Here is a 143,171-nt window from a genome sequence, read left to right as displayed (position 1 = left end):
CTACAGAAAATGCCTGGCGAGCACAGGAGTCCAGGAGGAGAGCCGGGTGTGACTCAGCCCGTGTTTCCCTTCCTCGTGGAGTGGATAAAGCACGTTTCCCAGCTCTGGGGTCTGCGACCTCTCGCCAAATCCTGAACCTAGACTTGAGAAAGAATTATTTTAGCTCCATCAAAGTGCCATCTTTTGTCCTTAGTCATAACATAGAAAATGTTCAGAGCCAAGAGGACTCCCCAGACGTCGAATCCAGCCTTTTCTCTGACGAGCAGGGAAACTGAGGCCCCAAAGAGCCCTGACTTGCTTGGAGCCCAGCCAGACCCGACTCAAAGACTCTAGATGTCTAAACTAGAATCAAAAGGAGCAAACACCTCAAATGGATGTTGGTGGCGCTGTGGAGGCATCTTGTCACCATAGGAAATGGACGGGCCTGTGCCACCCAAAGGTGCACAGATCGGGGGTCCCGGGGCTGATGCCAGACAGGCCCCTTATGTCTTCCTGGGTACTTGCCTGCAGTTCCCAGGGACGCCACCAGGTGGCCCCAGGCATTGCCAACCACAGCTTCAGGGTCCAAAGATCCAGTTTCCACCCCTAGGGACTGTAAGAGGGCAGAGTGCTCAGCGTTGGTCCCCACCCTCTCCCCTCATTGTAAATTCAATCGACAGAACACTGAAAGTTCAGATCTTAAATTTTCGGGGGGTGCAGAAGCACAGGGGACCCGAGCACATTACCTTCCCTCTCTGAGCCTCCCTCACCCACCTGTGAACAGGTGTGCTAATAGCCACGTGACTCAGAGTTATTATGACAATAATGGATGTGGAGCCCTGTGGGAATGGCAGCCCCAAAGTTCCCAAATTCCAGACCATAGTCAGATCCTCTGGGAGCTTGTTGATAAGCACAGCCTGGGACCCAGAGTCAGATGCAGAGAGTCTGGAGCAGGCAAATCCGTCCGTGAGGGTCCTGCCTCCTCACAGGCAAGCGGTGGAGGTGAATATGGCTCGACACAGAATACTCACAAGGGAGGTGTCCCGACCCTCAGCCCTGGCCCAGAGCTGGCCCCGTGCACCAGAGCTGTCTTCCCCCAGGGCAGAAGAAGGGTCACCATGACACCCTGCACAGCCCCACTCTCAGTATGGCAGGAGGCAGACGTGTAAACTGTTATAGCCCTGCCTGGGAAGTGGTGACCTTGCAGTGGGACAGGATACACGCTGGGACGCTGTGATCTGCTATGAGGTGCGAGGCAAGGCAACTCTTACTAACCACTGCCAAAAGCCCAGCACTTGTCCGTGATGGACTCAACAAATGAAAGCAGATTTCAAGTTATTCCTATACAAACATCACTCTCACGCAAGACACATTTTCCAGAATGTTCTGGGGTAGATTTAGCATGACCCTGCAGAGAGCTGGGTCCAACCCACAGGCATGTGTCCTGCTGAGACTGCCTTGGGGCAGTGGAAAAGATGGAGAGTCTCTGTGCTTTGAGCATTATACATCACTGGGTGGGGAGGGGGGTGTTAAGGGATGACATTAGGTAGAGGGGACTCTTGATCTGAGTCTTCAAGGAGGTGAGAGGATGCTCCAGGAAATGAGAGCACATGTGCAAAGGGACAGGGGACTGCCAAAGCCTAATGAGAACCACATGTATTTGGAAAAGGCTGGAGAGAAGGGAGCAGAAGACGGGCAATGGGTGGGAGAGCTCTGGGGTGGGGCTGGACCTGGAAGGGCTCCTAATCCATGCTGGGATGCTCAGATTTTACACAGAAACCCACAAGGACCTCTGAAGGCTTCTCATCTCCTTGAGGGCATGGACTGAGGGACAAGGAGGCCAGATAGAAGGAGCAGTGGGGAGCCAGAGCAGCGGAAGTGACAGCAGAGATGGGAGACGTTTCGGTTGTGACATCTACGGGATGCTGGTCCACAGCAGGAATGGATGGGCTGAGGACCACAGAGCAACAAGACGGGCCAGAGGGAAGAAGGAGGGGGCAGGGGGCAGGGCACCCGACAGCTGACAACATCTGGGTGTGAGGGGCCCTGAGAGTTTGTGGCTTGGTGAGCCCAGCTCCAGGATGGCCCCTTAGGAAGATGAATCTGGAGCAGAGAGAGGAGGAAGGATTGACAAGAGGAGCAGGAGAGATGGTAGGAAAACTCCCTCCGCAGTGGCGCACAGAGCAGCTGGAAGAGGAGAGGATGCAGAGGTGGGCACGCATCCAGGAGTGCAGGGGACATGGGTGGACTCCAAGTGAGTGAGACCAAGGGCAGGCTCACGGAAATGTCCAAGGCCACAGAGGGGTCTGCAGAGGAGTTGCTAAAGAGTAATTGGGACCAACTCACTGTGTGATCATAGGCAAATTCCTTCTCTCCTCTCAGCCTTAGTTTCCTTATTATTTAGGATAAAAAAAAACAAAAAAAAAAAGGGTGGATGACATGGCCTCAAAGGCCCTTATAGTGTGGACCTTCCTGAGTTGTCTAATTAGAGTATATCCCTATGCCTTAAGGAAAACACCAGCTAGCAAGAATGATGGAGACACCTACACTACAAATGGGCCACTTCTGGACATACCCTACACACTGTCACAAGAGTGTATATTGTGCGAGACCAGCCAGGGCTGCTGTGTACAGCTGCACAGGCTACACACTGCACAACTCCAGGCACTGCCATCTCTTTAGACTAGAGTAGGAGGGAGCCATGCACAGCAGCCACTCTGCTGAGAGCATCCTGGCTGTTCCATGGACATGCTCCACACAGAACACCTGCAATGCCTACTCCCGGGAGCCTGGAAACTATTCTCTAATGTGATTGGAGAGACTAGGAAAAGCCCTGACTCAGGAAACCGTGGACCTGAGTTCAAGGCTGACCTGCTGTGTTACATGGCAAGACCTTCCCTTTTCTGGGCCTCTGACCCTTTCTCCACAAAGTAACTGGGACAAGCGGGTCTCTGAGGCCTCGTTCAGCTTCTGTGTTCCCATTGCCAGAATTCACTTTTCTCTGTGGAACTGGCAGCAGCCCTGCCACGGTCGTGACCACCTCAGCACCGACAGGGCCACATGGCCTCTCTTGGCCACTCCCTGCCAGTCCTGGGAGCTGAGACTTTTCCATGGGCCCACACACTGCAGAGCAGACCCTCTGCTGGGGTCAGTCCAACCCACATATTCCTGGGAACCCCGGGGACACACTCCCTGTGTCAGCTGCTCCCTCCGGGCTGTGGCCATGACCCAGGGCTTCCTGACCGCCTTGGCTGCCAGGCCAGCATTAAAGGTCCAGGCTGAGCAGTTGCTACCGCAGCACCTGACAGCTGGGTGGCTCTTGTTCAAACCGTCAGTATCTCCTTTAAATCCCATGAGTGAAACCTCTGGATTTGCCGCTGAGAAGAGCAAACAGGACATTCATTTCGGAGACCTTCAAGCCCACGGGTAGGGTTGGTGAGATTCACTTCTCTGCAGAAACTCGACCTCATTACACAGCACCAATTAACATAATGAGTAGCATGTCCTTCACACTTTACAGTCTGTAAAACCCTTTCCACGCTCAGTAAGTCACTCAACAAACACTAAGGCCCACTCTGGGCTTGCTCACAGGGGACATGGACATGAACCAGCATTGCCCAAAATTGCTCACAGCCCGCCTGGCTCAGAGCTCATGTGAGTCTCACAACCAATGAGCTTGGTATTATTCTCAGCCCCAGAGTAGGAAACTGAGGACAGGAAGATTAGGTGACTTATCCAAGATCCCACAGCTAGATCTTGAACGCAGGCAGCAGACTCCAACCCCCAGGTTCTTTGTTCCACCCCACACGCTGTGGCCTGGGGCCAGCATCTTCCCTTTCTGGGCCTCAGTTTCCTGGTCTGTCCAGTGACAGGGAGCCCTGGAATGATGACACAGCTCTGACGCGCACAGATCCTTTGATCCCGTATCTGAGGTGGATTTGGCAAACAGCAGAGTTAGCTTCCAGGATCAAGTTGGCAGGTCCAGAGCGCTAAATCAGAACAGACTTTGCCTGACAAGTCACTCGGGCAAGCAGGTGTTTGGGCCAAGACTGAAATATGCACAACTCACCTTATAAACTATACACAGCCCGCAATCTGAGTTCCAGCTATCCATCGCCCAGCCCGTGAGCTGATGTCTGCCAGCCCTGAGCCGAGTTTCAGCCCCAAAGCTGACATTTCATTTCTCCCCACGGAGTCCCATGTTGTATGTCAGGTGCTGGGCCAGGAGAGGGGAGGGAGGAGGCTCCTGAGGCTGGACCTTGGCCACGCTGTGTACAGGGTGGGAGCAGCACAGCCCACAGAGGGTGCAGGAGAGCTAGCGGGCCTTCTCGACAGCGATGGGGCTCAAGGCTCCCGTGCACCTGGTCAAGCGTCTGCCTGTGGGACCTCAGCACAGGGCGCCATGGTGAGAGCAGCAGATGGAATTCAAAGCAGCCCACAGATAAACAATAATGGAAAAGAATATTTTTTTAGAAAAGGATGTATATATAATGTATAACTGAATCACTTTGCTGTACAGCAGTAATTAACATAACGTAAATCAACTATACTTCAATGTGGAAAGAAAAAGTAAGTTTGTGAAAACAAGCTCAACTTTTTCCTTAAAGATTATTTGCAAAAAGTAAAAAAAACAAACAGAACTCAGAAACTTTTAAACTTCATACAATAAAGTAAAAACTAAAAACAAACAAAAAAAGAGCAGCCCACTGGAACACTGGCCCACCCTCTGCGGGATGATTTCCATTTGCCCCTCCAGAACCACGCCCACTCTCCACACACTTCTGTGTCCAGCAGGGGAATCGCTGGGTGCATTTCAATGACTTCTTTTTTTTTTTTTTTTTTTTTTGCCGTATGTGGGCCTCTCACTGTTGTGGCCTCTCCCGTTGCGGAGCACAGGCTCTGGACGCGCAGACCCAGCAGCCATGGCTCACGGGCCCAGCCGCTCCGCGGCACGTGGGATCCTCCCGGACCGGGGCACGAACCCATGTCCCCTGCATCGGCAGGCAGATTCTCAACCACTGTGCCACCAGGGAAGCCCTCAATGACTTCTTGCCTCTGCTTCTCAGTGGGGTCCCACAACGGTAGGCATGAGCATAGGATCGGGGTACCAGAGAGAGAGGCGGGGGTGTTCATTCCCCTTGCTCTTTCCTGCAAAGATGGCAGCACGAGTCAGGCCGTCCTATCCTACAGTCTCTCCAGGTTTTGGTAACTTCTCCTTCTTGCCCCTCAGGCTCCCAGGCATGGCCAACCCAAGAAGCTGCACCACCCTTGTTGATTTCCCTTAGCCCTGCCCACAACTTTGTAAATATCCCCTCTATTAAACTCATGACCTCTTCCACATATGCTACTCATGCTACGGGATTTCTCCCGGGATGCTGACAGATACAACCCTTTACTGTACATCGTAGAATCTAGGGACATCAACTTTAAGGTGCACTATTATTTCTATTTCCCTCTAAGAAAGAATGAACCTCTGTCATAACGATGACACAAAGGAGACCCATAAATTATGACACTTCCCTGTCACCTTAACATTTCTTATTTCACATTTATTGAAATAACTACTTTAGACTTGTTTAGACTTAGAGTTTTTTTAAATCATGTATCACCCTTCTGCATACATTAAAAGGAAAATATAAGCAAAATAAGTCAATTAAGGCATTCTCAGAACTTCTCCACACCCAGAGCCCACCTTTGCCTTGGAGTCATAACGTCCGTGTTTGTCCACATGGTGTCGGTTCTGGCCCACTGTGGGCACTGGCAATGCTGCCATTGTCCCTAGGATTTTTTTTCCAAGCCACTGCCTGCAATCTGCAGATGTTCATGTGCATGTGTGGGCAATGGAATCTATATTATGACTTTCACCTGCCAGCATCAACTATACATTTATAAAAAGGTACATTTACGTAACTTGATCTATACATTCAATGAAATCCCAATCAAAATCCCAGCAAGTTATTTTTTAGAAATCACCGAACTGGTTCTAAAGTTTATTTGGAAAGATAAAAGACCCAGAACAGCCAACACAGCACTGAAAAAGAACAAAGTCAGAGGGCTGACTCAACTACTCAACTTCAAGACTTATTTTAAACCTACAGTAATCAAGACAGTGTAGTATTGATGAAAAAATAGACAAGTAGATCAAAGGAACAGAATAAAGAGCCCAGAAACAGACCCATACATGTATAGTCAAATGATCTTTGACAAAGGAGCAAAGGTGATAAAATGGAGAAAAGATGATCTCTTCAACAAATGATGCTAGAATAACTGGACATCCACTCACCACCACCACCCCCCACCAAAAGAAAGCAAAACAAAAAACACAAAAGGATCTAGATAATGACCTTTTGCTTTTTATAAAAATGAACTCACAAGAGATCTTAATGTAAAATATAAGACAATAAAACTTCTAGAAGATAACATAGGTGACCTTGGGTTTGGCAGTGAGTTTATAGGTATGTCACCAAAAGCACAATCCATGAAAGAAAAATTGGTAACTTGGACTTAATTAAAATGAAAAAACAGTCAAGAGAATGAAAAGGTTAGCTACAGACTGGGAGAAAATATTTGCAAAACATATATCTGATAAAGGACTCATATACATTATACATAAAGAACCCTTAAAACTTAACGGTAAGAAAACAAAACAACCCAATTTAAAAATGAACAGAAGATCTGAACAGGCATCTCTCCAAAGAAGAGAAACAGGTAGCAAAGAAGCATATGAAAATATGTTCAACATCATATGGCATTAGGGAAATGCAAATTAAAACAACAATGATACAGCTACACACCTCTTAGAATGGCCAAAATCTGGAATATGGACATCCAATGCTGACGAGGATGTGGGACAACAGGTGGGAATGCAAAATGACACAGCCACTTTGAAAGACAGCTTGGTGGTTTCTTACAAAACTAAAAGTATTCTTACCATACGATTAAGCATTCTCACTCCTTGGTATTTACCCAAAGGAGTTGAAAATTTATGCTCACACAAAAACCCACACACAAATGTTTATAGCAACTTCATTCCTAATTCACCAAAACTGGAAGCAACCAAGATGTCCTTCAAAAGACGAATGAATATATAAACTGCAGTACATCTAAAAAAAATGACATATTATTCAGTAATAAAAAGAAATAAGCTTTTTTTTCTTTGCTGTCTGACTGCTGTCAGCACCCCTAGGTGACCGTGCCTGCGCTGACCTGCTGGAGGAGAGGCAACCACATGCAGCAGAGATGAGCCATCCTTCTGGCCAGTTCAGACGTGCCAGTCCCAGTTAAACCTCTGGAAACAGCTAAGACTGGCCCAGATCAACAGAAGAGCCCAGCCAACCCATGGTCTTGGGAGATGGTTGGTTTAAGCTCCTAAAATTTAGATTTCTATGTAGCCATAGCTAACTAATTCAGGTATATTTGCTTTCTCTCATATTTGTCTATGGGTTTTCTTTGCATGGTTATGATTATACACAATTGGATAACTTGCTATTTTTCATTTAACTTTATATTCAAAGTATGTTTCCTTGTAAGTACATGTTTTTACGACCATCATTTTAATAATTCAAGAATAAATGTTTAAAACTAGGGATTGGCAAACCACGGCCCCTGGGGCAAATCCAGCCCATCACCTGTTCTTATAAATAAAGTTTTATTGGAACACAGCATTGCCCACATCTATGGGTGCTTTTATTAAAAAAAATATTTATTTGGCTGCATCAGGTCTTAGTTGCAGCATGCAGGATCTTCGTTGCAGCGTATGGGCTTCTCTCTAGTTGTGGTACAAGGGCTCAGTAGTTGCGGTGCATGGGCTTAGTTGCCCTTCAGCATGTGAGATCTTAGTTCCCCGACCAGGGATCAAACCCGCACCCCTTGCTTTGGAAGGCAGATTCTTAACCACTGGACCACCAGGGAAGTCCCTATGGCTGCTTTGCACTACAATGGCAGATTGAGTAGTTGCGACAGATACCATCTGGTTCAATTAGCTGAAAATATTTATTATCTAGCCGTTTTCAGAAAACATTTGCCAACCCCTGTTTTTGTTTTTTTGTTTTTTGTTTTTGTCGTACGCGGGCCTCTCACTGCTGTGCCCTCTCCCGTTGCGGAGCACAGGCTCCGGATGCGCGGGCCCAGCGGCCATGGCTCACGGGCCCAGCCGCTCCGCGGCATGTGGGATCTTCCCGGACCGGGGCACGAACCCGTGTCCCCTTCATCGGCAGGCGGACTCTCAACCACTGTGCCACCAGGCAAGCCCTCCAAGCCCTGTTTTAAACATGCTTTTGCCAAATTCTTTTCAAAAGGATTGTCATGGAAGAGCATCAATCTTTCTACATCCGGGACAGCATTCAGTGCTTGTTTGTTTTGCTTTCATATTCACACATTTAAAAAAATGAGAAACATAGTATTTTCCTGTTTCCCTTTGAATTTCTTAAAATACTAGTGAGCCTGTATACTTTTTTCATTTTTTTAATTTATTTTTTAAATCACTTCTTTAGAGAATTTTCTATTGCTCATTTATTTACTGGAAGATTGTTTTTTTTATTTGTTTAGTTTGCCAATTTATGTGAGCTCTTTATGTAATTAAAGTATCAATATAAATCAATTTCTTTCTTATTGGTCATAACTTCTAAAAACCCCTTGCAGAGGCATGTCTGTGCTTTATTCATCAGGGGACTGTGCAGGTCCCTCAACCGCGCTGAGCTTCAGTTTCCTCATCTACAGGCAGAAACAGTTATTTTTTTCACACTGTTCTGAAAACTTGATGAAAGCCGAAAACTGCTGCAGAACTGGTAGTTATTATTGGTATTATTATATCCGTGAGAACATACTAGCAGAAATTAAAACACCCGATGCATTCTGCCTGACTTGAAGGATGATATAGAACAGTGGTTCTTAAACCTTGCTCCGTGAACCCTAATGGAACAGTCAGGGTTCCTTCAGTTGTTAAGTGAGAGAAAACCCAGTTGAAACAGGCTTAAGCAAAGTAGGAAATCTATCAGCTCAGGTAACTGTAAAGTGCAGGGTTGCAGGTACAGCCGGATCCAGGAGTCCAAACAATGTCATTAGTCCTTGCTTACTTTCTCTCCATCTCCCGAGTCTGCTATCCTCTGATTTGGCTTTATCAAGAAGGCTCTCTTCTGTGGATGCCCACAGATTCTGGCTTTCACTCAACCTGCCCAGCAACCCCAGAACGAAGAGCAGACTTCTTATTCGGTGCTTCTAGGAAAAGTTCCAGCGCTGGACTCTGGACCAACACAGGTCACGTGCCTTTCCAGCGCCAATCACTGCAACCAGAGTGTGGCACTGGCTGATTGACCAGGTCTGGTGCACGGAATCGCTGCCTGAGAATGGGTAAGGGTGGGTCCCCGGAGGAGAATCAGGACTTGTTACCAAAGAGGGCATGAGTATGGGCAGGCAGAACCAGATATCTCTGGAGGTGCCTGGTGGGGCACACTGGGAGCAGGGGTACCCTGCTTTCCTCCCTCACTTCAGCCAGATTACCTTCCTGTTTATCTGTTTTATATCGTGGGCCTGCCACTAAGATTTTGTTTGGAGAACAGCTGCTCCTGCTAAGTGAGTCTGGACATCTGTGATATAGACAAAGGGAAACATGTCCAGAGAGGCGGCTGTGGATATGAGGGCCCTGAACCCACTTTTTGCAAGTGACCATTGAGGAACCAGCAGCAAGGAGACTCTGAGGACACGGCACTGCATTCCTGGAACAAGCATTTATTGGGCATCTCCCGTGTGCTAGACCCAAGATTATAGTGGGAACAAGATAAAGACCCATCCCTGGCGGAAGACGCACATTCTGATTGGGTAGACAGCAAGCAACGTGTGACTAGGTAAACATTGCACTGTGTTATAGTTAAACCATGGTACCTGCTCTGAAGGAAATGACATAGGATAAGATGATAAAGAGTGATGGGGTTAGGGGCCACTTTACCGAGGATGGCCAGGGAGGGCTGCTCTGAGGAAGCGACATTTGAGGAGGGATCCTTGAGAAGGAAACCTGCAAAGAGTGTCCTGGCACAGGGAACCGCATGTGCAAAAGCCCAAGGTGGAACTGTGCTTTGTGTATTTGAGGGATAGACAGCTTCAGAGCCTAGGAAGTAAGGGGGGAAAGCAGGTGAGGGTGAGGAAGAGGCCACAACCAAATGATGGAGGACATGAAAGGCCTTGAAAGGAGGTAGGAGCCTGGTCCCATACATGGAGGGTGGCCAAGGGGGCAAAAGCTGGTTCTGAGAGGCCAGAGCAAGACGTGGCTCAGGGTGCAGAAATGACAGCTACAGGAAGAGAATTTCCATTCCAGCTCACTCTTCCGTCAGTCAGGGTGCCCTACTATGGAATGGGTGGCTTGGTCCCCGTCCCCAGAGGTATGCAGCCGGGGTACAAAGACAGAACAGGCTAGAGCCGCGGGAGGGGGCGATCTCTGTGAAATCAGCAGAGGAAAACAACCGAACTTGATAATGATGCTTAACAAAGTTTACGGTGGCAAAGGACACACTTAAAACATTTTAGCAGCAGGCTGCTGTGATCAGAGCAATCTCTGGAAAGGATTTATTTACATATAAAAATGAGACATTTCCCAACAGCCTCGCGACAGCCCCTGGGGTGAGGCTCTCATTGGACAGTGCCTCCCCCAAGTCTGGAGGCTCGGCCCCTTGTGGGCTCCAGCCTCAGCGGGGGGCTGATTGCCTCACCCAGGGGAGGCGGTGGCGCCAGCCCAGCCAGCAGTCCCAAGAGGTACTTCTCCAAAATAAACCTCGCATAAGCATTTAAATGTGCAGCTGAGCATGGAGTACAGTCACATTTTTATTCCAAGAATGCAAATGAATCCCTGAGGGGCCTGGAAGAGGGCAAAGATGCCCTGACCCTGAAGCGCTCTTTTTAAAGGCTTGGGTTGGACCCAGCTAAATCCACCAGCTCAGGCCGACCTTGGGGAAACTGAGGCTCAGGAGTCAGCTCAAGGTCACAGAGTGAGGAAAGGGGAGACGGGACTGGAACCTGGCTGCCTGATGCTTTCTGCCCCTGCACAAGATTACCCCATCAGGGCTCCGTTCCTTTGCCCTGAGGACACTCCCCGATGCAGGCAAGTAGCCCTGGAAGCCTAGGTAACGTGCATCATTCTACAGGAGGGACTCAGCAAACTTCCGCTGTGTCTGTGCTGGACCCCAGGACCCCAGGACTCCAGGGCCCCAGGGGGAGAGGTCCCCTGACAGCAGCGTCTGCTGGGACCTCGTCTGGTTGCTGCCGTCTGGACTGGGTCCCTCCTGCAGGCTCAGGAATTAGCAACTGACCCTGTGGGGGAGGAAGAGGGTCACCTCCATCCTGACTCCCCCCCAGTGCCCCCAAACACACCCCACCCCTGCTGCATTAGACTCTCCTCTGGGCTTCGATCGCAGCACAGTCTGGTCCCTTCCCAGGGCCTGGCACACAGCAGGTGCTCAAAACTTGTGGCTGTGATCCAACCGAAGCTAGTTGCCAGCCCGCAGTGGACCCTTCTCCACTCCCCATCGGGCACCTCCTTCCCAGAGGTTCCTGCAGAGAGGGGAAGAAGCAATTAGGCAGGTGTGTCCTGGGCAGGGGCCTCAGAAACCCTGGGAGCTGTCCTGGGTCCCCTGTGACCCTGGCTGGCGGGTCTGGACCAGACATTGGGAATGGAGGTTTCTCAGTCTCCCAGTTTGGGGGCAATCTCAGACACCCCCTCCAGCGCTGACCCCCAGTAATTCATCCTGGCCTGGTGGGCTTGCTAGCAGGACCGTCACAGCTGGGCTCCCCCCCAGGTTTCCTCCCCCAGTGGGCAATCTCTGCTGATCAGGGGCTTGTTCACACCATCCCTAGAGCAGAAGAGACCCCAAACATTTTTCCCTGGAGCATCACACAGGCTCCCAGGGCAGGGGGGAGGATGGACCAGGCATGAGGGTGAATGGGTGTCTCTCCCCGACCCAGGGGCCAGTCTCCTCACCTCAGGTGGAGGAGGGTCCCTCACGGATAACCCTCCTTTCCCAAGACGCATCTTGAGTTTACTTTAAAGTCTAGTCTTTTCCAATTGGAGGAAAGACAGTTCTTTCCTTCTTAGGAAGGATTTTGCATCCCGTCACCTACTCCCAACCGCCACTCCACTCTCCCTGATCGTTATCGTGCTGAAAAGTATTTAACCTCTTTCCTTCAGGCCTCGTGCCCAAAAGCCTTTTCAAAATTTCACTGTTAGGGTTGGCATTCTTTATTGTCAATGAGGGAGGCCCTCTCCCCGACTCGATTCTGTTCATCCTGGTCACCTTCTGATAGAATTGGGCAGGGAAGGGGTGTGCCCGTAAGTCCCCCTCCTCACAGCACCCAGAGCAGAGATTCCTGGTTTTCCCCTGGGACCTGGCACTGGGCTAGGCCCCCATCAGCTCCTCCTGGACCCTCGGGGGTCTGCCCGCCTTCTCCTTCTGGTACTGACGACCCCGGGGACGCAATCAGGGCACAAGAGGTAGGGATGCTCTGCTGGCCTTGCCTGGCCAACCAGGTTCCATTTCTCCGCTAAAGCAAAGTGCCCTGTTCCCTGTTTGCTGGAGAATTATAACTCACTGTTTTTTCTTTATTGTTGTCATTTTTATTATTGTTGCTGTTGTTGTTGTTTTACATCTTTATTGGAGTATAATTGCTTTACAATGGTGTGCCAGTTTCTGCTTCATAACAAAGTGAATCAGCCATACATATACATATGTCCCCATATCTCCTCCCTCCTGCGTCTCCCTCCCTCCCACCCTCCCTATCCCACCCCTCTGGGTGGTCACAAAGCACCGAGCTGATCTCCCTGTCCTATGAGGCTGCTTCCCACTAGCTATCTATTTTACGTTTGGTAGTGTATATATGTCCATGCCACTCTCTCACTTTGTCACAGCTTACCCTTCCCCCTCCCCATATCCTCAAGTCCATTCTCTAGTAGGTCTGCGTCTTTATTCCCGTCTTACCCCTAGGTTCTTCATGACATTTTTTTTTCTTAGATTCCATATATATGTGTTAGCATACGGTATTTGTCTTTCTCTTTCTGACTTACTTCACTCTGTATGACAGACTCTAGATCCATCATTGGATGAATGGATAAAGAAGATGTGGCACATATATACAATGGAATATTACTCAGTCATAAAAAGCAACGAAATTGAGTTATTTGTAGTGAGGTGGATGGACCTATATAACTCACTTTAAATGAGAAGAGGATGACTTCGCAGCCGCCTTCACCAAGCCTAGCGGTTTAGCACCATCTGAATTCCAATTTGCATCATCGTTTCCCCTGACATCTGCCTCCTTCCAGTTGCAAAAAGTTTGCTCAAGGCCAAGGAACATTTGCACTTTTGTGTGTCCATTCATTGAATATACATTTATTACCACCTGTTCTGAGCCCAGTTTCGGTAACAGTAATAGTTACCGTGAGGCCCAAGTGTGATGTCCCGGCCTGCAGTTGAGGAGAACCGAGCTCTGAGAGGCTCCGGCACTAGTGCAAGTCCACCCACCGTAGGAGCCCTGGATCTGAGGTTTAACCCAAGAATGATTTCAAAGTCTGGGCTATGACCAGTGACAACATCACCACAGCTGCCAAAGGGACATTGCTCTGGGGATTAAACCAGATGATCATATGGTCAAGTGTCATGAACTCAACAAATGTTGGCTGCCCCCTTTTCCGGAGGTTCAGATGAAGAGAAGCTACGTCACAGGTGACTGCCCTCCTGGCTTAGGGACTGACAGGGGACAATGGCATGGCCTGATGGAATTCCAGCCAAAGAGAGGCACAGGTATCGTGCCGTGGGAATTAGAGGAAGGATGGGTCCTGCCAGCAGAGGGAATCCAGGTAGGATGCATGGAGGAGAGAGCACTGGCTGGCCTTGAGGGATGGGGAGGATTTCAGGGGAAAGAGATCCTGCCTGATCCTAATGTGCCGAGAAGGAATTCTGGGTGCCATTTTTCCTCTCCAGCCCCTACCCTTTCAGTGGGCAGGGGCTGCCACCCAGGTAGCCCTGGGATCAATCCAGTTTGTGCCTATAACCCGTTGCTGTGCCTTCCCCAGACAGTCCCAGTGCCCTCCAGAGGCCAGGCCTGGCTCTGTGGGCCTGAGGACACCCAGGCCCGAGTCCCCGGTCCCTGTTCTTTCCTGGGGAGCCCATAGTTACTTCTGCCTTCTCTTTGTCTCTGCCTTTGACTGTGAGCCTCCTGAGGGCAAGAATGGGTCTCATCCAGTGGCATAGCCAGGCCCTGGCACTCACCCCAGGGCCGAGGAAGTGCCCAGTAGGCATTTGTACCATCTCTCCTCCGTCCTGCCCTCCCTACCCACCAAGATGTCATGTGACCCCAAATCCAAGCCAAAGCGTTCTCTAGTTGGAGCAAGTCACAAGGCAGCTCCGAGCCTCACTTCCCTCAGCTGTGTAATAGGGATAAATCATCCCTGTTCCTCCTTCCCTCCAGAGCTCTTGTAGGTGTCAGAACAAGATTACTCAGGTGAGAGGCCTTCTGAAAAGTAAGCAGCCCTCTCAGTCTCTCTCTCTTTCCATATATACACACAGGAAAAGTTTTTAAAAAATGAATTTTAAGGGCTTCCCTGGTGGCGCAGTGGTTGAGAGTCCACCTGCCGATGCAGGGGACACGGGTTCATGCCCCGGTCCGGGAAGATCCCACATGCTGCGGAGCGGCTGGGCCCGTGAGCCATGGCCGCTGAGCCTGCGCGTCCGGAGCCTGTGCTCCGCAACGGGAGAGGCCACAACAGTGAGAGGCCTGCGTACCGTTAAAAAAAAAAAAAAAAAGAATTTTAAAATATTAGAATCCTTTGCTCACTTTTTGCCTATTGAATGTTTTGTTTTGCCAAATCCTTTAGAACTTGAACTCTTTGTACATTATCACATGTCTTCACATTGTCATCTCCACTGACCCTCCCTACACGGCAATGGTTCACATTACCCCAATATTCCAGCTGAGAAAACAGAGGATCAGAGAGGTTAAATGACCTACCCGAGACCACACAGCAGGAAGAAGGCTTGAACCCACCCAGACCTTCTTATTTCTATTGTTGGATGAGCTTCCTTGCACCCTGCTGAGCTCTGAGCAGAGTCCCAGCTGATTCCTCAGGTCAGTAAATGCTCCCCCCAACCTGTAACGATAATTCTGACTTTGCCACGTCTCAAACCTAGGCTAACCTAACCTACGCTAAGAGGGTCTCCACAGCCAGCCTGTAGGCAGGGGTCACCCAGGGCCAGGCTGACCTCAGGGAGGATGGCAAAGTCCCACTCTCGAGAGACTCCCAGGTGACAGGACACCGCCACAGAGGCCAAAGCTCGCAGACTAGCAGTGGGAGGGCCTGCTCTAAATATCTCCACCTCTAGAAGGAGCGGTGCTTCTGCATAATTGAAGCCCCTGAGGAGCATGAATTACTCATCCCTGCAGTTGTCAGCCACCTCAAGTCTAGGCTACCTGGTATTTAAGTGGATGGGGGAGTGGTGTAAATGTTTACTTGTCCGCTTGTGCCCAGGACAAATGCCGGCGAAGTCACCTTTATCCTTGTGGAAAGGGGTCATTTGGACACAGACACGCACACAGAGAGAACACCATGTGCTGAAGGTGGAGACTCAATCTCCGTGTTGATTCTACAGACAAGGATCCCCAAAGATTGCCAGCAAATCCCCAGGAGGCGGGGGTGGCCTGGAGCAGATTCTCCCTCACAGCCTCAGAAGAACCAGGCCTGCTGATAACCTGATTCCAGATTTCTGGCCTCCAGAGCTGTGAGATAATGCATTTCTGTTGTTAAGCCGCGCAGCCTGTGATGCTCTGGTACTGCAGCCCCGGGAACTAATACACCTCCCTGTTAGACATCGTCAGTGTGAGAAACTCCCATTGAGATCGGAAGGGGCCTTTATTCTTGAAAGGCATGAGGGTTGGGACTGAAGTCTTCCTCACACATAGGGCTCCTCAGGCACCCCTGAGAGCCTGCTGTGGACCCCCTTGTCAGCTATAAGCTGTCACTTGCCATGGGCACTTGCCATCGAGCTCTACAAGGATTAAACCATGAGCTGTTGCAGCTGCTGGCTTTCAACACCCCCTGAGAGGAGTTCAGGGTGGAGGGCAGAGATGAGGCCCTCTGTGCTCTGGGAAGAACTAGCAGAACAGGCCTCCAGATAGTTAGATATTTTCAGGAGACGATTTTATGAGCTCAATTCCTCTATCTCCTCATATCTAGAAAAGCACTAAAACCCTTCATGGTGATGATGTCTGCTTCTTGTGACTAGCAGAAACCTTCACGAGATTAGCAGAAACCTGCAAAAAAATATGTGTCTGATTGCATGCACTCCCCCTTCACCAGAATCACATATATACTGACCTTCCCCCCACCTCTTTGGAGCAGTTTCTCAGAGCTATCTGAAATGCCGTCTCCCGGGTCATATTCCTCATTTTGCCCCAAATAAAAGTTAACTCACAACTCTCACACTGTGCATTTTTTTAAAGTCAGCACCCTCCACACATGTGGATGTGGATGTGCCCTCCCCAGAGACCCCCTGGGATCTGGGGATCCCCAGTCGCTCCACCCCCCTGGCGCCTCGGGCTTAGGCTTGGTGGCATTTCTCCAGTGCCCCCAGCCCCTGCCACACCATGCAGGCCTCCCCTCCCTTGCTGCAGCCCTGATGCCCGTGTCACTGGCTGTGACTCTGGTTCCCAAACCCAGGCTAATCCAAATCTCAGAACGCCACCACGTGGGTGCTCTTGCTGGGCCAGATACCAGGCTAACGCTGCCCTTGGCTGCCAAGGTGACACCATCTTCTTCAAAAAGACAATAAACAGGCCACCAGGAGCGCCTGGCAGATCTCTGTGCTGTTCCGTCACAGTGACAGTCAAGGTGACAGGCGCACTGACAGATGAATTTCCATCTCTCAGCTGTTACGGTGACCCCAGGTCATGTCCCCACCCCCGCCCCAAGAGAGCCCTCTTTCTGGGGCGACCTCATCATTCACCCGGCAGAAGCAAGGGCTGCGTCCTAAAACACCCTGTCTGCTACTCACAAGCTGGGAGGGGTGAGAAAGCTTTCCTAGCCATGTGGGAGGGGAGCCACCACTGATGCCGTCTGGGCTGGGGTGTGGCGAGGGCAATGAGCTCCCGTCAGATCCCAAGCACTCTGCCGCTCGTCCTGGAAGAAGGTTCCCAGGAGAACCGAGGCATCAGGCAAGTCACCCAGTGAGGAAGGGTCAGTGCTGACGTTTCTACAGGTACCTTGAAGGCCTGGAAACCCAGGGGGAGCCCGATGGATCTAACACAAAGCCCACAAGAGGTCCTCAGACTCTGAAAGCACCCACACTTGCCCTTGACCTCCCTTCCACCACCCTGGGAGCCGCTGTGGGCCAAGAGGCAAATATTACTATCCCCACTTCCCAGAGGGGAAACTGACTCCCAGAGGGGCTAAGTGATGTGCCTGACATCCCGCAGGGAGTAGGTAGTGAAGCTGGGGACGAGCCTCTGCTTTCAACACCAGAGCCGTGGTTTTCAAGATTTGGTAAGTGGGAGGTTGTGCCTAAAATGCAGATTCCTAGGCCCCGCCCAGTGATTTTCATTCAGAGGGTCTGGTTGAGTTTCAGGAACAGCTGAATCTGTTGCAGCCAGTCCACGGCCCACATCTGGGGAAGGGCTGTGCTAAATGCTTGTCTCCAGAAGGACGTTCCATCTGCACCTGGCCGCCTTCTCCAAGCAGCTTGCTGGCAGGAATTTCTCCCTCTGCACATTCCAGCAGTGCATTCTGGGTGAGCCCCCTTTTGTTGACAGTGGTTCAAATCCCACCTCCTCTACTTATCAGCTCTGCGATATTGTCCTGATTTTCTAATCTGTAAAATGGGAAAAATACCATGACCTGTCTCAGAGTTGTTATAAGCATGAAATGAGTTCATATAGAGAAAATGCTTGGAACAGCACCCAGCACATAATAAGCTCTCAATAAATATTAGCTGTCATTATTATTGCAAACATTTCTGCGGTTATTATTACTACGGAACTATTTCAAGTGTATCTGTCTTGCATACACAATAAGATTCTAAACTCCTGAAGGGCACAGGGCTTAGCACAGGCTGGGATATGCAGCATATACTCAATAAATACTCATTGAGTGTATAAAGTAATAATTAAATGCCTAAGTAATCAAATCTTATCAATAATGTATCAATAATGTATGGGGGAATATCAATAATGTATGGGGGAATATCATTAATGTATGGGGGAATATCAATAATGTATGGGGGAATATCATCATTAATGTATGGGGGAATATCATCATTAATGTATGGGGGAATATCAATAATGTATGGGGGAATATCATTAACGTATGGGGGAATATCAATAATGTATGGGGGAATATAATTAATGTATGGGGGAATATCAATAATGTATGGGGGAATATCAATAATGTATGGGGGAATATCATTAATGTATGGGGGAATATCAATAATGTATGGGGGAATATCATCATTAATGTATGGGGGAATATCATCATTAATGTATGGGGGAATATCAATAATGTATGGGGGAATATCATTAACGTATGGGGGAATATCAATAATGTATGGGGGAATATAATTAATGTATGGGGGAATATCAATAATGTATGGGGGAATATCATTAATGTATGGGGGAATATCATTAACGTATGGGCGAATATCAATAATGTATGGGGAATATCAATAATGTATGGAGGAATATCAATAATGTATGGGGGAATATCATTAATGTATGGGAGAATATCAACAATGTATGGGGGAATATCAATAATGTATGGGGGAATATCATTAATGTATGGGGGAATATCAATAATGTATGGAGGAATATCAATAATGTATGGGGGAATATCAATAATGTATGGGGGAATATCATTAATGTATGGGGGAATATCATTAATGTATGGGGGAATATCAATAATGTATGGGGGAATATCAATAATGTATGGGGGAATATCATTAATGTATGGGGGAATATCATTAACGTATGGGGGAATATCAATAATGTGTGGGGGAATATCAATAATGTATGGGGGAATATCAATAATGTATGGGGGAATATCATCATTAATGTGTGGGGGAATATCATCATTAATGTATGGGGGAATATCAATAATGTATGGGGGAATATCATTAATGTATGGGGGAATATCAATAATGTATGGGGGAATATCAATAATGTATGGGGGAATATCAATAATGTATGGGGGAATATCATTAATGTATGGGAGAATATCAACAATGTATGGGGGAATATCAATAATGTATGGGGGAATATCATTAATGTATGGGGGAATATCAATAATGTATGGAGGAATATCAATAATGTATGGGGGAATATCAATAATATATGGGGGAATATCATTAATGTATGGGGGAGTATCAATAATGTATGGGGGAATATCATTAATGTATGGGGGAATATCAATAATGTATGGGGGAATATCATTAATGTATGGGGGAATATCAATAATGTATGGGGGAATATCAATAATGTATGGGGGAATATCAATAATGTATGGGGGAATATCAATAATATATGGGGGAATATCATTAATGTATGGGGGAGTATCAATAATGTATGGGGGAATATCATTAATGTATCGGGGAATATCAATAATGTATGGGGGAATATCATTAATGTATGGGGGAATATCATTAATGTATCGGGGAATATCAATAATGTATGGGGGAATATCATTAATGTATGGGGGAATATCATTAACGTATGGGGGAATATCAATAATGTGTGGGGGAATATCAATAATGTATGGGGGAATATCAATAATGTATGGGGGAATATCATCATTAATGTGTGGGGGAATATCATCATTAATGTATGGGGGAATATCAATAATGTATGGGGGAATATCATTAATGTATGGGGGAATATCAATAATGTATGGGGGAATATCAATAATGTATGGGGGAATATCAATAATGTATGGGGGAATATCATTAATGTATCAGGGAATATCAATAATGTGTGGGGGAATATCAATAATGTATGGGGGAATATCAATAATATATGGGGGAATATCATTAATGTGTGGGGGAGTATCAATAATGTATGGGGGAATATCATTAATGTATCGGGGAATATCAATAATGTATGGGGGAATATCATTAATGTATGGGGGAATATCAATAATGTATGGGGGAATATCATTAATGTATGGGGGAATATCAATAACGTATGGGGGAATATCAATAATGTATGGGGGAATATCAATAATGTATGGGGGAATATCATTAATGTATGGGGGAATATCAATAATGTATGGGGGAATATAATTAATGTATCGGGGAATATCAATAATGTATGGGGGAATATCATTAATGTATGGGGGAATATCAATAATGTATGGGGAATATCAATAATGTATGGGGGAATATCATTAATGTATGGGGGAATATCAATAATGTATGGGGGAATATCATTAATGTAAGGGGGAATATCAATAATGTATGGGGGAATATCAATAATGTATGGGGGAATATCATTAATGTATGGGGGAATATCAATAATGTATGGGGTAATATCATTAATGTATGGGAGAATATCAATAATGTATGGGGGAATATCAATAATGTATGGGGGAATATCAATAATATATGGGGGAATATCATTAATGTATGGGGGAGTATCAATAATGTATGGGGGAATATCATTAATGTATCGGGGAATATCAATAATGTATGGGGGAATATCATTAATGTATGGGGGAATATCAATAATGTATGGGGGAATATCATTAATGTATGGGGGAATATCAATAATGTATGGGGGAATATCAATAATGATCATGGTAACGATATTTTGAAGAATAATATTAGCGATCAGTTGTTGATCACTTAATGCATACAGGGATTCCCACTAATCACGTTACATGAGTATCTCATTTAATCATCCCGTTACGCATGAGGCGGGCACCACTTGCAACGAGAAAACGGAGGCACACAGACGTTAAGCAATTTGAGCCACTGAGTAGTTGGGCTGGTATTTTACACCAGATTCTCCTAAGGTAAGAGCTCATTAATGCAAGAGCAGAACATTGTGTGTTCCTTTTTTCTTGCTAGACTGGAAGCTTCTCCAGGGGAGTAACTGAATCTTGTTCATCTTCTTTCCCTAGGGCCAGGCAAAGGACTTCATATAAAGTAGGTGCTCAAGGAAACGTCTGTTGGCTATGTTTGCATGTATGGATGGGTGCATGGATGGATGGGGGGTTGGATGTGTGGGTGATGGATGGGTGAATGGGTGAGTGCTTGGATAGATGGGTGAATGGATGTGTGGGTGATGGATGGGTGAATGGATGGGTGCATGGGTGGATGGGTGGATGGATGGGTGGGTGAATGGATGGGTGCATGGATAGATGGGTGGATGGATGGGTGCATGGGTGGATGGGTGCATGGATAGATGGGTGAATGGGTAGATGGGTGGATGGATGGGTGAATGGATGGGTGCATGGGTGGATGAGTGCATGGATAGCTGGGGGGATGGGGGGATGGATGGGGGCATGGTTAGATGGGTGAATGGATAGTTGGGTGGATGGATGTGTGGGTGATAGATGGGTGAATGGGTGGGTTCATGGATAGATAGGTGAATGGATGGGTGCATAGGTGGATGGGTGGATGGATGGGTGGGTGATGGATGAGTGAATGGATGGGTGCATGGATAGGTGGGTGGATGGATGGGTGGGTGATGGATGGGTGAATGGATGGGTGCATGGGTGGATGGATGCATGGATAGATGGGTGAATGGGTAGATGGGTGGATGGATGGGTGAATGGATGGGTGCATGGGTGGATGAGTACATGGATAGCTGGGGGGATGGGGGATGGATGGGGGCATGGATAGATGGGTGAATGGATAGCTGGGTGAATAGATGGGTGCGTGGATGGATGGGTGGTGGATGGATGGATGCGTGGATGGATGGATGGATGCATGGATGGATGGATGGATGGGGGGGTGGATGCGTGGATGTGTGGATGCATGGGTGGAATGATGGGTGGATAGCTGGGTAGATACTTGGGTGGGTTGGATGATTGGGTAGATACGTCTTTGGGAGAGCAGGTGGGTAAATGAATGAATGTTCAGACAGAAGGGTGGATGAATGGATGAATATGTGGGCAGATCGGAGAATGAATAAGTGCAAGAATGAGAAGGTGGGTGACTAGATGTATAAGTGAAAGAATACCCTCCCCATGTTACTCTGCAGAGTAACACTCATAGAATCATGAGATAGAGAAATGTAGGAAGCAGATGTGTATTTTTGGATAAAAGAAGCTGAGAAATAGTTGTTGGCAATGCTGTTCCTGGAAGGAAGATGGGGACGGGGAAGGCACATCTGGGTTACAGGAAGAGGTGTCCCCTAGTTTGGCATCTTTAGTCTGAAAGGGCCAGGGCTCCACAGCGAAGGCACTAATTGGATTTCATTAAAGTGAAATAGATTTCCTAGCACTGGAAAAGCAAGTTCATTAATTTAATACATGCTCTACTGGCAGAAGGCACGGGGAGGGGCAGCCAGCCGCAGCTCATCTGAGCTAAGGTCAGAGCTGGGAATGCTGCAGTTTGATGCCACACTGGGGTTCTGAGCACCTGCTCTATGCCAGTGCCTGGGCTGGCCCTTGGGTATGCAATGACAAATCAGGTACAATCACTACCTCCAGAAACTCCCAGTATTGGGAGAAGGCAAACACACAACAAGGTGGTTCGTGCGCAGTGGCAGGGCACTGGATGACGGCAAGCAACATAGAATGCCTGGTCTATGCCCCTGGGGGTCCCAGCAGTTGGGTGGAGGTATGGAGTGGAGAAGGATGAAGCTGGCACAGCTGGTATAAGCGTCATGGGTCATGGTTCGCAAGAGGAAAGCTGTTTGCCCAAAGTGGTGCTGATGGTACAAAACCAGTGGAAAAGAGAAGTGGGGTGGGGGTGGGACTTCTGTTCATCCAATTGTTCAAAAATAGTTACTGAACACCCACTTTGTATCAGACATGCTGTAGATAGTACTGGACATTCGATGGGAAAACTGACTTGATACTGGAGCTAAGGAGAGTGGTCTTGGTTGGAATTTAAAATTGGGGAGTTTTGAACGTATAAAATGTGGTTAATGCCCCAGCCCAAGTGCAGTCACCTGGGGAAAGAGTAGGAGGAGTGGTTCGTCTGAGTTCATTCTTCCTCCCAGAGCGAGAATTATTTCCACAGCATCGCTGACAGGTGGCCGCCCAGCCTCTGTTTGCATGCTCCAGTGACAGGGAGCTCACTACCAGCCAAGGCAGTTCTGCCTACCTTTGGAAGTTCTGGTCGTTAGTAAATTCTTTCGCATGTGAGCCCAAGCCTCCCTCCTGATTTTATTCCTAGTTGTCTGAGGAGCTACCCCAGCTTGCTTTTTTCTCTGGGTTGGAGATCAGCTCACATGCAACAGTGGCCATGCCAGGGGCCAAGGATGGCTAGCTGTGCCATCCACCTCAGCCCCGTCCTGGTTGTCCTTCTTCTTACACAGCATCTTTATAACAACATTTGACCCAGTTGAACATCCCTCCCTGAATGGAGGCGCTTTGGTCCTCCCGAGTGCTTTCTTGCTCTCAATCCTCCCTTGGGCTAATGCAGCCGCAGGTCTGGGTAAGCAGTTTTCTCCTGCCAGCTGTGGCCCAGCCGGGCCAGCTTCTCTCCTGCCCTCTCTCTCCACCCAGTCTTACCCAGCAGGGAAAAGAAATCAGGCTCTGAGTTCTGCTGGCAAAGGCTGACTTGCAGCAGATCAGGGTTGTCCACACCCTGAGAGGTGTGGCCTTGGACCAGCTCCTGGGAGATAACCCGTTCACCCTTGAAATATTCTTCCTGATGAGAGTGTCTTTGGGCCATGCCAGGTAGTCTACACAAACAATGTGATTTATGCTGGGGGCTTTGGGCCACGGGGTACCAGTTTGGCCTCTGGAGGCGCTGGAGACTAAGGTCAGCCATGCCCACACAACTGATACGGACACCAAAGCTCAGGTGAGCATCTTTGGTTGCCACACGTTGCTACATGAATTAGCTCTGTCTGTAGGACTCTGTTGGGAGAGGACAAGTGGAAGCTCGTGCCTGGTCTCTCCTGACTCTACCCTGTACCTCTTAACCCATTCATCTGTGTCCTTTCACTGTTGTAAACCATAACCATGAATAAAATAGCTCTCTGAGTCATGTGAGTCCTAACCCTAAACCTAAGCATGGCCTTGGGGACCCTTGAATGCTTCTGCCACCGCAGCATTCATATCTGCTTTGTTACATGTCTGTACCCCACTCCCACCCCCTCAGCCCATGAGCTAGGATCCCAGGTATCCAGATCTTCATCCCAAGATCCCACCATCCACACTGCTCCCTCGTACCTCAAGCTGGATTCAACAGACAAGGCTCTAGCTTACCATAGATTTTCCCTAAACTGCCTTCTGATTTTTGCTCGACAAATGATAAACCTGGGTTTCTCAGGCCAACGCTGTATGTGAGGGGCAGTTACACGCAAGCACTGTGGATTTCATTCTGGGATGACAGCTCTGTTGCCAGCTTTTATGGACCACTCCTTGGTCTGAGGTTCTGGATGGAAATCCGCAGTGAGCTACGCTGTACAAGCTCAGCAGAGCCTTGGAGCCTCCATCACCATCCCTGTCCCCGTTGCTGATTGCGCCATCTCCCTTCACCTCACAGCTCTGATCCCTGAGAAAGTCAGAGGGCCCTGGGGGCTCTGAGTGGCGCTTCCGCTCACATCCCGAGCCATCGAAGTCCAGAGATGACCATGGCCCTGTCAGCATGGGGGCCCTTGGGTACCCCCAAAAGGAAGACCAGAACTCCCCTCTGTAGGATGGAAAGAGTGCAGAATCTTCCAAGAGTTGGTTTCCTTGGCAAGATGTAAAAAAAATGGAAAAGAGCCAAGCCTGAGAGCAAAGAAAATCTTATTTGGTGACTTCATAGCTGGGCCTGAGCCTGGCCTGGCCCCAACACAGGCTGGCTGGAAAGGACAGCTGTCCTCACGACACATGGCTGTGACGAGGCTGTGCCCTCCCTGCCTCACCCCCACCCCTTCTCCCCTGCATCCCTAACCTCTCAGGAAGGAGACGGCCTGAAATGGTTTTGCCTGTCCCTGGTTAATGGGGGTCTGGGGATATGAGAGGGGCATATTCAGCTTCTCCTTCTTTCATTTAATTTTTCTGTTTAGGCAACTAGCTCAGCTTCTAGAAGCAAGACTGGAATCTAAATAATATTGGTGTTTATGAAATGCTTTTCCAACCATTATCCCACTTGATCTTCATCACAATCCTGGAAATTTGACAGGAATTATCACCTTCCTCCCACCCCCGATTTCTGCCCTTTTCCAGACAAGAAACAGGATCAGAGAGATTATGTGACTGAGAGGGCAGAGTCAGACTAGAATCTGGTGTCTTCATACAGGTGCCATGGTGGACACTGCCATCAGATGCATTGGCTCCAGGAGAAAGGGAGCTGGAGGGGGAAACGGGTCCCAGCCCCCTGGAGAATGGCCCTGGGCTCTGCAGCTCTGCAGCGTTTGCTCATGCTGTCCCCTCTGCCGGGACCCTTCTCCCTGTCTGCAAGTTGGGCTCCTACTCATTCTGCAGAGCCCCACCTAAATGTTAACCTCTTAATAAAATTCCAGGGTACTTGCGGGCCAGCTGGATTATGTGATTCCCTGGGCCATCACAACTCCTAGGATGACTTTATCACCCTGGACTGTCATTCTTTGTTTGACATTTACCTTCCTCATTGGATCCTAAGCTCCATCTTTCATCTCTGCAGCTCCTGCCCCTAGACAGGGCCTGTCCCAAAGGATACACACTCTTTAATGTTTATTGGCTGAATGAGTGAATGAATGAATCAATCAATCAAACATATCAAGCTGCCACCCCATGTGTTTATTATCCACAAAGCAGATTTGCCATTTTTTGTTATTATCTTATGCATTTACTTTTAATTATTCAAGAAGAACATAATTATATTTTTGCTGTAAGCAATTCAAACTCCACAGAGAAATCCCAATTCCCCCTTGTCAAACCCCCCTCCAGCCATCACCCCCCTTCATTCCAGTCCTTTCCCTAGAGAACGTCGTCATCACTTTGGGGTGTCTCTTTCCAGGCTTCTTACTATGCGTTGACACACATTTATAGCTACATACGGAAACCTAAGGCTTTGTGTGTCTTTTAATCTAAATGACATCCCATTTTACATCATATTCTGCAACTTGCTTTCGTCACACCACGATCTGTCTTGGACTTCTCTCCTTGTCAGTTTCAGAGAGCTCCCTAAGCCTTTGTAGTTGCTGATCTATTGCTTATTTATCTAGACTCTTCTTGATGGGCACTGAGGCTTTCCCCAATTCTTCGCTCTGGTAAACGAAGTGGCAGTACCACGTTCAAGTCTTATAAGTTCCTTTCCCAGGTGAGTGCCTTCCAGATCCACGCTGGAGCCCCAGGTAAACTCTGGTCCTCCTCCAGCCCATTTGTGCAGCAAAGGCCTGGGCTCCGGCCACACTGGTGGTCTAAGGATGGTCAGAATCAAGTTCCTGAGACCAAAGGCATTTAGCGCAACCCTCCTCTGAGGTTTGTTGCCATTTATACAACAGCCTGAGTCATGGCTTCCACAGCCCAGGAACGAAGCCCTCGTCACCCCCCAAGGGAAAGTCACCAACAGGGTTTGCATTCAGAGACGGTTGGTTTGGGGGACTTGGAGGCCTGGGGACTTAGCCTTAGATCCCTGTTCTAAAGATAGAGGACGGCAGCCCCTGCCTGCAGGGCTACTCTGAGGGTTAAAGGAGATGAGACATCCACCGCGCCTCGCACTGGGCCAGCTCTTCCCAGCTGCTCAGCGCCTTCAGCTACTGGATCCATACCCGCCTTCTGCGGCTGCCCATCTGAGAGCCAGCTTAGCCCCACCCTGAGACCCCTGCTTTCCCGGCCCATCCTGCCCCACCCACTCATCCTCACCTTGTCCCTAATGAGGGCAGGTCATAGCTAAGGAACGGTCTTCCGGGGTGTTTGGGAATATGAACTTTGTGTTTCCTTATGTAAGGCAGGATTGGAAATTCACCTGCCACCAAAGTCACTGACGGTCAGTGTTCCAGGATCCAGAAAGATCTGTACAGGGGCCAGCTCCTCCTGGCGTAATCGAGCCGAGGCTGGAGAAAAAGAAGATAGATCAGCAAAGCACCTGCCAGGACCAGGGTGCAGACTCCCATCCCCACGGCCTGGGCCCCGACTCAGCTCAGGGGGCTCTGGAGTCATCTGAGTGTTTGTCCAGAGTCACCAAGCTAGGAGTACTGGGACCAGGACAAGGATGAGAGAAATGACCTTTTCCTCCTAGAGCAAAAGGACCCCTCCCCGGAGGAGGCCACAGGTGCGCCGGGGCGGGGGGAGCTGGTCGGGTTGGCTGACTTGAGCTTCTCTTGTTTACTGAGTGATATTGGGCAAGTCACTCACTCTCTCTGGGTCTCGGTTTTCTTGTCTGTGAAATGGGAGCAGGGCTGCTGTCTCACTGGGTTGTTGCAACAGCGTATGTAAAGTTCTTGGTGACATCTAAAGTCTAAAGCATCAGGTAGGTGCCAGGCCTTCCTGCTAGGACACTCTCAGAGGGCAGAGACACGTGAACCGCTTGCAAAAGACCGAGGTAAAGGAAGTAGGGCCTCAGGCAGAAAATAAGGAGAGGAGTTATAGGGTAAGTTACAGGAGAGATGGGAAAGGAAAATGTGGACAGCAAGAAGAAATAGCAATGTGCTTTCCAAAGCCCATTTTCACTCTTCCCCCGTTTTACCACTGTTCGTGTTTCTCCTCGGCCCCTGTGGCCTCGGTTGATCTCTGGCGGTGTCTGTGGAAGCCAGCGGGGCCGGGCACCTCCCCAGTCCTGCGACAGGCGAGCTGACCCCACGTGCTTCCCACTGCGCTTGCCGCTCGGGACACGCGGTGGCCGCAACATCGGGATCCTCTGGCTGTCTCAGTCCTCCGCTGGAGACTCCCCTCCACTCGGCCTCACCCTGACCCACATGCTCACCACGTCTCCCTCCCAGCCCCCGGCTTCTGGGAGAGGCCAAGGAACCCCCATCCCACAGCCAAGGCTGTCCCGAGGTGTAGGGGACACGAGACCGAGAGAGAAAAAGAGAGAGAGAGACAGAGAGATGAGAGATGGGAGTGGGCTGGGGGAAGGGCAGGTACTCAAGAAAGAAAGAAACAGAGACACAGAGACGCAGAAAGGAAAAGGGAGAGCTGGAAAGGCAGAAATATCAATGAGCAGGGCCAGGGCACAGAGCAGAAAGTCTAAGATTATTCTGCGGGTTGTTCGTAGGTGTTTGCGGGTGGGGATGTGGTTCTGTTTCCAAACAAGTCAGGTGGAAAGCACAGGGTAAAACAGGAACCAGAAAGGCTTCTCTTCTGCAGGACAATACTGTGCTCTTGACGTGCTAATGTGGGTGTCCTGAATCTCCAAGAGGGGGCTCTAGGGTTTCCCGATACAAGTCACCACCGGGGACAACAAAGACCAAAATCCGGCACCGTGACATACACTGACACAGAGATTCAGAGGAAGACATGGACCCAGAGAGCCGGAGGCTTAATGTAAAGGGACAGGCAGACAGGCAGAAGGACACAGAGAGACAGACATAAAGAGAGTGGGGACAGGGAGAGACAGAGACAGAGAAACGCACGCACAGTGATTCAGATTTCAATGCAGAGAGAGAGGCGGGGCTAAGACAAATGTGAAGGCACGTGAAGAAAGAGAGGGGCAGCATCGCAGGGACAGGGGAATAATAGAGAGAGACAGGGACCCAAAGAGAGAAGTGATGGGCTATGCTGTCCTGAATTTAAACCCAGAAGGGCTCCCTCTTGTTCTGAAACGTAAAGCCCAGCACGTCGGGCCCCTCCTGTAGCTGTGGCCCAAACACTTCTCCTCTCTCAGCGGACAGCGCAGAATCTGCCAGAACCAGGGGACACACTCCCTGGGGAAAGTCACTTGACCTGCCACAAATTCAGCCACCCCTACGGAGAAGGCCTGAAAAAGAAATCAGCCACGCGGCGGACTGAAGACCGGTCCCTGCTTCTGGAAAACTAAGACAGTGCATCAGCAGTTACCACTGCGGCTTGGCTTCCGGGGGGCAAGGCTGAGATAAAGCTCCGGGAGTTCACTGCACCGATTTTAAATGATTTGCCATTAATTTTATGGGTTTGCAAGAGCTTTCGAGATGAGAGATGGACTGCGAGACTTCAGAGACTATATTTCACGGGTGTTAATGCCAATTCAACTCAACAGGCCACCAGCTCTTTTGATCCCTTGAATTTGTGCCTGTTCTCATGAAGAGCGGTCCTAGGGGATTTCTGTGGACACAAGTCCCCGTCACGTCAGATCTATGTGGCTCTTTCTCCCCAGCGGCCCCACCTGTCTCAATCTGTGCTCCAGGCAAGATGTGCCAGTAAGTCCGCTGCCCTGGGGTGACGGTGCATGGTGGTCACACAGCTGCTCCCTTCCCCTCGTGAGATCTTTCCAAAGCACAAATGTAAACGGGCTTCTCCCCTGCTCAAATGCCTTCCAAGACTCCCAGTTACCACTCTGTACGCCTGATCACCCTTCAGCCCTGGAGAGACGTTTAGGCAGAATTCTTCACTGCCTACTGTTCTCTTACCTACTCTGAGGCCAGTGTCTCCCTTGTTCTCAATAAACTCTGGATCTTTCTTCTGCGGTGGCTTCATGTTCTGTGTTATGGATTGACTTGTGGTCCTCTCTTCCTTGTCTCATGGCCCTCTCAGGCTGGCCCCCTGTTTCTGGCCCCACTAGCCTCTTGGACACAGTGATGGGCATGGTGATGAGGTCGAGCTTCTCTGGCTCTGGTCTGCAGGCTCACCCTTCAGTGCTCCCCAATGCTGGCTGCTCTGGCGTGTATACACTTGGTCTTGTATTAGGCTACAGGCCAAACTACTGTAACACGGCATCCAAAAAGACATGTGAAAGAGGTCTCATTGTTTCTCACATAATCGTCTAAATGTAGGCAAACACGGTAAATTATTGGCCTACCTGATCACCCCTTCCTGTATTTGTCCTCTTTGCTGTGTGTCTTTACACTTTCCCCGCTAGAGGTGCCAGGTATTTTACTGCCTTGCACCGTGACTTAATAATACTCAGTAAGCTGACTTGTCATGACCAATGGCATGGGGGTGGAAGCCACAAAGTGCCAGTGAAACAAGCTCATAAGAGGCCTTACATGACTCTCAGCCAGCCTGCAGACACGTGAATGGAATAAATGCTGATTGCTGTGGGCCACGCAGATTTTGTCGTTATTACAGTGACAATCCAGGATGGGCAGACGGCTGTGCTTCATGGAGTTGTCCGTGGGCCCAGGTTAGCGGTGAGCTCCGCCATCCTAACGTGTGACTTCCATCTGTGTCCAAGGCAGCTGCTCCAGAGCCACTGGGAGGGGAAAAACCAAAGACAGGCAGCTGCCTTTAGGGAATTGACCCGGAAGCTGTAGGAAGCTGTGCACAGCACTTCTGTGCATAGCTCATAGGACTGAATTCAGTTGCTTGGCTTGCAAGGGGGTTGGGGAATGTAGGCGTGTTATGGGCTGAATTATGTCCCCTTAAATTCATATGTTGACGTCCCAACCCCCAGTACCTCATAATGTGACTGTATTTGGAGATAGGGCCTTTAAAGAGGTGATTAAGTTAAAATGAGGCCACTGGTGTGGGCCCTCATCCAGAATGACTGGTGTCCTTATATAAGAGGAGATTAGGACACAGACACACACAGAGGGAAGACCCTGTGAAGACACAGGGAGAAGACGGCCGTCTGCAAGCCAAGCAGAGAGCCCTCAGAGGAAATCAACCCTGCAAAGACCTTGATCTCGCACTTCCAGCTTCCAGAATTGTGAGAAAGTAAGTTTCTGTTATTGAAGCCTCCCAGTGTGTGGTGCTTTGGGATGGCAGCCCAAGCGAACGAATGCAGGCCACAACTGGGTGGCTGTGCTCCTCACTTAAACTTAGGGGAGAGCGGTGATTCTACTAGAAAGAAGAGAAAAGAGGATGCCGGGGGCAGTTAACAGTCACCACCAGTCTCCCTCGTGTGTCGGATCTGACACGTCACCCCCACCTTCCCAGTTCCAGACCCTAGTGACATGGGGGTCTACCATGTATCCACTGGCTGTTTACCCAAAGCCAAAGTCATAATTCTCTGCACTTGACTGTGTGCATTTACAAACGCTATTCTGAGAAGGGGTCCGTAGGCGTCACCAGATTATGGTCAAGTGTCCATTGTTTGTGATGCTCTTCCCGGGTCACAGACAGGCCACATGCTTGTGCGTTACTGACATCATCTTTAATTTGGTGACATACGTGGCTTGGGGACCCCTCAGTCATTCCACCTCCATTAGCCAGCCCCAGGATTAGGCAGAAAGAGAAGTTGAACTCTGATCAAGACGCAACAGAGGTCCCAACCGGTCCCACAGGAGCTCCGGAGCTGGGGAGGCCCTCAGAGTGTTCCATATTGAGACAAGGGGCTGGGCCTTCCTCCCCCTACAGGGACAGTCATTGGATGCAGGCAGCCCAGAGGTAAGGAGTGGCCTTAGGGGAGTCAGCTCCCTCCAGCTGAAGGCAGTGCCTGGTGAGGGACTCAGCTCTGAGCCCCCAGCGGTCGGAAGTCCCGGCAGCCAGGAGAATGAGGGAATGCCTGGGTCCTGCAGGGGCATCTTGGTAGTGCACTGCACAAGCTCTTATTCTAGGCGCTAATTCCAGCTCTGACTACCCGAGCCAAATGTGCTTTCTGTCTTTGTGTCCTTTTCGGCAGAGCTGGGCAAGCTTTGGCCCATGGCTCCAAGAGGCACAAAAATACCTAGTCATTAGCCTCTTGGGCCTAGGAGGAAGCGTTCTCTTCTGAATGTCAGAACCCTCGAAGTGTCCACCTAAAGGACTCTTGCTGTTGGAGCTGCCACTGGCCCAGGTGCGGGTGCTGAGGAGGGAGCCTGGCCCAGCTCGGGGCTCTCGGTGATGGGCTCTCCTCTCCTTCCACATCCCGTGAGACTCGACTTCTGTGCACTGGGCTCAGAGGAGCAGTGGGTGAGAGCGGCCAAGCCAGCCGGGGCTGTCTAACCAGAGCTTAGCTCTCTTCCTGGGCTTCTGGACACTCTGGGGCTGCCCTTGTAGGCATTCTTAACCATCTCTGTCCATGGACCCCTGAGTAAAATGTGATGGAGCCGATTGACCCCTTCTCTGAGTAATATTTGTAAGTGCATACAATAAAATACACAGAATTACCAAAAAAAACTCTAAAACAATGATATTGGAATAAACTTATCAAAATATGGTAAAAACCAGTTTTCTGATCTAGTACTATATATGTTTTTTCAGTGCATTAATGGTAAGACTGGACAAGAGTAATCTATATCTCACAGTATCTAATAGCAATCATAATATTAAAGTAGTGCGGAGCATAAATGGTATTTTGAGATACCTGTGACAACCATAATATGATACAAAAATATCTGTGATTTTTCTTGGTTTCAACGTAGCGCTAACATTACCGTGGTTTGTTGCCTATGATATAATTTTTCCCACCAAGTTCATGGACACCCCTGAATTCTATCTTCAGACCATTTGGGGGTCGAGAGAACCCAGACTGAGAACCCCTGTTCACTAGTGAGTTAATAGCTAGAAGAAGCTGAGCCCAGCCTTGGAGCCAGGAGCTGGATTCTGCAGCTAAGCTGCAGTTCCCTTCTCCTCTTGCTTGGCAGCTACAGAGCTCATGATTGGCCATAGCAGTCATTTAACATGCCTCTACGTGCTGCCTGGGACTGATCATTACTTGTGCATCCATGCATCCATCCATCCATCCATGAATCATTCAACAAATATTCACAGAGATAGACTCTGGGCTGATATCTCTATCCCCACCATGCTGGGGAAATTTCAGGATGCAGGGGGCAAAAAGAGGAGATGTGAGAAGAGAGAAAAGGATGACAAATCCAAATGTTGTTGGATTTCTCAACAGCAACAACAGAAGCCAGGAATAATGGAGGAAGAGCTTCAAGATTCTGAAGAAAAGTGACCTCCAATGTAGAAATATGTAGCCAGTAGACTATCACTTAAGTTTACTGCCAGTTAGACTATCAGAAATGCAAAGTCTCAAATTGTTTGCCTCCTGTGGTAGCCAATGCCCAAGATGAGCCCCGTGATCCCTGCTTCTTGCTATTCCACCCCCGGGGGGAAGCCAGCTGCTCTGTTGTGAGGGCACTCATGCAGCACTGAGGAGAGGCTCATGTGATGGGCAAATCAGAGGACTTCTGCCAACAGCCAGCAAAGAACTCAGGTCTCCTTCCACAGCCGTGTGAGCGGGCCTCTTGGCAATGCATCCCCGACCCCATGTTAAGCCTTCAGATGACTGCAGCTCTGCCCGACAGCTTTACTGCAACCTCACGAGAGACTGATCCAGAAGCACCCATCTAAGACACTCCTAGATTCCTGAAATGTAGAAACTGTATGAGATGATGCATTGTGGTAATCTGTATTATATATATATTTATGATAAAGAATTAGCTCACACAATTAAGGATGAGCCAGTCCCAAGATCTGCAGGGTAAATTGTCAAGCTGGAGACCAAGGAAAGCTGATGGTTTAGTTTCCATCCAAAGGCCAGCAGGCTCAAGACCCAGTCAAGTGTGAGGGCAGGAAAAAATCCAGTGTCCCAGCTCAAAGGCAGTTGGGCAGAAGGAGTGCCTTCTAACTCAGCCTTTTTGTTGTATTCAGGCCTTCAGCTGATTGGATGAGGCCCACCCCACACACCAGGTAAGGCAATCTGCTTTACTTAGCCTACGATTTTTTTTTTATATATAATTATATTTATTTAGTTTTGGCTGCATTGGGTCTTCGTTGCTGTGAGTGGGCTTTCTCTAGTTGCAGTGAGAGGGGGCTGCTCTTCATTGCAGTGTGCGTGCTTCTCACTGCGGTGGCTTCTCTTGTTGCGGAACATGGGCTCTAGGCATGTGGGCTTCAGTAGTTGTGGTGCGCGGGCTCTAGAGCGCAGACTCAGTAGTTGTGGCACATGGGCTTAGTTGCTCTGCGGCATGTGGGATCTTCCCAGACCAGGGTTGAACCCGTGTCCCCTGCATTGGCAGGCGGATTCTAAACCACTGCGCCACCTGGGAATTCCCTAGCCTACCAATTTAAATGCTAATCTCATCCAGTTATACCCTCACAGGCACACCCAGAATAATGCTGGTCCAAATATCTGGGCACCTTGTAGCCTAGTCAAGTTAACACAAAATTAACCATCACAGATACCAATGGGGGGAAAGTTAGCTGAAAGAGTTGAAAGCGCTTGATTCAGGGCATTTGAAAATGGTGGTGAGAGGCATCAGGGGACTGCCATTTCCATAGCAAGCTTTTTAGAACTACTTTATTTCATAGATTCTAAGACACCTTTTTCACAAGTTAACATCTCTGAAACTAAGATTCTGTTTAACCATCAATGGCATCGGCCAGTTACAACTGGTAGCATTATTTTCTTCCTCACTGGTATATAAAATTAGAATTCACCTTGCAATCAGTATCATCCTAGATTCAATGAGATACAGCATTTGACTCTTTATGTTCAAGGTATAAATTTAGTATCAAAACAGAAACTAAAAAAAAGAAAAGATTGTGTCCATGAGACAATTCCCTCACTGACACATGCCTAGGCCAGCCTGGACCAGGATGGAGTAAAAGTGACAACACACTACCCGTATAATGTAGAAGAATCACGACTTTTTTTTAAACCACTGGACTTTTATATTTCTCTCATTATTAAGGGGATCATGTAATTAGCAATCAAACCAGAACCCTTTTGAGAGTAAAGGAGAGCCACTATTAATGATTCACTCCAGGACAACAGGCATAAAATGAGACTGTCCCAAGCAAACTGGGATGTATGATCACCACTCAGAGTGCTTACCCCACTCTAGCAGTTACCATCCAGTTACAGATCTGCCTCCCAATCTCTGAAGCCTGTAATCTTTTGTAACTTTCATCTTTGTACTTCTCAGTGTCTAGCATGGTGTCAGGTACACAGTTGGTGCTCAATAAATAGTCATGGGATGAATGAACATATGACAGGGTTAATGGACTCTGGTTAAGGAATTAGTGGTGGACCACAGAATCAGGCTGTAGCTATTACTTTGCATCAGCTATTACTATGTCGTTCACTACTTAATATTCATGCTCAAATGAAGTCTCTCTGAAAGCATGTATAAATGCAGGTACATTCAGTTCTTGTGGAAGTTCAGTTTTTCTCAACTAATTTTCCATGGCTTTCTTTTCCTTTCTTTTCTTTTTTCTTTTCTTCCTTCCTTCCTTCCTTCCTTCCTTTCTTTCTTTCTTTTTCTTTCTTTCTTTCTTTCTTTCTTTCTTCCTTCCTTCCTTCCTTCCTTCCTTTCTTCCTTTCTTTCTTTCTTTCTTTCTTTTTGTCTCCAATTAAAAGAATTGCTCCAGGCCCCGATAAGGCTAGGTACCCCCCTACAGTGGAAACAATACCTCCTACAGATGCCAACACATCTGGATTGCACACCAGCTCTGCCACTAGAAGCCATGTGTCCTTGACAAGGCAGAAGCTCTCTGAGCCTCAGTCTTCCCTTCTGTAAAGTGGTCAGAGAACAGTGCTGGAGCAGGTCATAGGGTGAGGTTGGTGGTGGGTGAGTCGGGGGGCAGCACCCTGCACATCCCCTGTTCCAGGTGAGGAAAATCCTCAGGCACGCGGTTTCTCTGGGCCTCAGATGCCCACAACAGCTGAGCAGTGGCTGCTGGTACCAGGAGTCTTCCTCCATTGTGACACTCTGATGTGACAGAGCTGGGGGAAGTAAGACAAGCCTGGAGTATTTCAGCCTTGGAAACTGTGTCCCAGTTGACCTCGATAATTTGAGAAACAGGAGCATGTCTTTTCCTTGATCTACCCATGAGATTGCCACAGCTTCATTCTTCAAAGACAGGCACTGTCTGAAACCCAGGCTTTACGAAGAGGAAAACCCCAGAGCATTCTCCCAGTGACAGTCCCTGGTCACCTCTGTGTGAGAAATCTCTGTTCCTCCGTCTTCGTTTCCTGCTTTGGGCTATCTTCACCCCCAGGGACTTACCTGCTTAAATACTTTGTGTTAATAGCTCTCAGAATGTATCCTTAACGTGTCTGTGAGCCAGTGTGCCCTATCTTCAGTCTTAATGAAGACTCTGATTTAAACATGACCACAGACCTGGGGGAAGTCTGGGGGAAAGGTGAGAAGGAAAACTTCCTTAAATTGTTTAGGCTCTGAGGACCCTCTGAATTGTATTTGAAAATCTCTTACACTTAAATCCATCTTAATTAGAATGGATTTGGCTGCAAGTAATCACCCAAACTCCCATTCCTTTAGTGAAGCTGTGAGCATATTTGTATCTCACAGCAGGAAGCCCAGAGGTGGGCGGCTCTGGGTTAGTTAATCAGTGGTTCTGATGCTCCCAACAACAGCAGCAAGAACTGGATTCTTCCCAACCTTCCCCTGGGCCATCCTCAGGGCACAGCTTTGGTCCTCAAGCTGCTGCCCTCTGGACACAGATGAGGAAGAGCAGACAGTGGATCTAAGGACAAACAGACAAATCACTGACTTGGATTATTCGCACTTGAAAGAAGAAGAAACTGAAGCACAGGGCAGTTAAGTAACACGCTCAAGGTCACACAGCAGAGCCAGATCAGTCTTCTTTTGAAGACCTCTTTCTACTGGATTATGTTGCCTCCCATCTCCTACCTGTCCTGTCTCCAACCAGAGCTCATCACCCTGCTCCTTGCCCAGGAAGGAGCAATAGAACAGGACGAGAATCTCCGAGGTTTGGGAAATAGGACCCTCTCGTATCATATGACTATGGGTTTAATGCTGAATGTTTTAAAGTATCTCTACAGTTGCTGCCTCCTTTGTGTCTGAGAATACAGTGAGCCCAAATAAGGCCTCAGAGAAATGTAAATACGAACTGAATAGCAGGCTATGTTGATGAATTATAGTTCATGTTATTAGATGAAACACCGAGGTTACGTAAGAAAATGTCCACACACCCCTCTTTGCTGAGACGGAAATGCAAGTATTCATGAGTGAAATGAAGTTTGCAATCGGCTTTAAAATACTCCAGGGAAAGGTGAGGTGGGACAAAGCTATGGTGGCACAGTTCTGATGGCTGTTGAAGCTGGGTGCTGGGCACATGGCAGCTCACTGTTGTCTCTACTTTTGAATGTTTGGAAATTTCACAATAAAAATTAAAAGTAATTAAACATAAATTTCTAAATCAATAACAAAAGGGCCTCCCAGCCAAGCTAGGAATTAGTCCTGTGGAGTTAGTCAATGGAAACAGAGGGGCTAAAAATAGCAGAGAGATTTATTTGGTCTCTCTGCATGACATCTCTGATAATTTATCATCCACGTTCACATTTACCGCATTTGTTCTCTAGACGTCCTGGATGGAGCTTGGTTTCAAGGAGAGAAAGAAATATTCCCCTATCCCCACTTGAATAAGTGCTCCTGCAACTTCTGATGGTGGGATGGAGGGAAGTGCCTTTCCCTGCCCCCACGACTGTGAGCCTCAGTTTCCCCAAAGAACATTAAGCATGAGGGTACCTGCTTTGACTCTCCAGTAGGGTCCTTGAAAGGAGCAGAGGAAATGCTATAACTGAAAACACTTTTTTAAAAAGCCTTGATTTTCTTGTTCATAAGTGAGACATGGCTCATTGTAGAATATTTAGGAAGCAAGATAATCAAAATAAAGAAAATAAAAACGACTCACAATACCACCTCCCAAATATAGCCAGTATTATTTTAGCATATTACCTTACAGGTTGTTGTTTGCCATGCATATGTTCTTTTGTTGTTGTTAATTTACAAACAGGCTCAAATTATGTAACATTTTATTTTCTAACTTAACACATTGGGGACATCTTTTCATATTGTTACAAATTCTTCCACAATATTATTTTACATTTTAATCATTGCTATGTTTTCCATTATGTGCCTATACCATAATTTATTTAACCAGTCTCATTATATTAGTTTCCTAGGGCTGCCATTACAAAGTGCCAAAAACATGGTGGCTTAAAACAAAAGACATATATTTTCTCACAATTCTGGAGGCCAGAAGCCTGAAGTCGAGGGTTGATTCCTTCTTGGGTATTCAAAGGGAGAATCTGTTCCATGCATGCCTCTCTCCTAGATTCTGGTGGTTGCAGGCAATCCCTGGGATTCCTTGGCTTGTGGCAGGATAACTCCACTCTCTGCCTCTGTCAGCACATGACTTTCTTCCCTGTGTGTCTCTGTGTTTCTTCTTTTCTTGTAAGGATACCAGTCATACAGGATTAAGGATCTATACTGCTTCTATATCATCTTAACTTAGCTAATTACATCTGCAGTGACATTAATTCCAAACAAGTTCATTTTCTTTATTTTTTTATTTTTAATATTTATTTTATTTTTATTATATTTATTTATTTATTTATTATATTTTTTTGTTGAGGCACGTGGCATCTTTGTTGAGGCATGCAGGATCTTTCGTTGCGGCACGCGGGCTTCTCTCTAGTTGTGACTCATGGGATCCAGGGTGCGTTGCCTCTGTAGTTTGCGGCACACAGACTCTCTCGTTGAGGCTCGCGAGCTCAGTAGTTATGGCATGCGGGCTTAGTTGCCCCACAGGCACGTGGGATCTTAGTTCCCCAACCAGGGATCGAACCCGTGTCCTCTGCACTGGAAGGAGGATTCTTTACCACTGGACCACCAGGGAAGTCCACCAAACAAGTTCATATTTTGCAGTTCAAAGAGTTAGAACTTTAACATGTCGTTCCGGGGATAGAAATCCATCATATTGGTGGGCTTTGTAATTAGCTCATTTGCTTTACTTTTTTTTCTTTTTGCTATTACTAATGTCTCAATTTTTTTTTTTTTTTTTCTTTTGCGGTACGCAGGCCTCTCCCTGTTATGGCCTCTCCTGTTGCGGAGCACAGGCTCTGGACGTGCAGTCTCAGCAGCCATGACTCACGGGCCCAGCTGCTCTGCGGCATGTGGGATCTTCCCAGACCGGGGCATGAATCCGTGTCTCCTGCATCGACAGGCAAACTCTCAACCACTGCGCCACCAGGGAAGCCCTAATGTCTGAAATTTTTGATCACATCTATGATTATTTTCTTAAAGTAAATTCTTAGAAGTGGAATTTCTAGGATAAAGACTGTATCAGTCAAAGTTAGGCCATGAAAAGAGAAAGCATAGGTATTGCAAACAGAGGGGATTTAATATAGGGAATTAACTACATAGGTGTTAAGAAGATGAAAAGCAAAAAGATGCTGAGATAACTCAGAGATTAATAATGGCAGGAAGCAGTTACCATCCCCAGGACTTAGGGAACCAAAGGAAAGAGTTGATGTTACCAGAACTCAGGAGTGTGGAGGAGGAGCCCCCCTAAAGCTCATGCTTAGGCTCCTACAGGAGACACCGCAATGTCAGTGCATGGAACTCTCGAGGGAGCACTGACAGCTGGTGCTCAGACATCTAAGAGGAGGGCCCACAAGAGATCTCTGATGGAGCACCACGTGTCTGATGCTTAGACTTTTGGATGGTGCTACTCCAGAGGGTACAAATGGCATGGCTGCTGCTGGTGGGGTACAGACCTCAGGTGGAAGCCAAAAGACAGTCCTTTCTCTCCTCCTCTCACCTTCCAGTTTCCACTGGTTTTGAGGTCAGGCTTTTCTATTTATATGTGGTCAAACCTATTAATCTTTATTTTTTTATGGATTTGCCTTTGGTTTCATGCTTAGAAAGCTCTTCCCCAGGCCAAGATTACATAAATATTTATATTTTCTTTATTCTTCATGGTTTCTATATTTTTAACATGAACTTTTTAAAATTTTAGTCTTTATATGGAATTTATTTGGGATATATCAATAGTATAAAGTTAGAAATTATTGAATAGTCAATTTTCCTCTATTATTTGGAATGCCATCTTTATCCTTTATTAAATTTATATGCATATACATGTATCTGTGTCTATTTCTGGACGATCTCTTTTATTCCAGTAGTCTGTCTGGTCATTACATTTTATTACATTCTCATAAAAATGTAAACTCCATGATAGTCATCTTGGTACCACCAGTGGCTAGCTAGAATGGTGCCTATCAAAAAGTAATTACTCAAGAAATACACATTGAATGATTGAGTGGACTATTTCTGTGCCAGAATCATGTTCTTTTTGTTTTAAACTCAGATTTGTTGAGTATTAATTTACCTATAGTAAAATTTTCCCTTGTTAGTGTCCAGTTTAATGAGTTTGACAAACACATACAGTTGGGGAATCACCATCACAGTCAATGTATAGAACAGCTCCACTACCTCAAAAAAACTATGATGCTTTTTTAAAATTAATTTTTTTAACTTTAAATTATAATTTAAAAAAACTCACATAACGTAAAATTCGCCATCTTAACCATTTTTAAGTGTTAAGTATAGTAGTACCCTAGTACTAGTGTTAAGTACAGTAGTACTATAGTACTAGGCAGTAGTGTTAAGTATATTTACATGGTTGTGCAATAGATCACCAGGACTTTTACAACTTGCAAAACTGTAACTCTGTATCCATTAAATACAACCCCTCATTCCCTCTCCCTTCAACCCCTGGCTACCACCCTTCTACTTTCTGTTTCTACAAATCTGAAGACTTTAGATGCCTCATATAAATGAGATCACACAGTATTTGTCTTTTTGTGACTGACTTATTTCACTTAACATATGTCCTCAAGGTTCATCCATGTTGTAGCAAATGTCAGAATTTCTTTCCTTTTTCAGGTTGCATAATATTCCATGCTCTCTACCAAGTCCTTTGGTAGTGAATGCCTTCCCCACCTCTCAGTTTTCTGTCTCAGCAGTTCGGCCTTTTCCAGGCTGTTACATAAATGGAATCTGACAGTTTGCAGCCTTTTGAGTCTGGCTTCTCCCACTCGGCATAAGGCATCTGAGGTTCATCCATGTTTTCGTAACAATCAGTAGTTCGTCTCTTCTTATAGTTGGTACTACGTCATTGTATGCATGCATCACGGTTTGTTTATCCATTGCCCAGCTGAAAATAAATTTGGGTTGTTCCCAATTTTAATTATTATGGTTTCATAATGCGTTTTTATAGTGAAACCATTCAGGAAGATGCCAAACATATACCAATTGTAGCCAGAACAAGTGGAGAACCAGGTGTCCCTGGAATGTGGAGATAAGATTTCATTCTGGGATTGAGAGCAGGAAGAACTCACTTCTGATGAATGTGGAGAGCATCAGTGATAACAGAAGACTTGTGGGAAACAGCCAGGTCCTGTCAATAAAACTGGGCCAAGTGAGCTCACCGGCAGTGTCGTGAGGAGTAAGGCATTAAGGACATGAGCTCTGAAAACAAGGAGCTCTAGATGTGGCTCTTTCCTCTGATGCTTCCTTGCTGGTGATGGGGCAACCTCCTGGCCTGCTGGAAGCCTTGGTTTTCCATCTGTAAAATGGGAACACGATAGCACGTTCCTCATGTGAAGTCGTTAGTGCAGCCACTAGCGCAAAGTAAGTGCTTACTAATTGCTTCTTTTTGTTAGCTATTCTCTTGGGAAGGTGAGGCTGGATCATGAAAAAGAAAGCCACGTATGGATTCATTCAGCTGTGTTTCTTCTCTGAAGAAAGAATATACAAACAATGCAGGTGATAACGGTGGTTTTGAAACACGGCTGCAAGTTCTTCAACATTCTTCCTTTCAAGACATGAGTCTATATTCTCTCTGCTTGAATCCGGATGGACTTGCAACCGCTTCCACCAATAGAGTATAGCAGAAGTGATGGCGTGTGACCTCTGAGGCGGAGCCATGAACAGCCACGTGGCTTCTGCCCTGTTGGCTTGGCCTTCTGCTTTTGGAGCCCTGAGCCACCGTTAATTAGGAGTCTGACTATCCTGACGCCTGAAGCTGCAGGGGTGAGACTGTAACTGAGCAGGACCCCATGGGGCCTTCCCGGGACAGGCCTTCCCTTATATCCTCTGCTTTAGCTCCTCTCTGTGAAGTACCTAGAAAGCAGTATTTGATGCACATTTCCTGACTTGTTTTACAGATGGGAAAGCATACCCCCACCTGCTCCCCACCAAATGGAAGATGTTAACAACTTGATGACCATGAGCCCATAGTCCCAGGCCTCCTGGAGCCTAAGGACTGGTAATGTGAACCCCTGTGACACTGTTCCCTCACTATCAACCAGTCAGAGACTTGTGCACTAGCTGATCACATATCCTCCCTCACCTGGCTTTTCTAAATGCTTTGCCGAAACCCTTCGGAGAGCTCGGTGCTTTTTAGGACATGAGCTACCCATCTCCTTGCTTGGCCCTGCAATAAACCTTTCTCTGCCCCAAACTCCAACGTTTCCGTTTGTTTGGACTCACTGTGTGTCAGGAACATGAACTTGTGCTAACAAGACCACATGCAGACCACAGAGAAAAAGAAAGCCAACAGGCACCTCGGCCCAGGAACCAGACGTGCGAGTAAAGAAGCTTCCAGATGATTCCAGCTCCCAGCTATTTGAGTCATCCCCAGCTGTGGGGACTCCCCAGCTGAGGCCCCAGACATCGTGGAGACAACCCATCCCCTCTGTGCCCTGTCCAAATTTCTGACCCACAGAATTTTTGTTTGCAATAAAATAATGGGGATTTTATGTCACTAAGTTTGGGTTGTTTTGTTACAGCCATAGATATCCAGGACGGTGGTCTAGAAGAGATTTAGGGGGAAAAAAAAAGGAAGGCAAAGAGGGAAGATTTATCAGTGTTCTGCTAGCAGCTGGTGGAAGCCTCCACCCACCCACTAGAGGAGCCTCACACACGTGGTGGGAGAATTAATCAGGCTTTTCCACGGCCTCAGTGAAACATCCCCCAAGAATGTGTACCTTTGCTTCCTCTGCTTTTGTGCCTACTGAAAACCAGAGGCTGACTAATTCAGCCATGATGGCCAGGAGTATTCCGGAGCCTGGAGGAGTTACATCAAAGTGGTAAACCAATAGCTCTGCGTTCTGGTTTGTACAACAGTCTCTTATGACTTCATATGTGTGAATCCCTTAAGCCCAAAACTTCTGGACCTCCTCAGCGGCACAGTGGAAAGTCACAGGCTAAGGCTCTGGGTCTAAATCCCAGCTCAGTTACCGTACCACCTTGGCAAGGTGCTTGGCCTCTGTGAGTCTCAGTTTCCCTGTTGGTAAAATTGAGTCAAGAATGTCTTTTTCGGGCTTCCCTGGTGGCGCAGTGGTTGAGAGTCCACCTGCTGATGCAGGGGACACGGGTTCGTGCCCCGGTCCGGGAAGTTGCAGTATAGTATAAAAAAAAACGAAAAGACAACCTACAGAATGGGAGAAAATATTTGCAAATGATTCAACTGACAAGGGCTGAATCTCCAAAATAGTATTTCTTAATTTCTCTCCCCCCACCTCCTAAAAAGCTTGAGGGCAAGTTCTAGACACAGTGATTCCTCCTAACTCCCCCTCCCCCTCTCCAGGCATTAATCCTCAGAAAACCTGGCCATGGGAGCCCGGCTTGCTCCTCTCTGACCCCTCCACCTCCAGCTACAGTGCTGCCCACACAAGTGGAAACTCTTGGCCTGGCTGTTGGAGCCAGTCTGGCTTCCTCGGTGGACCTGAAGATGTGTCTTGACCCTGCTCCTAACCCCACAGGCTCCGACTTGAGAGGCTGAGGGAGAATCAAATAGGAGGCGACAGAGAACATATGGCTGGGATGACAGAGTATATAGTCCCTGAAGGTAAGCAGCCCTGTCCCATCAATTGGTAGGATGGGAGAGAAGACAGGGCTTGGGAAATTACAGCCCCATCAGGCTGCCATCATCTCTTGCCTCTCATGAAAGTGACCAACAGCCCTTCGACTCTCATTTTAAAGATCAAATGGGAGGAAGGATGACTCCAACAGATTTCAGCCCAGGCCGCTGGCAGCCCCAAATGCCAGAGAGTGTGATGGATTGAGTGCCCGAAACACAGAAAGAAAACATGAATCTCCATATATCACTGGAAGACCCCAGTCAGATCCAAGGAGGCACGTGGTCCCTGCATCTTCCGGCCTCAAGACAGATCCTTGTGCTCTCTGGGGGTCCGGGCCCAGGCTCTGGAACATCAGTTTCAGGAGAGCAGGGGACCAAATCCATTTTGTTCAGCACACATTAGGCACTCAGTAAATATTAGTTGAATGAGTGAATGAACGAACAAACACTTGTTCTGTCTTTCTAGCTATGAGGTTTTGATCAAGTCACTTTGCACAAATCAAATGGCCTGTCTTGGCCTCAGTTTCCTCATCTGTAAAATGGAACCAGGAATATCTACCTCTCCAGGGTTGTTGTGAAGATGAAATGACATCGTACAAAGAAAGCACAGTGGCTGGCATCCAGTACAAGGTGCCCAGGCAAGGGAGAGGCCAGGTGGGAGAGTCAGGTCACGAGGCAAAGTCCAGACGGGTAGGATGAGAGCCAGAAGGCCAGGCAGGGCCGGGGGAGTGGCTCTGTAGGGCACAGTCCTGAGACGTTTGGGGCAAAGATGGCTCAGCTTTGACGCATCAGCTTCACTCTCCGCCCAGCTCTGTGTCTGCGTCCCGTCTGCCTCAGAGGAATCACGCAGAATGCTGTGACATGTGCTTAGCGGATCCTTCACTGCCGGTGACATGAGAATGGTGTTCACAAAGGATTCACGGAAGGGGGTCCCTTTGTCAGGAACAGTTCTGAAGGCGTTGTGGAGGGAGGGACATCTGTACCTGTCTGTAACAGGCAGACAGAGCATGGCTGGTGGGGCTGGAACCCAGGCATGTTTGTGGGCTGGATGCACCTTCTCTGGAGGCTCCAAAAGGCCAGGCTGAGGACTTCACACTTCACATCAAGGCAGTTGGGAGCTATGGAAGGTTTTAGAGCAGGAGTGATTACTCCAAAAAAATTCCTTAGCTTTGTTAACACTTAATTAGTGTTTTGACTCTTCCACAGAAAGGGGTCAGCAGTTCAACATTAGCACCTACCATCAAGGCGAAAGAAAATAGCAGGGACGTGATGGCAAGAGTCACGAGCTCTGGGTTCAAGCCCCAGCTCTCCTGCTTATGGGCAGCAGTCCCACAGGCAAGTCACTTCACTGCTCCAAGCCTCGGCCTCCTCATCTGATTACTGAGCTGGCTGCACAAGGATTCTATGTGTCAACGCCAGGCAGGCTCTAGCACAGTCCCCACTTGGCAGCAGGAGCAAGCAAGTCTCAGCTGGATTTTATTAGTATTTGTGTTAAACAGAGAAGGAGCGGGAAATGTGGTGAAATAAGTTATCTTGAAAGGGGGAAAAGAGGACTTCCCTGGTGGCACAGTGGTTAAGAATCCGCCTGCCAATGCAGGGAACACGGGTTTGATCCCTGGTCTGGGAAGATCCCACATGCCGCAGAGCAACTAAGCCCGTGCGCCACAACTACTGAGCCTGCGCTCTAGAGCCCGTGAGCCACAACTACTGAAGCCCACACGCCACAACTACTGAAGCCCACGCGCTCTAGGGCCTGTGTGCTGCAACTACTGAAGACCGTGTGCCTAGAGCCCATGCTCCGCAAGGAGAGAAGCCACCATAATAAGAAGCCCGCGCACCGTAACAAAGAGTAGCCCCCGCTCACCGCGGGCAACTAGAGAAAGCCCACGTGCAGCAACGAAGACCCAGTGCAGCCAAAAATAAAAAAAGAAAGTGAAAAAAGAAAGGGGGAAAAAGAGGGGCAGGCAGGACATTGAAGTTCAGGTTGTCAGATGTGGACGTCACCAGGGTACCTTTGGGAAGTGTCCTGTGCGTGATGGCACCAAAAAATAACTGGCCCTGGGTAGGAGGTTAAGTTCATCTTTGCCTCCAGGATTCTTCTCCTGCCCCTCCAATTTTTCCAAAGCCCTAAGGAGCCTATTGGCTGAAAGAGGCAGTGTGTGGGTTTCTTCTCTCAGTGGCAGATGGGCTGGTTTGTGGTTGAATCTTGGGTTTCCTCTGGCCAAGGGCTGCCTGGTTACAGATCCCATCTGAGCGTGGGGTTCCTGGAGATGCACCCTCACTCCCCATGGCCAACATGGCATCAGGATCATAAACTCACTTTGTTTCCCCATAGATGACAAACAGACAGGGGGAAGGGAGCGGGGACGAAGCCCAGGCTGGTGCCTGGAATCTGGGATCATGACGTAGCCTGGTGGAATGGGATCCTTGGCCCAGAAGGTACACTCTGTAGCCTAGCAGCCACTGGCCTTGGCAGTTGGCCAATGTTCCCAGAGCCCCCGGCACTGATGCCTTTCTGCTTAAACAGGCTGTGCCTTTGCAGAACGGGGAGAGGGCTACGAGCCCAGGGTCCACCTCAGCTTAGCAGGACGTACCCAGTCCACAGGTCCAGGCAAAGTTGGCTTAAATAAACACAATGAGGAAAAAAATCTAACTGGTCACTCATGGCTTCTCACTGGGACCTCCCCGCCACAGCCCCGTAGCTGCTATTTCCTAGCCCTCCAGACTCACTCCCTGCCCCGTTTACACCTGAGCATGCTGCCAGATTTCTCTTCCCAGATTACAGCTCTGGTCAAGTTATTCCCCACCTCAAAATGTCTGCTGTGCCACTATGGAGAACAGTATGGAGGTTCCTTATAGAACTAAAAATAGAATTACCATAAGACCCAGCAATCCCACTACTGGGCATATACCCTGAGAAAACCATAATTCAAAAAGAGTCACGTACCACAATGTTCATTGCAGCTCTATTTACAATAGCCAGGACATGGAAGCAACCTAAGTGTCCATCGACAGATGAATGGATAAAGAAGATGTGGCACATATATACAATGGAATATTACTCAGCCATAAAATGAAACAAAATTGAGTTATTTGCTGTGAGGTGGATGGAACTAGGGACTGTCATACAGAGTGAAGTAAGTCAGAAAGAGAAAAACAAATACCATATGCTAACACATATATATGGAATCTGAAAAATAAAATGGTCATGAAGAACCTAGGGGCAAGATGGGAATAAACAATAAACAAGATGGGAATAAGCAGACCTACTAGAGAATGGGCTTGAGGATATGGGGAGGGGGAAGGGTAAGCTGGTACAAAGTGAGAGAGTGGCATGGACACATATACACTACCAAACGTAAACTAGATAGCTAGTGGGAAGCAGCCACATAGCACAGGGAGATCAGCTCAGTGCTTTGGGACCACCTAGAGGGGTGGGATAGGGAGGGTGGGAGGGAGGGAGACGCAAGAGGGAGGAGATATGGGAACATATGTATATGTATAACTGATTCACTTTGTTATAAAGCAGAAACTAACACACCATTGTAAAGCAATTATACTCCAATAAAGATGTTAAAAAAAAAAAAAAAGAAACATGTCTGTTGTGGCTAAAAAGTACCTACACACTCCTCACTGTTGTTTCCCAGGCATCTCTGTCTCAAGGCCAATCGCAAATGATGTCTCCTCCAGGAAGTCTCTCCTGATTTATTTTTCTGAACTGTATGTGACTGCCCCCTTCACAATCCCCGTCAGCTTTCACTTATATCAGAACCGGTCCCAAGGCCTGGGGTGTAACACACAGAGCCAAGGAAGAGAAAAGGCAGTCCTTCCCCAGGGAGAGCTGATGGCTTCCCCAAGGTCCTACAACCACCCTGCCATCTGTCAAATAAAGAACATTGTCACACAGAGAGTTACCCACCAAAACTGAGAGGCCGGGGAGACCAAGCGCTGGGCAGCTTTGGTGTGTGCCTGAATATGTATGTGTGTGTGTGTGTGTGTGTGTGTGTGTGTGTGTGCATGTGTGTGAGTACACGTGTGTGTCAGGGAAGCCCAGGGGCTGGGAACATCCCAGGTTGACAAATTTAAATCAAATTAGAGCGTTAGAACTGAAAGAGACCTCAGATCGTTCAGTCCAACGCTTATACACAAGGAGGTTGACAAATTTAAATCAAATTAGAGCGTTAGAACTGAAAGAGACCTCAGATCGTTCAGTCCAACGCTTATACACAAGGAGCCTCCTTATACACAAGGAGGCTCCAGAGAGGGGGTGGGATGGATTTCCAGTTAGAGATCACAGGAGTCATCATTTAGTTCATGCAATCACATGGTCATTTGTTCTTACAGTTATTCAACCACTTTACTAAAGCCCTGATAGATTCCAGACCTCCTGCCAGACTTTGGGAACCCAGAGCTGAAGAAGAAATGGCCCAGCCTGCACGAGGCTGAGAGTCCATGAGGAGTGACAAGTGCCAGTCTGGAGGTCAGCCTGAAGCGAGAAGAAGCAGAGAAGGGAGCAGAGGCCCTGTTGGGGGTGGCAAGGTGGGTGGACAAAAAGTGATCCCGGAAGGCTTCCCAGAGGAGGTGACATCTGGTCTGGGTGTGAAGAATGTGTAGGAGTTTCCTGCAGGGTCCAAAGTAGAGTTAGCAGAACCCACGCATGTGGACTCCCTGCCCACTGCTCTTCCCTACCCTGCACTGTAGGATTTTAACATCTGAGCACAGCCTGAAGGTAGTGGGAAGAAGTGGGCCCTCTGTAACCCCAGCTTGGCCCAGCCTCCACGGAGCCACAGCCTGAGGCTGCGTAAGGTACAGCAATGATTGGTCCAGAGTGACTCTGAGAGAGTCTCTGCAGGGAGACAGAGAGAGGAATAGCAACTCTGGGGCAGACCTTGTGTTCAATGATCCATCCACACTGCAGTGCTTGACCCTTGGAGTGGAAAACACTGGGTCATTTTACAGACAAAGCAACTGAGGTCTACACAGAGAGAGCCGCCTGCTCAAGCTATGCAGTAAGTCAATAGCAGAGCTGGGATTCAGAACAGGCTTCTCAACTCCTAGGCCAGCGTGCTCTCCTGGCGGGGAGTCAGAGAAATCAGGGAAGCATCCCCTAGGGAAGCATCAGAACACATTATTTTAAAAGTCTTTATAAAACTCACAACCAAAAAAGATCGAGAGCCTGATAAGAAATACAACCAACACCAAATGTAGAGGTTAAGAGATGAGTCGAGACAATTTGCAAAAAAGTGTTTTTCAGGGCTTCCCTGGTGGCGCAGTGGTTAAGCATCTGCCTGCCAATGCAGGGGACACGGGTTCGAGCCTTGGTCCGGGAAGATCCCACATGCCGCGGAGCTACTAACCCTGTGTGCCACAACTACTGAGCCTGCGCTCTAGAACACGGGAGCCACAACTACTGAGACCGCGTGCCACAAGTACAGAAGCCCGTGCACCTAGACCCCGTGCTCTGCAACAAGAGAAGCCACCTCAATGAGAAGCCCTCGCACCACAACGAAGAGTAGCCCCCACTTGCCGCAACTAGGGAAAGCCGGCGGGCAGCAACGAAGACTCAACACAGCCAAAAATAAATAAATAAATATATATATAATTTTTTAAAGGTGTTTTTCAGGCTGAGGGTCATTGATTCCCCTGCCTTCAAGAAGCATTCTCCCTTGAAGACTCCCCTCCGGTTGCACTGGGTGTCTCCACCAAGCAACCCGGGAACTGAGTACCGTGTATCCTCATCTACACTCGAACTTAACAGACCTCTTCTCCGCAGTGAAGGAGAAGCTCCTTGAAGGCAGGAATGGTGTCTCTTTTATTGCTGTGCTCCAATTACTAGGCGTATTGTAGATGCTCAGTAAACATTTGTTAAGTTAATGACTGCATAAAAAAAAAAAGAGTAATGCTTCTTCCTAAAGACAAGGTCTCTGCTGTAAATTGAATTTCCATCCATCATCTCTCTATTCTCCCATCCCTCCTTCCAACCATCCTTCCATCCATTCATTCCTCCATCTTTCCATTCATCCATCATTTCCTGCCTAACCCCTTCCTCCCTCCCTCCTTTCCTCCCTTCCTCCATCTCTCCCTCCATCACCCATTTATCTATGTATCCAACACCATTTTTTGAGCACCACCCTGGGCAGGCCGCTGAGTTAAACAAAAAGAAACGGAGTCTGGTCTCTGAAGTGAAAAGCTTTCTGTTGGCAGGGGCCTTCACAGAAAACCATCATCAGTGTTTTGGAGAAGACAGCAGAGTAATTTAGAGATGTGATTTAATCAATACTTCCTGGTCCCTGAAATCCATCTCTGTTAAGTGACGAACAAAAGACGGAGGCCAGGGAAGTACCACTGACAAGTGAGAGGGGAGAAAACTCAGTGTGACATCTGATGGGGAAAAGATCCACCTGCTGGGTTAGGGCTGCTAAAACCACCAGACACCTTTGTTATTAGTAATCACTGTACAGAGGCTCCTGACAATGAATGCAGCGTCCCCGTGCCTGAGGCTCTGCTGCAGGCAGTGACAACAAGTCTCAGATAATCACCTGAAAATTCCTCCTTGTGGGAAGCTTTGCCTCCAGCTTTGACTCCAGTCGGCCTCCACACAGCCCATCACCACTCAAGACCCTCTGCCCCCAGAGAACCTGCCCAAGGGCAGCAGTGATGGTAGTAGCTGCGTATTCTTTGCAGCAGGACACGCCTTCACGTTCTTTTCTCCTTTGAGCCCTTTGAAGATCCTAATTGGGAAGTGGTATCAGTCTTCCCCTTTCCCAGCTAAGAAAACAGAGGCACGGGAGGATGAACCGACTTGACGAGTTGATAAAGTTTGCAACTGTCAGCGGGAAGGCAAACTCGGTTCCCTGACGGACTGCTCCCCTCACCAGGCCTTCTGGGGACTTGACTCAGTATCAGGACATAATTAAAATCCTAAATGGCATTTTCCAGGTGACACCCCGAGTGAAAACAGCCCAGTGCTGGCCTGGAAACTAGGAACATTATTAGGACTTAAAGTTAACACCCCAGCACGGTGTTCTAGTACCCAAGCTCACGATGCGGGTGGATGCCCCCTGAGCTCCAACTGCCTTTCAGAGGCTAGTAGAGTCCTTAGAGTTCTGTATCATCCATTTCAAAGCAAGAAGGCATTCGCCAGGGCTGCCAGCTGTCATTCCTATAATGGAATTTGCTTTCAAAGCCCCAGGTCATGCTAATGACAAAATAAAGCGCACTCAGGAGAAGTAGGCTCAAGCAAGGCGGGTGGGAAATGCCAGGACACCTCCAGCGGGGGACGGAGCACCGAGAGTCGTGACTGAGTTGCCTACACTTGTGTGCTTGTGCACACACACACACACACACACATATGCACATGTACGCACACACACTCCATGGGGAGGTTCTGGAAACCAGGGAGGGGGGATTGAACCTGGGACGGAGATCTTGGGGGGCACTCGAGAGCTGTAAGTACGTTACGGGATTTTTACATGGGAGAGAAATTAGAATTAATTTGAACAATGGTTGCTGCTCATTGAGTGCTTACTATGTGCCAAGCCCTGCACTGGGGGCTTTTATCTTCTCAGTCAATCCTCACAGCAAACGCAGGAGGGATCCTATTCATTCCCATTTTGTAGGTGACAAAGCAGCGGCTCAGATGTAAGACCTTTTGCCCAGAGTCAGAGCGCTGGTAAGGAAGGGAGCTGGGATTTGAAAGCAGATCTGTCCTCCTCTCCTTACTACTCCACCTCCCTGCAGGTGGAAAAAAAAAATACTATAATAAAACAAAAGGCTGGTGTCTCCACAGGGCAGAACTGAATCTCATGGGGAGATGTCACAGAGATGAAACCACTGTCTCAATCCAAGAAAGAACTAAAAGCCAGGGCTGACCCCAAGTGGAACGAGTGGTGAGACACCTGCCCCAGGAGGTATGCAAGAAGCAGCAGAAACCGGTCACTGGGATGACCCGAGGGTCTGTTGGCTCCTGAGGCTGAAGCCAAAAGAGCTGTTTTTCAGCCCCCGCATAGAGCACCCACCCTCACTGCCGACTAGCCCCCGAGCTCCCAGGCGGAGGCTTCGCCCACATCCCGCGCTGCATGGCTCAGGGAGCTGCCGCGTGACAGTCCGCCTCCGAGGGCACCTCGGGGGGTCGAGAGCCCCCTTCGCCAGGGAGTTCCCACGCAGGCTCCGCCCCGCAGTGGCTGAGTCAGGAGCTGCCTGGTTGTCAGCACCGCCGGCAGCCCCGCCCACGGCAGGCGCTGCGGGGAACTGCCGCCCTGCTAACCGCCCCTGAGTGTCAGGGTGCCACCCTCACTCACTCTGCCCCAGGCGCTGTCTTCTGCCTCCCCAGCTCTGGAGCACTCTCTGAGTGCCTGCTGTATGCCGCGGCGGTGCTCAGGAAGCGGAGTCCGGACTTGGACTTGGAGTCCACCAGTGCATTGCCGATCCTGCTTCTCCGGGATCACCCCATGACTCAGTTTCCCCATCAGCAAGACTGAGTAGTCACAGCCATGACCCAGGCTGGCAGGAGGACTAGAGGCGCTGAGGAACATGAAGGGCAGAGAAGGGTGCCCGGCACACACCGGACAGCAGTCACTACAGCCTCACTTAGTGCCCCCAGCAGGCCAGTGAGATCTCGCTTTACAAACAAAGAAACTGAGGCTCAGAGAGGCAAAACCGTGCTCTCATGATCACACAGTTGACAAGGGGCGGAGCCAGGACGGGAACCCGCAAAGTTCTGACACCAAGTCCAGGCCCCTCATCACTTCTCCTCTGCTCAGTCCCAAAGCCTGACCACGCCTCCACCACATCCAACAGCCCGCTCCCACCCCAAGCTTCGGGTCACACCTGGGGTGGGCTGCTGTGACCATTTCCTCTTGGCTCTCCCGATCTGGGGTCCCAGCAGGGTTTTCCCATCCAGCCGGAGGTGGGACTCTCATCAAAGAAGAAGCAGCGTGAAAGGTTTGGGCCAGATAGATGACAACCACAGAGGGCAGACACTGGAGCAGGGGCACCAGGAGAGAGGGGGCTGAGGGCTGAGGCTCCTCCAGTTAGTCACTGGTAACTTGGGACAAGTCATTCCACAGTTTTTTCATCATAAAATGAAGAGAGAAGAATTCTTGCAGGGCTGCTGGGAGGATAAAATGAAACGATGAATAGAAAGTGCCTAGCACAGGGGCTGGTATAAAAAAGGTGCTCAGTAACTGAGAATTGGAATTAGGGGCGGAACAAGCAGAGCTCACCAGGTGATCAAAGGCACCATCTCTTAAACTTGCTCTGCCCCAGAGGTAGGTCCATGGCTGTTCTGCTCCCCATAAGTCATTCTTCTCTTAGTCCCCCGACCAGGGATTGAACCCGGGTCCTTGGCAGTGAAAGCACGGAGTCCTAACCATTGGATCTCCAGGAGATTCCCTCCCCATAGGTCATTCTAATGTTTATTGAGCACCTACTATGTGCAGGGTTTTCAGCAGCTGCAGCACTCTGCATTGAGGCTACGGAGGTGAATGGGGTGGGATTCCCAGCCTCAACAAGTGTCTATCTGGGGAGTTCAGACACACAAAAATAGCTCCAATACACTGTGTGATGCCTCCGTGAAAGAGAAGCAGGTAAAAAGCAGTGAGTATGTGGTGGAAGGAAAGCGCAAGTCCGGCTGTGGGAGGAGGGGGGAAGTGGGGAGCTGGAGGTCAGGGAAGAACTCTAGCAGCTGGTCTTTAGGGGATAGGATTTGAATCAGGAGATGGGCGAGGGGCTTTCATCGTAGCAGGCACAGCCTCGGCAAAGATGTGGAGGCTGGAAGGGCTGATGGAGCTCCAGGAGGGCAGAGCCCTGCGCTGGGAGTCTCTGTCCTTCCAAGGCAGGTGAGGTATGTTGTGAATTCTGCACGTTCCGTGTGGACAAGGCTGGGCCTGTACCCAGGGCCTGGCATGCATTAGGCACCCCGCAGAGATCTGTGGAATGAATAAGACGTGAACCAGTGTCCATTTCCTCTGAGTTTCGTCCAGCTGTTTTCTAGAACACATAGCTGAGTAGCTTATGGATTTAGTTTCTGGAAAAACTGCTCTGGTCAGAGTTCTGTGTCTGACTACCTTGAAGAGTTACCTAAATTCACCATTAGTAGTGAAAGCTAACACTTATGGAGCCCTGCAATGTGACTGGTTCTGTGCTAAGCGGGTTCAAGGATTACGCCTTTAAGTCTTTATAACGACAATTTAAAGCAAGGGCTGTTGTTTGCTTTAATTTACAGATGAAGAGATCAAGGCCCAGAGAAGCTAAGTAACTTACCCAAGATCACACAGCTGATAAAGGCAGGAGAGGAACTTGACTATAAATAAAGTGTTCATGCTTTTCACCACGATATAATGTTGCCTTGTCTCTAAGTTGCTGTACTTTTTTTTTTTTGGTACGCGGGCCTCTCACTGTTGTGGCCTCTCCTGTTCCGGAACACAGGCTCCGGACGCACAGGCTCAGCGTCCATGGCTCACGGGCCCAGCCGCTCCGCGGCATGTGAGATCTTCCCGGACCGGGGCACGAACCCGTGTCCCCTGCATCGGCAGGCAGACTCTCAACCACTGCGCCACCAGGGAAGCCCAAAGTTGCTGTACTTTTGTGTCCAATATTATTTGGACTGGAAAGAAAGTGCATCTTCAGAGAAATGTTTCTACAGTGTAGATTTTTAATTATCTGTTTTTTAGCTGGAAAGTAAAATAGAGGTATATGTAAAATACATAAACATGTAATTATATGTAATATAAGTAAAATAATATGGAATAATAATTTGAAAGAAGAACTAAATGACACTCATTTAAGAAAAGATCGATTCACTCACTCAACACTCAACATTATTTTGCGCCTACTGTGTGCCAGTGAGGCGTTATTCTCAATGCAGTGGTGAACAAAGCAGACAGTGCCCTCAGAGTTTACATTCAAAAATAAATGATAAGTGGATGATGGAAAGAGAGAGAGATACAGGGTGTGATGAGTAAAAAACTAAATAAGAAAAATAAAAAGTAGAAATAAATCTGAAATTTAGTATTGCAAAGTATGAATCTAGGGTGAAGTAACAAAAATAGGGTGAAGTGATACACAGTGACTCGGTGATTACTTCAGATGGGGTGGTCAGATCAGGGAGGCCTTCTTGGGGAGGGGACAGTTAAGCTGAGAGGTGACGAGAAGGCAGCTGTCTGACCATTCTAGAATACGGGAAAGGGCAGTGCAAAGGCCCTGAGGTCAGAACCACTTGGCACATCCCTGAAAGAGAGAAAGTGTTCTATGTGCCGAGGTTGAAGAGGTGGGCAGGGTACAACATGGGGGCTTCCTGTTCTGGGCGAGGGGGCTGGATTCTGGTCCAAGTGCTGGGGGAGGTTTGGAGGAAGTTGATGGGTTTGACTCCCACTGTTTCAAGGTCACGCTGGTGGCTGTGTGAGGGGGATTGGACTGCAGAGGGCAGGAGAGGAAGCTGAGGTCCAGGTGAGGTCCAGAGTACTGGCAGTGGAGATGGAGGACAGGGTCACACTGGGGACACACTTCATTTTGGAGGTGAAGTCAGTGGCTCCTCCTGATAGAGGAGATAGCGGACAAAGGGGAATGGAGATGTTCTCCATTTCTAGGTGCTTTGCTCAAAAGACCAGGGGGACGGTGGTGCCTCCAAAGGCACATCTGGATTTGGGGAGGGGATGGTAATCAAGGGGACTCCTTCAGATGCCCACTTAAAGTCCATTCTGGAAATACCAGCCTAGAGCTATGGATCCAGCGGAGTAGAGATGTCCATCTGGGTGTCATTGGCATATGGATGGTTCTTAAAGCTGTGAGCCTGGGTGGGGTCCCCTCAGGAGGGAGGGAGCCAGACAAAGGAGGTGGCCCAGGTGTGCAGAAATAAAAAAGAATGAGGGACCAAGATGCCATGGAGGGCTTTTCAGAGGAGGAGGGGCAGCACCAAGAGCTGAGCTGGGCGGCCAGAGAAGTAGGGAAGGCCAAGAGGAGAAGGAGGAGGCGGCCGCTGAACTCACTCACTGGCCATCAGCAAGATGCTGGCAATGTGCTTGGCTGGAGTAAGCCGGGGGGAAAAGGAGGTACTGAAGCACCAGAGATGGTAAATGGAGACTGAAACAAAGCTCAGCTGAGCTTTTCATAATTTGTGCGCCGTGAAGAGTAGCAGAGAAATGGGGTGACCCCTGCAGGGGGATGTGAAGTAAGGAGAGAACATTTTAAAGCTTGGAGATACTAAAACATATTCCTGTGCTCCTTGGAATGGCCCAGTAGGGAGGGAGGAATTGCCAATGTAGGAGGTCATGGATAACCACAAAGCCGTACTGGGAGGGAAGGCAAAGGGTTTGGGCACGGAGTGTACCCACTGGTTGCTTTGAAGCCAAGACAAGGAGGGAACCCCTGTCCACTTGACTCCTGGCTGAGGCAAGGCTACCAGCTGAGAGAGGGAAAAGTATGCATTGTCAACTTAGAGAGCAAAGAGGAGTGTGGGAGGATTGGGGGCAGGGTGGAGGCACCCAGGGGCTCATGTGTGCCGATCACAGGCTTCAATGTGCTCAGAGCGGTCCCTGTATAAATAACATTGCGGTGAACATCTTTGCATATCGACCCGTTTCTATATTGTGCGCTGTTTTCTCAGAATTGAGTCCTCGAAGTGGCTGTACACATTATTGTGTGTACAGCTTTTCCATTTATTTGATTCATGTTGGAGTGAAGCATTTTTTCATAAACTTACTAGCTACTTGTCTTTTCTCTTACTGTAAATTGTCCTTTTGTGGCATATGTAAAGAGTCTCCGAGGTAAATCTCAGTGAAGTGATGGCCACACAGCCCATTAGGAGTGAACCAGGGGGTAAGCTTGCAGAGAGGGATTTTGTGGCTATTTCTTTTCCTGACAGTTGCAAGGGGGTAAAAAAACAAAAAGCCTGTAAACTGAGTCAGGGCCATAAACAGCATATTTTGAAGCTAATTTAAAATAGGAGGCTTCTTTCAAACTGTTACCTCTTTCTTTCTTACATAAACACAAACACGCACATATATGCTGATGATAGCGGGGAATTATTTACGGAGTTCTATCTCAGCGAGCTTTTTGTGATGACTTTTATTAATTATTGAATCATTCGATAAATAATTCATGATTTTCCTGCTGGTGAAGGCATCATCAAAAACTCTTGAATACCCGTCAAGCCATCTCCTGGTCTTCCTGAAGCCGCAATAAACCCTGATTGTATTTCCGTGAATGTGTGAATGTGTGTGTGTTTGTGTGCGTGCCCGAGTGTGGGCCAATGAGTGTGGAAGCCTGGTGTGAACAAGTGTGCGAGTGGTTATGTGTATGAGTGTATATCGAGCATGTGGTGTGAGTGTGCCAGTGGGGTGGGGCGTCTATAGCCAGGTGAGAATGAGTTGAAAAGGAATTTCTCTGTGACTCTATTCTGCACGTTGTTATCGTTTCTTTGGCTTCTGGTGGTGGGAGCAATAGTTCTTTCTTTGTTATCTGTATAGATTGTTCCTTAATAAAAACAGATTTGGGATAGAGGAAATTGTAATAAAAAAACATGTGTGCCTTGGGGAGCAGTGAGGAGCTGGGGGGGCAGGGGAACGATGGGGAAATAAGGAATGTCACCTCCACCTGATTCCCCAGGCTGGGCTTCTCAGTGCTTGGCACCTAATAGTTTTGGACAAATCGCTGAAGGCTATAAAAGATAAAGAAAAGGAGAAGCTCCTTTAAAAAGGAAGACAGATCCGGCCATCGATCTCATCAGCGGGGCTTCTAGTCTGACCCCTTTGGAGGAGGGTCCTGGGGCTCAACCTGGAGATGGAAGGGAGATGGCTATGGTGGCCAGTTTGAGTACACTGTGTACTGGGGTTGTTAGTTAACATGTCTGTGCTTCTGCCTATAAAATTACAACAAGAAATCCCTGCCCTGTGACCACTGGGGGCTACTGTTAGAGCCTTGAAGAGAAGTGAGTGCTTTGTGCCCAGGGTCCCCAGGGCTTCGTGGGAGTGGAAAGAACAGGAGACAGAGGACAGTTCTCAGTTCCTGCCTGGTCTCTCTACCATTAGCTGGCTGTGCAGTGAGGGGCAAGTCATCTTGTTTCAATTAGGCTCAGTTTCCTCAAGTGGAAAATGGGACACCATCAACTATGAGATGGGAGCAAATGAAATCAGGCAGGACCATGGTGAGAATTAAATGGCTAACCCTGGCACACAGGGTCTGCACACAGCTGGCTCGTGGTAACAGTTTACTCGTTCCCTGTTCATCCCCAGGGGGCAGCATCTGAGCCCACAGATTGCCGTCTAGTTGCAGCACCAGTTACTGAGAAATAAGCATTACCATAACCAACTCTGTGGATGTGTCCACTTCATTATGCTCTGGCCGGTTTTGTTTTGTGCATTTGGAAGCTATTATGTGCCACCACATTTAGGATTGTTACGTCTTTCTGCTGTATAGACCTCTTTATCATTATGAAATGTCTCGGCTTTGTTCTGAAGTCTACTGTGTCTAATATTAAGACAGTCACATATCAGCTTTTCTTTGGTTAGCATGCACATGGTCCATCTATTTCTGTCCTTTTAATTTAAACCTATGTCTTCATAGTTAAAGGCCATCTTTTAAAGGCAGCATATAGTTGCTCTTTTATCCAGTCTGACAATCTCTGCTTTTTAATGGACATTTCGATCCATTTACATTTAGTATAATTATTGCTGTGGTTGGGTCTATGCCTACAATCTTGCTTTCTTTTTTTTTCCTATTTGTCTCAGCTTTTTTGCTTTTCTATTTCTCCAGTACTTTTGCTTTTCTCCTGTTCTTTTGTATTAATTGATTTTTTTTCTTTTAGTTTTCCATTCTATATTCTCTATTGCATTTTTAGCTATACTTCTTTTCATTATTTCTACTGATTGTTCTGAGGATTCTAATATACATCCTTAACTTACCATGTCCCCTTAGAATCAATATTGTACCACTTCATATTTCACTCTTCACATTTCAAATTTAAGAACATTACAAGACTACAATTACATTTATCTTCTTATCCTTTGTGATATTATTGCCATATATTTTACTTCTACATAAGTGATAAACTTAACATTATAATGTTATCATTTTTACTTTACGCTGTGACATTTTTGTTAAAGAGATTAAGAGAAGAAAGTAAAAGCTAACGTGTTATATTTACCGACATCTCTATCATTCTGGTGCTCATCATTCCTACCTTCAGATCTGAATTTCCCTTTAGATTCATTTCCATCTAGCCAGAAAAACTCCCTTTAGTGTTTCCTGCAGCACAGGTCTGGTGGTAAGAAATTTTCTCAGCCTTTGTTTACCTGAAAATATCTTTATTTTCCCCTCATTTTTAAACAGCTTTACTGAGCTGTAATTCACATCTCACATTGTTCACATATTTAAAGTGTACAATTCAATGGTTTTTGGTATATTACATTATTGATTTTTTTAAATTGTGATAAAATATATATGACATAGAATTTTCCATGTTAACCATTTTTAGTGGCATTAATTACATTCACAATCTGCATGATTATCTCCACTATTTCCAAAACTCTTTCATCACCTCAAATGCAAACTGTACCTATTAAGCAATAACTCCCCATTCCCCACCCCAGCCCCTCTAATCTATTTTCCGTCTCTATGAACTTGCCTTTTTAGGTACCACATATAAGTGGAATCACACAGTATTTGGCCTTTTGTCTATGCCTTATTTCACTTAGCATATGTTTTTAAAGTTCATCCATGTTGTAACGTGTCAGTACTTTACTCCTTTGTAAGGCTGAATAATATTCCATTGTATGGATAGACCACATTTTGTTTATCCACTCATTTGTTGGTAAATACTTCGGTTGCTTCTACCTTCTGACAATTATGAACAATGCTGCTATGAACATTAACATACAAGTATGTGTTTGAGTCCCTGCTCTCAATTCTTTTGAGTTCGTTCTTCTTTCTTAAAGATATAGAACTCTATGTTGACAGTTTATTATTTTCTGTGCTTTTAAGACCTCATTCCATTTTCCTTTGGGTTTCCATTGTTTCTGATGAGAAGTCAGCCTTGATTTTTGTTGTCCTCCTGTATGTGATATGTCATTTTTGCCTGACTGCTTTTAAGATTTTTGTTTGGTTCTCAGAACCTTTGGTTCTCAGAAGTCTGAGTATGATGTTTCTAGGTTTGCTGAGCTTCTTGGACCATTGATTGGTGATTTTCATCAAATTTAGGAATTTTCAACCATTATTTCTTCAAATATTTTTCTACCCTATTTTCTCTCTCCATGTCTTCTGGGACTTTAAGTACATGTGTGCTATACTGCCTGATATTGGCTCGGAGGTCACTGGGGTACTCTTCATCAAAAAAATTTTTTTTCTCTCTGTTCTTTAAATAGGGTAATTTCTGTGAACTGTCTTCAAGTTCACAAACTCTCCAATCTGATGTTAAACCTATCCAGTGAATCTTTCGTTTCATTTCATGTTGTATTTTTCTGTTCTAAAACATTCATATGGTTCTTTTGCTTCCATTCCTCTGCTGGGATTCCTCATCTGTTTGCTCAATCAGACCATCCTTTCCTTTAAGTCCTTGAAAATATTTATAGTAGCTTCTTTAATGTTCTTGCCTGCTAATTCCAACATCATGGTCATCTCTGGATCTGTTCCTACTCACTTCTTTTTTATTATTTATTTATTTATTTATTTATGGCTACATTGGGTCTTCATTGCTGCGTGAGGGCTTTCTCTAGTTGTGGTGAGCAGGTGCTACTCTTCACTGTGGTGCATGGGCTTCTCATTTTTGGTGGCTTCTCTTGTGGAGCACAGGATCTAGGTGTGTGGGCTTTAGTAGTTGTGGCTCGCGGGCTCTAGAGTGCAGGCTCAGTAGTTGTGGTGCACGGGATTAGTTGCTCTGCGGCATGTGGGATCTTCCCAGACCAGGGCTCAAACCCATGTCCCCTGCACTGGCAGGCGGATTCTCAACCACTGCGCCACCAGGGAAGCCCCTACTTCTTTTTTCTTAATTATTGGACATACAGGGGTTCAAATCCCATCTCCTCCACTTTTTACATGTGTAACCTTGGGCAGATTAACATCTCTTAGAGTATTTCCCCTTCTATCTACTAGGAATAGTAGCAGTTACTTTGCAGGATTGTCAAAGGATTGAATAAGATACCGTATGTGAAGAGCCTAGCACATAGTAGGCGTTTAATGCAAGGTGGCTATTACTGACCTTCAAGATTAGGCTCGTGAGACATCTCTCCCACAGGAAGCTCTTTCTGATAACTCCATTTGGAGTTGGTTGCCTCTTTTCTGTGCCCCTCAATACCTTGGGCTTACCGCCCAAATGCACATTATTGTACTATCTGCTCACCCCCGTCTCTCCTGCTAGACTATGATTCTTCCAAAGTAGGAATGGGTTGTATTCAGCTCTGTGTCCCTGGCTCACAGTAGGTCCCAATGCACATCTGTTCCACCCAACCAAAGCAGCCCTTTTCTGAGAAGCCAGGAGCAGTTTCACAGACAGCACAATTTACTACAGTCTGTAACATGGTAGAGAGTTGCAATAGATCAGGAATTCCCCACGGGCCAGCAAACCTGGGGTCCCTTGTGCCTCCAGCCCTGTAAAACTGTAATTGAAGCTCACGCTGCATTAAGCATTGCTTGTATTAGGTCTCGAGGCAGTGCAGTTGCTCTTTGCCTCTAATATACTACTGACATTTCATTTTTGTAGCATCAGTGTCTCATTATTACTCATGGCTTCTGCCATGAGACCATAAATACCTGGTACACGCATCAGGCTTTTCTCGCTACGTGACACTCTCATATCTGAAATTGCCCCCAATCCTCCCCGTCCCCTCTAACTCAGAAAGCTGACTCCTGGTCCACTGTTCTGTCCAGTGAACTCCCGAGGCAGATATCAGTGATGGTGAGAATGATGATAAATGGGCCGATGAAGACTAAAGCTAATAAACTGAGGGATTGCCGTGTCTCAGGCACTGTGCGTGTTATCCCACTTAATCCTTATCAACTCTGAGCAATGGGTGTCATTATTCTCATATAAGAGAGGAGGACTCTGGAGGCAAAGGGAGATGATGACTTGCCCAAGGTCATGTAAATGGTAAGAGAAAACCCAAACTTGCTGACTCTTTGTCCAGTGCTCTTTTTTTTTTTTTTTTTTGGTACGCGGGCCTCTCACTGTTGTGGCCTCTCCCGTTGCGGAGCACAGGCTCCGGACACGCAGGCTCAGCGGCCATGGCTCACGGGCCCAGCCGCTCCGTGGCATGTGGGATCTTCCAGGACCAGGGCACGAACCCGTGTCCCCTGCATCGGCAGGCGGACTCTCAACCACTGCGCCACCAGGGAAGCCCTGTCCAGTGCTCTTTTCTGTTGACTGTTGGTGGTGCTCAGCAACCCCTGACTCCCTGGACAGGTGCATGTGCCCAATCTTACCAGTCACATCAAGATGCTCCTGGCTCTGAAAGCTCTGGGGAGTGGTGGTTTTTTTTTAAAGGGATGTGCCTATCTGTGACGAGTAAGGTGGATGGGGTGACCTGGGAGATCTGGAGAGGGTGAGGTCCACAACAATTGTAGTGACAGACGTCACTTTTTGAGGACCCATTGGAGCCAAAGCATACGCTGGGCAATAGACTTATATTATCTCAGTCCTCACAACAATCCTGCAGGGTAACTATTATTCCCATTTCACAGATGTGGAACTGAGGCCTGGAGAGATTCAGTAACTTGCAGCTCCCCAGTGGGCATGCTCTCCCCTATCCCCAGGCCTGTGTCCATCCTCTGCCTCTTTCGTTGCCTGGTTCGCTCCTGGTCACCATTTGGGTGAACTGAGAAGTCACCTTCCTGGCCTGTGGCTCCCCTAGGCTGGGTCCGGGCCCACCTGGCCCCATAGCAACCTTGCCCTTCACCTCATCATGGAGCTTCACATACCGCACTGTTCTTACCCATTTTCTACCCCGAAATTGAAACTGTGAGTAACTCACATCTTACTTGGCTCAATATGTTTAAATGAATTAGTCAACGTAAAATGCCTGGCGCTGTCTCTGGTGCATAGTTGGGGCTCAGTAAATGCTGTTACTTTTTTTTTTTGGCCACGCTGTGTGGCATGTGGGAGCTTCGTTCCCTGACCAGGGTTCAAACCCACGCCCCCTGCACTGGAAGGGTGGAGTCTTAACCACTGGACTACCAGGGAGGTCCCAATGCTGTTACTTTTATTGTCTCTGTTGCTTACCATAATTCCAGGCGCACAGCAGGCCAAGAGACATCTGTTAAATTAAGGAATGAATTACTACCATATGGCCATGCATTCACAGAGCCAGGGATATGATTCCTCTTATCCCTGAAACCCACATATTGCCTCTGTCACCCAGGCTGGGTATGCGGGATGACCCCCAACTACATGTTGCCGACATGCCTTGACCTCCAGGCAGCACCCCAGCTCCTAACACACCAGCAGAGGCAGGTGAACACATTGGGAGCAGAGCTCTCCGCGACAGAGCTCACAGAGGCCTCAGGTCATGCCTAAGACCACTGCCCAAAGCACCTTGGGAACGGAGGGCCCAAGCTCTGTCCTCTGCAGGGCTCGCGGAGGGAAGGGGACTCTGCAATTTTTCTTGGAATTCTCCAACATAAAACGCTGACCTTTCTCTTCTGAAAGAACAGGGTTTTAAGACTGGATTTGTTAATTGGCCTTCACTGGTCCTCTAAGCGAGCTCCCTCCTCTTGCTATCCTCCCCTAGGAAACCTTCATTTTGGTCCAGGCCCTACTCTCTGTCCATCCTCCAGACCCACGGCCTTTATCATCCTGAGGTAGCCCTTCTTCAGATGCAAATTCCAGGCTCCTTTGTTCCTTATTCAGTCTGCTCTAATGATGCATGCCCCACCTCCTGCAGTGCAGCCCAAGGGAATCCCAGCTCCTCCCACCCAAATACTCACTTTTTCATAACTGGGGCGCCACACCGCCAGATCCTTGGCCAGTCCCAACAAAAGCAGACCGACCAGCAGGAGGGGGCTATGGCTGCATTTCTTGCCCAAGCTAGGAATTGTGTGCCCCAGGCACACGCCCTGGCACCTGGGGGTCCAATGGACCTCGTCCCTCAACCCCATTTCGTTGGCCAGTTCTCCTCTTCCTCTTCCTCTTCCCCCTCACCACCACCACCACCACCACCACCATCATTATCATCACCATCACTGCTAACTCTTATTAAGGGCTTACACTGTGTCAGGCACTGTTTGGAACACATTACATTGGTAAACATCATTTCATATAACTAGATCCCTACACTACTTTGGACAACTAGGGCCTGATCCTAGAAAACAGGTCCACTTGGTGGAGGTCCTGAGACCTCCACTCAGGTAACTAGACACTGTAACCATCATGGACAGAACACCTGGGACTTCATCCAAACTACCCTTCTAGGACCGAGGTTGCTGATTTGCCAGGTTCACCCAGAAACTGACTTCTCTTGAGCGTTGGCACTAGACCAGATGGGGTCCAGCTGTGCTCTAATACCTGGATCCTGGATGTGGGTTGTGGGATCTGCCATTAGGGCCAGTCCAGCAGGCCAGGGCAGCTTTGCCTTCCTCCCCTTACCCAAGTCATGCCTGAGTTCCCAGCCTGCGTCACGGCCAAGCCCACCTGGGTTAGGACATGAATTCTCCATTTGAACATCCACAGTGATCAAGTGCCCCCAGTAACCGATGAACTACCTACTTGAATTGTCTTGGTGGCGACTGCCATCTTGAGCTGCCTCCCCAGTTCTTTTCCTCCCTCTACCCTCTCAGCTTTTATAAAAGGCAGGATGGAAACATCACGGGTGTGACTCTTGTTAAAGCTGAAAAAGTCCATGTAGAGACATGGTTATCTTGTTAAAGCCATGAGAGAAAACCTATTCCATTTTATTTTATTTTATTTTATTTATTTATTTTCTATTCCATTTTAGACCGAAGTTGAGGGTCCCCCATGGAGAGGACGGTATTCCAGTTCCTACAGCTGCAAATCGAAGTATAGTAGCATCAAACAGACCTTTGTTATGCTCATGGATTCTGTGGCTCGGGAATTTGGGAAGGGCTCAGTTGGGCAGTTCTTGCCTGGGGTCTCTAATGAAGGTGCCGTTAGATGTTGATTGGAGCTGCAGTCATCTGAGGGCTTGACAGGGCTGGAGGATCCACTTCTAAGGAGAATCATCACATGGCTGGCAAGTTGGCATCAGCTGTTGGCTGGGAGCCTTGCCTTCTCTCCACAATGGCCTCTCCATGAAGCTGCTTGAGGGCTCTCATAGCATGGCAGCCAGCTTCCTCCAGAGTGAGATATCCAAGAGGCCAAGATGGAAGCTACAACACCTTTTATCGCCCAGTATTAGAAGTCACACACTGTCGCTTTCACCATATTCTATAGGGGACACAGGCCAGCCATGATTCAGTGGAGGAAGTGTCTACACAGGCGCAAACACCAGGAGGCAATGACCATTGGGACCATCTTGGAGGCTGGCTGCCATGTACACCATTCCCGAGGAGGGAGCAGGTCCCCCAGGTGGGAATGGAATTGGGGGCCAAGAGAAGATGCCACATCCCTCCCTCGGTTCTGGATTTGAAGGTGTCAAGATGTCCAGCCACACTCTCCTAAACTGTGGGTGCCACAGTCCTGTCCACCATGCGAAATAAGACTGAGGAGGAGATAAAAGGACCCTGGGATGGAACTCAAACTGGAAATGGGTAAATGTCACTGATACTTTTGGCACCCGCCCTACCCCCCTCGCTCACCTCTGATGCCAGCTGTAGCTGTGGTGGACAGTTCTGGGCACGCTGCAGAATGTCAGCTACAGCGCCAGACACATCTTGCTTCCCTGCCTGGTGCTCACTTGGCCCCGACACAGGGCAGCCCAGAAATGCAGAGGGGTCAACAACCCCTACCAACAGGGGTGGCAGTCGGTGGGTACAAGCCCCTACCTCCTTTCCCTTCTGGGAACGATGCTGTGTTCCTTAGGGGTCCTCAGTGAAGCTGAGCCCCAGTGGCCCACAGCAGTGTGATAAAGCACTTAGTATTGCCTGTTTCTCCTTCCCCGTTCTCTCGCCTTCGGAAAAAACACCTGTCACCCAACTCCTTGACTCAGACTCTACTTTGAGGGGAACTCAAACTAAGCTTCATCTCACATTCTTTGTGGGCCCCATTTCCTCAATTCATAATATCCTCTGCTGGTTCTTTTATTCAGCAGACGCTTTTTGAGCACCTGGTCTGCACCAGATGCTGGGCACAAAGGCAATGATCTCGGTCCTCGAAGACCTCAGCCTTGCCCGCAGCAGTCCTAGACAAAGGCACTGACTATTAGCACGTTGATGAAGCCAAGGACCCGCGTGTGAAAGGAGCCCAGAAGAGGGGTCTCTAAATCAGACAGGGGTCTGGAGGGCTTCTCAAGATAAATGATGCTTGAGCTGAAAGGTTCAAAGGATGAAAAGTTGTTAATGAGACAAAGCATGGGGTGAGGTTGGTTTGAGCCAAGAGAATTGAAAGGGAACAGCATTGCCGAGGAACTACTGCTAAGGCTCTTTGTTGTTTTTTTTTTTAACACTTCTGGAGGGCTTTTCCAAGTGCCCAGCCCTCACGTGGATTATTTCATGAAATCCTCACGACACTTTATGCGCTAGGCATAATTGTCGCCATTTTATAGATGAGAAAACAGAGGTAAGAGTTAAGTAATTTGCCCATGGTTGCCCACCCAGTAAGTGGCGGAACGATAATTCAAACCTAGGTCAACCTGATTCCAGATCCCAAAGTCTCAGCCCTACGAACGTACTTGCTTGTACGGTTAGTGGTACATGTGGAGGGTGGTGGGGACAGAGCGGGGACAGGAGGCAGGTACTAGATCACAGAGAGCAACCAACTCCGAGAGCTTAAACGAGGCAGTGACAAGCTCATGTTTGGTATTTTCCAAAGATAATTCTAGGCATTCTTAGAACATTCTCTTCCATGTTCCAGAGGATGAAAGAAAGGTTTTTGTCCATATTGCGCCCAGAGGGATAAAGGGCAAGCAGCACCCCCATGAGGCAGGAATGGGGTGGCAGCAGGTGGGTAACACCATCCTCGTCCCAGGCAAAGGTGACTTTCTCCCAGCAAAGCTCAGCAGTATCCCCCCACCTCACCCCAACCCCGACCTTAAGAAAGTGCCCTCCAATGCGAACCTTCCAGGGCCCGGGATTTCATTAAGGAAAGAGGCATTTTCTTTCAGGTTTATCCCTCTTGGAAAGCGTAATAAGCATCACCTAATGAGCATCAAGGGCCTCCAGGGCGAAACGCTATACACGATGACTATTTTTGACTCACCCTGTTTTTTTCCAGGACAATCTTAATTAAGTGGAAGGTGCCAGTAGCTCTAAAAGTATTTATCAACTGCCTCTCAAAGTGACTCTGATTAATAGCAGAGGCGCAAATGTGTCGCCATAACCAGGTCACATGACATAATACAAATGACTGTCTGTTGCTATTTTTAAATAATGTTTATTAGAATCCCTTGGTGCGTAATAAATTTAATTTACAGCAGCTTGAAGCCCAGCCTGCACATGGCCTCCTGTGGCTTAGCTCATTAACACACTCAGGGAAGAAATGAGTTTTCTCCTTTATTCTCCCATTCCATTTCTCCTTTCTAATGAGGCCAGACAGTGAAACTCTTCAGGAGAGAATTTCTCCACTGTCTGCAGTAAAAATCATTCCTAAATGTTCAAAGTTTTTAATTATCACAGAGGCACACAGCACAAATTCATGTTAGATGGCTCGGGGCAGAGCTGGAGAAATAAACAATGAATCATCCATTCTCACGTGAGTGGGTGCGGGCCCTCAGAAGGGAGGATAACAAGAGGAGTCCTGTGGGTACCAAGAACATTCCAGTTGGAGATTTGGAGGCTTTTAAACAAATCCAACTAGAAAGTCCCCCTAGAAAGCAGTAGCAGAGCTCTGGACTAGAAGACCAGAGACCTTGAGTCTAATTCTGCCTCTGAGTTTTGATTAGAAGACCTCTGAGGGCCTATCGAGCTCTTAACTGTCTGATTCTTTCCATTTCTGGGCCTGAGGACCAAACTGAAAGACCAAACATCTCAATCAAACCATCATGTAGAACAGGAGTGTACAAACTTATTCTGTAAAGAGCCAGAGAGTAAATATTTTAGGCTTTGCAAGCTAAGAGGCAAAATCAAGGATATTGTATAGATACCTACATAATAAGAACAAATTTCCACAAGTAATTATTGATGAAATTAGAAATATAATAATTACGTATAAATTTTGTATAATAAGTCTACCAATGAGAAGAATGGAATTCTTTTTTGTGGGACAGCATTTGTTTAATTGAGGTTCAAAGTAACTTCCCTATCATCAAACCGATTGAAAATATTCATCTATAATAACCTTTCTTAGCTCATAGGCTCTACAAAAACGGGGTGGACTGGATTTGGCTTGCAGGCCATAGTTTGCTAACAGCCAGAATAGAAGAGCATCTAAGAGTGTGGGCTCTGCAGGAAAACCACCTGGGTTCAACTCCTGGCTGTACCAATGATTGGCTGAGAATTTACGTAATCTCCTGTTCAAGCTATCCAGTGTCACAATGATGCTGCTAAACCTTGGTGGTGTACAGTGAGAAATACCTACCTAGCTCCCAGATCTGTGGAGGCCCCCTCGATCTGGGTGGGCTCTGCTGATCTGGGTGGGTTTACTCATGCACCTGGAGTCAGTTGCAGATTGGCTAAGTAGCTTTGCTGATCTTGGCTGGGCTCACCCACAGGTCTGAGGTTCAGTTGGTTGTTGGCTGATCTAGGGTGGCCTCAGCTGGGAGCAACTCAATTCTGTTCCATGGGTCTTTCACCTCTGGCAAGCTAGCCAGGGCACCATGTGACCATGGGAAGAGAAGCAAAAGTAAGAAAACCCAGTTACACAGCACCCTCCAAGCTCTGCTTACACTACACTTCCCCATGGGTCCAAAGTAGGTCACAGAGGCCCAGAGTCAGTGGGAGGGCAATACCAAGTCACATGGCATAGAAGGTGGATGCCACAAGGGGCACACTCTGGAACCACTGATGCAGACTCATCATTCTTTCCCAGTTTCCTTATCTATAAAATGGTGACAAGAACAGTAACTACCTTATAAGTTTGCCATGAAGATATAAGGAGTTAACACTGTAATATCTTTGAAACAGAGCCTGGTGCTTAGTAAACAGCCAAGAAATGGTAGTCGTTCTTATTGCCTGGTTTACCCAACTCTGGGTACCAGCATCTTAATTCTATTCACTGTGTAGAATCTATGCATGCTAAGGATCTACAGATAAAAGTACCTGGAAAGAATGATTTACTCTGGGGCTGTTTTAAAGCTTTCTCTATGCTCAGTTAGGTATGGACCATGGATGCCAGAAGAAGTCTGGTGGTGTCTGGTCTCAGCCTGCCGCTCCACCCATTAAGGAAGTGCAGAGAGGCTGGGAGAGAGGAGCTGGGCTTTCAGGGAGACATCCCCATGCGTTCCAGGTTGTGTGGCCCCATGCTGTCCACATGGGCTGGCTGCCTCTGGTTTAGAGGCTCTTTCACACTCTTGCAAAACTCAAAGGTTTGCCTCCCTCTGGACGGTCCACCTGGCCTGCTGCTGCCATGGGCCCCTCAGCCCCCTGCCTCTCTGACCTGAGCTCCATGAGGCTGCCCTCTGTCTTGCTCATCATGGTTGCATCAACACGAGGGGCTGCTCAAGCCTCTCCCAAGCAGGTAGGTGTCACTGTCTCCTTGGAATACGATCCAAAAGAGGGCCCCCATTACTGGGGAAAAACGGATATCCTTGAACCTCTTATATAACATAATTAAGCACCCTTCCTGCAACACAGCCTCTGGGGTTGCTCTTTCTTGTCTGATGTCCTATGGGTGACATACATTTCACTTTTAAGAAATCTAACATATGAACTCCACAGTGCAAATCAAGAAATTGCTAGTTGTCTAGTTGTTCCCCAATATCAGTATCTCTCTTATTCATCAGTAATGGCATCTCTGATTTTAAGCTGGGCACATAGCTGCTCTGAAATGCTTTTCCCAGCTTCCCTCGCAGCTAGGTGTTGTCATGTGATTATGCCCAGGTCTATAGGCTGTAAGCAGAAATGTCATTTGATACTTTCAGAAAGTGTTCTTAAAGGGAGGAACCTACCCTTCTTTTTCTCTTCCTATTCCCTGCTAGTTGGAATGTGGATCTGATGGCTGGAGTTCAAGCAGCTATATTGGACCATGAAGTAAAAAGAAACCTACATGCTGAGAATTGCAGATCAACAAGCTAGAAAAAGCCTGGACCCTACTCTGTGGAGCACCATACTAGCCCCAGGCTTCCTTTTACCAGAAATAAACTAACATGTTTAAAGCCCCCACTGGTTACTGATCATGTCTAGTACTTGCATGGTATTTTAGAGTTGACAAAACCCATTCCCATTTATGTTCTCTTATGATCTTCCCAGGAAAAGAAAGTAATTTCATTGTTCCCATTTTACAGATGAGGAAACTGAGGCTCAGAGAGTGTAAATGATTGCCCAAGATCACACAGCTAGGTAAAAGCTGCTATTCAAACCTAGACCGTGTGACTCTAAGTCCAGGCTCTCAACCAGCACTCGGCTTGCCCACCTTCCATCTGAGCACCGCTTCACTCATATCCCTCTTTCCCGTGATGCCAGCATGGTCTTTATAAGTCACAAATGTACGATGCCATTTTCTTGCTTAAAACTGTTAAATGCTTCCCTACTGTCCCCCAAATGAATTCCAGATATGTTAGCATGGCTCACGAGGCCCACCACGGTCGAGTCTTTCCTTCCCGCAGCTCTTTCCTTGTACTTTCCCACCATTTTCTCCAGCCATGCCCAAGAACACATAGCCAGGAAGCAGCAGTACTAAGATCCAAACGCAGCTCTGTTTGATATCAGAGTCAATGTGTTTTTCTCCCAAATCGTGCGCCCCACCCCTACGCCATCAATTACTCATTGCTCACACGAGAGGGTAAAAAGGGCAGCTCCTAAGAGGCAGGCTACAGACAGCACAGGACAGGATGAGGCTGGTGGGGTGTTGGGATAGGGGAGGGAATCTTTCCTGGGCAAAGCGATGTAAGCCAGGATTTGAAGGATGACTAGGACTTTGCCATGAAGATGGAGGGAAAGCATTCCAGGTAGAGGAAACTGGACATGCAAAGGCAGGGAGTTGTAAACAGCAAACGTGTGCAGAAAATCACAGTTTGGTTAATCGAAAGCAGAAAGTACAATTATGCCGAGATGCTGAAAGCACTAGGTTCTTCCTGAAAGTTTGCAGCCTGTGCTCACCTCTATCACAGCCCTTCTCACACCGTGTTTATAAGCATCTCTTCCCTTCTCTGTCTCCCCCACTAGCCAAGAGCTCCCAGAGGGAGGGCAGGGACCCCGACTCAGGCAATTCTGATCTCCAGTGCTCAAGTCTGGCCCATAATCTGTATTCTATAAATGTTCGTTAAGTGCCTAAATGAGCACAGATTATCTCAGTTATTTCAGGGACAAACACACCAAGGTAATCCTTCTCATCATACTCTGAGGTAGCCATGCTCTTTGAAAAGTTATAACAAATAGCTGAGCAATGGGCCAGTCAAAGCGGGTGTTAGCAGATCTTCAAGCTCCTGGATGCTTCCGACATTTCTGACTAAAGTAAATGGCAAAAATCCTCATTCCCTGAAAAATCTACAAAGCTCAAAGACTGGCTCCCAGGCAGAAGCCATTCTGTGAAAATCCTTGTGTAAACAAGAAGAAACAGGATTCAGCAAGTTCACCTTGTGATTAAAAAAAAGTCACCCAAACATTTCATCAGAAAGCAAGACACAAAATGTAAAATTCTGTAAGTTGTCTCTCTTTCCGTTCACTCCTTCAACAAATATGTACCGGGCCGTCGTAGGTCAAGCATGCTCTAGGCTTGGAGTGTGCTGGCCTCTTGGTTTGGGTTCTCCCCAAAGCAGTGTGAGACCAGGACTCATGTGGGTGATCTGTTTGGAAGGTGAGCCCAGAGGAGGAGGGAGGAGCCAGTTAAGGCTGTGTTAATGGAGACAGTTATCTGGCCCCCTCACCGCAGTCAAAAGGGCCTCAGTCCACTGAGGGGGGACCCCCAAGGAACTGTAAGAACGAGCTTCAGAATAGTCTTCAAACAAAGGCAGGCCAGGGTATGTGTCCACAGCCCTACTCCATTGTTCAGGTCCTTCGGAAGGCCTCGCCCCCCGCACTTCTGGTTTCTCCCTGCTTTCCTTGGCTCTCAGGCAGCTTACTGGGCGGGGCGGGGGAGGACCCCAGCGTGCAGAGGAGCTGTCCGTCATGGCTGTGCTGAAACCAGTGGTGCCTTGAGCGGATATGGTGCAGGATACAGGAAGTATCTGCTCCAGGCTATGAACAGAGGAGTCCAAACCCCCTGCCCTCAGGAAGCTTACATTTTAGTATGAGAGGAGACACATACTGATCACAGGAAACAAGTTTTAAAAGTGTGTATTAGGAAGCAATATATACTAGTGAGAAAAATAAAACAACATGGGAGAATGGGGAAAGCCAGCAGGCGTTGGCTATCAAGTTAAATAGGGTGGTCAGCACGGGTCTGGGTAGAAGAGTGACAGGCAAACAAAGACTTGAAAGGTGTGAGGGAGTGTGCCCTGCTGAAATGGGGGAAGGGTGTTCAGGCAGAGGGAACAGCCAGGCCCAGGCCCTGGCCCTGAGGCACGCTTGGATCTGAGTGTTTAAATAACAAGGAGGCTGGAGGCGGGGTAACAGGAGAGAGTGAGAAGGGAGGTTGGAGAGTGAAGGAGACCCTTGCACAGAGGCCCAGTGGCACTGGGTTCTACAGTCACTCTCAAATATTTACGGAGCCCCTGTTAGACGTGGGGGGCCGCCGGGTGTCTGAACTCAAAGATGAATAAAACAGAGCCCCTTCCCCCAAGGCCTGCACAATTAGGAGAGGAGACAAACTTGCACCTAGGTGGAACAGACAGGATTTCTTGAGGGCCTGCGCTGTGAAGGCACTGGGCTCTACGCTTTACATGCGTTATTTCTAGTATTTCCCCCTGTAGCCCAGCAAGGTGAATGTCAGCACCCTTGTTTTGCAGACAGGAAAAGTGAGGCTCAGAGAGCTGAACGGAACTTTCCAGATTCCTCCCATGGTCAAGCAACACCAATACCAGAGTTCTTTCCATTAAGTCCACGCCCTGCTGCATCCCTGACTGCCCATGTCCTAATAATTCGAGTGCCATGATGGAGAGGTGTGTAAGATCGGGAGAAGGGAGACAGGGATGACTGTATAGGAATTAGCCAAGTTGGCAAGAGGAGAAGGGATTCTCAGCACAGGAAACAGCGTGAGCAGAGCCGGGAGATGTGAAACAGCGGGAAGTGCTGGAGCACCAAGGACAAAGAGGGGAGTGAGTGCGGAGCGGCAGGGGCTGGGGATGCTTGGGTGCTGTGTGAGAGTCTTCTGGGGGCTTGAAAGCAGAGAAGAGAAACGGTCCTATTTGCAGCTTAGGAATCATGTATGCTTCTCCTCCCTCTACTAGAATGTGAGAAATTGGGGAGGAAGATCTATCTCCTTCAGCCTGATGGCTCCTGCTTGGCCCAGCACATGGAAGAGAAGAGATGAAGCCAGCTCTCTCAGCTGGGCTGGCATTTGGACTTGACCCACTGGGCCAGAGGGGTGGCCCACCAAGCAGTTCCAATCAAATGTTCTCTTGGATCATATCTGTTGGACTCTCCTCTGACACTGGAAAATGGCACTGGACCAGGCTGTGCCACCAAGCATGCCCAGTCCTGACAATTTCCCCCAAAGTTTTGGTCCTTTCTTAGGATTTAAGAAAGGACAACAAATGAGGGAAGATACAAGTGGTTTTAAACAAAAGTTTAAAATCCGGGATTCTTCCTGACTCTCCTCCATGTCCAAACATCTGGCTGCAAGAAATCTAGACCAAAATGTTCTTGGGGAAAGGGCCTAACTCACAGTCTGGGGCAAGGCAAATCTGCCCACATAGCCCTTGTAATGAATCCAGCTCAGCTCTTAGGTTACTGGTTGGAGTGTGGGACCAACCTCAGAAAGACCAGTGAGGTCTGGGACAACACCTAGGAGAGACTTGGGTTCCCGCTCCCCCAGTACGAGAGCAATCAGGGAAATGTCCTCTCTGGACAGAGTCACAGCTGATCTATAAAACGTGACACAGACAATTCCATATTTCACTCAAGCAGAGGTAATGAACGATTTGGACACCACCAATGTCTTTTTCAATAACTGTGTTTATTTGCAGTATTTCAAGACGTAATTACCCTGCATAACTTCATGGTTCAATGAGGGCTCTTTTACTGGTCATAAAGTGTTTCCTTTGTTTCCTTGCGTTTTACTTAAAAAGATTCCTGATGCCAATTAGCACTTTTGCAAAAGGGCAGCATTTTTGCGCCTTTATCCATCAAAATAATTAGAGACTCCTTCGCTGAGCAATTACTATGTGCCAGGCTAAGTGTTTATATGAATTATCTCAGTTAATCCTTCCAAGAACTCTGCAATCTAACTCCATCTAAATACTATAATTCCTGATAGACAAAGAAAAGGAGGCCAGCTTTTTTTTTTTTTTTTTTTTTTTGCGGTACGCGGGCCTCTCACTGCTGTGGCCTCTCCCATTGCGGAGCACAGCCTCCGGACGCACAGGCTCAGCGGCCATGGCTCACGGGCCCAGCCGCTCTGCAGCATGTGGGATCTTCCCGGACCGGGGCACGAACCCGTGTCCCCTGCATCAGCAGGCGGACTCTCAACCACCGCGCCACCAGGGAAGCCCTTTTTTTTTTTTTTTTTTTTTTTTTCTGTAGAGGCCAGCTTTAAAGGTTAGGGTATTCTACAAAGACTCCACAGCTTATAAGAATCAAGCAGTCTGGCTCAAGAGCTGGTGTTCTCGACCCTCATGAGACTCTTCCCACCTAGAACTTGCCTGGATGCACAGGAGTGGGGACCTGAAGAAGACCATCTGGATGCTTAAGGAACCCCTTTGAATTTGCTGTGGGTCTTCAGAGGTTGCAGTAGGAATGCAGTGTCCTACTTCATTTTATGCATGTGGCCACACCCTCTAGAGCCCATGAACCCTCCAAGAACTTGTCTGAGTCTAAACTCCCCAGGAACCGGAAGTAAAGCAGAGGTAATAACAAATTTGGGGGAGTGAATTTCTAGGTCAGAAAGAGCAAGGGGAAATTGGCAGGGAGGCAGGGAAGGAAGGAAGGCAAAGAAAATGTGGGCCCTTCACTGGTCTGGCCACAGCTTTGCTGGGGAACACAGCCAAGTGCTTAGTCACACAAGACAGACTCGAAGAGGCCAGATGGAACCACGGATGGAGAAAGGGTGATGGATTATCTACCACATCTTTCCCTACCCTGTCTCTCCTTGATCAAAGTCTGTATCACAGGAAGTTAACTCTCTACACTTTCAGGTCGTGTTCCTTGGCCCCTACAGATAGCTGCTCTGGGAGTCGGATCCCATCCACCATGGTGTGGGGCTTTATCTGAGTATGGGATTGGTAGTAGGAGCCCAAACCTCCATGAGTCTGGTCCCCTCCATTGGTGTTGGGACCCCTCCTACAGTGGGCATGATGGAGGCCACACTGAAGCTCAGCTCTGCCAAGGTGGGGAGGCTGAGATAACCACAGTGTTAGGAGATGGGATGGTGGTAGCTCTGGCCGCTCTCTCCAGGGAGCAGAGTAAGGAAGCAGGTGGAGCCAGACAAATCTAGGTGCCTAAATGTGGTCTAATAGAGTCCACCCCCCTGCATTACTCAGAACCGTTCACATCCTTCTATGCTATTTGCAAGTAACTTGAGAAGAAAATGCCACCAATTTGAGAGTGAAGGTACAAGTCCAACTGTAACTTAGACAGAAAAGCATGAGCAAGCCAAGCTATAGTCCCACTGCTGCAGCTGGTCCTAGGGCCATAATTGATATTCATTATCTCGCCCCCTACACCTCCCATTCTAGATTTCTATGGCCAGCTTTTCAGCTGGTCCGGGGTTCTTACCTGGAGGGTCTTTGGACGTCTTAACTGCCCGTTCATGTTATCTCTGAGCAGAGAAGCTCCAGAGAATCCCAGAGTATCAGCTCGAGCTGCCATAACAACATACCACAGGAGGGGTGGCTTAAAGAGCAGAAATTGGGCTTCCCTGGTGGCACAGTGGTTGAGAGTCCGCCTGCCGATGCAGGGGACACGGGTTCGTGCCCCGGTCCGGGAAGATCCCACATGCCGCGGAGTGGCTGGGCCCGTGAGCCATGGCTGCTGATCCTGCGCGTCCGGAGCCTGTACTCTGCAACGGGAGAGGCCGCAACAGTGACAGGCCCGCGTACTGCAAAAAAAGGAAAAAAAAAAAAAAAAGAGCAGAAATTCATTTTCTCATAGTTCTGGAGCCTGGGAGTCCCAGATAAAGGTCCATAGAGTCGGTTTCTGGTGAGAACTCTCTTCCTGGCTTGCAGAGCTTTTCCTCTGAGCACATGCAGAGAGAAGGAAAGAGAGCTCTCATCTGTCTTCCTCTTCTTGTAAGGACACCAATTTTATTGGATTAGGGCCCTACCCTTATGAGCTCATTTAACCTTCATTTCCTCCTGAAGACCATTTCTCCAAATACAGTCACATTGGGGAATTATGGCTTCAACATACGCACTTGCGGGGTGGGGGAGGGTACAAAATTCAGTCCGTAGCCAGATATACTCTTCCCCGTGCCCACTGCGTAACAGCAAGCCTAGATCCCCATGGTAATCAAGGATGACCGCCCTGCCAGTATAGCAACTCCTCTCTCTGACTGCTGGTCCACTGGCAAGAGAAGCCCAAGATGCCCACGTAGAACTTACAGCTTTCAGTTTTGAGCATCCCTTACTGTGTTCACTGATGAAGGCATCAGCTTCTAGGAGCCAGGACCACTAACCCCTTAGTGTCTACATTTGCAGGAACAAAAAACACAGAGTCTGCAGGTATCTCTCTGACACGTGGGCTCAGAGGGGCCAATCCTACTTCACTCCTTTGTTCCCAGATTTTGTGTGTTCTTGCTGTTGAAGACACATCTATCAACTCACACTGCAACCAGGAGAACAATGGCCCATCCCCACAGGTTGTTGTCTCCAAGCTGATACCACGGCTCAGCCTTCAGCAGACCAAGCCATCGTTCAGGGAAGCACTAAGATGGCCAGAGAGAGAGGCTGGCTGACTTCCACAGGATGGGTCATCCTGTCCAACTGATTGCTGAGAGTCTCCTTGGCAATGGATGCTCCCTGGTGAACATGAATATGAGGCAAGACCATCAGTACCCTTTGTGTCCACTCCTATGAGTTCATCCATTGACTATTTACCGGACCTCCATGCCCCTGAGTTTTCAGTATTGTTATTTCCATAAACAATTAGCTGAGCCACTTCCCCCTGCAGACCCAAGATTTTCAGGCTTGTTCGCCCAAATATTCCTATTCTAGATCACAAGGTCCAACTCTTTCCCTATCAGAGCCCTGATGTGAACAGCTGTGTGGCTGCACGTGTAGTGTTCTTTCCAGCTCTGCCACCCTTACAATCAGATCCTGAGCCTATTTTTCAGGTGCCTTGTGGATGTCAAGAGATGAGAGTGTCCTTAAAGCTTTCACAAAGTATGCCTCAAGTTGGCAAATAGCTTCCCTATCACTTTCTTTTTGCAAAATCTCCAGTGCTGTCAGAAGAAGCCATCTAACCTCACAGTCTTTATGATTATCATTGATCAATCACAGTGGCCACTTGACCTCCCATAGCCTTGCTTTTTACCCACATCTCATCTCACTTAGCCAGAGGTGAAGCTTTACAAATAGTAATGTCAAATATATGCGTGATTATGACCTGCTTCCCGTCAGTAATGGGGCCCCTATAGCTTCCAGATAGATGGGAAATCCAGCTCCAACATCTGACCCTGAAGACTTGCTTTCTGGACCACCTGTGGTACCCATTGTCCCTGGTTCCTTAGGAGACAAAGCATGAAGCAATGCTGGCTTGCTAACACTTTATTGAGGGCTACAATTCTAGGACAAGAAAAAGAAAAGAAAACGGAAGTAAAGGAAGGAAGGAGGACAGTAAATACAAGGCTGTGGGTTATCCAGGTGGCTGCATCTTTGGAAGAAAACATTGCCAGTCACTCAGTCACACCTCCTGGACATCTCCTGACAGGCCAAATGGAACTACTACCATCCATATGCTGGCTCCCTCCCATCTCTTGTCTTTTGTTCGTCAAAATTTGCTGCAAGGTTTAACGCCCCTGCATTTCTTTTTTTGTGTGTGTGGTACGCGGGCCTCTCACTGTTGTGGCCTCTCCCGTTGCAGAGCACAGGCTCCAGACGCGCAGGCTCAGCGGCCATGGCTCACGGGCCCAGCCGCTCCGCGGCATGTGGGATCTTCCCGGACCGGGGCACGAACCCGCGTCCCCTGCATCGGCAGGCGGACCCCTAGCCACTGCGCCACCAGGGAAGCCCGCCCCTGCATTTCTCGAGGAGAGTTACCTGGCCCTGGTAGGCAGATCCCAGGTACCATGGGTTGCTTGGTCTTCACCCTAACAGAGGTGTGATACTCCATGGCGTTAGGAGGGCTGGGAGAATGTGGAGCCAGCTGACACTCAGGAGGTACGTAGACTGGGTCCAGTACAGGAATACTGAAGATCAGAATGGTTGATGCAGGCTTTCCAAGAGGCACAGCCTGCCTAGGTTCTCCTGAAGTGTTGGACCTCTGGTTGGGGCCAGTACTTCTGAATCCCAGGTGAGCAGCTGTGTGATCCTGGGAAAGTCACATCTCTGAACTTGTCAAATGGGGCAATTACATTTACCCAAGAGAATTGTAAGAACTGAATTAGAATGTGATTTAAGAACATTTTTAAGTAGCAAAGTGTTCCATATAAACCTCAGGGGCTGCTGTCATATCTAAAGACTGAAGTCGTGGACTGAACAAAATACCCTGGCTAGCTTCAGTGGAAAGGCATTAAAATACCGTGTTATTTGGACCTCAGCTGACCAATAGGGCTCATTTTGTGCCTCATTCTCCTGCTTCAAACCACTGGTGAAAGCAAGTCATCCAGGAAGCCCCTCCTGCCCCGACACCTATATTTTCTTCCCGTCCCTCCTCCCACTATGATGGGCCCCTTAAAGGCAACAAGAAGATCTGATTTGTCCACTGTTGTATACCCAGCATCGAATGTTCTGTCTGGCCCTTAGTAGGTGTTCCAGACACTATGTATGGAATGAATGAACAAATGAACAAGCATCTCCACATCTTTGCCCAGGGGGTTCCCAATGCCTGAAATACTCCCCCACTCCCGGCTGGTCACCCAATCTTGGAAGCCTTTCCTGACCCTCCCTCCAGTTTTCACTGCTCTCTCCTCCCCTTATAGTGCTTTTGTCACACACAGCTGACAGCAGAATGCCAATGGACAGTGGAATGGCTGGTTTTGTTAACTGTCTCCCAGATCAGACCCCAAGCTCTTGGAGGGAAGGGACAGGGCCTCGTTCACGACTGTGTCCAAACATCTCCTTGGTTCGGATGCGGCTCTACGGAGCCTGCATGGAGAAGAGCCTCGGGTCAGCACTCAGTATGAAAGAGGTCGCTAGGAAATTGGTCTGAAAGCCGGTTTGCAGAGCAGTTTATAGAGTGTGTGTTTACAGGGGGTGACTTAAGGGTGCCCAGAGAGATGGGGGAAAGAAACTAAGTAAATGCTCCTTCTATGAATGAGCTATGGTGTCCGACTCTCCGCTCTCTGTCCTGACCCCCTGGTTCCTTCACCCAACCTAAAAATAAGATTGTCCATGCGTTGGGGGCGGGGGCGCTCTGGAGAGCTCCTCTATAAATCAAAGCGCTCGTCAGGTGCTCTCACCCGATCAGCGGAGGTCATGCATACCTGTGGTGCGGCCTGGCGGGGCCCGGGGCAGCTTGTTTGAAAGAAACGTAACGCGCTACTTCGCCACCGACTTGTTGATAATCTCGCCTCAAACAGGAGTTTGAGATGGCTGACGAAAAGCAGTGGTGGAGAGGTCCTCCCCGGGGCCGTCGGCAACTCCTTCCAAGGTGCAGCCGTGTGGCTGGAACGGTCCCCCCGCCCGGGACTACAGAAGGGAGAACACAGCACTTGGCCCCGAGAGTGGCGGCCTGCACCTCCAGCCCGGGCAACCGGGGCGCCTTCGGCACCGTCCGAATGGGGTGGAGGAGGGGAGGGATTCCGCAGGGATCGAGCGCAAAAAGGGGTCTCCACGAGTCAGTCCTTACTCCCTTCCCGCCCCCTCGGAGAAACTTGGCGGGGGGGACGGCAGGCAAGGAGCAAGACCCTCGGGAGCTGAAGTCTGCCTCGCGGGTGGATAAATAAATTATTAAGCGCCCAATACACAATAGCCTCACTAGATGGAGACGAGGAATCACTGCAGCGGCGCTGGCGGCAGCTGCGGCGGCGGGGAGCGCGGGCGGGAGCGCAGCCCCGGGCGGGAGGCGGGCGAGCTCTGGCTCGGCTCACGTCTGTTTTCCTTTTTCGTCCATTATTTATTTCGCCTCCGCCCGCGGCCCTGCGGCCAGAACAGGCGCTCGAGGCCAGCGCCTCTAGCCGCTGCTTCTCACGGGCTGGCGTGACGGGCGGCCGGAGCTCGGGCACACCAGCGCCCCGGGCAGCCGCGCGGCGCCACCGGGGAGGGCGGGGACCCGGGGAGGGCACGCACCGCCCGCTCCAGGCGGCTAGGAGGAGACTTTCCCCGCCCTCCGCCTCCGCCTCGGCAGCCCGCCCCGGCCCCGGGCGCGGGGTGCAGCCCCTCCCGCCCCGCGCGCGGCCAGGCGCAGCCCGGAGCCACCGCGCCCTGCGCCCCGTGCGAGCGCGCCCTGCCGGGGCCCCCGGCTCAGCCGCCCCGGAGGCCCAAACCGCGCGCAAACTTTTGCTCCAGTGCCCGGCGCTCCTCCCAGGCATGTGAAGCCCCCAGGCGCCCGCGCAGTCGCCAGGGTGAGGACCGAGGCCCCGCCTAGAGGGCGGGGGACTGGGGAGGCGGCTGGCTTTAAATGGGGGCCGTCCGGACGCTAGGGAACAGATTCTGCCGCGGGGGGGAGCGGGCGCCTCCCTTCCTCGCGCCGAGGATCGGCTGGGGCCGCCGCCAGGCAAGGTGGCGTAAGGCCCCGGAGGGGTGCGGGCGGAGATGGAGACGCGGGGGGAGCTCGTGCCCTGAGGCCGGAGGCCGGGGCTCGGCAGAGCGCGAGGGCAAACGGGGCGCGCACTGAGGTGCATGTGTTGCAGTGTGCGCAGTGAGGGCCGGCGGGGCAGAGAGGGTGCACGCAGCGTGTACATGCGGGGTCAGCGAGCGTGCGGGCAGGAGTCGGTGGGTGTGCACGGCCGTTTCTGTGGGTGTGCACGCAGGGTGAATGGTGCCCGCCGGGTTTGAAGTGTGCTCACAGTGGGAGAGAGTTGTGCATGGCTGTTTCTGGGGAGGTGCACGGGCCTCGGTAAGCGTGCTTGGCTGTTTCTGGAGGTGTGCATGGGGCCAGGGTTTGCGCGCAGGATTCCGGGGGCGTGCACCACGACGGACTGTAAGTTCTTGGATGCCGGCCCCTGTGAGTGTGCATGAAGGGTCAGCGAGGATGCAAGCTGGAACGAAAGGCCAGGCTTGGTTTACGAGGGTGCCCCAGGGTGCGGGGCGTGCCCGCCCAACCTGGACTGCTACGTGTGTGCGGGTGCGCAACCACGGTGGTGCCAGCGGCGCCCGCCTGACCCGAGCTTTGCTCCCCTGACAGTTCGCCCCGGGAGCGGGTGCCGCGGGCCGAGATGCTCCTCCGGGACCTGGTGCTGCGCCGTGGCTACTGCTGGCCCTCACTGCTGCTGCACTGCGCGCTCCACCCGCTCTGGGGCTTCGTGCAGGTGAGCGGTGGCGCGGGCTGCGCGCGCCTGAGGACCTCCTGGTCAGGACCGGGTAGGGGGTGGTTGTCACTTCACTCCCACGACCCTGGCTTCCTGCAGTCGCCCCTCTGATTGGTCCTGGGAAGAGTTTAGGAAAAGAAAGGATGCATACTCTCGCTCTGAAAAGATAAGAAACTCCTGAAGGAGGCTTCGGTCCTGGCCTGCTGAGGCCTTCAGGACAGCGCCTTGGAACAGAAAGGGCTGAGGGAATGCCTTCTTGATGATAATATTCTATTGCAGAAATGCAGACAAAGAAACCTTAGAGCTTTTACAAAGTTAAAAAGAAAAATGATACCAAGAATATACCTTCTTTATTTCCCATCAGAGCCACTGGTAAGCTTCATATCAGCCTTCTTAAACTGGACTTCAACACAGAAGGGGTTGTTTCTTGTAGGTAGTAGAGTTGAGGATGTGGACAGGTTTTGCGAGGTGGCCACTGGTGGGGGAATGTAAGAAGGAGCTGTCCATCTATAAGGACTGCCTGAGGATGGAATCTTCACCCCGGGCCCCCCAGTCCCCAGGGCAGAGACCAGGTAGCCACCAACTCGAGTGACCTGTGTTAGGGTCAGAGAGATGGTAAGATGGGATGGTCCCTAGTCCCTCCCAGAATGCACACAGTCAGCAGTGCAGTGGAATGGTGAAGAGGTGGACTTCGGTGTCAGCTCTGAATTTTGAGCCCCAGCTCTGCCCCTTACCAGCTGGGGGACTTTAGACAGTGCGCTTAACCTCTCTGGGCTCTGGTTTCTTCTTCCTCCCTGTGCTAGTATAAGTACTTGATGAGATAAAGATTACTTAGCGCAGCTCCTGAACCATAATAAACACTAAATGGTAGCTGGCGCTGCTATTATTGATGTTAGTAATAGTAACGTCACTCCTCTCACTGGCTAGCCAGGTACTCTGTTGATTGCTACGTAGTCTGATCAAGAATTTTGAATTGTTTTGATCAGCATTTTTACCATTTCAGTCATTGAAATACCCACTCTGGGGTGTTTGCAGCTTCATGTCCTTCTGTTGGCATTTTGGGGCTTGGGGACTATTCAGGTAGTTGCCCTGAGTAGGAGGTGACAGTCCAGAGAAGATGGGATTGAGCAACGCTGCTTGCCAGGCTGCCAAGGCTCATGAGCTGTCCCAAGTGACGGGGCGTTGCTGGGAACCAGGGTGGTCAGTCCTGCTTGTATGGCAGCCCTGGTGACCCCTGGAGAGAACCAGGGGCTCTAATGCTGGAACCAGCCAGCTCAGGGGAGAGCTCGAGTGGAGGAGGGGCATACCCCCCTGCTGCAGCGCCAGGCCCATCTTGTGCTCTCTTCCCTGGCTTGCTTCTGTGTCACTCACAATTGTTTTCCTTTCGGAATTTGACAGCTTTGTTTAATGTGTGAATCGGCAGTTATTAAACTCAGCTGTGCCTCCTCGGGATTCAGAATTTTGTCACTTCGAAACACTTGGGTGGTTTGGGACCAGTTTCTCTCGTTCAACTTTTAGCTGAACCTCAGGCGTTAAGCTCACTTCCTTTTTGTATTCGTTTGTTTACAATTTTCCCTCTTCTGGGAGACTTTTTCAGCTAGTACAGAGAGCAACATGATGATGTTGTTAATCTCCAAGGACTGGAGTTTTCTGCAGGAACTAGCAGGATAGAAACAGCAGATCCACCACCTCCCTACCCACTCCCACCACCAAAAGAAAGGATTTTGTAAAGTAGCTTCGTTTTTTAGCAGTGTCCTTCAGCCAGGCAGTACTCACACAAGCAAATGTGTGTGTGAGTTTGTGTGTGTGTATTTCAGATGCCGTTTACTCAATACAAATCAAGTTTTGTGAAAATCAATTAGAAAAGAAATCCTCCAGGCAAGTAGAATGGGTAAAATCTTGGCTGGAGGCACTGGAAAGATTAATCTACAAATGATAAGGACTGAGAAGTCAAGGGAAAAGGGGCTTTGGAAGGAATGGATTTGGTTTTTGAGCAAAAGAGCTGAAACCAGAAGAGAGGGGAGAAGAGGAAAAATCGAAGTGCACAAAGCCATGTGTTTCCCTTTAAGTGGAGAGAGTGTCATTTGTCACGTCATAGGAGTTTCTTGAACATAAAGAAACCTATCTGTGCTTTCATGAGCTTTTTGCCAGAAGAATCCCTCTAAGTCGTAAACATCTGGAAGGGTGAGACCAGCACAATAACTGGTGAAGCAAGAGGTCTGTGGTCCCTCAAAGCACCAGGTTCCAACCTTGAGATCAGCCCGGAGCCTCTGGCTGCTGCCTGGATGATAAGAAACTTAATCATTACAGTCAGATGACATTAAATGGCCACAAGGTTGGTGGGGGCACTCTTGAGGCTCTTCCCATTTTTCCTTCATGTGTCTGGAATTGAGATTTTGAGCTTTTGTGATTTAGGGTTCTTCTAAGTTCACTTCCACATGAGTCCTTTTTTTTTTTTTGCAAGTGAAGAGGATGACAGGCTGGCGAATTTATTAGGTGTGACAGGAGTGTGTCTCATCAAGTTACTGTGGCGCTGTAACAGTATCGAGTTACTGTCTCGATAAAAGATGCCAGAAGCCATCATCCTTGTGGGCGCCCCCCTAAAGCAATTGTCATGGAGACAGGCTCTGATCCGGGCCTGTGGGTCTCTGTGTGGCAATGAGGAGCCATCCCAGACCCAAGCGATGCCGACCCCCTGCCCCTGTGGTCAGTCATTACAGCTTCACTTATTTAGTCAGCTGCAATTATTGGGCACCTACTGTTTGCCAGGCCCCCCGTGTTAAGTGCAAGGGATCTAGGGGTCCCTGCCTTCATGGCATTGACAGTCTAGCACTGGAGAGATTGTTAGACAAGTCATAATAGGCAGGAGTGCTCAACAGGAGCAAATAGCTTAGAAACAGGAGCTTGTGGAAGATTCAGAGAAACCTCGCGGATGCAGTGCTTCAGCTGACACACGAACAAGGAGAAATCAGGAGTCAGGATGCAAGCGTGAGTGAAGTGTCCAGGTGGTGGAGGGAACAGCCCCGAGGTGGGAGGAGAGGGCAGGGCATTGGAAGAACACAGGTGAGGCCTCTGTTGTAAGCCACTAACATCGTGTCTTACAGTTTGGACTTGATCCTGAGGGCTCTGGGGGCCGTGGAAAGTTTTAAGAAAGAGACGACACAACCTCAGATTGGCATTTTAGAAATCTCAGTCCAGCTCCAGCACAAAGTTTGGATTCAGGGAGGGGGCGAGGCAAGAGGCACAGGGGCTGGTGAGAGTAGGGTTGCCAGATTTAGCAAATAAAAATACAGGCGGTCCAGTTCAATTTTCAGATGAACAATGGATCGTTCTTGAGCATTAAGTATATCCCATACAATATTTGGGACATATTTATGCTTAAACAATGTTGTTGTTTTCTCTAAAACTTTACAGGGTGTCCTGTATTTTATCTGGCAACGCTAGGAGAGAGGCAGGGCTACCCAGTGGGGATGTGATGGTGTCCTGGTTTAGGGCTGTAGCTCTGGGAGTGAGGAGAGGTGGATGGATTCAAGGACTGGGCCAGAGAGCTACACTGCTTGGCCAGAAGTGAGAACTGGCTGCCACGGCACCGTGTCCCCCAGACCACGGTGCCAGGGACCAAATCCAGGTGACTGCAGGACCTCTCTGTGCCTCAGGATTCTGGCCCCAGGAGGATGCTGCAGAGCAGGGACAGGACGGCAGGAGATGGCAAAACCGGAATAAAAAGTGGTCACAGGAAGTCACGATACCGGCTTTAGGCGGGTCGTTGACCTCTCTGGGCCTCTGCTCCTTCTTGGTTAAGTCTAGCTAAGAGCAAGTGACTTCAGGGGCAAGTTTCTTCTCCTTGTAAGACTCCCCAGGATGTAAACCAACCAAGCCAGGCATCGAGACAAGCTCGTGGTACTGAGGTTTCCTCTCTGCTGGTCTAAACACGACACTGCCGACCCGCAGAATCCCAACGTGGACCCGGAGCTGGGGGATGGGGTAGATCCCATGTTTCTCCACTGCTGGGCAGACAATCCCCGGCACACACTTTTACTGAGCACCAATGGAACGCCGGGCCCTGTGCAACTTTGGTAAATCACTTAGCTTTTGCCAAGTCTGTCGTCCCAGCCAATAAGTGTGGATGATAAGAGCTACCTCTCTTGATTATCCTCATGGTGAAAGGAGAGCCTGTTTCCCACGACTGACACACAGTAGGGCTCAGGAAGTCACACTTAGGATTGATAAAGCACAGACCCACCTACCTTTCTGCTCCAAGATGCTCACCACTTAGTGTGGGAGGACATTAACAGTGGGAAAAGGGCCCCAAAGGGGAGGGTTTATGAGGTGAAGAGGCAGCACTGGGCAGCTGGGTCTCATTTGGGGGGACGTGGGGTTCAGGACAGATTGCCTGGGAAAGCCATGTAAGAGCTGGGTTTGAAGGATGCATAGAAGTTGGCAAGTGGATAAAGGACCTGTGTAACCAGCTGTCAGTCTAGGGAGGCTCAGCGGCCAGAGGCTTGCACTGGACCAAACCAGTGAGGAGCCCCAGGGGTCCCCGCCTCGGGGAGAAGAACAGCCCGCTCAGGCTCGCTAATTTTGTGATGACCTTTGGGTAAGCAGTTGTGCCCGCTCGCACTTCAGTGGGACCGTTACACGAGAGACCACAGATGTTTAACACGCCGTCTGTGCCTGCACTTCCCCCACTTCAGCCTTGAAACTTGGCCCTGGTTTCCCTGCCTGTACTTTCATCACATTGTAATGCACTCTTACAAAGATGTGCCCTTACAGCCTCGCACGAAAATAGGCCATTGTGTTGGGCCAGGTTAAAGAAACGTGCTCCCCTTGAACGTTCTTGCATAAATTGCACCTCGGAGAGTGGGAAAGTAATTGCTTTGGCAATGGCGTTGCTTGAAGTCTGCACACTTGGTAGAGTTCAGCGGAGAAGCAATCTCAGAGGCCAGCCGTTGGGAGAAGGGAGATTTTGAGCAACCGCCATGGTCTTAGAAGGTCAGAATCCAGATGGTGATGGGAGGGCTGACAACTACGCTGGGGGAGAAGCCAGTGGATTTGCCATGACGTCTAAGGAGTTAATCACCTCCGTAAAATAACAGAAAAGGCTCACGGTCTGAGGATATGCTCTTCCCGGCGGGAGGTAAGATTGCCTTCCAGAGTTTGAAATGCAGTCAGTGGTCCTTTAAAAACACTAAAAGGTGGTGAGCAGGAGCTTCGTGGCCTCGTCAATATCAAGTCAGGGCTGTAAATCAATCCACCACCTGCTGCCATTCCGGTAGCCATTACCCATCCTGTTCACATCTGCCAAGTGGCAAGCGAGCAGCCGAGCCCTGCTGGCTCTCTCTGCGGGCCTGGAACACGTGCAGCAAAGGGTCTGCACTGGCCCCCAAAGGCAGGCCTTCCGTGGCTGGTTGCAGGGAAATTGGGATTCTGGGTTTCTACTCACCGGAGATGACAGCCAGAGAGATGAACTGTGGGCATCACTGAAGTAGGGGGTGACCACCAACTCTTCCTTCATGTCTTTAAATCAGCTGTTCTCTGGACAGGCAGAAAATGCTAGGTTCAAAGGTTTATGGCACTCTGCCATAGAGAGGGATGTTGGCAGTTGGTCTAAACCAGCCATTCTCTCACTGGCTACATAGTTTAACCTGGGATGCTTCAACAAATACGCATGCGCAGCTCCACCTGTAGAAATTCTGACTTTAACTGGCATGGGAAAAGCTCGAGCATGAGTATTTGTTAAGGCTGCCTGGAGATTCTGATGTGCAAGAAGGGCTGGGAACCGCTGGGTGAACACAACCCACTTTTGCTCCCCTTTTTAGTTTACAGATGGGGAAAGTGGGACTGGTGTTGAAAGAACACCAGCCCAGGAATCAAGAGGTGTGGATTCTGGTGAATTCCAGGCATTTCCTTAGGTGTTATGATGGCGAGAGAAAAAACAAAAGGCCTGACCCCTGACCCCATAGACCTTAGAGTCCAATGGTAGATAGGCAGCTGAGCTAGGTAAACGCCCCCATGTGGATTTCTGCCTCACAGAGTGAAATCCGGTGCCAGGAGAACCTGTAAAATGGAGATCTGACCTAGTGGGGGTGGGGGGCGCGGTCAGAGATGCTTCCCTGAGGAGGTGGTACCAAGCTGAGTAATGGGTAAAGCAGAGGGAAAAGTGTCGGAGAAGATTCCAGGCCACTGGAGCAGCGTGCTCAAAGGGAGGGAGCATGACCAGGCGCCAGGCACCGGAAGGAGGGCTTTGAGAGCAGAGCAGAAGGCCAGAGCAGGAGGGGAGGGGGGCCCTCCCTTGCAGGGCCCTGTGGCCCCGTGATTCCCCTGAGCTGTGGGTGAGCATCCGGGCATGGCGGGGCGGGGGGGTGCAGGCAGTGTGGTCAGGTGTGTTTCCCACAAGGCCACTCGGGTGGCTCGTGCATCACACTGGGGAGGTTGCTCTGCTCCCCTTCGTCACGTGCGCCACCAGAGCAGAGGCCTGGCCGGGTAAGGGCCCTCCCCCAAGGTGGGGGTACCTTGGCCCAGAGTGGACACAGAGAGGCCATCAGGAACTGTGGCCAGAGAGGAGGCGAGGGCTTGGTCCTGCACCGTAGCTGGGCAGATGGGAGAAGTGGTTAGGTCAGGTTACGCAGAAGGTAAAATCAGTGTCCTGTCACCATCTGGGTGTGAGAACCTCAGGCGGCCACTTCTCCTGCCTGGGCCTCAGTTTCCTCATTTGCACGATGGGGAGATTCTAGAAGCCTCTCATGAATGCCCAAGCCAACTGCCCTGGTCCCACAGAGCTGGAAATACAACCTAGGTCTCCATCCCTGCCAGGCCAGCCCCGCGTAACACTGTTCCCTGCGAGCCAGCCCAGTTTCTGGCTCTTCCTCCTGCCTAGGTCTGGGGAGGGGTGCGTGCGTCGGGGTGGTCCCGTTTGGGCTCCCAGATGCCGCATTGGCTTCTCTCGGGCGCCCGTGCCCATCCCTGCAGGTGACACACGGGGAGCCCCGGAAGTCCTGCTCCAAGGTGACGGACAGCTGCCAACACATCTGCCAGTGCCGGCCCCCACCCCCGCTGCCCCCACCCCCGCCGCCCCCGCCGCCTCCCCGACTCCTCTCCGCCCCAGGTAAGTAAAGGCTCAGCTCTGGTTCCGGTTTCTCTTCGCGTTTTCCGGGGCCCAGGAAGGACCTGGGAAGCAGGTTCCCGGGAAGCCAGGAAGCAGAGGGCAGCCTTGCTTCCTTTGTAATTTTCCACTGGCCAAGCAGGAGGGAAGCCAAGACCCAACTTTTCCCTGCAGTCTGTAGAACGCCTTTCCCACAGAATGTTCCTGTGAGATGGAGAAGGATGTTTCTCCATTGGTTAATCAGATAAAAGTCAATCTCCATTTGATGAGTGGCTCTGCCTGGATTGTTCCGAAGGCCAGACCTTGAAGGGGGGCAACCATGGGCACTGGTCTGAAATACCCCTCCCATGAGCATGGTTTCATTTTTTGATTTTAATACATGTGTAAGGGAGCAATTAGTATAGAACCGAGGTGGAGGCTCTGAGAGCAAAGTTACACGGGTGCTGTTCAGCTATTTGCAGCAAATTCTGCTACACACACACACACACACACACACCCGCGCATCCCCTCCCCCGCCCCGGTCACTTGTTTGCCTTGATTTCATCTCTGAACAATATGATTGCAAACAAAGGAGGGTTTCTTTAGCCAGAAATGGCTTCAGTCCTGACCCGTAGGGGTTAAGTTCCCTGCTTACAATTGCCAGTTGATAAGGTCTCTAACAAGAGATTCTGTATTTTGGTTTGATCACTCAAGTTGCGGCCTATAGAATGCCCAAGCTCATGTGTGGATCCACCTCATTAAACACATCTCCGTTGAGTTATTTGGGGCATGTTTTAAATAACTTTGACGAGGCTTATTCTCTGGTAAGCCGTGTTTCCAAGCTTGCGGTGTGCAGGCAGGGATGCGGTGTTCTGGTGGAATCTTTTGCAGTTCACATGTGTTTCTGCACTTTGTCTGCTAGGCCCCCACCTGTCTCCATTCTTCCCTGACACCCGTGGCTCAGTGCTTCTCAAAGTGTGGCCCTCAGCATCGCCTGAAGCATTCGTTTTAAAGTGACGCTGCACAGGGCCACTTCAACCCACTGAGTCAGAGCCTTTGGGGTGGGACTTAGGAAGTGGCATCCTAACAAGTTCTGAGATGATTCAAGTGCAAGTTAAAGTCAAGAACCTCAGCCTACCAGGCCCTGTGCTCCCGGCCTCTGCAGGGTCCTGCCATCCCAAGATGCTCACCCTCCTTCTCTCTCCTGAAGGAATCCCTGGGCTGTACTGTAGGGCCCCGCCTCAGGCCCCTGGCCCCTCACTCCCTTCCCTTCCATGAAATTCCTTCTCCCTCCGCTATTCAAGCTCCAGGCCCCTGCTGCTTCCAGGTGTGTTTGTACCTAAATGGATCCACGTCCGCCAGTTAGAGTCTGTTCAGTTCATCTTGTGCAAACCGAGCATCTGTGCCAGACACCATTCTGGTCTCTGGGATCTCTCGGCCTCAAGGAAGGCCTTCTGTCAGCAACCGACAAAAAGTGACCTGAGAGAGCACAGAAATTGTTCTCCAGGTGCACTGGAAATCCTTGAGTGGCTGGGCCAAACTACAGCCACAGTAACATTGACTTGGGTCTTCATAATAAATGGAATTGTTCTAGGTCATTGAAGGGGTGGTGGGGAAAGGGCATCCAGGCAGAAGGACCATCGAGAGCAAAGGCTTGGAGGTGTGACTCTATGGGACTTCTCATGGGAGGTCCAAGCCCCTCAGACTGTGAAGGGCCTTGTGTGCCTGGCCGAGTAGATCACATTTCATCCTGTGAATCGCTGTTTGCCAAACATTCCCCTATCCAAATACCTCCTGTTGTTTGCCTTATTTTTTTTTCTTTAAACAGACTCACTTTTGTGTTGATACAAATTAATCTCCAAAGAAAACTTTAATAACTACCATCAGTGAAAAACCAGAATCACTTGCGTAAGTAGAAGGTGACCATAAAAACAAATGCAAACAAACCGGTGTTTTAAAGTTCTAGCCTGTCATGAAAGGCTCTGAGCTCGAGGCCTTCTTTCTTTCTGCTAAAAAGGGAGCGCAGCAGGTGGTAGGTAGACGGGTGGCAGAGCTGTAGTAGCCCCGTGCGGAGATATTTCTCAAGAAAGAAATCAGAAGGTTTGTGAAAGAATCAAAAGGGGCCTAAGTTTCTTGTTCTATGTTTCTGTGTGTCTGAGCACCAGGTCCACGTGTCATCCAATTCCAGCTCACTTACCTGCAGGGACACGCACCCCATCCTTTAGGAAACTCTACTCTGGGCAGCGATGAGCCCACGAAGGTATTAAGCAAAGAAGTGACACGATCCCACACCGTCCGCTTCAGAGTCAACTTTCCTGACCATGTGGAGGGTGGATTGGGGTGAGCTACCCGACTGGGGTAAAGAGGGGACCACTGAGATACTTCAGACCCCAGACCAGCCACGAAGGCCTGAAGCCAGGTGGGGGGCTGTGGAGAAGGGGAGGCGGGCGGCCGTGCCAGGTGTGAGGGGACAGAGGCCTCCTGTGAGCTTGAGGCCTGAGGGCACTTCCGGGTTAGAGGACAGCAGGTGTAGTTTGATTCTATGGTAGGACTTTTTCAGTTACAAGTAGCAGAAACCCATCTTGAAGTGATGCAAAAACTAGAGAGAGCTGTTCATTTTTTTGGCTCATGTATTGGAATATTCCAGCAGCAGTTCTTATATGATGACGGTGCTGGGTTTCCGTGTCCATCTCTCTTGTGATTTCTCCCGGGTCACCTTTTCTCTCAGGCAGGCCCAGTCTCTGTGGCTCCAGGATTCCGTCAACCTTACAGTTAGTAATCTCCCTACAAGGAGAGCTTCTCTTTCTCAATCGTTCAACTAAAGACCCAGGGCTGACTTTCCCTAGACCAGCCTGAGTCACATGCCCATCCTTGAACCAATCATGATGGCCTACGAGATGGAATGTGCTGAGTGGTCAGGCCTGGGCCATGTGACCACGGTTGACAGTTGAGGCTTATGGATAGAGGTTAAGAGGGTGGTGGCTTCTGAAAGGAAAATCCAGGTAGAGGGGTTATAACCCAAGGATGAAGACGTGGACACCGGGCAGGAGGACAGTGGATGCGCCCCACAGCCATGGGGTTCCTGGCAGGTTAGACCAGTGGCAGAGAATGTATTTTGTACACTGTCTTGGTCCTCACTGAGCTCAGCCTAGAACCCCACACACGAGTACTGCCCGGTAATGTCAGACAGAGCTATGGCCACATCCACAACTTCTGCATATTCTTTAATCCCTGAGGAATTAGCCTCTCCCAGAGGGCACGGGGCTTCAGCAGGTGTGCACGGAGCTCCCCAGGTGCTGGCAGGGGCTTGGAAGTCAGCCATGATCAAGAGAGGAGCAGCTCCTGCCCACAGGGAGCTCACGGTACGGTGGGCCATAATCTGAAGAGGGTGTGTCTAGGAGTGTCCTTTCCTGCCATCTTTCTGGATACACTGGCTCCAGGCACGTGCCAGCCTTTGCTCCTCTGGTCATCAGATGTGCCTGCATCCCTGCCGCTCACAAGGGCTTCTGATTTACCTGGTGAACGTTTGCCGAGTGTCTGCTCTGCGTCCAGCCCTGTGTTGGGTGCACTGGAGGCCCACAGAGAGTTGTTCTCAATGGCGGGGCCCGAGTAATGAAAAGACTGAGAACACGGCATGAGAGGTCGAGACCCTGAGCCTGGGTTGGTGTGCTAGCCCTGCCACTTCCTCTGCATGATTATAAGAGGGCTGGTAAACTTTTTTTTTAATTTTTTATTTTATACTGGCCTATAGTTGATTTACAATGTTGTGTTAGTTTCAGGTGTACAGCAAAGTGAATTAGTTATACATATATAACTATGAAATAAGAATTCATATATAAAAAGAATATATCTATTCTTTTTCGGATTCTTTTCCCATATACGTTATTATAGAATATTGAGTAGAGTTCCCTGTGCTATACAGTAGGTCCTTGTTGGTTATCTATTTTATATATAGTCGTGTGTATATGTTAATCCCAACCTCCCAATTTATCCTTCCCCCCAGGCTTTCCCCTTTGGTAACCAGAAGTTTGTTTTCTATGTCTGTGAGCCTATTTCCAGTTTGTAAATAAGTTCATTTACATCATTCTTTTAGATTCCACATATAAGTGATACCATGTGATACTTGTCTTTCTCTGTCTGACTCACTTCACTTAGTATGATAATCTCCAGGTCCATCCATGTTGCTGCACGTGGCATTATTTCATTCTTTTTTATGGCCGAGTGATATTCCATTGTGTATGTGTACCACATCTTCTTTATGCATTCATCCGTTGATGGGCATTTAGGTTGCTTCCACGTCCTGGCTATTGTGAATAGAGCTGCAGTGAACATTGGGGTGCATGTGTCTTTTCAAATTATGGTTTTCTTCAGCTATATGCCCAGGAGTGGGATTGCTGGATCATATGGTAGGTCTGTTTTTAGTTTTTTAAGGAATCTCCATACTTCTCCATAATGGCTGTACCAATTTACATTCCCACCAGTGGTGTAGAATGGTTGAAATAGGGCTGGTAAACTTAAGCCTGAGTTTTAGGTGTGAGGTTTTCACCCACCAATGGGGTTGACTGGAGGATTCATGTAAGTGGCAAGCACTTTTGAAAACTGGACCGGTATCCATTGCTGCTAACCATTGTGTGAAAACCATTCTGACAAGGAGCAGCCTCTGAGTGTTAGACTTAGGGAAAAAAGAGGTGCTTTGGGGGAAAGATATTTAATTCCAAAAAGGGCAGGAAGGGAGGATCAGGACAACATGGGAGAATTTCCAAGCAGACCTCGGATAGGCAGGAGCACAGGGTGGCCGGACAGTCCATGGAGAGGCTGAAGCAAAGGCCCGGAGTTCGGAGCCCGAGGATCAGGCAGGAGGCGCCCTGCTGCAGGAATGTCCTTCTGCAGGAGTATGGATTTCGGTACATGTGTCGGAGGTAGAGGGAGAAAGAGGACACAGGGAAACCTCTGTACCTACTCACACAGACCTATAAAGTCGCCTGTAAAAGGAAGAGCCAGAAACATTTGCCAGAATTGTTGGGCATCCTCCCTGTGGCCAGGCAGGCCTCCCTCTTCATCCAAACAGCACCTGCTGCTGCGCTGCTGCTCCGGGCTACCAACGTGTCCCGGGTTGGCCGGGACTCTCCTGGTTTTAGCCCTGAAAGCCCTGCCTCCCGGGAAACCCTGTAGTCCTGGGCAAACTGGGATGGTGGGTCACCTACTGCTGGGCCACCCTTCTGGCAGTGGCAACATGGTCTTTCAATTTATTTCTTATGTTTTATTTTGTTTTACTGTGAAACTTTCAAGAGCACTGTCCCCTCACCCCCCGCCTCCAGCTCCATTCTAGAACATGTTGATCATGGGGGCAGCTCAGCCCCACATTTGTCTGTGGGTCCCCAGCTCGGCTGCCCCTCCCAGCCGCCCTGGGACGTCTGCTGAGACAGCCTTGCCCTGAGTCCTGCTTGCCACCGAGAAGGAACTTGGAAAGGGTTCTTGTGATGTGGAAGATTCTTGACCAGCATCTCCAGTTTCTGCCCTTTGTTTCCCAAGTTCTGCCCACGCCCTTCACTTTAGGTGGTGACTGCCTAGGGCAGCTGCACTTTGTAAACTTTTGCAAACAGTGGGAGGCACTAGACTGGGTGATTCTCAAATGCAGGTGTGGTCTGAATCCCCTGGAGGGCTTGTCCAAACACAGGTTGCTGAATCCCATCCCCAGAGTTCCTGATTCAGTAGGTCTGGGGTGGGCCGGAGGATTTGCATTTCTAATATATTCTCAGGTGACACTGATGCGCTGGCCGGCCAGGGCACACCCTTTGAGAACCGGTGTCCTAGAGAACGGCAGTCGAGTCAAGAGACTTTGGAGTTACGTGCGGCTCTTCCACTCCTAGCTCTGCGGCCCTCGGCACATCTCATCCCTCTCAGCCTCAGTTTCCTCATCTGTAAAATGGAGCTAATGATACTTAACCTCAGGAGGGATTGCAGTGAAGACTGGAAATTATACAGCCTGTACTTGGCAGAAACTACATGCTTAACAGTGGTGTTACAGCACAGTGGCTCAGCCTGGCTGTCCTGCCCTCTAGTTCTGGGGTCCACCCTTGTTCATGAGCTAAGTGATTTGGGCAACGTGTCCTTAACAGCTTGGGACCTCAATTTCCACATCTGTAAAGTGGGGCTAATGACAATACCCGCTGCATATGGGCTGGGCGGTTGTGAGAATTCCATGCCATGAAGTTAACACAGCGCAGAGCCTGGAACCCAAGTAACACTCACTGAATGGCAGCTAATAAGTAATACTAATGATAACAGTAGAAGTAATAATAATAGTAATAGTCACTGACGTTCGGGTTGGGAGCTGTTTAAACGTGGTTCCGGCACCTCGCTGCTGAGAAAGGAGCATCTGATTAGAAACTCAGGGAGGAAATGAGTGCTTTTAGGACGTGTAGATGGCCCTAGGTATCCAACAGGAAAGAAAAGGTTTACTGAGAATACCATTCCTGCCCCACTAGGGGCAGCTGTCACCAGGCTTGTGATCCCCAGGGTCAGCCCCAGAGTCCCTGGGTGAAAGTATTTCTGGAAGGCATGGGCAGGGGTGAACCCTGGCAAAGCAAAGGAATAGACGTGTTCGAGGGCCCGACCGAAAAGCCCACGGCAGCTGCCAGGGCTCAGGACTGGGCCGACTTTGTAAATGTCAGCCATGGCCCACTCGTCCCCGCGTGTGACTCAGACGCTGCGGCCGAGGAAGGAGCCGTGTACCAGCCCTCAAGGAAGAGCATGTACACCCCCTCGAGACCTGCTTCTGAGGCTGATGGGGCCAAAAATAGCTGTAGCAGAACAGAGGCGTGAGCCTGCATTCCCATAGTGCCTGTCTTTAAGGAGCTCAAAGCGCTGAGATAGATTTGATTTTTCGCGTTCATTTTATTCTTAGAAAAACCCGAAGAGAGGTTGACTCCGCAAAGGTCACACAGCAGTGGTGGAGCTAGGAATGGGGTCACCTGGTTCCCTTCCTATGTGCCAAGGGCCACGTTTTAACAGAGAGAAGCAAATGGGACTGTGGAAGTTCTAGAATGCTTTTTTTACTCAGCCAGAACACTAGGAGGAACTGGTACTCAGCCCCCGGTACTGAGGTGGAAGGTCTGTGCTTCTCTTCTCGTTTAATCCTCACGTACTCCTTTGTAGGAGGTCGTATCAGCCCTGATTTCCCTTAGGAGCCTGGGACTCAGAGAGGGTGACTTACTTGTTCTCGGTGGCCCAGCTGGTAAGGAGGGGAAGTACTTCCAGGTCACCGGATTACTTCCTGCTGAGTCCTCTGCCTAACTCTCCTCCTCCATCTCTGAGAGTCCGCTTCAGGGGTCCCCTTTCCTCTCCTTGAATGGGCCTCGCTCCTTCCTGTCTCGGAGCCTCTTGTATATACTAGTCCTCGTGTCTGCCAGGCATCCCCTCAAAGTAGTTAACCTCAACTCAGGCAGATCTCAGCTCAAATATCCTCCAGGAAAACCTTCCCTGACTTCTACAGAGGTCACTCCGTTCCCTGTTCTGGGTCTCGATGGCTATGGAGACAGTCGCGCCAAAAGTTAGTGGTTAAAAAAACAACCCAAGTGTACTGTCCTTTCCTCTCAGCAGTTATGGGGGGTGACGGGGCTCCACCAGGAGGGTCTTGCTCGGGGTCTACATGCAATTGTAACCAGTTGGCTGGAGCTGGAGCCACGTCGAAGGCTCCCTTGCTCGTGCCTGATGGCTGATGATGGCGCCTGGACGGGTCCCCAGCTAGTCTTGTTTCTCCACGTGGCCTGGGCTTCCTCACAGCATGGTGGCAGGGTTCCAAGCTTGAGAAGCAGGTAGAAGCTGTACGCCTTTGATGATGTAACTGAGGAAATCATGCGGCATCATTTCCACTGCATTCTGTTCCTTGGAATCAAGTAAGCGAGGCTGCTCAGCTTCTAGGTTCAGGGAATTCGATTCCGCCTCATGGTAGAGGAGTGTCAGGGAACTTGTGTACGTTTTAAAACCACACACGTACATACACACACTCTCTGAACTTTTTCTTTTCCTTTATAGCAATCATCCTACTCTTTAAATATCTAATTAATCATTTAATGACTAATGCCTGGGCTTTTTGCTAGATACAAAGAATTACGTGTGTCCGCCGTGTCCACTTATAGCCCCAGCTTGTTAGCATATGCCTGGCACATCACAGGTCCTCAGTAGCTACTAATTTGTTTCTTTTGCAAAGATTCTTATGCTCTACTGTATGCCAGGCACTGTACAAGGTTCTGGGAGTGCAGTGGTGAACAGGATGGAAGGGTCCCTGTGTGGGGGACAGAAAATAAACCAAAAATATCACCAGAAAAATAGAAGATAGTGTATCCTACAAAGGTAATTAAAATCACAAGATCTGATAGGGGGTGACTGGGCGGTCACTTAGATTGTGTGGTCTGGGGACAGGAGATGACATTTCAGCTGAGACCCGATTGAAGGGAAGGTGTGGGCAAGGAAGACGTGGGGGAAGAGCGTTCTCAGCAGAGGGAACAGCAGTGCGAGTTCCTCGTGCGCTCGGGGGTGTGTGAGGGGCCATTGTGGCTGCTGGCTGAGGCGAGCCCCAGGGCGAGGGCCCGGGAGGCCAGGGAAGGGGTTGGGGTTTTATCTTAAGTGTAAGCAGAAACTTCGAGAGGGTTTTGAGCAGGGCTGTGGTGTGGCCTCATTTATACTTTACAGAGCCCGGCTCCCAGCAAGGAGGGTGTCCCTTCGGTCCAGGTGGTGATGGGGGAGCCTGTGAGGTGGCCTGGATGGGGGGAGGGGAGCGGCAGCAGCGTCAAGTCCTGGTCTGGTTTAAGATGGTTTTGGAGGTGAGGTGATGGCTGCGGTTGTAGGGAACGAGGGCAGCAAGGATGTTCTTAGGTCCTGTGGAATGAAGAAGCGGGGGAAGCCTCAGGACGTCACTCACAAGCTCCCCCTCCTCGGTCCCCTCGGATGTTTGTGATCTCGGCAGCGGGATGATGATGCAGACCCGCGTGGTGCCGGGAGGAGGTGAGCGTGTGACACGGGACTTTGGATACCCAACACAGGCTGTGTCACTTGGGTCATTTCTTGTTTCACGGGCCATGTTGGTGCCAAGCTGGTCTTCACTGCCGCCGTTGATCTGGACCTTGGGGTATTGGATGTTCATCATTCGCGGGAGGTGGGGTTTTCTGTGCTGTTATCTTTGAGCCACTCGTCTGGTCTGTGAGTAGTAGGATCTGGTGGCTGGGCCCGGCTCTGTCTCTTACCAGCTGTGTGCTGGTCACTCAACCTCTCTGAGCTTCCGTTTCCTCATCTGCCGAAGGGGGTTCAGGATGCCGTCCTCAGAAGGTACTTGTGGGAGCATGAATAATATGTGGGCCTAGCCTAGCACCCGCTACGTTCCCACTCCCAGTAAATGGGCTCTTGTCAATATAATCCTTGCTTGAGCAAATCTCTTATCCAAACCAGTCTCAGCTCTCCCAACCCTAAAAAGGGCTGGCTGGCTCTGCCCTGAGTTCCCCTCGACACTGAGCATCACGTGTATGGTAGCGTGATTTTCTTGTGCCCGAACTCGAGTGTCTGATATCCGTAATATCTTTCAGTACATGGAATCGTTTGTCTTCCATGTATTTGCTCATATCCAGCAAATAAAAGATTACAAATTGATGTGGACTTTAATTTCTTAACAAACCTATATTCGTTGATTTATTGAACAAACGTTTGCCAAGAGGTTGTGCCCTGGCAGGTCTTGGGGCTGCAGAGATGAGCTGTGCACAGCCCTGCCCTCGGCTAGCCTGCCTCTGGCTGGATGCCTGAGCCCTGCTGCATATCGGCATCCCCTGGGAGCTTTAGACACGACTGATGCCCGGGCCCGCCCTCAGTGGAGGTGCTTCTTGCATGAATCAAGGTTGAGACCCTCGGCTGGAACCAGAGGCCAGAGGCAGGAAGGGGTCTGTACCAGAAGGAGGAAGAGCTGAGGGCCCAAAAGACTGGTGAGGCTTGCACGTGCGTGACCTCCTGGTACGGCTACGGGCGCTGTGATGACCCCAGAATCGGGGCCAAACAGGGCAGGGAGGGTGCGGCCCCCATAATGGAAGGGGAGCCTGCTGGGTGGGGGGCATGATCCTGGCTAAAGGGCCCCACCTGTCGCATCGGGATGGAAGGCTGGTTCTGACGCCCTCTGACTCTGGCCTCACGTGGACCTCATTTTCCTCATAGGGCTGTTGAGAGGGTCACATGAGTTTGAAGGTGACGGTGCTCAGAACAGTGCCAGCACGGGGTGATTGCCCTGCCAGACTTAGCTCTTTCGTATTATTATGGAAGTCATCTAGAATGTCCCTCTTACGTCCGGGTCAAAGCAGCCAGCCTGGCCTGTTTAGTTGCTGATCCAGTCCCTGAGGTCGGGGACTGTTGATTCGTCTTTGTCCCCAGAGACAGCTCAGAGCTTGACATGGAAAGCGCACACTGAGTGTTTGAATATATGAATGCAAGTGTGACTAAATGAGGAAGACAGAAGAGAAACTGTCCAGGGCAAGGGGGTAGAGAGGGGACTGACATTTTTTTAAGCTTCTGCCATTTGCCAAGGAGCATTTGGGACCATGTCTTATTTAGGGCTCGATGGAGGGTGGGGTGTCGACTTACCCAGGCAGAGCTGCAGCCCTGGCGGTTGGAAGCCCAGCCAGCGAGCCCAGGAAGGGCACCAGCAGCACCTGGTACAAGCTGTCACCTTTTTCCACTGTCATTGCCACAGGTGACCTTGCCCCCGGTCAGACCCAGATGGATCTACATCTCTTAGCTAGGAGCCCACACCTCTCTTTAGCACCCAAGAAAGCACGTCAGCGTTCAAGCGAGTGTTCTCCTTTCATGAGGATACCTAATTTACATATTTAAAGAGCAGCAAATCACTCACAGACGTTTACTCATTCAACAAATGCATGGAGAGCTCTCTGCTGAGGCCACAGGCTGAGGAGGGCACAGTGGGCAAGACAGGGTGAACCCAGGGAAGCTTCAGTGGGGGACGGTCCGGGCTCTGCTTTCTCTCATGTGGAGTTTGGGATGCCTGTGGACAGCCAGGAAAGGCAGAACACACAGGAATTGTAGGCTAAACGGAGCACCAAGTGTCCGCAGGCCATCGGGCCCCTGAGAGGAGAGGGTTTATCCTAGAGCAGGTGTCGTGCAGGAGGCACTGGCTGAGCTGAGGGGGGATGATTCTCCAGGTGAGGGCTGGGCGTGCTCACAGCACAGAGAACAGCAGGGGCAAAGGATGGGAAGCCACGGTGATGGGAGGCATGGTGAGAGAGGAGTGGAGGCGTGGCAAAGCCTGACAGTGTGCGGGAGTCTCAGACTCACTCCCCGGGCGGTGCGAGCTCTGGAGGGTCCGACTGGGTCCAACTGGAGAGCTGCCACCTAAGCTGCCTTTACTCAGCCCTGGCTGGGTTCAAAGTAGAAGGAAGTTGAAAGCAGAGGGCGGGGAGGAGATGGTGGCCTGGGACAGACAGCAGCTATGGGGCACGAGAAATTTCAGGACTCAGTGACCAGCCGCTGTCCAGGGTAAGGGAAAAGGAAGACTCTGTCCTGGAGACAGGACACGAGGGAGAGGGATGGCCTCAGGAGTTCCAGGCTTTGTCACGAGGCATTGGAGGTGGCACAGGACAGCGGGGGAGATGGTTGGCTGGTGGGTCTGGAGTTGAGGGCAGAAGGCTGAGCTGGCCCTAAGGATGGGGTGGGAGCAGCAACGGCCTTGGGGCCAAAGCCACTGGAGATCAATCACCTGGGGAGAGCAGGGGGAGGACAGAGCCTGGGGTTCGGGGAAAGAGGAGCACGAGAAAGGGCAGCCAGAGGGGAAGGAGGAAACCCAGGAGAGGGGAATAGGCAAGGAGTCGAGCGCTGGGAGGGCTCACGGGATTCGTAACCAGGCGCTGGTATCCACCCTCCTGTATCCACTTACCTTCTCCTCTAGAGTGGGGAAGAATGAAGGAGGAAGAAGCTTAAGAACTGAAACAAATGCGTGGCTGCCACTTAGGGACCACTGGAAGTCAGGTGGTGATAAAGTTAGTCCAATCCAGGGAGGCTTCAGGGAGGAGGCGAGCCCACTCTGCATACCTGCAAGGTGGGGAGAAGTACGATTGGCCTCAGGAAGATGAGCTGAGTGGGAAAGGGCATGAGCAAGGTAGGGGAGCTAGTGTGGACGTGGCTGGGAGCAACCAGGGGCCCCCAGTGGAAGATCTGGTCTGCGTTGTCACAGGTGGGTGTGCTGATCAGGGTTCAGAAGCAGAGTCCCCGGGATGCTAGGAGCTGAGGCTGGGGGAGGCAATGGCAAGACTGGGAGACCTATATTCATTCAAACATTTCTTGAGCATTTCTACATTCCAAGAGCTTGGGCTACACCGTGGAACAAAGTAAATGCAGAGCTGCTACTCTGGCAGGGGAGAGAGAGCAGAGAACAATAAACTTGATGAACCTTTAGGCTGTAGAGTGTGCTAGAAATGTAAGTGCTATGGGAAGAAAGCAGCGAGGGGTGGCCGGACACTGCATTTGCTACAAGGCGAGCAGCTCCAGTGGCGTCTGCCCCAGAGATGCTGGGACCAGGGCTGTCCTGGAACCAGGACAGAACCATCTGATTTCAGGTCCCAGCGAGCCCCTCAATGCGCACTCGGATTCGAACAAGGCTCTGATGAAGGGCTTTGTAAGTGGGCTGGTACTGGTGTAATTAAAAGAGGGAAATGATTTATGCATCTGCCAGGTGGGGGATGAACGCCTACCACCCAGTGCTTCCGGGTGTGAAGCCTGAGTCCTTCATCACTTTCATGGCACTGTGATTGGCTACGCAGCCCAGATCTGCCCCACCTGTATCTCCAGGGCCCTGGGACTGGCATTCCCAAAGCCACCTCTTGGGTCTCAATCCTGGCACCCAGGTCTAGCCCAGAGCAGAGGCCTATTGTGGAGGAACCATCATGGAGGTCATTTCTGTGGGTACAGGAAAAGAGTTGAACTCTGTAAGAAACATGGTGATAGTTTCTCTGAAGTGAATCAATGCTGACAAATGAAAATAACAGTTAAGAGTTTAAGTATACTCAGAAGCAAGAAGCCACTCTTTTTTTTTTTTTTTTTTTTTTTACTGAAGTCTAGTTGATGTACAATATTATATGTTACAGGTGTACAATGTAGTGATTCACAATTTTTAAAGGTTATACTCCATTTGTAGTTATTTTAAAATATTGGCTGTATTCCCTGTGTTGCACAGTATATCTTTGTAGGTTTTTTGTTTTTTGTTTTTTTTTTAAATTTATGGCTGTGTTGGGTCTTTGTTGCTGTGCACGGGCTTTCTCTGGTTGCAGCGAGTGGGGGCTACTCTTCCTTGCAGTGCGCAGGCTTCTCATTGCAGTGGTTTCTCTTGTTGCAGAGCACGGGCTCTAGGTGCATGGGCTTCAGTAGTTGTGGCTTGTGGGCTCTAGAGCACAGGCTCAGTAGTTGTGGTGCATGGGCTTAGTTGTTCCATGGCATGTGGGATCTTCCCAGAACAGGGCTCGAACCCGTGTCCCCTGCATTGACAGGCAGATTCTTAACCACTGTGCCACCAGGGAAGTCCCTGTAGCTTATTTTATACATAATAGTTTTTCCTCTTAATCCCCTACTCCTGTATTGCCCCTTCCCCCCACTGGTAACCACTAGTTTGTTCTCTATATCTGTGAGTCTGCTTCTCTTTTGTTACATTCACTAGTTTGTCATATTTTTTAGATTCCACATATAAGTGATATCATATAGTATTTGTCTTTCTCTATCTGACTTATTTCACTTAGTGTAATGCCCTCCAAGTACACCCATGTTGCTGCAAATGGCAAAATTTCACTCTTTGTTCTTCTTTCTCTAGTTGCTTTAGATGTAACATTAGGCTGTTTATTTGAGATTTTTCTTGTTTCCTGAGGTAAGCTTGTATTGCTATAAACTTCCCTCTTAGAACTGCTTTTGCTGCACCCCATAGGTTTTGGATCATTGTGTTTTTGTTTTCATTTGTCTCTGGGTATGTTTTGATTTCCCCTTTGATTTCTTCAGTGATCCATTGATTGTTTAGTAGCATATTGTTTAACCTCCATGTGTTTGTGGTTTTTGCAGTTTTTTTCATGTAGTTAATTTCTAATCTTGTAGCGTTGCAGTCGAAAAAGATACTTGATATGATTTCAGTTTTCTTAAATTTACTGAAGCTTGCTTTGTGGCCCAGCATGGGACCTATCCTGGAGAACGTTCCGTGTGCACTTGAAAAGACAGTGTAATCTGCTGCTTTCAGATGGAATGCTCTGTAAATATCAGTTAAGTCCATCTGGTCTAATGTGTCATTTAAGGCCTGTGTTTCCTTATTGATTTTCTGTCTGGATGATCTGTCCATGCTGTAAGTGGGGAGTTAAAGTCCTTCACTATTATTGTGTTACTGTCAATTTCTCCTTTTATGTTTGTTAACACTTGCCTTACATACTGAGGTGCTTCTATGTTGGGTGCATATATACTTACGATTGTTATATCTTCTTCTTGGATTGATCCCTTGATCATAAAATTGCATTTTTTTGTGACTGGGTAATATTCCATTGTGTATATATACCACATCTTCTTCATCCATTCATCTGTTGGTGGACACTTAGGTTGCTTCCATATCTTGGCATTTGTAAATAATTGGGGTACATGCGATGAACACTGGGGTTCATGTATCTTTTAGAATTAGTGCTTTTGTTTTTTTCAGATATATACTCAGGAGTGGAATTGCTGGGTCATATGTAATTCTATTTTTAGTTTTTTGAGAAACCTCCATCAAGAAGCCACTCTTAGTTTCTGCTATAAAAAAGCTCACAACCTGGGGCTTCCCTGGTGGCGCAGTGGTTGAGAGTCCACCTGCCGATGCAGGGGACACAGATTTGTGCCCCGGTCTGGGAGGATCCCACATGCCGCGGAGCGGCTGGGCCTGTGAGCCATGGCCACTGAGCCTGCGCGTCCGGAGCCTGTGCTCTGCAACGGGAGAGGCCACAACAGTGAGAGGCCCGTGTACAGCAAAAAAAAAAAAAGATTATAAAAAACCTCACAACCCAAAACGCTTCTAACTTTTTGGTCAAGAACCAAATGAAACTAGAGTCTGGATGCCCAGTGGGAGATTGTTGCAGGTGTTCAAACATCTGCTGAACTCTTGCCCTGGGGTGGATGCTGTGGCAGGAGCTGGGGATGTGAGGATGTAGTGGTGATTACATGGCAGAAACGGAGGCTACAGAGAGGGCCCTACCTTGGACAGAGTGGGCAGGATAGGTCTCTCCGAGCTGTCTGATATTTGAAGGAGAAGGAACTAGCCTTGTGAAGACCGGGGAGAGCATTCCAGGCAGGGAGAATAGCATGTACAAAAGCCCTGTGGTGGGAACAACTGTCGTGCTGGGCGTGGTGATCAAGGGGGAAAGTGGTTTAAAACGATGTTAGAGAGGTTAGTACCAAATCACGCAGGGTCTTGAAAACCATACTTTACCTACTACAGAGCTGGATTTTTTCCAAAGTGCCATGGAAAACCACTAAAGAAGTTTGGACCAATAAGGTGGCACTAACAGATTTACTTTTGAAGACAATCATTGGTGGCCGAGTGGAGAATGGGCTGGAAGGGAAAGAGAGTTATAGGGAAGACCAGCCAGGAAGCTATCGCTGTTGTCTAGGTGATGGGAGATGGAGTCCTGGACTGGGGCAGTGGCCAAGGGGAAGGAGAGATGGACAGACAGATCCCAGACACAGTTTGGAGAGAGAGCCAGCAGGATGGGGTGGAGAAGGATGAAGAGGAAAAGGAGAGAGTCTAAGAAGGAGATACAAGGACGAGAAGTTGATGCCAACCAGTGTCTGCCAACAGTTTGGTGGCCCTGGTACCATCTGCTGAGCAAGGATGCTGATTCACTCAGCTCATTTGTACGGAACACCTCCTATGCACTTACTGGGTGCTAGGGTGAGCAACATAGAGATAAGTAAGAACTGTTCCCTGCCCTGGAGGAGCTCACCAGCCAGGGGAGGGGGGATAAAAAGCTGTCATCCAGCGCAGAGCACAATGGATACGAAGTGCTGCTGAACCCAGAGGCGGGAGCTCTGAGCCATCAAGGATGACTGCTTGGAGGAGGTGGCATGGAATTGAGAGCAGTTAGGATTTTGAAGAGCAGACGTGGGGAGGGGTATGAGGGTTGATGGAAAAGGTGCTCCTGGTGAAAGAAACAGCATGAGAAATGTGGGGAGTCAGGAGTCCCAAGGCCTTTTGGGAACCTGAGCATGGTCCCACTTGTTGGGAGCGTGGGATACCGGGGCAGGGTGATGGGAGTGGGCGCGGTCTCGGGATGGACCGGCTGAGGAGTCTGGATGTGATTCGAGAAGAGCTAAAGCTTCTGAGCAGCTGAGTTAAGCCGACCAGGTGGTGTTTGAAGACTATTAATGTCACAGAGACAGGAAGGAGGCCGAGTCCACTGCACAGTCGTGTGTCTCTTTCTAAGATTGTGCCAAGATGTTGGCCTTGTTTTGTTCCCCTTTACAGCCCAGTTTATGGGGACTTGATTTATGCTGGCTCTCCATCCCATTCCTCTCTCTAAATATGGTTAGGTTGCAAATGCGGATGGTATCTGTTAGTCCTGCAGCGTGGGCCTTCCTTTAGTTTATCAAGATTGGACAGGGGGCTTCCCTGGTGGCGCAGTGGTTGAGAGTCCACCTGCTGATGCAGGGGACACGGGTTCGTGCCCCGGTCCGGGAGGATGCCACGGAGCGGCTGGGCCCGTGAGCCATGGCCACTGAGCCTGCGTGTCTGGAGCCTGTGCTCCGCAACGGGAGAGGCCACAACAGTGAGAGACCCGTGTACCGCAAAAAAAAAAAAAAAAGAAAGATTGGACAGGACCTGACAGTGGCACCCATGCTCTCCTTTGCCCTTTGGCCTCCAAAGAAAGAAGCCAGTAAAGGTTCAAGGTGTCTGGGACCAGCCTGTCTGGGATGCTGGGATGCTCGCTCTGGGGCCTCTGCCAACATCCAGAGCAGGTGGTGACGGCAAGTACTTCTTCTTGGTCACTCCTCTTCCAGGAAGGCCTCCCCTCCTCTAGGTCTGGAAGTTGGGATTACGAATGGGTTGCTCCAGCTGGCTTGTTGGGCTGCCTGGGGAAGAGCTGTTTTTCTTCCTTTCTTACTCGGCCAGGAGAATTGCTGGGCTTAAGAGATTCTAAACTCTGATTGTGCTGGAAATACAGTTACCTTGACTACTCAAGAGTATTTTGATTCTCTGAAACAGGCACTTTTTCTCTTTCCCCTCACCTCCCTCTCCAGCCCTTTCCCTCGTACTCAAGTTCATACTTCTCCAAGTTCAGATGAATCTCCCCCACCCAACACACACACACACACACACACACACACACACACAGAGGCAGTGCCCTGCCCTCCGACACCCTCTTTCCCTCTCTCACCTTGAGCTGACTTTGATCCTACCTGTGGTTCTCAGTCAGGGGTAAATCAGCCCCTTAGAGTCCATTTAGAAAAGTGGGGGGGATTCTTGTTTGGGGGGAGCGGCGAGTGCTGCTGGCGTTTGGTGGTCAGGGGCCAGGGATAAGAAATGTCACGCAGGGGGCAATTTACACGACAAAGTCCCTCCCCATGATACTCACAGGGATCCGGCTGAGAAACTGCTTAGCCACCAAGCCTTGTTTTGAAGCAGCCAGTCTTCAAGTCCTAACCCGGTGTCCCCAGGAGAGTTCACTCTTTCCATTTTTGGAAAACTCAGTGACCCGCATCGCTACCCTGGAAGACAGTTACTGTCTCTTTCGATGATTCTGTTTCACTTTGGATAATGGCTTGAGGCTAGTCCACATTCATTTATCAACCATTTATGAAACACTTTGCGAACAACAGAGAGATGCAGAATAGGCAAGACCTGGCCCAGGTCCTTAGAGAGCTTGTGTTTACGTTGCTGAGTGACTCTAGTGGTCTTTGATGACCCCAGCAACTCACAGTCCCCTGGAAGGCAGAGAAGGGGTCTACTTCTTTCCCACGTCCACGCCACAGAGCTGTTTTACGTGGCCTACTCGCAGACAGGATGCCGTTCACGCCTGTTGGCATTCTGGTTGGCTGGAGGACAGGGCTCTTGGTTATCCATTACCAGGGCTTTTGTTCTCCCCTATGCTGTCAATGTTGATGTATGAAATTGAAATTTGATGCATGGTCTTACGTGGTCAGGTACTTATATTAGGCTGTGTCTTTATAGGCATCATGTTTTTCTTGACTTTCATTGGTCATCTTGTCTTATATCGGGTGCCCTAGGGGCAGAGCCTGAGCTGGGTTCAGCTGTGTCATCATTGAAGGAGGGTTCTCAGGAGGGAAGTGAGGGAAACAGGACCCGAAACGGAAGAAGCCGATCAACGGTATGATTTCAGGGGAACCCACAGGGAGCTCAGCATGTGAGCGGCTCCAACGAGGAAGCCGTGAGGCAAGGGGGCAGCCTTTTATGCTTCCAAATCACTGACTGCCCCAGTGGTCCATGGGGGACCCCAGCGGCGTCTCCTACAACGCTTAGAAGCAAGGAGCATCTCCATCAAGTTAGATACCGCACAACATGCCCTCAATTTCTTGGCCCGAATCTGGCAGAGTCCTTTGCTGTAAAGACCCACCCAATTTTGTCCTCCTACCTTTGAGATTTTTAAGTGTTTCCCCAATTTTTGTTCCTTTCATTCCCTTTGTCCCCCATTTCCACTGGTCTTCTGTTCCCACCAAGACAGAGCCCGGTGCCCTGAAGTACCCAGCTCACCTCAGAGACTTGGAGAGCTTGAGGGGTGCACACGGAAGGGGATGAGTCACCCCAGCCCTTAGCCACAGCTGATTTGCAGCACAAAGCCCCCTCCCTCAGGCCCCACCCCCAGGCCAGAGCCCTACATTCCTCTACAGTGAGAAATACACAAAAGATTTTTGTCTCATCTCTGAGAACATTCTGGACCTTATAACCAGCAAAGCAGTTTATCTCCTTTCTCAACCCTAAGATGCTTTCTGCGGGCCCCTTAAAGCCCTGTGGGATTACCGGCTCTGACGTTTACTGCTCCTCATTCCGGGAGGGACTATAGGAGTGGGAGCGTGCTGGTGGCTGTTTATTAAGTGCTGCTGTCTCCGAGGTGCAGCCATTAAGTAATACCGCTAATTCCTTTCTTGCGTTTTTTTTTTTTTTAAAGCACATCCCACAACTTATCCATCCTCCCCTTGGAAGTTATCCCACTCTGCTGGCTCTGGCTGTCCTGTCACTGCCCGGAAAGTTTCTAGATTCTTCCCTATAAGGGTTTGAGCCTGCGTGGCCAAAACGGGGAGGGGAGTTAGGCATCTGATCTACAATTTACAAGGAAGATTCTGGCAGCTGTGTGGAGGACGGATGGGAAAGGAGAGACCAGTTAAGAGGCTGCTGTCAAGAGGGCAGGTGAGGGCGGAAGGGACGGGAGGCCAAATTCGAAGGAAGAAATGACGAGACTTTTGTTGCATTGAATGGAGGGAACGGGGAGGGGAGGGGGGGATATCAGGAAAGATCCCCCAGTTTCTGAATTGAGCAGCTGGGTGAATGGATGATTGGAGAAGGAGGGGGTTGAGGGGTGAAAAGTGAAGAGTTGGGTTTGGGACACAGACAGTCTAAGCTGGCCTGTGGACCACCTAAGTGGAGATGCTGAGTCAGGAGCTCAGGGAAGATGCTGGGTCTAAACGGTAAATATGGGAGTGGCTGGCACCTGGCTGGTGTTTGAAGCCCGGGGACTGGATACATCTTCTGGGGAGCGAATGGAGAGAGAGACAGGTATGGGAGAGGCCGCCTGCAGCTCCAGGACCTAAGAATGCTGCATTCACTTTCTCTCTGTTTTTCAAGATGACAGCTTCCTTTCCTTCCTTTATTCCCAGAGGAATAAATCTTTAAAGCTGATCCGTTACTGAGGCCATCACCTAGGTCATTGCCCCCCAGAAGGATGGGAATGGCAGCCATATCAGATACCACACTGATGGGCCCGTGGCCTCATGGGCCACACCCAGTGTTTAAAAAGAGAAAGAAACAATATGTAACCATCAAAGATAGTTCACATTTTAAAAATCCTGATTTCGGTGTTCTCTTAAAAATCAGCACCTCGCAGTGCTGTGGAATGGAAGTGTGAGCTAAGGCTCAGAGTGGAGTCCTCCAGGTGATGAGGGCAGTTTGAGGCAGTGTGGGGTTGGGAGGGGAGAAAAGTAGAGAGAAGGAGGCTAGAAGGACTTGGGGGGGCAGGGGCAGGGGGGCCTGGAGGGACTGGAGTGAGTCTTTGTTCTGTGCTAAGCTTGGTGATCCCTTCGTGCTTCTCTAGGGAATCTTCGGTAAATGCTCGTTCCTCATTACTGCCTGTGGGTTGGCCCCAGGGGCTGGGGGCGGGAGATGCTGAGTTGGCCTCAGGGTGAATTTGGGACAGGAGGCAAGGCCCCAGGAGCCCATGGCATCTGGTTTACCGTCTCTGTCTAACAGAAGTACTGGAAAGGCTCCATATCCCTTATCTGAAACTTGGGACTGGCTGTGTTTTGGAAATCAGAATGCTTCAGATTTTACAAAAGCGGTATCATATATCAATATATATCATATATCAATGGATTAAGTAACACCTCCAGGCAGTCCAGCATCCAATAATATTCCTGCAGTGAAACGTGTGGATATTCACACTAAATGAGACAAATCACAACCATAAAGAAACCCACTTCCCCACAGCTCAGGTTTTGCTACCAAATTAATTTTGGCAGCAAATGACAAAGCGTTGAGGTCCTGCATTTGAAAAACATCCTCTTCTGAGCTAGCTAGATACATCGTGGCATATCCATACCTTGGCACGCCATTCAGCAATTTTTTAAAAAGGCAGCTCTGTTCATACTGACGTGAAAGCATTGCCAAAATATATTAAGTGAAATATATATTATATCTGATAGCATGCCTGGTGTATGTATAGGATGCTGTCTTAGTCTGTTCTGGCTACTCTAATGGAATAGACTGGGTGGTTTATAAACAACAGAAATTTAACTCTCACAGTTCCAGAGGCTGGAAGTCCAAGATCAAGTTGCTGGTAGATTTGGTGTTTGGTGAGAGCCCCTTTCCTGGTTCATAGAAGGTGCCTTCTTCCTCTGCCTTCACATGGCAGAAGGGGCGACAGATCTTTCTACAGTTCCTTTTATAAGGGCACTAATCCCGTTCATGAGGGCTCCACCCTCATGACCCAATCACCTCTCAGAGGCCCCAACTTTTCACACTGTCCCTTTGGGGGTTAGGATTCTGACGTATGAGTTTGGGAGGCCCACGAACGTGCAGTCCATAAATGGTGTTCTCACTTGGAATATATATAAATACAACAGACCTGCTGTCTCAAAGGACACATAAGAAATAGGGTCCAGTAGCCTCTGGGGAAGGAAACTGGGTACCTGGGCTAACCCTTAGGCCTCCATGTCCTTTCACTGACCAGCGTCTGGATGTCTTGAGAACCTTCAGGGTTATTGATCATATTTTACAGTTCAGATTCCCTAGAACTGAGGAAATCTCAGCATCAGAAGAGCGTTTGAGACTCCACCTCATTCTCAGGGGAGGGGCCTGAGGCAGAGCCGGCCTCTGCCCAGGGCCGTGGCTACATGGCATTTGTTTGTGGTACCTTGGGTTTTCTGAAGCAGGTGGACACAGCTGGTTCCTAAAGTGTCACCCTGTCTGTATGAGGGTTTCAAGGCCCCATTGATGTCCCTGTCAAAGGCAGATGGTGGGACAGTTGATTATGGTGACCTGTGTGGCCAGCTGTCATTAAAATAAAGAACAGGCGACAGTGTCTGGGTTCTTGAGGTGCTCAACAGCCGTTGGATTTTGGAACAATGTGTCCAGGGAGCTTGTGACTATAAGGAATTAAAGAGGGGAGGGCTTCCCTGGTGGCGCAGTGGTTGAGAGTCCGCCTGCCGATGCAGGGGACACGGGTTCGTGCCCCGGTCCGGGAAGATCCCATGTGCCGCAGAGTGGCTGGGCCCGTGAGCCATGGCCGCTGAGCCTGTGCGTCCGGAGCCTGTGCTCTGCAACGGGAGAGGCCACAACAGTGAGAGGCCCGCGTACCACAAAAAAAAAAAAAAAAAAGGGGGGGGGGGAGTATTTATCCTGAATGTCGTATAAAAAGTTTCTCCCAACCTCTCCCTTGCTGAGAATTTTATTTCCCTTTTCCATCACTCCTGGGGTCCAGGGTGGGCATGACTGTGTTCCCAGGTCTTGTGCACGTCTCACGGATCTTCGGTTGAGTAAGTCCTACCCTCCACCCTTAAGAGGAGTGAGTAAAGGGCTAGAGAAGGCTGGGAGTGTGGCCGGGGACACTCCCCATGGAAGCCATGGGTCTGAGGTCGAGGCATCCCCCGGCAATGTTCCAATCTGTTCTTCCAGCTGGGCCAAGGCGCCCTGCCGCCAAAATCCAATAGCAGTGGTCTTTGCCTGGTTGGCAATAGGATGTGGTAGAAAGAAGACGGACTTTGACATTAGATGGTCCTGGAATCCTGGCTTCTCCGGTGACCTCTCCTCAGTGAGCGCCTGTAATTGGGGACAGTGACACCCACGTCTCCTGATGGATCAAGAGACCTCAATCAGGCGATATGCACGCACGCAATGTGGCTTCAAAAGGGCTTAGCAAAGGAGGGGCTGTTATTATCATTAGAGTTGTAGTAAGCTCCTTGAAATATTTTTAAGACATAAAAGTAGTCCTCCATAAAATTTTCTGAAACCTTAGGCATTTGCTAGTCTGCCAATAGATAACAAACACAAAACACTAATGAAGGCTCAGAAACAGCCTGGCAGCCCCAGTCTAGAGGTCTGACGTGTGTGAACGCAGGCGACAGTGGCCGTGACTTTGTGTAGATGGCGATCACAGCACCTTTGTATGATGGGCAAGTTGTTCCTACTTCACCTTGTGGGATTTAATGCATCCTGGACCGTGACCTCCTGCACCCGGACTTTGAGTTGCTCTGCCCAGAACGGGACAGAGACACCCTGCTCCACTGTGCCTTCCACTCTCGAGGGAGTCCTGTTTGAAAAGAGGGTGGTCTCATCTCTCCAGTTAAGAAAGGGACGGTATCCAGTGGCTTTTAAGAAGAATCACTATTGTTAAGTCTTCTCCCCAGGAAAAATGACAGAGTTCTGCCTGGCGGGTCAGGGAGGAACGTCCATTAGTTTCTGTCCCCTTCTTTCACCAGAGAAAAAACAAGACAACAATATGAACAGTGCCCATTGCCAGCTCCCAAGTTTCTGTGTCACCCTCACCAGCACCCAGAGAAGGCTAAAGGCTACCGTTTCCTGGAAGGGGGGTCGGCCTGCCCTCCGCCCCTCCCGAGAGTGAATGGGCTCCTTGTTCTCCGATTTAGAATGAACTGGACTGTGGGCAGCAAGGGCACATTGTCTCCTGCCTTGGCAGAGAGAATTATGGATGCTTCGGAAAATAACGCCTTCCCCTCTTCTTGGATGCTGTTACGGGCAGTTCCACTGGGCAGCCTCTCAGTAGCTGGGGGTCGTCGTGGAGGCAGTTGGCTTGGAATCTCAGGTTCCAGCTGGGAGGCCATCAGGCCTAACTCCTTCCGTTGGCTGGGACTGGTGTGCTGGACTCTGGGAGGCGGGTCAGGGCTGCACTATTGGCCGTGCCCGCATTGGAGGCATCCATCTCTGCACCGCGTGGTGGAGCCAGGGAACAGCCCTGGAGACCTTCCAGTCCCCTGGTTTTCAACCGGGAGATTTTGTTCCCCAGGGAACATTTGGTCATCACAGTTGGGAGGGGGATGCTCCTGGCATCCAGCGGATAGAGGCCGGCAGCTAATGTGTCCAGAGCACAGGACAGTCCTCACAGCAAAGGAAGATCCAGCCCAAAATGTCAGCAGTGTCGAGGCTGAGGAACCCAGCTCTAGGCCAAGCTCACCACTCCCATCTGGCATATGGGCATTTGAAGTCCAGACTGATGAAGTGACTTTCAAAAGTTCCAGGGGTTTCCAAGCAACGCCACCAGCTTATGTGGCCTTGATCTTGAGAATGAGCTGCTTGTCCAGAAAGAGAACAGAATTCCCAGGCAGGAGCCAGCTGCCAAGTTGAGACCTTCTGCCCAGGGTCAGCTTGCCACATCCTTCAGACAGGCCAGCGTCACGGAAGTTGTCCACGGGGAGTGTGATGGTGGGGTTCTCGTGGGCCTGGCCCCATTCCCCTGCAGCGAAACCACTGCACAGCTGCTCATCACGGAGGGCAGAGCCACTGCTTCATTATCTCAAAGACAGAGTGACCACTCTGGGTCACGTGTTCCGCTCGCCAAGCCACATGGCTGTTGAGTGTGTCTGCCAAGCGTGGGTGTTAGGCTGCACCCCAGCACACTTACAGCTCCTCAGAGAGCTGACTTGTTGGGCCTCCCAGCTGCTGTCATTGTCCTGGAACCTCCCAGCAGTGGCAGCGGAGGCCTTACAGCTCAGAAGCTCCGACTCTGTGACTCTGCCAGTGGCTCTGTGACTCTGCCTCTTTTGTCCTTAGGAACCCTCAGTTTCCTTACCTGTAAAGTGATGCTCAGAGTTCCTGCCTTGGCCTATTTGTGGGGGAGGAGAAATGAGAATGAAATAAAAGAATCTGAAGAAAAAAGGGCTTTGAAAAGAGCACAGTCGTCATACGTGTGGCTGTCTCATTTTGCTTTCCATGAGGTATGAAAACTACTCTTGGCTCCCTTTTTGGAAAGCGAAGCAGAACGTCTCACCTCTCATCACCCTGGACACCTGGAAGTGCCATCCAGTAGACTTCCTGCAATGATGTAAATGATCTGTATCCGTGCTGTCCAGTATGGTAGCCATTAGCTACGTGTGGCTACTAAGCACTTAAAATATGGCTAGTACAAGTGAGAAACTGAACTTTTCACTTAATTTAATTCAATTTAGGTAGTTACATGTGGCGGGTGGCTACTCTGTCAGAGCACAGCCATGGACCATCCATACAGGTTTCTTTCCTTCTTAATACTATGGTTTTGCCCCAAAGCTACAGACATTGCAGGTTTCTTCCTTTTTTAACAAAGACCAATTGAGCAGCAGTGATCTTTTTCAGCTGTGTCACTGTCCCTTTGTAGTCGCATTCAGGACAAAAATCATCCTTGGGTTAACCCAACAGGGACCTTTTAAACAGAACTTAGGCTCAGTCCAGAGAATTAGCAAAGGGTGGTTCTGGGAAGGAATCTTCCAGAACATAGAAATCACACATGAAGCTCGTTGGGATGTAATTTTATTTGAGGCCTTAGAAGGCAGGCCACGATCTTTCGGTACCACGGTGACCTCGAGTCTAGGGCTCCTGACGTGGAACCTGTCCTCAGAGACAAGGATTCTTAAAGGAGGCGTTCCCAGGGGAGACTGGAAGGCAACAGAGGAGGGGGGACAGGGCGGGGAGGAAGCCAAGTGAGAGTCCAGGAGGCCTGAGCCTGACCCCATAGGGTGCTCTGGAGGCTTGGTGATGTCTCACCATTGTCCCCAGCCGGTGGCAGAGGCTGACTGTCCCACCTGGTACCTGTCACGGGTTGAGGACTCTCTGGGCTTTGGAGGAGTAAATTCCCAGGTTCTCTGCCTGTGCTCGGCCACTCTAGCAGCCCCAGGCAGTCTTCTAAAGAAAGTACAGGTGCCCAGGGAAGTCAAGGTAGCTGCATGCCCCCTGCACCTCAGCACAGGTGGGAGCAGCTCCCGCCTCACCTCCCACACCTTCACAGCCAAGTGTGGGCAAGGCAGCTGCAGCAGCTAATGTCCAAATGCCCAACAAATAAAAAGACCCCGAGATGTACCCATGAGAGGGGCCAGGGGGAGGAAGGCGGGGCCAGAGGCTCTCCTGTGCGCTTAGAACTGTCAGAGGAGGAATGGAACAGAGCCGCTGCTAAGCTGAGGCTAAGCCTTTCAACCGAGCAGGAGCCAGAAGCATCCTGGAGCCTAACGCCAAAGCGGCGGGCTGTCCCAGCCTTAGGAATCAGCCTGCTGCATTGAAGGACAGTTAGTGTCGGCAGCTCCTGGGGGGAGTCAGTCCTAAATCTGCCCCCGTCCCATTGCCTCCACTCACGGGCCCTAGACCTGACTCGAAGAGCCACCAAACATGTTATGGTGGTGACCCTGCCCTTTGTTGTTTGCCCCTGCCGCAGGGCCGCGGATGGTACCTAGCATATTACCACAGTAGATGCTCCCCACCCGCCTTCCAGGGAATGTTGTGCCCCGGCAACTGACCACTTAGCAGGTGCGGTGTGGCCAAGTCAAGACTGTCACTGTTAAAACTCCCAGACAGAACAGAGCCCTGTGTCACATGTCTAGACACCTCCCCACCAGGGCACTGGTGTGACATTTGGAGTAAAGGGACTTTCTAAAATATAAAATGGAAGGAGTGGAACGTGTACTTGTAACATGCAAATATGCGGTGTAATTTCAGGGGTCTCTCAGATCAGTTTTCTAAGCTTGTCTGAGAATCTCAGCCGAAGACCACCAGAAGTTGGGGGGGGTAAAAGGCCAGAGAGTAAATAACTTAGGCTTTGCAGGCCATACAGTCTCTGCTGCAGCTACTCAACTCTGACGATGCAGCAAGAAAGCAGCCGTGACAATATGTAAACAAATGGGCGTGTGTCTGTGTTTCTATAAAACTTTATTTACAAAAGCAGGTGGTGGGCCAGATTTGGCCTGTGGGCCCGAGTTTGTTGACCCTTGGGCTGAGTTGATCCTGAACCCCTCTTCACAGTGATGACGGCTGTTTGGACCGAGCAGATTCTACCTGACTGGGCAGTCATGAGACCCCATCATCTAAGTGCCCTCTGGAAAGGGAGAAAGTTCTCCAAAAGGTATTGAGTATCAACTCGGTGCTGGGGCTCTGCTGGGCATTTAACATAAACCATTGGGAGCATGTTCCTGTCCCAAGGTCATGAGCCTCTCACGAAGATGAGCCCATCGCGCTCCGTCAACCTATGTTGGGTCTTCGTGTTCGGGGAATTCTTATTTTTTTGTTGTGTAGTTTCCTGCTTTTTGTACCTAAGGCACATGCCCAGTATCTCGGTGAGGCAGGAATCAAATGTGCATTTAGCTGGTGGTTAGTGAATTAGTGTCCATTCTTCAGCAGACTGGACCACAAGGGCAGTGTCCCTGTGTGTTTTTACCAACCTTCCTCTCCCCAGCACCTAGCCCAGTGCGTGGCATGTCGTAGGCTCTTAGCAGATAGGTGTTGAGGGAGTGAATGGATTTGTCCTCGGACAAGGAGGAGTCGGGGCAATGAGGGTGGGTTCAGGTGGTCCCCTAGAGCTTTCCCCCGTGGCACCGTCTCCTCACTTCTGGACAGCGCTGCGCTGTTCTAAGCTGGCTAAACGTAGCCCTTCCAGGCAGCAGTCCATCTGCAGCCCTGGGTGGGAACCGAAGGCTTGGCAGATCTGGGGAGGGTCCCCAGGGCCGGGCACAGAGAAAGTGTGGGCTGCAGCTCCTGAAAGATAGCAGAGCTGTTGAGTACAAGTCCCGGCCTTGAGGAGCCTCACAAAGAGGGCTGTTTGGGTGAAGAACAAGGGGAGACGTGTTCTGCAGTCGCCATCAGAGGCAAAATTAATTGCCCCAGGCAGCGGCCTCCTGTTCTCAGGCCTCCACCCAGGCCTCTCCCTGGCATCAGGAAACACCAAGGCTGCCCCCACCATACACACTTCAATCCAATTCATAATTTTCCTTTCCTAATTAGTCACGGGAACGATGGAGACAATTATTAATAATGTATTGGGTTTTTTCTTAATGCCCACCCCCCCCAGGAGCCGATCCTGAGAACCGTGTCCTTTACGATAAGCGGCCACATTGCCACCACGCTGGGCTCCATGCCCGGGACGCCGGGCAGAAGTAAATAAATCAGAGGAGTGAGCATCTCGTGGAGCTCAGGGAACCAGCTGGGACTCACAGATGGAAGGGCCCAGAGCCCCTCAGCAGGGCTTTAGCGGGGTGGCCCCATCACCGGGGGGATGCAGAGGCTTGGGGCACCAGCTGCCCATTCCCCATTCTTTCCCTTGCAGCCTAGGCCAACCCAGACAGGACCTTTCCATAGGGCTGTCCCCTGTCCCCAGCCCTATAGGGCTCGACCAAAATGCCACTTCCTCAGAGAGGCTTCCCCACAGCCCAAGGTGACACCGATCTTCCCTTTCCACACCCGGCATTGCTCCCCTGGATTTGCTGGCTCGCTGGTTTTTGGTCTGTGTAGCAGTTACGGGTTGGCCCTGGAGCCAGATGTCTGGGTTCAAATCCCAGCTCCACCACCCACCCAAGTGGAGTTGGGCGTCTTCACGTGACCAGGCGGTGTGCCTCAGTTTCCGCCTCTCGTCCAGCACCGTCTTCACTCCCCCGGGTGCACCCACTTCATCATACACGCTGGGCAAACCCGGCTGCCCACCACCGGCAGCTGAAGGCGGCTGGGCACAATGGCCAACCTGGAACTGGACTCGCCTTCACATCACTGGCCCTTCAAGCTCCTCCCTTCCCCAGCCAGACCAGTCACCCACCTGCCCTCCTAGAAAACCGGATCACCTTCTCTGCTCCCCTGGAACGCCCACCCCTCCCCCATCCTGCTCTCAGCCCTGGCGCTGGCCTGGCCTCCCTCCGAAGGCAGCTTCCACTGACTCTCACCTGTCATCCCCCCACCTTTCCTCCACAGCACAGCTCCTGCCACCTGTGCACAGGCCGCCCCCTCTCCTGGGTCCCGCCCACCAGCACTCACACACGCTTCATCTCCCGTCTTAGAATCCTTCTCTTGCTACCACTGCTCGCCCCAGCTATGGCTCCATGTTGCTGTTCCCTTTTGCAACACAACTCCACCAAAAAGCTGTGCATACTTGCTGTTTCCATTTCCTCTCCCCACATCCCCTCCTAGATGGCCCCGGTCAAGCTTCCTCCAGCGCTTCCGCAAAACCACCTGTGTGGTGGTCAGCGGTGACCGCCATGTTGCTCCATTCAGCGGCTGGCTCTCAGCCTCGTGGCGTTTGTCCGTCAGCTGCAGCGGACACAGCGGACTGTCCCCTCCTCCTTGACGTCCTGCTCTGACTTGGCCACAGGACCCCACATCTCCTTGGCCCCTGTCCCTGCTGGCCTCTCCTCCCAGCCTCCTTTGCTGCCTCCTTCTCTGTTCCTTGGCCTCTTCCCGTGGAACTCCCCAGGGCTCAGGCCTGGACCCTCCTCTCCACTCTGCTCACGCTTCCTCACTTGACGATCTCATCCCCTCTCAGGACTGGGTGCTGACAGCTCCCAAATTTATGCCTCCAGCAGAGCCCTTGCTGCTGAACTCAGAATCTAGATCCCGCTGCTGGGTTGCCATCTCCCTTGGGTGTGTGATGGGAATTTCAGACTTTACTCCCGACCTCCACACCCAGCAAACCTGTCCTGCCCCAGCTTTCCCCGTCCCTTGATGGCAGCTCCATCCTTCTGCTTGCTCAGCCCCAAATCCTTCAAGTCATCCTCACCTCTTCTCTGTCTCTCACACCCACATCCAAGCTTTCGTGAACCCTACCTTCCAAACATATTCAGAATCTATCTTTGCCCACCACCTCCACTGCTGACCCCCATCTGAGCCACCGTCAGCTCTCTCCTGGGCTATCGCGGTATCCTCCCAGCTTCCCACACTGGCACACATCCCCTGCCACACCCCCTGCCACACACTGAGCCAATGTGTAAGTCACATCTCACCACCCCTCTCTCCAGACCCCTCAATGGCAACTTATTTCTCAGTGTAAAGGCCCACACCTCTCTCATGGCCTCCAGACCCTGAGCCACCTCATCTCCTCCCGTCCTCCCCTTGCCCACGTCATGCCAACATGCCAGGCCTGCAGTGACCTCAAGGCCATTGCTTTGGCTCTTCCCTCAGGTACCTGCATGATGAACCCCCTTACCAAATCCCAGTCTTTGCTCAAAAGTCGCCCCTGGAGGCCACCCTACTTCGCATTGCAATCCACCCACCCTCCACACCAGTACCCTCAGCGCCCCCAAAGCTGCTCTATTTGGTGGTAAAGAAGGGCATGGCAGTGTCCACAGGGAAAGAAGCCTGCCTGTTTTCATGCCTCTAACAGCAAGGAGACAGGTCTGGAAGCGCCCAGCAGACTGTTCCCCTCGTGTCATTGGCCAGAACTGCATGACATGCCCACCTCTGATCCAATTAGGGGCAGAGGGCTGGAACAACCAGGCCTGGCTGAGACCACTGAAAACCCACCTCCTGGGCTGGTCCCGCCTCCCCAAAGCCTGGGCCCTGTAGAGGGGATCAGGGACACAGGAGGAGAACTGGGGTTCTGCGAGGCAGAAGGGGAAGGATGCGGGGGCAGCTAAGGGGTGTCTGCTGTGAGCTCTCTGATCTCATATCTCATTTAATCCTTGCACCAGCCCGGTGGAGGAGGTGCTGTTGTTTCCTCCCAATTTATAGTGGAATTTAAATTGAGATTAAATCTAAAAGATTAAATGATTTTTCCAGGGTTGGAATCTGGAATTTAACCCCAGATCCTTCCAGGTCCTTTGAAGAGCCACTGTGCTGAACTGGGGGAGGTACCCCAGGGAGGAGGGGCCTGGTGACAGTGATAACCAGACAGGGTTCCCCAGGAGTCAGGGAGAGGCAGGTGGAGAGGAGGTCGGAGCGCTCAGCCACACCGGCCACTGGTGGCCTAGCTGTGGAGCAGAGGGCGTGCTGACCCCCAGGCTGGGGTCTGAGCCTGGAACGAGGGCAGGACAGGAAGGGGGCAACTCACTGATGGATGCTTCCAGCACAGAAGGTGGGGATTTGAGAGAGGCTGCACACATGTAGCAGTGGCGGAAAAGAAGCCGAGGTGGAGAAGATGTTTGCGGGGGCCACTGGTAGCACAGTGAGGGGAGGTCCAGGGGCCCTGGGCAGCCCTCCCTGTGAAGCCCAGTGAGATGTCCAGCCTGGCTGGCCCTTGTGGCTCCAGCCCCTCTGGAGTCCTGGTGGCCAACTGAGGTCTGTCTCCTGGCAGAGCCCCTCACCAGAGGCTGGCCAAGGCCTCCCGCGCTTCCGTAGACCAACGAAGTCCATCTACAGCAGACGAAAGCCAGGCAATGCTCGGCTGCAACAGCCCCCAGAGCCCGGCTGGCAGGAACAGGAAGGGGGCTCCCGGGCTGGGTGTGGAAGTCAGTGGAGACCAGCGACAGGACTGCGGGAGGCGTAGTGGGCAAGACAGGTGGCCCTCCGCGCCGTCACAGCACTTATTCCCCGGAACACTGCCCCTCCCTGGCCGCCCTGGAGGCCAGGGACCCCCATTCAGGCTGCAGTGTCCAACCTGCAGGGTGGAGAGGGACGGGCCCTGGGTTCTGGAAAAGGCAAACTGCTGAGGCCCCCCCAGGAGCAGGGAATTCACGCCTTCTGCCTGCTCTTACTAGGCAGCCTGGGGCTTCCTGCTGTGGGAACCTCGGGTCTGGGGGAGGAATGCGGAAGACTTATGGAAAAGGGGAGTCTCTGTGCTGCACCCAAAGCCAGATTCCCAGTGGCCGAGAAGGAGTGGAAGGAGCCCCCGCGCTGAGGTGCCGATGCTCACTGCTTTCATCGGAGCAACTCAAACGAGCCTTCTCCTTTCTCTCCAGAAACGGGGGCTGATTGCAGGGCGTTGTGTAAAGCATCAAGGTCTGAGCTTGTATCTGTGGTTTAAAGTCCGGCCACACACGCTGGCAACGTGCCGGTAGGAAACGAGTGAGCGCCTCCCCGCAAGCTGGCCCAGGCAGGGGGGTGGACGCCCCTGGCACAGACCTCCCAGTGGAGGCCTGTGCCGGTGAATGGAGAGCAGCGGCCTGAGTTGGTTCCTTGTGTCCTGCAGACAATGGGCTCTGTGTGGGGCGTGAGAGGGAGGGGCCGTCGCCGTTGGATTTGGGGTCTGTGTCAAGCAGCCCAACAGAGGTGGGGCTGGGGACCCCGAGGCAGTGAAGGGAAAGGGCCGTCAGCCCGTGAAGGAACTTCTGAGAATCCAGGTCCTTCACGGTCCTTGGCGGCAGCACATAAAGCAGGGCTGGGGGACGGGAAGCCCAGGTCTGTCCCTCCCCTCCTCCCGGCCTCGTGTCCTCCTTTGTCTGAAGGGTCTGGGGGCCGGGTGTTGCCACCACACAAATGTACTAGCAAAGTTCCTGGACCCCTTGCTGTCCTCGTGAGCCACATAAAACCAACAGGGGTTTTAGGCGAGCAGGCAGAGGCAAGACGAGAGTAACCATCCTCTTAAAGGCTCTTCAGACACTCCATCAACTTGCAGTGTGTGCACGATTCCTAGACATGCTGGACAGAGTCCTCAAGACCCTCCACGTGGGCGGCAGGGTGTGGAGGTGAAACGGAGCCCACCCACTCTGAGGGCCAACTGTGCCCCGAGACCGTCCCTATCGGGGCTGTGTGGCCCCCTTCGCATCTGCTCCCAAAGCCCAGGGCAGCACCTGATACCCAAGGGTAACGAGTCCCTGGCCGTGTCGTGAGGCCCGGGCCAGCTTCTGACCTCAGTTTCCACAGCAAAGGCTGAGCGTGTCTGCTGTGGTTTGGGAAGCATGTTTACAGACATCAGCCCCTCAAAGGAGACCAGTCTCTGCAGCTCAGGGGACCCTTGACACTGCAGCCCACGCTCAGTGGCTGTGATCCGCCCAGCGGGCTGGGAGCTGAGCTGCGAGGGGCAGGAAGCAGCTTTCTGTGCAGGTCACACCTCCTCACCTGGCCGTGACCAAGGCCAGCTCCTGGGCATCAGTCGGGAAGCCACTCGGGTAGTCTGGGCATGAGTCACCAGACTGTGAAAGTTAGAGACGTCTAAGGATGCCCTAGAGGCTACTGCATGCGCGTGGTGTCACCAGCAGGGCCTGGCAATCAGGCTGCGCTCAAGAAACACTGAGCCACATGAGCGTGGCGCTGGCCTCCGCAGGTGGCCACATGCGGGTCCAGAGGCCGAGCCAGGGATAAATCACAGCCTCCATCTCACAATGGAAACGTCAGGTTAAAACAAAGAACATGGCTCTCACTCCCTTCTAGCAATCCTTGAAAAATATCTTGCAAAACTAAGGTTGTTTCCACCCAACTCACTGTTCCTTTGATTCATTCATGCCCCACTCAGTTCCCCTCCTGTCAATCAAACATCTCCAGTGCACAGCGGGCTCTGAAGAAGAGATGGAAGTGGCAGGCCCCAGGTCCAAGGTAAGTATGCACTGAGTTGGCCATGAGTGTTGTCACAAGGCACACCTGGTTCCAATCCTGGCAGGCCCCTGCCTGTGTGTCCCCACTGCAGAAGGGGGACTAATAGCGGCCTCAGAGTTGGTGCCGCGCAAGGGAGGGAGGTACTCCTGGTACCCTCAAGAACACTGTCTCTGTCGTCCCATTTGATAGACACAAATACCCCAGTGAGGAATACAGGAAAGGCGCTTGTCCCAGAGAGCAGCTGACCTCACGCAGTTCCTCTGTGACACCGGACCTCAGGCAGGTCCACACACCCCAGCAGGAATCTCCTTGGTCTGCTTAGCCCCCGTGATACCGTTCAGATGGGGACATCCAAAGCGACCCCCCTGCCCCCAACTGCTTCTTTTCCAGACACTTGTGGGGGCAGCTCAGCCTCTTCTCCATTTCTTTTCTAGCACTTGCCATAATCTGTAATTATTTATTTGTGGGTGCTGTTGGCTCCCTCTGCTTTTCTGCAGGTGCCCTGGGGGAGGGGCCTCATCTGTCTTGCTTCCTCTCTGCCCCATTTCCTCGATGTTCTCAGTGGGCTGGACCTGGGCGGCATCTCCCTTCCAGGACTGATATTTAGAAACTGTCTCCAGGCAGTAAGCTGGGGCAGCCGGACCGCTCACCTTCTCTGTTTTTGTTTTTGTTTTGACTGCGCTGCACAGCTTGTGGAATCTCAGTTCCCCCCACCAGGGATTGAACCCAGGCCACAGCAATGAAAGCCCGGAATCCCGATCACTAGGCCTCCAGGGAACTCCCACCTCCTTTGTTTCTTGTCTCTCACTGCCTTTTGTTGCCTTGATGTCCATTGTTTTGAGACCATTGTTTTGTATATTTGGTACATCTTTTAGATGTTGGGAGGGGATGGGTAGTGGTGCCAACTCTGGGCCTTGTTACTCCACCTTGGCCGGAAGCTGAAGTCCCAAATATAAGCTTTTAACGCTGCGTTTCTTGACTGAAAAGACGGCAGCTACTGCGAAAAAGCAAAACTGAGTCCGTGTTGTCCTAAATCGCTCTCTGGTTGCCAGTCTCATTATCTTTACAGGCATCAGGGGTGTTTAATGAATACAGCAGACAAAGCCTCATTGAGTCCCAGGAGGGAGGGTGTCGTGACCCCTGAGATATCATGACAGCTCCTGCCTGTCTGTCGTGTTTGCAGAATCTTGGCGGGGAGCGAGGGGGAGTGACAGAGAAGTCAGCTCCGCGGCAGCCTCGTGTCAGGGGCTTCACGCTCTGGTGGCCTCAGCACCCTCCTCCATCTGACCACCTGCCTCTCACAAGGCATCACCCTCCCCTTGAACCTCGGCGCCAAGTGGCTTCCTCTCCTCGGCCACAAGTGACCTTCACCTTGCACATCAGCACCTCCTGTGTCTCCTCTCCTCTTGGAGCCTGCTGCCTCCTTGAGCAAGGTGATCAGGTCTTGGTCAGCTGGCATTAGACCCGGGAAGGGCACAGTTTACATCTAATTCACCTCTGTACTCCCCGCTCCTAGCACGGTGCCAGGCACAGAGGGTGATTAGTAAATGTGTGGTGGATGAATGAACAAATGAACGAGTGAGTGAGAACCTTCATGATTCTGTCTTCTCGAATATGAGCCATCCGTCTGCCCACAGGGTAAGCGGTCTTATCACATCTGGAAAGTAGTACTGGCCACGCCCAGTGAGAAGGAAGTTCAGGCAGGGGCAGACCTGGCCTGCAGCCTAAAGATCCTGGGGTCCTAATCCTGGCCCCTGGGAAAGCTGCTTGATCCCGAGCCTCAGAATTTATTCTCTTTTCTGAAATGACACCTCCTAGGCTTCCTCAGACTCCAACATCTCCTGATCTTTTCTAATGTAAAAGGAATGAGTCAAGCAAGGATAAATAAGGATGCATTCTTTGAACACAATAGCTGTTTTCTTGGCAAAATCCAAGATTTATGCCTTGGACTGTTTCACAAAACACCTCCCTCTTTTCATTATCTGGTAGTATTTTTGCTTGGGGTGGTTTCCTCACATGCAAGTGGTGAGCTGAATATTAGAGGGGGACCCTCTGCAGAAGGACCCTCTAGAACAAACCTCCCTGCTTTCATTATCAACTGTGTTTGAAAAAAGTCAGCAAGAAGGAAATTCCCACCTCATTAACAGCGAATGTAAAGAAAAGAACATCACAAGACGCACTCTGAAATTTAGCGTCTAATTCCAAACGAAGTTTAGAATCAACCCTTTCTTCTGTTTCAAGTTGATGGAATTTCTCAACAGGGGCCCTGGTGGCATTCTGGAGGGACAAGTCTACCTTGTGTGGGAATATCCGGGTCACTGTTGTTAATATCCATAGCTGCTAGGCGACCAAAGACAGCCCCCACCCCCGGATTTCCAAATGCCCCCAGGAGGGATGCTGCCCCTGACTGAGACCACACACTGGTAGATGAATGCCCTGGCCATGGGAGTGTTGGGTAAATTGTGGGCCACTGGTGTGAGGGTTCCCATGGGCTGCAGGCTTGGCCCTGGACACTTGCCCAGAGGGGTCATAGCCTGGGTGGTAGAATCGACAGAAAACAAAATTGCTTCCCTTGGCAGTGAAAATGCAAACCATTTGGGGCTGGGACCCCGTGTATCTGGTTGCTCTTCTGATTCTCCAGCAATGACCACTGTTGTGGGGAATATCTGTGCCCAGTCACCCTGGGGAGACTCAGCGAAGCCAGAGGCACCCCAAAGACGAACAATGAGGGGGAAGGATTTTGTGTTTGATATTTCACAGAAAAAGCACTGAAGAAGTTCATCATGGGGAAAAATGAGAATCCTTTTGGATTGCCTCTCCCTTATTCTAGAGTTTATTCCCCTTTTGAATTCTATATTCTCTATCTTTTCAGTGTTGGAGTTTCTAAAGTCCCGCTTTCACCGGGCTGAGAGCAGCCATGTGGCTCAGTGACATCCTTGTTCCAGTCATTTCTTAGGATGCATTTCTGAATCTGCTTGGTCTCTGTGAGGATCTGAGCTCCACCTCTGGGGACCTTGCACCTGTTAATGGGGCTTTAGCACCTGTTCCCTGGGAAGCACATAAAGGCTTCCTGGATCTCCTAATCCAGACGCAACAATGCCACAATTTGATAACAGTTTGGTAACCTGTAACCACTCCCTTCTCTCCATCTTTCCTTGTTCCCAACAGGAGTATACAAGAGTACAAGCACTTGGGGAAAACAGCACGGCAATTCCTTACAAAGTTAATCATACACAAGCCACAGGATCCAGTGATCCCATTCCTAGCTGTTTATCCGAGAGAAACAGGAACACATGTCTATATCAAGAGAGTATGTCTATACCATGTGCGCAAATGTTTATAGGAGCTTTGTTCACAAAAGTCAAAACCTGGGAACAGCCTAGGTGTCCATCAGCAGGTGAACAGGATAAACAAATTGCGGTATATCCATACAATGGAATACATCTCAGCTATAAAAGGAAGCAATTACTGAAATATGCAGCGATGTGGGTGAATCACAAAACCACTGCTATACAAAGGAAGCAAACAAAAAAACACACGGCACGGCATGATTCCATTTATGTGAATTTCAAGAACAAGCAAATCTAATCTGTGACTTTAGAAAGCAAAACAGGGTTTTGCTGGTTGCCAAGAGGGTAGGGATTGATTAGAAGGAGCCACAGGGAAGCTTTCTGGGGTGATGGAAATATTCTATGTCATGATAAGAGGTGTGGCTTACACTGGTGGACGCATTTGTCAAAGCTGATCAGATGGTACGCTTAAGATGGCTGCATTTCACTATATGTAAATTACACCTTGATGATTATAACAATAACAACATCATCAATAATAGTAATTTAATAATGAAGCCACCCATGGTATCCTTTGGGAAACCTGTCACTATTCCCTGTTACTGTTCCCTGTCATTTTCCTTTGGGAAATCTGTCACTGTTGTACCCTTCGAGGTACCTATTATTATTATTTTTTTTTTTTTTTTTTTTTTTTGCGGCACGCGGGCCTCTCACTGCCGTGGCCTCTCCCGCTGCGGAGCACAGGCTCCGGACGCGCAGGCTCAGCGGCCATGGCTCACGGGCCCAGCCGCTCCGCAGCATGTGGGATCCTCCTGGACTGGGGCACGAACCTGTGTCCCCTGCATCGGCAGGCGGACTCTCAACCACTGCGCCACCAGGGAAGCCCTCGAGGTGCCTATTATTAAGTCTGGGGCATAGTTTTGATTCTTTTGCATATATTCACGTCTTGAAGAACTGCCCCAAACTAGTAATGTCTGTATGTCTGTCTGTCCATCTGTCCTCCCTTACCAGCCCCCTGTCTCTTTCCCTCCCTCCCTCTCCCTTTTTCTCTCTCTCTTTCCCTCACTTCCATTCCTTTTGCAATTCCAGGCAATTCTTTCCAGTTGGGTCTAGGTCTTCCAGAGCCTCTGGGATAAGGCTGTGTGATGTCTCTGCTTTTCTCAGAGCCGAGTAAACCGGCTCTGTTGCAAGCCTCATCTACACCTGTGTGTGGGTCCACCCACGCAGCTCATGCCAAGGGGGAGGACAGGTTCACCCCAAGGACCCCACGGACTGAGTAATGACAAGGGTGCCCTGCAGCACCCATGTCATATGCTTTCCAAATTGTGGCCACCCTGTGCAGGCTGAGACAGCTGCGGAAACCCACCACATGGACCAAACCCAAGAAGGGAGAAGATTTGCCTCTTGCAAAAAATTAGCTTACGAAACGGATGTTGACAGGCTTCCCTTTCTCTCCCCTGCCCATCGTGCTCTGCGGGCCCTGCTTGTCACCCTCACCTTCAGAGGAAGCAGATTTAATGTCCCAACTGAGAGAATGAGATGTTCTGTTACTTTTCATGGGAAATTAAACCCGACCCTGCTGTCAGTTAGCTCATGCCAAGGGAGGATGGATGGCTCCGGGTGCGGTGCTTGACCCCAGCTCGGAGCACGTTGCCTGGCTGGAGGCCAACCATGATGTCACCTGCCGCTGGGCGGGGGTGGGGACAGCAGGACAGGTTGGAGAGCCTTCATCTGGGTGATGGATGGTGGTGAGACCAGCCTTGGTGTCACCCACAACTGTCCAGCTCTGATGCCGGCTGGGACCCACTCATCCAGGGGACACTCAGGCTGCTCCTGTCTCTTTCAGCTCCCAATGCTACCTCGTGTCCCACTGAGGAAAGCTGGTGGTCGGGGCCGGTGATCATCATCGCGGTCTGTTGTGCCTCCCTGGTGTTTCTCACTGTGCTTGTCATCATTTGCTACAAAGCCATAAAGAGGTGAGTGCTCACCCAGCTCTGAGCCCAGAGGGGAGCGCAGCTGGGCTCAGGGGTCCTCTGCCCACCCCCATTCTGTTTTTGGTGGTTTTTTAATAATAAAAATTGTTAAGCGTTTAAGAAGCAGAAAGAATGTACAGTGAACACCCATCTACCTTCACCCCGATTCAACAGTTACCAAGATCTGGCTAATATTTACTCTCTTTCCTTTTCTTTGTATCTTTTTATTTGCTGAAGTATTTAAAGTTGATCTCAGATATTATGCCCCTGTCCTTTTAGGGGGTTCAGCGAGCAATTTGATGAGCGCCAATTATATGTCAGGCTCGATGCAGTATAAAGCTCCCCTATCCGTAAGTCGCAGGCCCTGCTGTGAAGAGCTCTCTTCAGGCCTGGGAGCATGGAAATAATCCTTGCAGGGTGGGTGATGGAGCGGCTGGAGGGGGTGCCATGCTGGTTTGGAGTGGGAACTGGGTTTCGGAGTCCGATCTAAATTCAGACTCCAGTTCAAGCTGTGTGACCAGGAGGAAATCAGCTCTCTGGCCCTCAGTTTCCCTATTGGTAAAATGGGAGTCAAGAATAACGGTCTCACCCTGGGGAACGGTGAGATGCCTTCTGTGAATGGCCTGCATAATATGTATACTCTGCAGTGCCTGGCATACAGTACGTGCTCACCAAGTACTGCACCAGCTTTCACTGTTTCCATAGTCAAAGACAGAGGAAGAAGGCTGACAGAGGAGGGAGCGAGGTTCTCTTGGGAGGAGAGGTAGTGATGCCTCAGAGAAGGTTTTCCGTGAATGTGCCACCTCAGCTGGGTTTTGAAGGATGAATAGGAGTGTTCCAGCAGGATCATGAATGATCCAAACAGCAAATTATCTTTCAATAACACTCTCCGTCATTTCTGTTAACTACCATCTCACTTGAGTTGGGGTGTGCAGCTCAATATGGTTATTGTTGGGGCCTGAGGAGGTTTGAGGTGTGTCCAAGGGCCCTAAGTACAGCAGAATAGGCCACGGTGTGACACCCCCTGCACTTACAATACAGTAGCTCTGGCTATGTCCTTTGATTTCCAGTTCTTAGCCTCCTCCAAAAAAATGGCCTCCCTGGCCTTGGGGGATGTTGGGGAAGATAAAATCAAAAGACAAACAATAATGTTGCAAAACGCCAACGGGCCATAGGGATTGTTAATATGTTTTTAAGAAAGTTTTTTAAAAATTCCCTAAGGCCCAAAGTTAGAGGATCTATTCTGAGCAATCATAAGACCAAAGTTATTTAACTTTACCCTTTTAGTCGGTTGTTCTGTGTGATTTCACTTTAATAATTCAAAAGCAGAAAGAGTAAAATATCAAAAGTCTGAAAACATGCATATGGTCAGGGCTGCATCAGGCCAACAGCCTGGGAGTGTCCTGGTGACCAGGCAGGAAAGGCAGAAGTCATGTGAACTCTGATGTGGATGAAACAGCATTTGAGCTGAGAGCCTGCTGCAGCGGGAGGACGACTTTAAGAAGCAGAGCAGGGGAGGCATCCCAGGCACCAGGAAGCCCCTGTGACGGGGCAGATGAGGCTGGAGGGAACCCTGAGCCCGACGGCGAAGGCGTCTGTCCCACCAGGCGGAGCTGTTGGCCCGTGATTCAGTAGACACAGGGAGCTACTGAAGGTTCTGGGGGAACAGTGTGCGAGATCCACCTGGGGCACTGCCAGAGAACGGGGCAGTAGTCCCCTCAAGGACCCTCCTTCCCCCAGAGACAGGCTGCACCATCTTTTTAATAAGCTCAGGCACTTCCAAAAGATACAGCGTCGCTTCTGCCTCTCTCTCTCTGCCCCAAACTCTCCTGAAGAAATGGGCTACCTGCTCCAAGGGCAGGAGGGCAGGGCGAACCTATCAGAAGAAGCTCCGCACCGTGGCGTTTCGGCCAGCGGTGGCCTTGTTTCGGCGGAGCGGCGGCCCTCACAGAAGGTGTGTGGAGGCCCCGCCCTCACCGCCCTCGGAGCAACAGGAGGGGCCTCCCGTCTCCTTCCGCCGGCTCTGGGCTTTTGGTTCCCGGGTCTGTCAGCCGCCTGGAAAGACAGAGAACTCACCCCAGACGGCTCAGTGGATCCCTTCCATGGTGTGGCTGGGACTCCTTCCCGGAGGGTGGGCGGGGCTTCCTCCCAGGGGTGTGGGCGGGGCCTCCTCCTAGGGTGTGGGCGGGGCTTCCTCCAGGGGGTGTGGGCAGATCCACCGAGCGGTGGAATTCGTGAAGCATTTCAGGACTAAAAGCGGTGGGAGCTCTTGGCACCCCTAGGACAACGGAAATAATACAAGGGGGAACCTAGAGAGCCCGGAGACTCGAAAGAAGGGCTAAGCAGCAGGACCTGTGGTTGGAACTGCGGGAGATGCAGCCCCAACACAGCAGGTGGGGGGAGAAAACTCCCCACCCTTTCTTTCTCCAGGCTCCCAGGTCTCCTGGAGGTGCCTCCCATTGGCCAAACCCAAGAAACAGAGGAGCCCAGGAGATACTGCATAGGTGTCAGCCTCCCGGGCCCACGTAGTAAATGGAGCACAGTCCCTTTTCTGCCCTAGCGACCAGATCAGCAACCTCCTCTGGGTGAAGACCCAGCCCTCTGCCGTTCAGACCCTCACAGTCCAGAGAGGGCATCCCTGGCGCAGGAGGACAGATAATCAGTGACAGGAGGGGCTGCTACTCATGGTCAGTGGGGGCAGAAATAGAGGCCAGTTCTCCCAGAAGCCTCCTGGAAGGAAGCTTGACCTGGGGAAGGTGGATCAACCTCTCGTGGGTTGGGGGAGGAGCAGCAGAAGTTACGCCCGGTGTAGGAGAGCAAATGCCCCCTCCCGGCTCCCCCAGTTGACCCTGTAAGAGATAGCCTGTCGCAGGCAGCTGTCTGTGTGCATTTCTCTCCCGAGTAAATGGAAGATTTCTTGCTCACAGTCAATTCTTTTTGGTTAATAATTCATCTGAAACATGGCTTTTCTCTCAGGAAACAAAAGCATTGCATGTCGCTATAAAACCATTAAAAGGAAAATTCAGTGATAGACCCTGCTTTCTTAAAAAAAACACTCTTCACAGCCTGGAGTCCTAGGGGAGGATTTCCAAGAGATCTTTGTGAATGGCCACAACACAGCCTTTTGGAGCCAGATTGCTGGGAGGATGGTTCTAGGATCAGCTGGGATGGGAAGGAGATGATTCTGGAGATGCCAGCTCGGCTTGGCATGTGGGTTGTGGCCGCAGGGATGAGAGAGACGGGGTGGGGGGGCAGATGCAGAAGGAGCACCCCCATGGTGCCCTCACTGGGCATTGACCTTGGTGGGAGGTGGGGTCTACTTAGCACTTTCCACACACAGACTCAGTGACTCAAACTTCATCCTGTGACTCAACAAATGTTCCCAAGGTCCCGGCTCTGTGCTGGGAGGTAAGGTGCTCAAGGCATCCAGGTTGGGAGATCCCAGAGGAAGGGGCACCTCATCTAGACCTGGGGGCTTGAGAAGTTTTTTGGAAGGAGATGGGCATCCCATGTGTTAGTCAGTGGGACTAACACGTGCAGTGGCCCCCAAGTCCCCTGTCAATAACCCAAATTCTGGAGGGTTCCCAGCCGTGGGGAGCCCACGCGGTCTGCATTTCAGTGGCTCCTTGCTCTGAGCTTGCTGTGACCACGGGATGGTCAGGCCCCAGAGCCCTTGGGCGTTCTGGACCTCGTGCTCCATCCAGGCCGCTTCCCCATCCCAGGCCTGGCATGTACCTGTCATCAGACAACAGGACAGCCTGGAGCTGTTAAAAGAACCCAGAACTGGGAGTCAAGTCCCCCGCGTTCTGTTCCCAGCCCCAGCCCAGCTCAGTGGGTATCACTGCCCTCATCTTCAAAGTGAGGGTCCCTCAAGTCTCTGTCCAGTTCCCTGAGCCTTTGTTTCTCTGTCCTGGCATGGCAGGCGGACCACTGCCGCTAGGTCCTTCCACCGCCCAGACGTGTAAATACTGGGCCAGGGGCCAGGGCTGTGCTTGGCCTGGGCGCTTTGGCGGTGGGTGCTTCAGGCACAGCCCCTGTCTTCACTGCACACGTCCCTAGGGGGAGAAGCGGGTGTTAATCAGATTGCCCCCCAAGGACCAGGAATTACAATGAGAGAGGACTGCCTGCAGGGGAGACCAAGGCTCTGTGAGCAGGGACAACAGAAGAACCTCTTGGTCCAGGGCAGGACAAGGACCTCAGACAAGCCAGAGTCAGCAAGAGGCATGGAGATCAAGCTCCAAGGTGCGGGGTGCGCAGTGCCTGGGTAGGAGGGCCAGGTGGCACCCCACAGGCCTGTGGGCCCTCAAGAGTGAGGTCGTTCTCCTAGGTGGGTTTGCAGCTTCTCTGCCAGCCAGCCACACCCTTCATGCAGAGGCCTGCGTTGCAGAGATGGCCTCACCCCTCCCAGGCCCCTCCCTTGAGCTACCCCCACTCCCAAGGCACAGGAAGAACACCCTGCTTCCTTTGCTGGTGCATGGCACGGGCCTTTCACCCTCTGCCACCGATTTGCCATTAAGCCACTTGACAGCCATTTCCTTCTAATTTACAGGGTATTGGCTGAAAGACCAATAAAAGGCTGCAGAACAGTTTGGCCGATCCTGCAGGCTGCTAATTGCAGACAATAAGCAAGCATGCTGCTCCCTGGGAGTACGCTGCGGTGTGCACACGTGTGCCTGAGAGTGCCTGGGCGCCCGCATCATTGCTGGGCTCCCGTGCACATCAGCTTTTCGTGGTTGAGTTGCTTCCAGGAGAACAGACACTTTTGAACACCCAAGTCTCCTTGATGGGCCTTAGAACCCACTGACCGGCATAGGCTGCTCAGTGAGCCAGTGCTGGGCCACACATATTTATCGAGCACCTACTGTGCGCTGGGACCTAGACTAGATGTCAGGGATGTAGTGATAAACAAGACTGGGTCCCTGCCCGCCCCCTCCTTCTGGGGGAAGCAGATCAAACATACACACACTGGCAAATTAATAAATGAAATGCTTTAAAAGGCTGAGTGCTATGAAGAGGAAAAAAGAGAGCCTCGGGGTAATGAGGGAGAGGAAGAGAAGTGGGTGGGAGAGGTGCTTCCCCTACCCCAAGTGTCAGGAGTGCCATGTGTGCCTCTTGAGGCAGCTTTATGATTAGAAAGTATGGTTAGGGCTTTGAACGTTCATTATCACTTTTTAATTTAATTTTTATTTTTATTAAAGCAACACATGCGCATAGTTAAAAATGTCAAATGAGTCACAGCCTATTAAGAAAACCAGCAGCCCCCTGATTGTCCCTCTTTCACCCCAAATCTCATTCATAAGAGGCAAACATTTTTTTTTTTTTTTTTTTTTTTGGCTGTGTTGGGTCTTCGTTTCTGTGCGAGGGCTTTCTCTAGTTGCGGCAAGCGGGGGCTTCTCTTCATTGCGGTGCGCGGGCCTTTCACTGTCGTGGCCTCTCTTGTTGCGGGGCACAGGCTCCACACGCGCAGGCTCAGTAGTTGTGGCTCACGGGCCTAGTTGCTCCGTGGCATGTGGGATCTTCCCAGACCAGGGCTCGAACCCGTGTCCCCTGCATTGGCAGGCAGATTCTCAACCACTGCGCCACCAGGGAAGCCCGAGGCAACCACCTTTGAGTGTTCCTTGTTCCTTCTGGTATTTCCCTGCATATTCTAAGTGATGTGGATACTCTATTTACCTTTTCTTTCAATCTGAAACATTATCAATTGACTTTTCACTATAGCAGACACAAGGTTCAGGACCCTAACACTACCCACAGACATACAAAGCACTTCCCCACTTCCCATCCACTTCCTATAGGTGTCTCCTGTGAGAGGTTCAATGACTAGCCAGTGTCTCCCTTAGTAAGTGATAATGTAAATATTGATCCCAGCTGAGTGCACTATGATTTGTTTCCTTCCCTGGAGTGAGCAATGCCTCTTCCCAATATGGTCAAATACATCAGGTGATCAATCTGTCAGTTCCATGTTTGTCCTGGAGAATCCGTCCTCCTCTCCAGGTGGATGGTAGCTCTCTGGGCTTGATGCACAGCTGTTGCATTCTCCAGCAGCCTTCCAAGCTCCCCTCTGGGAACTTGCTGCACTCAGCTCTCTCCCTCTCCTTCTCCCACTCCAGGTCTTTATTTCTTTAGCTTGACTCCATCGTGGAATTTGTCCAAGATCTTTCCTGAATCATAGACTCGATAGCAAGTCAGTTTAGTGAAGTTAGTTTTCTTTTTAGAATTGACGTGCTTTTTGGAGCTTTGGGATGGCCCAGAAGAGGGTTAGCTCTTACCGAGTGTGTGGCAAGTCAAGAAGAGCTGGTTCCCAGGCAGCTGGAATGCCATGGAGGAGGGCAAAGGAGATTCCTGTGATGTCTGAGCCACAATAAACCTCCGTGGTCGTAGGAGGAAGCTGAGACCTGGATGGGGACGAGACGTGGCTCAGGTCACAGAGGTGTCCAGCCCTCGTCTCACATTCTTTGAGGATGCAGGGAGCTGCCCTCCTGGCTTCCAGCTGAGTCCTTACTGCTCACTCAAGACCCAGCTCAAACACACCTCCTCGGACATGGCACCCTGGGCTTGGGTAGATCTTTCTTCCCCTCCAAGCTAGAGTTGTAGCTCTCCCTGGATTTACATTTCTGCTTTCTGCTCTAGGTCGGTTAATGTTGGTGTTTGCATGTGCATGAGTGCGTGAGTGACTGTGCACACGCACGCACACGCACACAACAGGCACATTAGACGGGGGAGTGGTCGTCCTGTCTCACTCATCTCCTCTCTCTCCTCCACAGCGCCTGGCACACGCCTGGCACGTGGTACTCTTCCATGACTTCCTGTGGTGCGAATGGAGGCTTGTTTGTACAGACTTGCCAGAGTCTGCCTTTAAAAATGACAAACTCTGTGTAGAATTTCAGTAAACTTAGTCATTTTGTTCCTCTCCCTCTGGGTGAGTGAAGTAGAATCTGCTCTTAGAGCGAATAATGTGTGCATGGTTTTAATGCCTGGCCTCACCCCTTCATCAGCTTCCTGACCGTCTGCCATGTCTGCCCCCTCCCGCCAGGCCCCTTCCTGGTACCCATGATCCAGTGCTCGCACACTGACTCAGCAGCCCCCTGTCACGCCCGGAGAGGCCTGGCCTCCCTGCCACGCGCACATGACACACTCTCAGGCTGAGACTGCCTCAGAGGAGGCAGGCCCTGCCATCTGCTGCCTCCCCTTCCGCCCCAGAGGACACGCCCAGCAGCCCAGCCCTCTCTTCCCTGGCCTCTGCTGAGCTGCCTAGTCAGGGTCAGAGCAGGGGCCAGAGGAAGACCAGGTGGGCTGGGTCCAGGATTTGGAATAGGAGTGGAACCTCTTCATCCAGCCTCAACTTGCCATGAACTTCCAGGAGCAAGAAATTCACCTCGAATCCATCTTGCATCCCTGGAGTCTTGAGACTGGGCTTATCTTTTGCACCAACACCTCTTGGGACAGGTGGGGGCCTAATGCAGTGATTGGGTGCTTGAGACCCAGCCTTTCCCTCTGCCACTTCTATAGCAGTGCCACTCCCCCCAGGCCCCCAAATCCAACCTCTCTGGCTGGAATTTGAGACTATCATGTCTGGCTGTACCGTGAATTAAGTGAAAAGTAGTATGCTCCAAGGAGGGACCCTTCTGGCATCGGTGTTGAGCACAGATGCATGGCTGTGCTCAGAAACCGTCTGACTTCCTTTGGGACCTGGGCTGGATTCAGAGAGCTGATTCCAGTGCTTTGCGGCAGGACCAAGACTCAACCGTCTAACTCCTGGGCCAGCACTCCTTCCCCTGAGCCACGCTGCCATCCTCTCGGCTGTCCCAGTGGTGGGATCAACACACAGCTTTCTTCTGAGTCCCAGGTGCCACAGGATCTCTCATTATTTTTACCATCACCACACTTCTCCCTCCAAGAAGAGACTGGGCCCAGAAGGGGCTGGGGCGCAGGGTGTCCTGACCTGCCCTGGGCTGAGATACTTACTTGGGCTTATTTGTGCTTCTCCCCCTCCCCATAGGGGTCCACAGGCTGTGGCGGGTGATGAAATCCCATCCTGGCGGTAGGAGGCGGGCTGTAGGGACCAGCTGCTCTGTCTGCCCGGGATCCTTGGGTCAGGAGCCCTGTGGGGTGCACCAGCGGATGGGAGACTCAGACGGGTCCCTGCTTGTTAGGCCTTCTTTTGTCACCAAGAAGCTCCATCCTCCCTGAACTCGTCTCTCCAGACATGCTGGGTCAAGGTTATGGGGCAGGGTGAGGGGATAGACAGGAATCCCCAATACAAGGAGTCCTCTGATGGCTCCCGCTGCACTCAGAATAAGATCCAGATGCCTTGTCCTGCCAGCCAGGTCCCGAGGAGGACATGAGTCTCAGAGCCTCCCGATGCCATCCTTCGACTTGCTCAGCAGATGTGGCCGAACAAGGCAGCCCTGGTGGTTGGTGGGGGGACGGTGAGCACAGGGGACGCGACTGGAGTGAGAGGTTCCTCAGCCACATGCCTGGCTCGCCTTCCCCTGGCGGTGGCAGAGGATGCGGGGCGGGAAATGGGGCTGCTGCTTCTCATGGTCAGGTACGCCCTCTGTGGCCCAGAAAGGCTTTTCTTTGGCTTCTTGACGAGGTTTGGAGAAATCTGCAGTCTACAGAGGCGTCTCATGGTAGAACCCTGTGTGTGTGTGTGTGTGTGTGTGTGTGTGTGTGAGCATGTGTGTGTGATATATATGTGCATGTATGTGTATATGTGTGTGTAGTGTGTGTATGTATGTGGGGCATGTATGAGTGTGTATGTGTGCATGTATGTGTGGGTTTGTGTATTGTGTGTGTGTAGTGTGTGTGTATGAGCGTGTGTGTGATATACGTGTGCGTGTGTGTGTGTGGTATGTATGTATGGGTGTGGCGGGCATGTATGAGTGTATATGTGTGCATGTATGTGTGGGTTTGTGTATTGTGTGTGCATATGGGGGTGTGTGTGATGTACGTGCAGTGTGGTATGTGTGGGTGCATGTGTGCGTAGATATGTGTGTGTGTGTCGGGAGTGGGCTGTGGGGAGGATGAATGCCTTTGGAAGAGGGGGTCTGAGACCTCTAACCTCACTTCGCTGAGAATGACCCTCCGTGGGGTGCGTGAGGCAAGAAGCCGGCAGCCTCCCTCTCAAGCCCTCAGAGCTGTTCTTCACTTCCAGTTACCCCACAGAGCAGGGGCTGCGGGTGGGGCCTGTGGCAGCCTTGCCAGCGTTGACCGAGAGGGCTCCGCCCTGCCCAGGCTGGACCAGCCGCTGTTCTGCAGGCAGTGAGGCATCGGCGCCGCCCTCCAAGCAGAGAACGGGGGGCCCCCTGTGCACCAGGCCGGGGTGGGGTGGGCGTGGGGTCTCAAGGTGGGAGACCTCACCCTCCGACAGCTGGGAGTCGGGCACAGAGCCAAGGAAGCGCTCACTTCCCTTTCTCTTGGTTTTAGGAACCAGGCCATGTAGGCAGCCGTTTGCGCCCATCTCTTCCCACACAGACCGGGTGGAAAGGTCTTCTTGGTTTAGCGGGACCTCCCCGGCTGGCTCACGGAGGGGGCCCGGCTGGGTCCGCATAAGCCTCCCTAGCACTTCAGGAGCCCTGCAGGGTGCACACTAGGTGGGAAGTCTGTGCGGACTGGAGACCACTGGCTGCTCCCCGCTGACCCCTTTCCAACCGTAGTACTGAGAGCTAACACACACTTATGGAGCGCTTACTGTATGCCAGATGCTCATCTAGGGGCTTGACACGCATTAACGTATTTAATCCTCCCAACGGGCCTATGAAATGGACACCATTATTGTGCCCATTTTATAGACCAGGAAACTGAGGCCTAGAGAGGTTAAGTGGCTTGCCCAAGGTCACACAGCTAGAAAGTGGTGGAGCTGGGTTTACTGAGCCTGATTCTTCCTCCCAGCACTTCTGCAGCGTCACCCTGAAGAGCCGTGCTTAGAGAGAGGACGGAGATGGGGTTCAAGGCAGAGCCTTGTCCTGCCGTAGGTAAAACTCCGGCTTCCACCGGGCTCCAGTGAACCCCGGAAGGGCTTCAGGACTGGGCTGCCCAGGGAGCAGAGTGGATGGGGGCTCAGCTTCAGTGGGGAGGGGAGCAGACCAAGTTCACTTCTCAGAAAAGCCCTTGGGGCAGCCACTTCTCCCCTCAGCGCACCCAGGCTTTGGGACTGCTCCTGAGGCAGTGTTGCGCCAGCCAAATGTTGCCTTCTTTGCTGGGTGGACCCTGCCGAGACCCCCTTTCCTGTCTGGGAAGCTGGCTGAGTCACTGAGAAGGCCCTGGAGCTCTCTCCTGAACCTGCCTCCAGTGTCCCTCCAGCCACGCCCTCTGAGCCACCGTGGCCCCCAAGGCCCCGGGAATGCAAAGGGGTCTCCCAGCCAGCAGCCTGCGTTAGCAATCTCTCCTCTCCTCCTGACAGAAGGAATCCTGCTCAGTTCCTACCTACTCCCTGAAAAGGGCAGGAAGGGCTTCCCTGGTGGCGCAGTGGTTGAGAGTCCGCCTGCCGATGCAGGGGACACGGGTTCGTGCCCCAGTTCAGGAGGATTCCACATGCCACGGAGCGGCTGGGCCCATGAGCCATGGCTGCTTGGCCTGCGCGTCCGGAGCCTGTGCTCCGCAACGGGAGAAGCCATGGCAGTGAGAGGCCCAAGTACTGCAAAAAAAAAAAAAAAAAGGGCAGGAACTCTGTGCCCTCCAGGCTTAGTCCATTTCCCTGTGAGTTCCAGGACCCCTTCATCTCTTCATTATCCACCCCGCTTTTTTTCATTTTTTTGGCTGTGCCACGAAGCATATGGGATCTTAATTCCCCATCCAGGGATCAAACCCCTGCCCCCTGCAGTGGAAGCACAGAGTCTTAACCACTGGACCACCAGGGAAGTCCCTCATTATCCACCCTTGAAGGCCCTTAAGCCTCATCTCCCCTGCCCTGGACCCATTGCAGCTGAGTTTTCAGACCTAGCCCAAGAGTGAATATTTATTAGGGAGAAAAACAGAAAAATCTTTGGGCCCAGAGATTTTTGCCTCTATTTTCTGGAACCCTGATCCTGATGAAATCCCTCTATATTAATGATAAATTTAGGAATCTCACTTAAGTCCATCGGCGGCCTCATGTTAGGGGCAACAAAGGATCTCACTGTAAGAATATGCATCCCCACACCCAGTTTTCCAGGCTAGGTAAAACTCCCTGAGTCAGAAATCAAGCCCACCCAGCAAGGTCAGAGCTGCTTGAGGCCCCTGGGAAGGGGTGGGTGGGACAGGAGGAAAGGTAAAGGAGACAGAGGGAGAAAGGCGCAGGGGGAGAGGTCAACTCAGAGTCCATCATTTCCAGGAGCCCATCACAAACAAGGCAACTTGTCTGAGCCCTTTCTGAATTCCAGAAAGTGTCTGTGAGCATCTACATAAATGGGGTGTTCAGACCCTAGAACATAGCATGTGCTGGGTTAAAGCAAAATGCGACAGGCTTCTGGGAGGACTCTGGAGAACTCTGGGGAATCTCCAAGAGGAGGACGGAGGAGGGCCTTCCTAAGGTGATTGGACCACAGAGCCCTCTTGGTGGGGGGCAGGGGGGGATGCCTGCTTTATCATCAGTAGCAGGAGGATGCTGATTCAGCAGAAAGATGTCTGGACCAGGACATGGTGGTGGGTGGTGTTCCAGGTCCCACCACAAACTAGCTGGGAGGTCCTTGGGCAAGTCACAGCTCTCCCTAAGCCTCAGCTGCCCCATGAAATGAATCTCATAACTTCAGGCCTATCTTCTTCAGGGGACCGTTGTGAGAGGGGACAAGAAAATGTGTGGCTGATAACCATGTCGCCTCTGAACAGGCCTGGTAGTCCCACCCCATGAAACTACTGATAAGCCGCTCACAGACCCTCCCTCCCCTAAACTAATCACCCAGGCCCTTATCCCATAGGCATCAAACTGTCTCCACCTACCAGGCCTTCTCCTGATGGGTTTGGGGAGGCTCTGAGGACATTTGAGAAGGCAGATGCAATCAGTCCCTAGGCTTTCAACCATGACCGCAAGCGTTCAACTTAGACAACACACAAAGCCAGTTCAGGCGCAGCCCCAGCGTTATTGGAGATACAGGAGGTGTCTGAGCTGCTGCCTCATGGGCCTCAGATCCACCCAAGAGACAGCAGGATTGTGGCATGGGGTCGGGCTACGCAGCATGTATGGCATGGACCTGTTGGGAGGCTGTGGCCACTCAGGCCTGGGGCTGGGGGCCAAAGCCCTCCTGAGCCATGCAAGAGAGGAAGTGGGATTTGAGCCAGGCCAGAAAGCAGTGCTGTGAATTCAGAGTCTCAGTGGAGTGGGCACGAGCCTTCTCAAAGCCATCCTCCCAGCCTTCCCGATGCCCTGCGTTTGTAAGACAAATGGCTCCTGGGGTTAAAGGGCCTCTGGAGTGAGTTTCAAACGGCTCGATGTGAAGTGCTTGAGAACCACTGGGGTGCACTAGTTTAGTCTGGACATTCACCATCACCACCACCACCACCGTTACCATCTCTACCGTCATCGTTATTACCACTACCTTCAACCGCACCACCATTACTATTACCACTGTCATCGTCGCCATCATCACCACCACCGTGACCGACGCTCTCATCACCGCCATCAGCTCCGCCAGGACCTCCGCCCCAATTACCATTACCACCGCTTCCACCCACCATCACTACCACCTTTACCGTCAGTGCCGCCATCCCTGTCATCACCAGCACCGCCTCCACCACCATTACCACCATTGCCACCATCCACTTCATCACATTTTCCACCTGCCTTTGATCACACAGAGATCAGATTTTAAAGTCCAACTACTAGCACCTCTCCCCTCTTAACCGTCTGCACCCCAAATATTCATCGTCATGTCTGTCGGCTCATAATCAAAGAGACCAACCAAAGCCTGATATCATACTAGGCTGAGCATACATTCTGGTTTGTCCAGAACAGTTCCAAATCCTGCCTATTGTCCCTGCTTCATTATTCACGGCTCCCCTCTTTCACTGTCAGCTACGTTTGCATGACATTATATTGTCACCCTAGTTTAAGACCACATCCCGCTTCTGATTGAGTCTCATGAAGATTAGCACCCCAAGGATGCTGACCTGGAACAGAGCCTGGCGGGAAAACTAGGAGGGTGAGATACCCCTCGCCAGGCATCGATAACTAATGGATACCCCTGCCTCCCCCTCCCTTGCCTTCCCGCTGCTGCACCGGCCCCCAGGAAACCCCTGAGAAAAGAGGAAAACGGCACCGGTGTTGCTGAGTATCCCATGACCTCCTCGCACAGCAACAAAGGGGTGGACGTGAACAGCGCCGTGGTGTGAGTCTGCAGGCCCTGGGCCGCTGGCCAGAGGGGCACCTCGGCGGCACTAGTGGACACAGGAAAGCAAGTGGACACGAGCTGACACTGGGCTTGTCGGGACTTCATTGCTTTGAAGGCCTCGAGCCTCCCGAAGGAGAAACCATACTCTGCCCAGCCTCACCCCCTGGTCAGTCCGTGGGCAGGGGCAGCGGACACCATGCTGAGCCAGGCTCACCTGCGTGCAGCACCCGGGGCAGTGCTGCCACCCGCGGCCCCGTCTCTTCCTTGTCTTGTGTTTGATCCGTTGACTGTCTCCGGGCTGCTGTCTAAAGCACACGCTCTGAGAAGGCAGGGAGTCTGTCTGCTGGGGCGGGGAGGCATCCCCCTTTAGCCAAAAGGAAACCTCTCCTCCTCCCCAGGAAGCCCACCTGCTTCTTCCTTGACCAAGCTGCTCCCAACAGAAGCCATGGGTGCATCCGTGAGACGTCCCCGTTCAAAGGTGCTTCCCACACATCTGTCCGCCGCCCCATCTGCAGCTGTCTCAGTCTTCAGGGCCTGCCTTCTCCCTCCCGTCCCCACCGACGCCTGGGGCCCCTGTCTGCTGACCCCTGCCACGGAGGGCCGTGAGCCCAGCCTGCAGAGTCCCCTCCAGACCCAGCAGAGGGGCCCATTCACACCCCGGGGTGGAGTCTGGCCGTCCAGGGAAAAACGACTCACTGAACCTCAGGCCCGGGGCCCGGGAAGGGCAGGGGCCACTACGTCTGTCCTCAGATTCATTCCCCCACCTGACCCTCAGAGGAACCAACGCTTCCACGTGAGCCAGGCCCTGCCTTTCCCCCGGCAGAGGCCACCGCTTGTGCCAAACCCACCGCTGGCCCTCTGGGCTGGGCCCACCCTGCCTGGCGCTGGGGCCCCTGATGCTCCCCTGAGGCCTGGTACCCAGACCCTTCCCTGAGAGTCCCCAGGCCTCCCGTCACCCAGAAGGAGGCAGTGTTCTTCCTGTGGCTTGCTTTGAATATCTTTTATGTTCTAAAAGCGCTGAACCCTCCAGAGTGGTTGGTAGATGAAGGGAAGAAAAGGAGATGTGAGGAGAGGGACCCTCCAGGCCTGGTGACCCCCATCTACTGGCCCGGTGACCCCCATCTGCCAGCCTCTTTGGCAGTCGGCCACCTGCCCCGTGGGCACATTGCTAGGCCCTTGGAGACAGCAGCCTTGTGGTTCTGCACAGCCCATGCGCTGGGAGAACACGCCCCGCGGTTCCCTCACTGCCCACACACCTGCTGAGAAGGGACCCGACCCAGCCAGCGGCTCCACTGGCTGGCTATGTAGGGACTTAGCCTGGGGACCCTGACCGCCTCCTAAGCCATCAGTGTCGTTCTCTGGGGGGTGTTTGGGCCACAGGTGAGACTTTCCCATCCAGGGGAGACTGATAGACTGAAAACCAGTCCCCATTTGGGCTGAACCTTGAAACATCCATTGTCCAGGAGCCCTGGTGCCCACGGAGTTGTCTGTGGGCCGAGCGCAGGGGAAAAGGTGAGTGCACTGTGACCCTGACCCAGGTCCTGCTCCCAGGTCAGCGGGTACAGGCTGAGGACAGGTCCAGGGCAGACTCTCCCAGAAAGGATTTTTCCTGCTTTTCCATTTTCCCCGTGCATTGAGGCCTGAGTGTGGGTGTGGATTGGATTTTGCTCTCCCTGTGCACCTTAGCACAGGGCCACCTGTGGCCTGCATCCCTGGTGAGCACGTGACAGTACTCATGGTTCATGCCCTCCAGTTCCCAAGGATGCAGATCCGGGTGACAAGCGGGCCAGAGGCTGTGGGTCCTCAGCGGGGCACACCCCATCCCAGCGCACTTCCCCCACTGCCTGCAGCCTCCTGCTGAGTCCCCCCTGATCCCTGAATAGAGACCCAGGCAGGACCCCAGCCCTAAGCACATCCATCCTGGGTTCAGAAGTGATAGGAGAGCACCTTCAGCCAGAGGGAAGGATCCGAGCTAAGGGATCGTGGAGTGCTGGACAGCCAGTCTCGGGGGGACCCCGAGGGGGGCAGGTCACAGCCCGGCTTTTGCACAAACCTACTGGTCCACCTTCCCCAACCTGAGCTTAAATTTAGGAGGCCCGGATTTTGCAATTAGCCTAATCCTCCAGCCCCGGCGAGTCTCCCCACGAGGAACCCCGGTGGACCATCCATCCATCACTCTGGGGCCAGTATCCCCTTCCCTGGAGACACACAGCCAGGGCTCCATGAAAAGCTAACGTTTGTGCGTAAATTCCCCCAAATTGGGTTTGTCAAATCTCCTCTCACCAGTTAGTGAAAACTAAGAGAAGGGCCCAGTTTTTAAAAGAGAATTCACTTGAGAACAAACCCTGAACCGGCCATTTGGAAGATAGCTCTCACGGGTGCAGGGGGAGAGCCCCACCGGATTTTCAGCTTAAGCAACAGGAGCAACAATAAAACTACCCCAGCCTGGTGTTTGAGCTTCGAACTTTAATTTAAGGACTGTATCTGCAGCCCCTAAACACGGACCAATCCTCAGACTAGTCTGAACTTTCGAGAACGAAATGCACATTCCTTCTCTGCATTTTCTCAAATAGATATTTTTCAGCCGTCTCCTAGTTGAGCCCAACTTTAGAGTGGCATATAGATCTCCCAGAGTTTTCAGGTGTTCCTTAGAAGCTTCTAAAGCCAGTTTTAGAAGAAAGACTAATAGCTGTAAAAATATAGACATATATATTATATATAGTTATATATATATATTTAAAGAGAT

At 50.4% G+C, this 143,171-nt stretch overlaps 2 protein-coding genes across 2 annotated transcripts; one reads left to right on the top strand and one right to left on the bottom strand.

Moving 5' to 3' along the window:
* Positions 1–21,111: 21,111 nt before the first annotated feature.
* LOC149750354 (uncharacterized) lies at positions 21,112–24,766 on the bottom strand. Its single transcript, XM_089906282.1, has 2 exons — positions 24,578–24,766; positions 21,112–22,155 (listed from the first exon to the last, which is right to left on the bottom strand). The coding sequence occupies exons 1-2, from the start codon at positions 24,764–24,766 to the stop codon at positions 21,112–21,114; spliced, it is 1,233 nt and encodes a 410-aa protein (XP_089762408.1).
* Positions 24,767–79,164: 54,398 nt separating this feature from the next.
* On the top strand, positions 79,165–140,632 carry PRIMA1 (proline rich membrane anchor 1). The gene is given in 6 exon segments (XM_089908157.1): positions 79,165–80,243; positions 80,246–80,556; positions 80,559–80,735; positions 81,518–81,641; positions 126,992–127,121; positions 140,324–140,632. Coding segments are annotated over 6 exon segments (936 nt in total). The 5' UTR covers positions 79,165–80,152; the 3' UTR covers positions 140,427–140,632.
* The last annotated feature ends 2,539 nt before the right edge of the window (positions 140,633–143,171 follow it).

The sequence above is a fragment of the Delphinapterus leucas genome, chromosome 2 (assembly GCF_059928025.1).
Source record: "Delphinapterus leucas isolate spDelLeu-1000000601 "Yukka" chromosome 2, BTC_Dleu_Yukka2, whole genome shotgun sequence".
Lineage (NCBI taxonomy): Eukaryota > Metazoa > Chordata > Mammalia > Artiodactyla > Monodontidae > Delphinapterus > Delphinapterus leucas.
The sequence above is the reverse complement of the archived record's forward strand: the minus strand, read 5'-3'. Positions and strand labels throughout refer to the sequence as shown.

Bases quoted from the DNA above. Each gene is read 5' to 3' on its own strand.
- LOC149750354 (XM_089906282.1), bottom strand. From the start codon at position 24,766: ATGCTGACAGGGCCATGGTCATCTCTGGACTTCGATGGCTCGGGATGT. The intron at 22,156-24,577 runs GTAGCTCACTGC...TTATACATCTAG, and splicing joins CTCTGCTGAGCTTGTACAGC to TCACCCACCTTCTCATTCTT.